Source organism: Quercus lobata, chromosome 11 (assembly GCF_001633185.2).
Source record: "Quercus lobata isolate SW786 chromosome 11, ValleyOak3.0 Primary Assembly, whole genome shotgun sequence".
Classification (NCBI taxonomy): domain Eukaryota; kingdom Viridiplantae; phylum Streptophyta; class Magnoliopsida; order Fagales; family Fagaceae; genus Quercus; species Quercus lobata.
In genome coordinates, this window is record NC_044914.1 from 18,366,182 (window position 1) to 18,486,520 (window position 120,339).

At 33.5% G+C, this 120,339-nt stretch overlaps 5 protein-coding genes and 1 pseudogene across 5 annotated transcripts; 1 reads left to right on the forward strand and 5 right to left on the reverse strand.

Moving 5' to 3' along the window:
• Positions 1-16,447: 16,447 nt before the first annotated feature.
• On the reverse strand, positions 16,448-17,550 carry LOC115966508 (annotated as a pseudogene).
• An 11,991-nt stretch (positions 17,551-29,541) lies between these two features.
• Positions 29,542-32,949, reverse strand: LOC115967335 (cation/H(+) antiporter 18-like). The gene is made up of 3 exons (XM_031086407.1): positions 32,618-32,949; positions 30,937-31,938; positions 29,542-30,827 (listed from the first exon to the last, which is right to left on the reverse strand). Exons 1-3 carry the CDS (start codon positions 32,807-32,809, stop codon positions 29,592-29,594), a joined length of 2,430 nt encoding a protein of 809 aa, XP_030942267.1. The 5' UTR covers positions 32,810-32,949; the 3' UTR covers positions 29,542-29,591.
• A 15,835-nt stretch (positions 32,950-48,784) lies between these two features.
• Positions 48,785-53,964, forward strand: LOC115968151 (TLC domain-containing protein 4-B-like). Its single transcript, XM_031087442.1, has 9 exons — positions 48,785-49,230; positions 49,879-50,121; positions 50,256-50,344; positions 50,447-50,585; positions 51,467-51,541; positions 52,054-52,175; positions 52,261-52,336; positions 52,688-52,747; positions 53,560-53,964. The coding sequence occupies exons 2-9, from the start codon at positions 49,984-49,986 to the stop codon at positions 53,686-53,688; spliced, it is 828 nt and encodes a 275-aa protein (XP_030943302.1). The 5' UTR covers positions 48,785-49,230; positions 49,879-49,983; the 3' UTR covers positions 53,689-53,964.
• A 2,188-nt stretch (positions 53,965-56,152) lies between these two features.
• Positions 56,153-61,708, reverse strand: LOC115969048 (ubiquitin carboxyl-terminal hydrolase 2-like). The gene is made up of 6 exons (XM_031088607.1): positions 61,617-61,708; positions 60,816-60,863; positions 59,949-59,995; positions 57,555-57,601; positions 57,294-57,396; positions 56,153-57,187 (listed from the first exon to the last, which is right to left on the reverse strand). Exons 2-6 carry the CDS (start codon positions 60,844-60,846, stop codon positions 56,414-56,416), a joined length of 1,002 nt encoding a protein of 333 aa, XP_030944467.1. The 5' UTR covers positions 60,847-60,863; positions 61,617-61,708; the 3' UTR covers positions 56,153-56,413.
• A 7,599-nt stretch (positions 61,709-69,307) lies between these two features.
• On the reverse strand, positions 69,308-96,064 carry LOC115966265. The gene is made up of 20 exons (XM_031085519.1): positions 95,708-96,064; positions 95,490-95,614; positions 95,145-95,393; positions 91,819-91,918; positions 91,662-91,736; positions 89,700-89,798; positions 88,476-88,592; positions 88,228-88,343; positions 87,912-88,011; positions 83,108-83,466; positions 82,436-82,766; positions 81,379-81,593; positions 79,124-79,342; positions 76,441-76,627; positions 75,782-76,032; positions 74,216-74,308; positions 73,985-74,086; positions 73,006-73,363; positions 70,391-70,528; positions 69,308-70,265 (listed from the first exon to the last, which is right to left on the reverse strand). The coding sequence occupies exons 1-20, from the start codon at positions 95,837-95,839 to the stop codon at positions 69,627-69,629; spliced, it is 4,005 nt and encodes a 1,334-aa protein (XP_030941379.1). The 5' UTR covers positions 95,840-96,064; the 3' UTR covers positions 69,308-69,626.
• Positions 96,065-99,735: 3,671 nt separating this feature from the next.
• LOC115968749 (transmembrane emp24 domain-containing protein p24delta3-like) lies at positions 99,736-105,088 on the reverse strand. The gene is made up of 4 exons (XM_031088245.1): positions 104,735-105,088; positions 101,458-101,670; positions 100,165-100,241; positions 99,736-100,067 (listed from the first exon to the last, which is right to left on the reverse strand). Exons 1-4 carry the CDS (start codon positions 104,966-104,968, stop codon positions 99,923-99,925), a joined length of 669 nt encoding a protein of 222 aa, XP_030944105.1. The 5' UTR covers positions 104,969-105,088; the 3' UTR covers positions 99,736-99,922.
• Positions 105,089-120,339: the final 15,251 nt, after the last annotated feature.

Sequence of the window (120,339 nt, forward strand, 5' to 3'; positions counted from 1 at the left end):
TATTCCAAGTACATGTAAAGAAGAGTCAAGTATGAAAAAGTAATGTACTTATAAAATTCTAATCAGACACTTTCTACGATTTCCAATAACAAGTAAATTATATTAATTTATATTTAATTAGATAATTTTGTACATAAGAAAATTTATAATATAAGCAATATCAATTTCCCAAATTTCTTCAAAAAATTTAACTAATTTCTACACTTCTTCTACCAATTTTTCACAATTTCCGCAGATATGCACAAACAAATTTCTACCATCAAACACCCAAAAAAAAAAAAAAAACTCAAGTGTGCATATAATATTTAGTTCTAAGCTAGCCTTTTGCTTAATTTATGTATTTTTTTTATGGGTTTTACACTATTTTTCCCATCAACTTTATTTCAAATAATATAAGTTTAAACTTTTTAAATATAAACTAGCTTTTAGCTTTTTATCTCACATCAAACAAACAGTCGAAAGTAATCAATTTTCAATTAGATATAATGCACAAATTTCTAAATTTCAACCTTCAAACACCAAAAAATAAAAAATAAAATAAAACTACTTTATTGTCCACATTATTTAAACAAATTACATAATTTATTAAATAAATTATGTGTGCATGTATCAAATTAGCAAGTAGTGGGTTAAAGGATTTTCCTAAATTTGGAGGAAAACATTTTTTAGCAGCAACAAAGCCATCAAGCCCATGCCCTAGATCCCTTATCCAATGGGAACCCAACCGAACAAATCACTACCAAGCCCAATCATCGGTTGAAGTTGTCAAACAAACCAATTGAACAAAACCGCCGCCGCTAGTAGCTTGAGGCAGCACAGTGACATGGTCTTGAACATTGTCAGTTGTCACCAATCACTGCAAGAAGAATATCCCTATGGTCATTGCTTGCAAACATGGTAGGAAGAAGAAGAAGAAAGAAGACAATGGAGAGGAAAAAAAAAATGGGGGCCAGGGAGAGTTGTGGTGCATAGAATTTTAACAAAACTGAGAAGCTAGCTAGTATGAGGATCCTCAATTTTGGGGATTCTTTTTTTTTTTTTTTTTTTTTCAGAAATTGATTTTTTTTAATGTATATTTGTTTGTAATGGGTCCAGTTAATGTTTGTCCACTTTCAACATATCAACAAAAAATGTACATTAGGTGTTGGTTTGGATTTGTTTATTTTATTGAACCTGGGCAAGAGAATATTTATACTTGAAAATGATTAAGGATTTAAAAAGCAATACATAAAGCAAACAAATAAGTTCAATAAACTCAATAATCAAGTCAAACCAAAAGCACAAATATAGATAAGCAAAGGGGGGAAAATACGCAGAAATGATGAACATTAGACCCTCTTGCTAGAAACAATAAATTTACCACCAGCTGCAGTGATATATCTTGATTGGTACGTTACTAGACAATACTAGTGAAAGATAAATAAATAAAAAACTAAAAACTAAAAAGTTTCAGTTGATACCAAACAGATTCTTAGATGAAAACATTAATAAATAAATAAAATGATTATTTAAATAAAATAACGCGTATAATAGATAAACTGATGTAGGTGTTTTTAAAAAGTGATTGTGTAAAATAGAAAAAATGGGTTCTTAGGCTAAAATAGACACAAAAATTTACAAAGATTGATGCAAATACTTTAAGTTGATCTAATTTGGTTGTTTTTGTTGTTACCTTTTTTTTTTCTTTTTCTTTTTTCTTTTTAGTCCGAATTTGTTAAAGATGTGATGTAAAACACATGTTTTACACCATCCAATAAGAGATTACCATATTAACATTTTACTTGAATTTCAATACATCATATCACACCTAATAATATCTCAATAAACTCCCAATTTGGTTGTATTTATATATGGGTATTAGAATTGATTGGATGTGATTGTATTTATTTTTAGATATGTAACAAGATGATGTGGCATGTTGGGATTGGAGGAGTAAAACATGAGTTTTACACTACATCCTTACAGAATTTATTTTTTATTTTTTTATTGTTAGATGTAATCCTATTTTATTATAAATTAGTAGAATTCTTGTGCCGGTTTTAGATATGAATTTGTAGAATATATTATTTATTTTTACGAAATAATAATGACTAAATGAATATTTATTTCATAATTTCAAAACTTTCATCTTCTAACATACGGCATATTAATCTCTAACTATCAAATTAATATCAATATTTGTATAAATAGATTTCAGGAATAAAATTAAAAGTAAAAATAACATATACTACAAACCTTTGGATAGCATGTCAATTTAGGGTCTTCAATTATCATAGAATCCTTAAAATTTCTTATGGCAAACCTTTAAAAAATATAAGAAGAAAATTAAAACTGAGTTAAAAAATAGAACCATATAGGTTACAACATTTTGGTTGCATGTGAATTTAAGAGTCTTCTTTGTTTTTTTTTTTTTTTTTTTTTTTTTTTTTTTTTTTTTAGAAACCAGACCCGGAGGCCAAGAAAATTCATAAAACTCAAACGGATTACAATGAGTCTCGAGATACTAGAGGAGCTATATCATCAGGAGAGGATTCAATCCAAACCTGTAGCTCATTGCCAGAAACAGACTTTTTGGCAAGAAAATGGGCAACAGTATTGCCTATACGTTTTACATGGGAAAAATTACAAGAACGAAAATCTTCAGCTTTAGACAAAATGTCACTAATCACATGACCATATTCCGAATTGGCTGTGTCACCTACTAGTATGGCCTTTATAATGACCTTTGCATCACCCTCGACAGAAACTTCAAAGATGCACAATTCCTTTGCGAAAAATAGAGCCCTCCTACATGCCAATGCTTCAACCACAGCTGGCGACGAAGGAAATTGGACTCTCAGTCATGGCACCAATAACGCTTCCTGAGTGATCTCGCACAACAGCACCCAGACCAGCAGCTCCGATCTTAGAGAAAGTGGCCCCATCAAAATTGACCTTGTACCGTGGAAAGTTGGGAGGGGTCCAACGGACAACACTAGCACGCAGTAGTTGTCGGTGCACTTTACTGCCATTAGCTTTCTGGAAATCATGAAGGAAATCCTTTGCCTTCTTTCGGATTTGATTAACCTCAATGGGAACCTCACCAACTAGTGTTGAATTTCTTCTAGACCAGATAAACCAGAAAATCATTGCCATAAGATTAATGTCTAGCCTATCCCTCATTCTCAATAACATTTCCCACAAATCAGCAAACACCACAAACTTATACCTGAGTAGTTTGGTAACCATTTCATTCGTCTCCCAAATCAAAATGAGTGAAGCACAACCCCATAAGGCATGCACAACATCTTCACATTCAGATTTGCAGCTGGCATAAAGGATTGAACCAACAACATTTCGTCTACAAAGGTTGCAAAGAGTAGGGGGAGAATTATATGAGGCCCGCCAAATCATGTGCTTAACTTTATGGGGGACTTGTAAATCCCAAATGCTATTCCACATAGAGTGAACTCGGTCTAGATTTGAGCAAGCAGGCAGCAATTTACGATTGGAATTAGTAAGGAGTTTATAAGCACTATGTTGAGAATGTACCTGGAGGGGTTGGGAGCCAAACCTGTTTGTCAGGCACAACTTGGTAGCTTAGTGGAATCCCGAGGATAAGGCTTGCTTCTTGGGGAATGAACTCCTGCTTTACCAAATCAGCTTTCCATGAATGGGACTCAGCATTTATCAGATCACTGACTCTAGCATCTTGAGGTAGGTTTAAAATAGGAGATACTATTTTGGGGGACGAAACCTTTGGAAGCCACCTGTCTTTTCTTATCTGAATAGTCTTCCTATCCCTAACTCTCCAAACCGAACCCATTTCAATAACATGTCTCGCTTGGCAAAGGCTTTTCCAAGCATAAGAGCCTTTATTTGCTGAATCACAATCCATGATGGACAAATGGGGAAAAAACTTTGCTTTGGACACCCTATGAAACAAGGAATTTTCTTGGGTACTAAGGCGCCAAACCTATTTGGCTAGGAGGGAGTCGTTAAACTTACTCAATTCTCAAAACCTCATATCGCCTTCCTTTTTTGGGAGACAAAGCTTCTCCCAACTAACCCAATGGATCTTCCTCTGCTCGCCCCTGTAACCCCACCAGAACTTCCTAATTAAGGTTTCAATCTCCTTGGTAAGCCCCTTAGGTAGCTTAAAACAAGACATTGTGTAAATCGAGATTGCTTCAATCACCACCTTGATAAGTATTTCCCTTGCCGCTTGAGAAAACAACTTCTCCTTCCACCCCTTTAGTTTCTTCCAAATTTTTTCCTTTATATTGCTAAAGGACTTCTTTTTATGCCTACCAACTAGAGAAGGCAGCCCAAGGTATTGTTCATATGTCTGGATTGCAGGTACCCCCAAGAATGCTTGAATAGCTTGTTTGGACTAAGTAAAGGTGTTTGAGCTAAAGAAAATATTGGTTTTCCCCCTATTGATGTTCTGCCCCGATGCTTGTTCATATAGGTTCAAGATTGACTGAACTTTGACATATTTCGAAATTGTAGAACGACAGAAAACCAAGCTGTTGTCAACTAAAAGTAAATGAGACACACGTGGTCCAGCTGCACACAAAGACACACCCCTAATTTCCCCATTTGATTTCGCCTTCTTGAGAAGAGCATGTAAGCCCTTAGTAACCAGTAAGAACAGATACGGGGAGAGGGGATCTCCTTGTCAGAGACCCCTTCCTTGATTGATAAGTCCATGAGGTTGTTCGTTTAACATAATGGAGTATGTCACAGAACGAATGGACATGGATATGAGAAGAATAAATTTTTGGTTGAATCCCATCTTCACCATAATCTGCTTAAGAAAAATCCATTCAATCCGGTCATACGCTTTGCTCATGTCAAACTTCAGAGCCATGAATCCTAATTTACACATTCTCTTTGACTTCAAGTAATGGAGCATCTCATGTGCAATAAGGTTATTGTTAGTGATGATCCTTTCCAACATAAAGGCACTCTGGGTTTCCAATATAATCTGGGGGAGAAAAGGTTTCAAGCGATTTGCAAGAACCTTTGCAATGAGTTTGTATAGAACATTACTTAAACTTATGGGGTGAAAATCAGTAACCCGACGAGCATTCTTTACTTTAGGAATAAAAGTGAACAATGTATGGTTAAGAGTGTCAGGAAGGATACCTAAGTTGAGAACCGAGAGCACTGCATTCGAGACCTTGGATCCCACCTTATCCTAGAATTGCTTATAGAATAAAGGAGGTAGCCCATCCGGCCCTGGTGCTGTATTGGACTCCATCTACTGAAGGACAACCATTACTTCACTTGCTTCAAAAGGTATATCCAAGTCTTCATTCATGGTTAGGCTGACTCTTGGTTCAACCCCACTTAAAACTGGGTCCAGAGACAAGGGATTTAAAGAGGTAAACAAACCCGAGTAGTAATTAACAATCATGTCTGTAACGACCCCACCCCAACTGTGTAGATATTGTCCGCTTTGGAGCCCATACCCCTCACGGTTTTGTTCTTCCCCAGGTTGCGCTTGGGGAAAAGGCCTCTGCACATTGAAGGGAGGTCATTCCTTATAAACACATTCTCATGTGTTTCCCTAGGCGATGTGGGATTCCATGGAATGCAAGACCCTCATTTTTGGGTCACTACAATCCACCCCCCTTACGAGCACACGCGTCCTCGCGTGTGGGGCCCACACTTCCGGCTAGGGTATGGCTCTGATACCATCTGTAACGACCCCGTCCCAACTGTGTAGATATTGTCCACTTTGGAGCCCATACTCCTCATGGTTTTGTTCTTCCCCAGGTTGCGTTGGGGAAAAGGCCTCTACACATTGAAGGGAGATCATTCCTTATAAACACATTCTCATGTGCTTCCCTAGGCGATGTGGGATTCCATAGAATGCAAGACCCTCCTTTTTGGGTCACTACAATCACAAACTTCATTCTCTAAGCCTGCTATAAAATTTCTCTTATTTTGTTCTAAGGATCGGCAATGGAAATATCTTGTATTTTGATCACCATACTTTAGCCAATCCGACTTAGCTTTTTGGTTCAACATACATTCCTCCAACTTCATCAGATTTTCAATCTCCTCACTCAAGGACTTCACTCTAACATGATCTCCCCCCATCATAGACGAAGCTTCAACTTTCAACAATTGCTTTCTTTTTTGAGCCAATAAAAGGCGGACATTTCCAAAGACCTTCTTATTCCAAGTGCTCAAAAGAGATTGACAATTACTAACCTTTAACAAGACATTCTCCATTGGACCACTCGCTGAGCCTATATCCCAAGCTGAATGTACTACTTCCTTACACCGCTCATCTTTTAACCATATAGACTCAAACCTGAAAGGTTTGTTAGGCCTATAGAAATGGCTCTGAGCATTATCCGTACATAACCAAATCAGATTGTGGTCTGAGGAAAAACCTGACAAATGGTGAAGCCGAGCTGTTGGGAATTTAAGCATCCAATCAACTGAGGCCACCACCCGATCCAACCTAACCTAAATCACTAGCCCATCATACCTCCTGTTACACCAAGTGAACGGTAGACCCGTGAAGCCCAAATCCTTTAAACCACAAGCATCTGAACAATCTCTAAAACCTTGCATTTGACTTTCAGGTCGAATACACCCTCTAGACTTCTCTTGAATTCGCGTAATCTCGTTGAAATCTCTAATACAAACCTATGGCAGATTTAGTTGAGACCTAAGGTGGCGCAGCACAAAGTCTTCGCGATTGGCAACTTCAGGGGCTCTATAGAAACCCATAAAGCGCCAGGCGTCATCGACTCTTGGATTCACCATTGCATCGATATGACGAGGAGAAAAAGTACGAATGTGGAGGTCAAGCTCATTCATCCAAAGCAGAGCAAGCCCACCACTGAGGTTTCTCCGAGGAACAATAAAGAGATTATCAAAACCAAGATGACATCGAATCCTCTCCAAATAAGCATTCTTCTTTTTTGTCTCCATCAGAAAGACTACCTTAGAAGGTTTTACTTTCACCAATTCGGAAAGCTCTCGAACTCACTGTGGGTTCCCAAGCCCACGACAGTTCCAACTCAAGCAATTCATAATGATTGACGGGGCTGGGGACCAGCCACACCACTGAGTTGTTGATGCTGAGGTTAACATATTCTACTTCGCGATGAACTCCTCTTCGTTTAGAGATTGGGATATCTGAGGCTACTGGTAAAAGGTGTTTTCGTGAAGGTTCTGGAGAAAGAATGTTTTTAGAGAGGGTTTGTGACTCTGTATTATTTCTGGTTTTTATCCTAAACTTTCTGGGCTTTGTTTCACTTACCTTCCCATCCGTGTTTGAAATATCTTGTAAGGGAGTTCTGGTCTTTGGTCTCAAGGGGCCTAAAGGAGGGGGGGAGTGGGAATTTTCAGTAAGCCCAGCATTGGCTGGGGTTGGATCCATGGGAACTTGAAATGGGCCAATATTATTCAAGGTACAATTGTCTGATTTAGGCGGGCCCAAGCCCACAGCTACACTCACAAGAAGACCATTTCTAGCACTCAGGCTTCTCAAACCAGGTTTGTCACCTTTTTCGTCCCTACTCTCACCCATGACATCATCAAACTTTCGAAGTTCCATGTAAATTTCGTCCAGCTTATTTTGGAAAAGATTGCTACTTCTTAGCTGACCCGGGATCTTCTCTTTTTTCTTTGGCTCATTTCCCATTAACTTCCCACCTGTTGACATGCTTGAAATTATGGGACTGTTGCCAACTATCTATGCTACCTTAAAAGAAAAGTCACCGAGCTGATTTGACTTGCTTAAAGAGCCCTCACAACCAGCTAGGACATCACAGACATTTAGAGAACCAGTTTTTGGGAAGAGATCTTCCTCATTAATGACTATATCATGGGTGTCCATTTCCATATCGGGATCAGTCATTGAGGGATGGCGGAGGATCGAAATGCCCACCACTGCAACTGGTCCACCATCCAAATTCATTACACTGCTTGGCCTTGAACTATCAACATTTTCATAGAACCCTAGGACAAAAATAACAAGTTTGTTATAGGATTTATATGGTGAGGCACGCAATGAACTGCTAAATTGTTGTTGATCTCTGGACAGGGTTCCCTTGCTTTTTATCCATAGCACACAATCCTTGTTGTCGTGGTCTAAACAACCACACCAATAACAGATGTTAGGAAGACATTCGTATTTAAATCTTACCCATCTTTTCTCTCCATTTTCCAGAGTTAATAGGCGGCCTCAACGGAGAAAGGAGGGAGATATTCAACGTAATCCTCACTCTCATAAAACTACTGCCTTCCTTCTCAACACCACCAATTGAACGACACACCTTACCCACAATATCATAGACCGATTCAACAACTGTTTTATTCATGAATCTGATAGGTAAGTCGTGAAGTTGCACCCAAAACGAAGCCTCGTTGAATGGAATCTCTTGGATTGACACATCACCCTCATATTTCTTCATAATACTAAGTTCTTATCAAAGCACCATGGTTCACTTTGAAGTACACAATCAACATCATCCCCATTTCGAAAAACAAATAAGACAATGTGATTATCAAGGTTGCGAATTTTGAAACCACTAGTAGAATGCCAAAGTTGCCTGAAAGTCCTACCCACTACCTCCATATTTAAGGCACGCTTTGTCAAGAATTTAGCGGCGATGATAAACTCAGAGGATCATAGCTGGTTCTTTAATGAAAAGTTGGAACCTTCTCTATCGTGGAGAGAGAGATTTTCCCAGGTTTTTGTTAGATCCTCCATTGATGACAATAGAGAAGAAGAAAGAAATTGTATCCCAAAAGGCCCTAGAAAAAGAAAACCCATTAGCTCCAAGAGGCAAACTTGTTGACTCTAGAGAACAGACCACCGCCAAAAAGGAGGGACAAAACTATTCTACTGCCTAAGAGAAGGTTGAGAGAAACTCAAACTTTCTTAGCAAACCACATATATATATATATATATATATCTCACTTATGCCTCAAATTCAGATCAAAATAACACTCAATCCAAAAATTTGAATTGCCATGACTAATGATAAATCTGCGTCTACTAATTTTTGGAGTAGTGAGTCTAGTGACCTACAAGATGACATGACACAGGAAGCCATTACACGAAGAAGTTCAATCAAATACAAGCAATAGGGAAAAAAAACAAAAGGGGCAAAGAATGGGTCCCAATATAAATAAGTTTAGCATCTTATAACTCATTACCAACCACAATGTCCTACGTCTCATTATGGGAGCATTGAGAAGCAGCCACTAAATTGAGCTATAACTCATTGCCAAGTGAGGGTCCGCACAATTGTTTCTTAAATTACTATCCAATTCCACCATCTTTGATGTTTCCATCAAAATACAACCCATCTTCATCACTCTCCCACAAAGCTGACCTTGAATTATCCAAGCTATTGTAGCTTCCAAACTTCTTCTATTTTTGGTAGATATTATAGCATCTAAACTTGAATATTTTGTGCCAAGTAGATAGACTTAAGAGAAGTATGGATCTTTTTCTACATTATTCCTGTGTTGATCTCCCGCATTAATCAAATCTAGTATAAGATTTTTTTGTTATCTCTTCAAAGCATTCTACGTCAAGCAATTTTGATCATATTCTATCCCATGCTTCAATTGTCCGTCTTACTCCTTTATCTTAGGCCTTCCTATCAAATATCAAACTAGCCTGCTTGTAAGTGCCAATATCTTAGCTAGATAATAGATCGTGAATAATCCAACTTGAAAACCCAGAATTGATGGTTGAAGCACTCTTTAAATTCAAACTTAATTGTTGCAACAAAATAGGATTATAAAATGAATCCATTAGTTGCACTACTATTTCAATTTTCATCAGCTTTGGCATCTTCATAGCTCACTGAACAGTTATGAAATGGTAACTAAAAAATAGCACAAAAAACATGCAATTCATCATTTGCAACAATAAAAGAAATGCTGAGATACATATGTAACAAACCATTAAAGGTTATCCAGAAATTTCACCATTATAGAATTGTTACAATGGTTATAGAAAATATTTCCCATCACCTACTTGCCATAAAAAACTGCATACAATTCAAATGAATAATAATACATGTTTTAATTCCTTTATGAATGACTGACATGCGGGATATTTTCATAAAAACTGTATTCTCCACAAAGTTACATAATAATGCGTGTTATCACTGACCTCAGGAAATGTATATTGCACTTAAGATCCAACAGGGATCGACACATGTTGAACCTGAAGAGTGAAGATGTTCTACTAAACAAAAGTTTCCCTCGATTCCTATTGTTACTTGGATATTCAAAGAATTCTCAGCAACCCAAGCAATTATTTTCAATGGTTACAGCAATAGTAAAGCATCTGTATCTAAATAATCTGATTACAACAAGCATAGAATAATTCTCCTTAGGGAACAAAAAGACCACTGAATATTGAAATTCTAAATAATAAAGAATTGCATGACCAAACCTATCAAAAAAAGAATTGCATGACCAAGAATAAAGGTTATAAAGAACCACATGAAAGAAGGAAGAGCTATACACTACAGTTTTCACAAGCATGCATATCCACAGGTTAAGAGGGTACTGCTACTAATGATTGAACTAAAAGATTAATTAACTTGTATGACAAGATGGAAGTTCCGAAAATCATTAACATGATAGTTAATCATATATCTACTGTTATGGAAAAAAGTTATGCATTTGGGACACAACTCACCCCGGTTATTGATACAGACACCTCATCCCATATGTCGATATTCCTATCCTTATAATAGTAAAAAGGTCAAGTACCTTAAAAACAGATTTATTTTGCTTTGATATGTTCTAATAATATATGGCTCCACTTGACTGGCAGGACACCTTATGGACAGGTTAAAATAGGATGCAAATACGTTCTTAAAAGCAAAAAAACAAGAGGCTATAAATGTCCATGGAATTTCTTCTCCTTTATCATGGTTGGGATGCACATAGAAGTTCTAGAATCATGTGATTTTCCCTTTCAAAACCTTTTCTAAAATTAGTAAATAATTCATTAAAGAGCAGGGGTGTGCAACCCATGTATACGGGAAGTACACAAGAAATGCAACAAAAACTATTAACTATAATTACTAAAATCAAGCATCTCAAGTAAATTAGAAATCAAAAATTGTCCTAAAGCTGATATCTACTTATATAACAATCTAAGACGTGGAAAATACTTAGAATTTTGAAGGACAAAACCTTAGCTATATTTGAAGAATCCTCTATGTATTTTGTGTTTATATTTTGTTCTTCCAGGCTAAAATTAGTTCACACTCTTTGTCTCCCTTATGTGCAACAAATAAACCTAAAATTCCTAACCAGTAAGTCCATCCATGTTCACATCTAATCTCCAAATATACCTTCAACAATTCGCCCAGTGCATTGGTCAAAGTTTTTTTTACCAAGACACCTTACACTTGTTCTTAGAAATCTTGTTTATCTCTCAAATGCAGAATTGACATGAATAAGTAACATGAACTACAAAAGCATTATTCTTAAATGTGTGACCCATTTTCAACCAAAAAAAAATCTCCACTATATAATTGATCTCTCAATGAATTATCACACTGACACTATTTACACACAAAAATTTCAGTCACCCATAAGCAATTTCTTGTCTCATATTGGTTGTTTGCTAGGTTGTGACGGAAATTTTCTAATAATGTTGTAGTTGGCCTTTTTGTGGTTAAAGTGGGTTAGGCTGCCTCCTGCGGTATTGGGCCCGAGTGGTCTGAGTAAGGGAGTTGAGATCGGTCCAACTGCAACTCAACTTGGTCCGGCTTGTGCACAAACTATGCCTCGTCTGCCAGGAGCACGCTTACGATGGGCGGAACTGTTTCAAACGGGTTGCGGTAGGCAGATATGATAATAATAATAAAATCAAAGACTTTGAGATCTTTATTAAGGTGAACAGATAAACCTTACTTAAGAAAAAGATAATCACAGTTTTAACAACAATTATTTTATAAGAAAAGTAAAGGGGAACAAGTGGGTAGTATGTGAGTTGATTGAGAGATTAAATAAATTAGATCAAGTCTGATCCGCAGGACCAAAACCAGAGAGGGAAGAACACCTCTTCTCAAAGTGAATAATCTCTCAGGGAGATCCTGCCATGGAAATTAATCACTTTGAGGGAAGTGGACCTGAATGGTTGGTACACGAGGACATCTTTCGTTTCCGGCAGAAAGCAAGATTTTGAGAGGGAGAGAGGGAATCAACCTACTGGTGCATGCCTGCCGTTCTAACTCTCTATCTTTTTCTTTTTTAATATTCCCCTTTTTTCTTATATTTTTTTCTTTCTTAATCCTTGTTTATGTTTCCTAGCTTCCAAGTTTTCACTTCTATGGTGCTTCTTGTTGTTCTTGTTCCTGTGCACAGCAAGGGCCTCTTTATAATGCCTACCGTGACCGAATTTTACTATTTTAGCCCTTAACCACTTTTTTCTGGTCTGGATGTACCTACCGACCACCACTGGTTCGACTGTGTGCCACTCCCCATCGCCAGACAAAAGAAAGCTATTTTGTTTGTTTGTCTGCCGTGGCACCCTTTCCTACTACGGTGTGGGTGCCTTCTCTCTCCTTATCCCTCATGGCATGCACCTAGTGGTTCCAGCTTAGTTTTGCTCATTTAGGTGGTATGTCATCCCAGCAAGACACTTCCCCCAAAAGAGCCCTAGCAGGAACCTCAAAATAGGTTTTCCCCTCTCTCCCCCGCCAAACCATGCCCTCTTACCTCTAACCTATGACCTCACCGTCTCCTATATTGATTGGGTACAGGCTGGTGAAGTCTGGGCCTTGCACGTGCCTCTCTTCTATGTATGTCCAAAATCTACATGCTGCTCATGTGTTTGTCATGGTTGGTCTGCATAGTCTGCCGTCCGTTCTTGACCATTTTCTGGTTTCCCTCTCCTTTATGGCTTGCCCTATTCGGGGCCAGGCCTTGCTTGATGGTGGGCTTTACTTTTTCTTCAACCCCCCTTCTTCCTGCTACTATCTCTTGCCATATCACTCTATTATTCCTACTACGAAGTTGTTTTGTTTCAATCTGGATGGGCCTCTTTGGGCCTGCCGTTTATTCTTTCCCTAATGGCCCAGCAAGGCCATTGGTTCTTATGTTACATTACTAGCAGGCTCCTATGTCCCATTTGTTTTCCCTTGGGCGTCCCAGACCCGTTTGCTTTCCTTGGGCTTCCTCAGCCCTTTTTCCTAACTTCGCATTACCATAGGCTTTTACTGAATTTTTTGGGCTTTCCCGGCCCAATTACGTTATTCCTCATCCTTGGGGTTCATGGGCTTGCCATCAACCCCTTATTTTCTTTGCTTTCATTACTTTGGGTCTGCTGCGGCCCATTCTCACTTTTCCACATCATATACTGCCCATGGTTTGCTTTTTCTCTCTTTACGAGCTCCTTTAAGCCCATTTACCTCTTCAAGACCCATTTGTTTATATCATGGGCCTGTGACCCATTATTCCTACCGCTTGGGCTTAATGGATTTTCTATCCGTTTGCCAACTCCTTTTTGTCTGTGTTGCTGGGCTTCTCCCTTCCACTTGGGCTTCCGAAATGGCCATCAACAAATGTTCATATCAATATGCACTTAGCATCATTTTCTCTCTTTTTTTTTGGGGGGGGGGGGGGAGGGAGGATCAAATTTGAGACTAAAAAGTAGAAAGGCTTAGAAACTATCAGCTTCAAGACAAGTTTGAAAAGCAGTCTAAAGAAAGGATCAAGAACAACTTTATTCCCCACCAAGGTTGCCAAAACACTTTCGATTAAATCACCATAGCTGAAAATTCAACTTCCATGTTCTTTTTCTTCCCCAAAAGTACCCCAACAGATATACAAGTATAATTACCAGAGGCCCAAAATTTTAGAAGTCCTATGTAATTGACATTCTTCAAAGCAGGAAAGGTCCAACTAACATTTTGTAAACTAAGCCCTTAACTTATCAAACAAGATTGGAAGTAGTCTCTATGCCCAACATGGTTTTAAAAGATTATCTAGGAGTACGTTCAATTTTATTATAACTCAACCAGCCAAGTTATTAACAATTACTGCTCCTAAATCACCATGTTCTTAACATCAATATTTACAAAGTAAATGGTGTACCTTAGTTAAGATACTAGAACAATACATAGATGGTGTATAAAATTTATGTTGAAACAAGATAAAAGAAAAGAACCTCACCATCCCATCTATGACAAGAGGAAGGGCACTTGTTACTCATGCATAATTGAGGGAAATAACAATAACAGTAATAATAATCATAATTAAAACTATAAAATATGTTGATAAACACATAATTATGTAATAACCTAAAATGCTATTGAATTTATGCATTCATGTTTTGCATATAAATGCACCATTTCTCTCTTCAAAATAATGGGCACCCATCTAATCTAAAGAAGAGGGAATGAACTCAAGAAAAATGAATGCACTTTGGATTGCATAGAAACAAAATAAAGGCAAAAGTAGTCATACAAAACAGATAAAAACTACCTGCATTTTGACTTTTTGTTACAAAATTGGATCATCATCCCTGAACTCACAATTCCACACTAAGCTCCAACTTCCATTTCTAAACAATGTGCCAAAAGACATTAAAAGTTAACAAATCCTATTATCTACAGGCTTCTTGTTTCTAAGAGATGAGAACAAGGTAAGGTACGACCACATGCAGACAACCATAAGTTGGTACAATGTATCTATGTTCTATATGAATTATGTTTAGAAGAAAGAGAGATAAAAAGAATTATTGCAGTGTCATTTGATGAATTTCACACATCAGAAATTTTGTGGACTAAGTCTAGAATAAAATAAAATTTAAACTACATTTATCCTTCCAATGCACAAAATCTGTGCATGTTAAAATTACATTGGACACATTGATAGATAAAATATTCGCAAGGATGATTACATATGTGACATGGTGGGTGGTCTTTAGTTTCCTCAATGAGAGTAAGGGGGTGTGTGTGGCAATCAAATGTGTAAGCACCTCCAAACTTGTAACTTGGGAATTTTCCAAGAATACATTTGGGATAAGTAGGATAACTACAAGAATGTATAAAATCTTTAAAATTATATTTCGTGTCAATAAATTGCATTCCAGCTAACTCTTAAAAGTTGTAAAAACCAAGAATGTGTATCTCTTGCCCCGAATCAGCAATATCTATTATTGCATGGTCTTGTAGCGTAAAAAAAGGATCAAGAACAACTTTGTTCCCCCCACCTAGGTTGTCAAAACATTGTCAATTAAATCACTGTTAGCCCTGGACAATTGAAAAATACAACTTCTAGTTTCTTTTCTGCCCCAAATTAAAGCCCCCCAACAGCTATAACATAACCATGTGTATACTACAGACACGAAACTTGCCAACCTCTATAATTGAACAAAAATTTCTACAAGTATGATCAACAAGGGCATAAATTATGGATGTTATCGAACAAAAACTTTAGAAGTCCTATGTAACTGACATTCTTCAAAGCAGGAAAGGTCCGACTAACATTTTGTTAACTAAGCCCCGAACTTATCAAACAAGATTTGAAGTAATCTCTATACCCAACAAGGTTTTAAATGATTAGCTAAGAGTAAAATTATACTAGATAACCCAACCAGCCAATTTATTAACAATTAAAGCTCTCAAATCACCATGTTCTTAACATCAAACATTACACAGTAACTAGTGTACTTTAAGTTAAGATACCAGATCAATATTTTTACAGAGATGATGTATAAATTTTATGTTAAAATTTATGTTGAGAAAATATAAGAAAAGAACCTCATCATCCATCATCTATGATAAGAGGAAGGGCACTTGTTAATCATGCATAATCAAGCTTTTCGTGGAAATAACAACAGCAGTATTAATAATCATAACTAAAATAATGATATAAAATATGTTGATAAACATGTAATTATGTAGTAACCTGATGTTGTTGAATCTAAGCATTCAAGTTTTGCATATAAATGCACCATTTTCCTCTCCAAAATAATGGGCACCCACCTAATATATAAAAGCAGGGCTAATGGCATGGACTCAAGAAAAATGAATGCAGTCTGAATTGCATAGAAACAAAGAGAAGAAAAAGAAGTCATACAAAAATTATAAAAACTAATTGTTGTTTGCCTTTTAGTTCTAGTATTGGATCATTATGTTCCACACCAAGCTCCAACTTCCCTTGCTAAACAATGTGCCAAAAGATATTAAAATTTAAAAATCCTATTATCTACAGGTTTCTTGTTCCTAAGAAATGAGAACAAGGTAGGGCTCAACTAGATACAGACAAGCATAAGTCAATACAATGTATTTATGTCCTATATGAACCATGTTTAGAACAAAGAGAGTTAAAAGAACTACTGCAATTTCATTTAAAGAATTTCACACATCAGAAATTCTGTGGACTAAGTCTAGAATACAATGTACATTTACCCTTTCAATGCACAAAATTCGTGCATGTTAAAATTACATTAGACACATTGATAGATAAAATAGTCACAAGGATCATTACATATGTGACATAGTGGGTGGTCTTTAGTTTCCTCAATGAGAGTAACGGGATGTGGGTGGCAATCAAATGTGTAAACACCTCCAAACTTGTAATTTGGGCATTCCCCAAGAATACACTTGGGATGAGCAAGATAACTACAATCTTCACAATAGTAGAACCAATGTTTTGGGTCTCGTTCTTCTTCACAAATATCACAATAATATTCACCAGAGTCATCTTCAAGTCTATAACATAGAATGAAGGGATGCTCATGTTGGTTGTACCTTGTTGTATGTGGTAGTGTAGCGCATTTATAGTCTAGTGCAAATTTACAAGTGGTACAACGGAATACTTGGTTGCTTTCATTACTACAGCAACTACATTTCTGTTTTGCTCGATGTAGGAGAGGATAAGGGGATGCTCATGACCTTCGTGGGTAAGGATGTCTGAGATCAAACTACATTGAACATCTAGATGAAACCAACAATCCTCACACAAACACTTATAGGTGAAGCCATTGTAAGGCTGAGAACAGGCATCACACTCAAAATACTCACTTGGTTTCATTGGGAGGAGGGTGAGTGGGTGTTGATGAAGTGGATGGTGTTTTTTTGGGGGTAATTTAGCACAAGATTCATGAAGAAAGAATCGACACTTTATACAACTATAAAACGGAGGGAGAATGGCTCTTACGCACCCGTCACATATTTGGTTATTTGGAACCTCATTCGTGAGCTTTAAGTTATGCTCGTGACTGATGTGTTTAATTTCTTCGACTATTTGAGTTCCGTCCTCCTTCATATTGGATTTTTTGACTTCGTAAGTTGCTGAGTCAACTAATTCATCGAGTTCCGGAATTTCATCCTCATCTTGAAATTCCTTCAAATTTATGTCCTCCTTGTTTTTGCTGTTGATAGCACAATTGAGGTGGGCAATGAAATCACATCTAGAGCAATAGTAAAACCCATAGCGTGTGTCTACCTTTCGAACACAGAGTTGGCAAAATCGGGTGTCGGGTTGATGGAATTCAAGAGAAGAATGGGTGAGATGGAGGAGGTGCTTGTGATGCATAACTTTGACCATATGTGGGAAAGAAGCACATCTTCCATGAACCCAAAAACTACATAGATTACAATGGTAGGGCGTACCTTTGCCTTCTTTGCCGCAAATGTCGCAAGTGAACGTGAACGACTTCCAAATGGGGGTCAATGGGTGGTCGTGGAATTCAGCTTCCATGATGAGTGGTATACAAGCGCATGTGATGTAAAGGTTGAAGTCGCAGCGAGAACACCGATAAGTGTATACATCTTTATATTCTTTGCAAAGTTAACATTTGCTAAATTGTATGTCTGTGCCATATTCTATCCAATAGGGAGAGAGAATAAGATGATAAATTGGGTGCAAGGGATGGTGCAACCCAAGCGGTAGTTCTGCACATGATTTATGATGTGTGTACCACGGGCATTCAATAATTGGACAACAGTAGGTAGGACCATAAACTGATTCTTGGCACCCACAACAAGTATCTCCTCTTCTGTCGTTTTGATAGAAGACCAAGGGATGCTTTGAATGGGAAAAATGTAGAAGATGCTGCTGCTTCTTCATCTTCTTCTTTCTATCACATGCAAAGTAACAGTAACAATCATGGACAACATCAAATTTGTTTAGAGAGAGAAATTAAAAATAAAATAAAACAGAGAGAAAGAGAGAGTGTGTGAAAGTGAGAGTGAGAGAGAATTGGTGGGTTTTGGAGTTGAATTTTAGGATTGTAAAAAGTAAAAGTAAAAAAAAAAAAGAGGGATTTGGAAGAAGGTGTGGTTTTAATTTATTTAACAATATTCATTCCCAGGCTTCTTCTGTTAAGTAACGGAGGCCATTGGAGTTAATGACTATTTTAATTTTAAAGGGCTTGCTTGGGTGTGGCCTGTGGGTATTTTCAATTTTTTAATGTAAAACTGTGGAAGGCATAAAATCTTCTATTGTATGGAATGAAATTTTTTTAAAATTTATTTTCATTAATAATGAACGTAATTTTTTTAATGAAAGGGAATGCACCTAAATAGTTATGAATATATAGTAAGAATGCTTGCCCAACAAAAAATCAAAATATGTTTTTAATTGATCCTCCATTCTTGTGATTAGAAAAATATAATTTGTTTTTTACTTTTTTTTTCTTTTGTTTATGTCAATCGTTATCATTTATTTAAAATCATTTAACACAAGTCTAAGTTTGTCTTTATTCAATATATAAATAAAAAGTACAACTAAGTTTGCCTTTACATTGATATGATCAATTCTTTATGCAAGTTTTTTCTTACTCCAATTTAGCCAATACAACTCAAAAGTCAAATCAACAAAGCTAATCCAACAAAACCTCTAAAAGAAGTTCACTAGTAATTGTAGTTTGGGGATTCAAAATGAAAGAGCAAAATCTTTTAGAGTTTCACATAAACTCAAGCAAGCTTGGTTCAATGTTAATCCATTTTTACTATGAGAAATGTAATAGTGAAATTTTGTTATTAATAAAAACATTTTTTTAATGTTGAGTCTATCACTCCCTTAATTTTTATTTATTTAGGTTGAAATTCTCTGTTACCCATATGTGATAAATAAGAGAAAAAAAAAACAAAAACTAAAAACATAAACAAAAACAAAGATTTGGTAATTTTTGAGAATGAATGTAAGCTATCTTACTATTAATATGAGATAAAATGAATATTTGATAGAAATATGTTCAGGTTTGACTTTTGGGTAACTTTTACTGAAGTTTTATTTATTTATTTTTCTTTTTTGGATAATTATCTTCTATAGAAGTCATATTCCTCAATACCATTGTAATCCCATTATTGGACTAAATTTCTTTCCTCCAACTATCATGCTTATTAAATATTAAGGAGATCTATTATTCTTTTTGAATATCAAGGTGATTAGACATTAAAAACTCACTTATCTATGAAGAGTGATTATATATATATATATATATATATATATATATATAATTTATAAATTTAAAAAGAAATGGCAACTAATTATTTTGAAATTTTGTGTGTGATTAACCTATAATAGATATTAAATAAAAATGTGATTCAAGAAAAGATTGATTTATGAAAAATAATTGAGTGATATACCATTTATCCAAATTGCACTAAATGTAACATAAACCAAATCATCTAGAAGTAATATATCTCACAAAAATATAGTGTTAAGTGCAATAAAATCTTATTACATTTAGCATCTATATGACAAATTTTAAGTAAGAAAAGTAATCTATTGTTTATAAATACCAATAGAAAAACACATATACATGTGAACAAATTTACAAAGGCAACTATCAATACTTACATCAAGAAGAATCCAACTTTGGCTTCAAAATACACTTAAGGAAGCTTCCAAATTATCCTCGGTTTCAATTTTATTTTAAGTCTAACTTCATATGAAATCCCTATATAACATCTACTATATATAGGATTTCATGCCATTGTGTCAAAGAATAAACACTTGCTTCGAAACAAAGAAAACAAAAGAAAAGAAAGAAAGAATAAAGGAAACAAAGAAAACAAAAGAATGAAAGAAAGAATAAAGGAAGAAGTAGGCAAGTAGGCAAGGCATATGCTTGCTTGCCAACTTAGACTTAAGTACTTCATAGTAACATTTCCTTTTCCTTTTCCTTTTTCTTTTTCTTTTTCTCTTTTTCTTTTCCTTTTGTGTTTCCAAACATGACTATACTAACATTTAATTTTCTCATTTGTTTATAAGATTTATATATGCATCTCTATCTAGGTTATACACAAATGAAATTTTATCTCATGTTACATTTAAATGATGAATTTTTAGCTAGAATTTACTCAAAATTTAACTTTAGAAATTACTAATACTGATTTCTATTGTTTATGTTAACAAGAAAGGACAAACTAAATTATAGAATTTTATACTTTTGATTTCAAAGCATTCTTCGGCTTGCTAAACAAACTAAATTCATATACACGTCTTTCACTCATCCCATTACCTTTTCTTTTTCTTTATTCTTATTACCTTAATGTTTACATTTTGAATATTTCTTTGCATCTTTTGTAATTCTTTCTTGATTTGGAAGGAAATAATAAATGACATTAAGAAGTTAAGTGAATGAATAATTTTTTTTTTTTAATCTTTCCTTCATATATATATATATATTCTAAACTTGAAAGTTATCTTTCATGTGACCCAATCCATTCAAGAATCATCTATATGCTTACATTAAAAAAAAAAAAAAAAAATCTAGTACCTTCTTTAATAGTATCCTTACTTTTCAAATAATATATATATATATACACACACACATTTTCTATTATAGAATCTATTAACAATTGTGTTCATATATGAATTTGCCTAACTTTTTTACATTAGACTTGAAAAGGTCCATCCTCAACACATTTGACCTAAATTGTTGGAAGATCATTTTCATTAGTTAGGAGTCATCATCAAGAAAGATCCCTATTGTTGTAGTATTTCTTCTATTTCTATGTGAGTCATAAATTCAAGCTTGTAAAAGTGATTTATTGTAAGCTTTTATTTTAATTTTTTATCATGTTTTGCCGACCTACCATTTGCATTGAGCCACCAAATCTTGACAAAAAATATATTTATTTTTTAAACCTTTTTTTTTTTTTTATTAGCATATGATGCAATAGAACATAGCATAATTTTCGTTGGTTTTAATTATGTTGTGCCTTTTGTGCGAGATAACTTGCATTTCCTCTAAAGAAATTGTTTTGCTCCCAATAAGTTTAGGACACCAATGAGTCAATTACATCTTAACATAAAACTTGTAATAAGACAGTCAAATCCTAATTATATCTTATATTCAAAAGGTTATATTAAATTATTTTGTGTGATTCTATTGTGATTACTTAAGAGATATACATAATTACTTGACTTTCTTTTGTCATCTTTTTATGATATTAATTTATAAATGTCGATAAAGATGTTTATTGTTAGTTCATTTAACTAGTTTTTTTTAGAAAGTAGATTAGTAACTATAGTTAATTGGCCACTTGAACATATTAGTACATTTAAGAATTTAGTTTTAACACAATTGGGCTTCTTTTTTACAGGTAGAACAAATACTACTTCAACTTGTTTTCCCTTTTTTGTCTTTTGTTTCCTCTTTCCATTTTCTTTCTTTTCCTAAATTACAAGTATTAGATTGATGTAGAAAAGAAAAGTGATTAAATATCATGATACTCTTTCATAAAATTATAATAAGACTATCATTCCTTTATTCAGAAACATTAGATAAAGGAATAAAAACAAAGGAAAAAAAAAAGAATATGAAATCTAGGTCTATAATAATTCATACAATCTTTTAGATTCTTTCCTAATAACCAAAAAAGAGAAAATAAGAAACAACATCAATTATACTTACCATCTCTTGAAATTCTTTTCTAATAACTAAGAAAATATGCCACAACATCAATATTTGTTACCTTCCCTTCAAACTCTTTTCTAATAACCAAGAAAATAAGATTACTGTAAGGGCACGTTTCGGTCCCTAAGCCCAAAGGGTGAGAGGATTTAGGCCCAAAGAACCCAATACAATGAATTTGTAAAGAATGGGTTAGAAAACTAGGCTCTAATGAGTTGGATAACAATTATAATGAGTCCAGATGATAAGAAAGCAAAGATAAACTGGTTTTATCCAAAGAAAATTGTCCTCGGCACAATCTGAGAAGATCAGTTCTTGTATATATTTCTTTTGAATTTGATTACAAGTTTAGTTCTTGTTGTTATAGTGTTTTTCTTTCAATTTTCTAATCCCTCCTCCTCAGGGTATCCTTTCTCTTTTATACTATCTTCCTTCTTTCATCTCCACCCTCCACGTGTAGACTAGGTTGTTGGCGTTGATCCCTATCCCATCAACACATTCCTATAGTCTTTGGGAGTAGCTATAAGGCTGAAATTCACTGTTCAGGTATCACTTCCACATTAATGCGGCAGAGAGTTAGCTACAGAGCATTTAATGCAATAATAGCAACTTTCTTTTAGATATTTCTTAGCTTTCTTTTGTCCTATGCTCCCACGATGTTTATCCTTATTAACAGAATACTCCGGAGTGTTGCTCTTGGTGCTGACCACACCTTCTGACCTCTGCTTTACTTAGCCGAGGAAGCATTCTTCCTCGGACTACCTTCCCACACTCTTACAGACATAATCTTCTCATAACCCACTGACCCTTACATCTCTATTGATGCTTCCTTATCCTCGAACTACTAAGCGTCCTCAGACAAGGCCCACAGCCCAATACACATTTCTGGGCCTTCTACCTCTACAATTACAATATCAAGACAATGATACTTTGAAGAAGCACACTTCTTTATTTCTTTGCATACAATCAACTCAATCATTTTACTAATAGAACAAGAAATTGAGATTCCTATTGAAGTTCAAGTTTCATTTTACACATAAAAAAACAAGTTGATATCAAGTAAAGAGTGTAGCTAAGCTAGCTTAGTGTTTGCTGGTTTTAATTCTTAATGCACATTTTTCACTTAACCTAAGTAAGCCAATGCAACTCAAAACAACAAATTCAATCTAACAAAACCTCCAGCTGAAAGCCAATCTAGACAGGGAAGCTTAGTACAAAGCCAATCCAATTTAATCTGTGAAATGCAACAAGGCAGCTTCTTATTTGTATAGTTTTAACTTTTAATTGAACTAGTCGCCAACCCGTGCTATGCACGGGAACCTACCTATTTATGTGGTAAACTAAATTGATTTTATAAAATTTTAAATTGATTAAGAAACTATATTATTGCATGAATTGCTCTTGTATAACTTCAATTTGTGTTACAATTTGATAAAGAAGTCATTGTTTGAACGTGCAATGACTTACGAAAAATATTAAAGAATAGTTCATGACTATAAACTTATAACTATTGAAAAGAATCAAAAGATTAAGAGCTTAAAAATTATAAAAATATATGTGTGTGTGACTACACAACAGAGAAATATAAGAGAAAAATTTGTTACACTCAAAATAATAATTCATGGTTATAATTATTGAAATTTTCCAGATAGTTTTGGATATTACAAAAATATAACTCAAAAAGTTAGATGTTAAAACTTCCAAAAGGCCAAAAAATATAAAGGAATCATAAGATTTACATCCTATAAATTATTGAAACAAAACTATATATATATATATATATGATTTTATAATAGAGAAATATAAAAGAAAAATTGATTACCTTCAAAAGAATAATACATGGTATAGTTGTTGAAATCTGCTAAACATGTTCAAATATTGTAAAGACTAACACAAAATATATGACTATTCAAAAGAGAAAAATGAGAAGAAGAAAAAAGTACATGAACCTATAAAGTAATTAGTTTTAAATTTTAATGGGTCTAAACTTTAAACAATGAAAAAAAATCACATGTTAGGTTGTGTTCCTAGCAACCTTGAAAGTAAAAGTAAAGGGAAAAAAAAAAACCATGAAATACCATCAGCCAATAAGTTTTAATGGGTTTAAACTACAAACAATGAACAAAAATAATCATAAACAATCATAGGTGCAGGGTTTGGTTACCAAGATCAGATGGTTGTAAAACACAACATTTCAACATTGATTTAGGGTTATGCAGAAGGCAACATAAATGACAGAAAATTGTTTTTACGTTATCTGCTATGCCAACCATCTAAATATATTAATTCCAAAAAAAATTAAATAAAATAATTCCTAGATTTATATGAGATAATTAAGAAGAACATCAAGCCCTTGCGTGGATGTTATTTGTGGACGGCTGTCCATCACTGCAATTCATAGACTTTGTTGTTAATAAGACAATCGAGTTCAAAACTAAAAGCAATTAGGTGGCCTTTGTACTACAGGATTTGTTCTCGTTGAAGAATCAACTTGCTTCCTGCTATGACTTCAATTTGATATGTGTGTTTTCTTTGTGAAAATTTGAGTGAGTATGAAGGGTTTCGACCTTGGCAGAAGTTTATATTTGTGAAAATTTTTGTTATAGAATTTTAGTTGAAATAGAATTTTCAAGCTTTTGAAACATATATCTAATAGAATTTTATTTAAACTAAACTATTGTAATACTTGATAAGATATAAAACCAAAAATAAAAAGAATCTAAAATAAAAAGAAAAAGAAAAAGAAAATAGTGATGACGTGGAAAATTGTGGGAGCTCCAAAGGCTATTTTCAAGCTTTTGAAACATATATCTAATAGAATTTTATTTAAACTAAACTATTGTAATACTTGATAAGATATAAAACCAAAAATAAAAAGAATCCAAAATAAAAAGAAAAAGAAAAAGAAAATAGTGATGACGTGGAAAATTGAACCAAAAATAAAAAGAATCTAAAATAAAAAGAAAAAGAAAATAGTGATGACGTGGAAAATTGTGGGAGCTCCAAAGGTTTCGGTTTTATATATATATATATATAGATTAGCCACAAACCTGCGCGTTGCGCATGATAATTATTTTTATGGTAGTTTTATTAAATTTTTTTTATACAATTTAAACTAATTTAATAAAGAGTAATGTATTTTGTAATTATATTTTTATTCATTATAAGAATAATCATAAATGTAATATAGAAACAATCATAAATCATAAATTTAATAATTTTTGTCGTACTAAAATGAAAAAAAATACAATTTTTCTCAAAAATTCAAAAGGCAATTTAACGAAAATATTTATTTTTTTAATAAAAGTTATTTATAACATTTTGTGAATCATTAAAAAGAAAATAAAATTTAGAAATTATTCTTTTAGTTTTAAACAAACTTTCTCAAACTTATTTTTTTTGCCTACAATCCAAAACACTGAAAAAAGTAACTAAAAAAATTAATAAAACTTAACTATGATTAATTGAACCAATTAGAAAAAAAAATTGTTATTTATAATCTACTAAGGTTATTTTCTTTGCGGAAATTGTAATTTCGTCCACCCAAAACATATTATCAAATAATCAATTATTAGCAAAATCTAAGAATTAAATTTTTATATATGCATTGTTATAAAATAATAATAATAATAATTAAAGTAAAATTGCGAAAGATAAAATTTGTCTCTCATCCAATAACTTTTGTTTAGCCAACCTTTGCTTTTCTCTAAATAAATTGTATTATAGAGTACTTTGTCTACCACAAAGGATTAAAAAATAAACAAAAATGATTAAAGTCTTATAGTTTAACATCTAAATTGAGCACTATAAAAATCATGCTATCAAATTACAGTAGCTACCAAATTAAATTATCCAAATCATGCTATGTATTAGAATAATATTATATTTTTATATTTAATCCTTTATAATGCAATAGGATAACATTTGACAATCAGAGAGAGAGAGAGAGAGAGAGAGAGAGAACTGAATCGCATTAACCTAAAGTAGATTAAAGAATATAAAAAATTATCAACCTAAAGCGAAGATGCAAGAAAAATAAAAAATAAAAATCCACTCAAAAATTGTGTGTGTGTGTGTGAGAGAGAGAGAGAGAGAACCTTTTTTTTTGTAAGGAAAAACTATGCATAGAATGAATGAGATAGTGACAAATTTATAGTAAGAAAGCGTGAATAAGAAGAGACAAAAATAGAGGAAGATGAAGGGAAAGATGAAGAATGATATTAATGTAGAGAGTAGTGGGAAGATGAGAAGGTGAGAGAATGAGAGAAGGAGAAAGGTTAGAGAAGTAGTGGGGAGATGAAAAGGTAAGGGAGGAAGAAAGGTTGGAGAAGTGTAAATATGAAATAAAAAAATTATAAATAATTATAAGAAAATGGAAAAAAAAAAGAAAAAAAAAAAAGATGATGACGTGGACGTTGACGTGGCTCAACGTGAGCGCAACAGCATTAAACGCTACGCTTCAGCTTTTAGTAATATATTGATAAGCACCCTTCCTCTCTGTATCTTTCTTTCATTCCATCACTCCCTTAATCAAGACATATAATGACATTAAGTACTGAGAAAACACACATAAAAAGCAGGCAAATGATAGAAAGGTCCATATCTGCAAATTATTTACACATGGAGTTTACACTTAACACCATATATTATAAATTTGAAGGTATTTAACCTAAGAAGAACTAGATAACATTAGCAGAAATTTGGAAGGTTCTCTCAATTTATTTAGCTACTTCATTCCCGGTACCATTGGTGAAACTTTAAGTGACAAATGTTTCTCAGAGCAAATAGGACAATTAAGTATGTTGTGGTCTGTCTTCAATGTATGAACAGAAAAGTGAAGGAAGAAAGCAACTCCTACATCGGCCCCATTTACTTCGGTAACCTTCAAACTACCATTTTCCTTTGTGAAACATTTGAAAATTCTCTGGAACAAACCAACCTAATTATTTTCGTCTGTTCCACTAGTTGCAAGTTCCAACATCTGAAATTGTTCATATATGTTAAACTTCTATAGTCAGCTTTCTTGGCCACATTTTCAACATGCATTTCACTTTCATAAGCGGACCCTTTGGTACTGTTTCATATGTTCCCTCTTCTGAAATATTATTTGGTTTGAGAAACCCGGAATTTAAAAATCCAATCTAAACTCATAAATTACAACTCTTTTTACTACTCTGTATCTGAAAAATATGTATTTATGGTATTCCCATTGCTACTCTGTATCTGACTATCTGTAACAAAGCTACTGAACGCAGCGTTGAACTTACCTGATTTAATTTTTGGTGATATTTCAGAAAGGATAAAATTGATATGATTTGAATTACAGTTTAGATTGTGCTTTTTATCTGGTTCTCTATAAATAACCATATGCTATGATTAATGTGTTGCTATTTGACTCTTTCATGTGACCATAAAATGATAGATGATGAAGGCCACAAAATAAATTGAAAGTCAAATGGTTGACCAAATTCAAGCATTAATAAGTCTTTGAACGGAGCCAAGTTTTTGTTTTTTCTAGTCCCACCTTCAACTGGGGCTAAAGTCAATCTAGCTGGTCTTCTCAAGAGTTTTATTTTTGGTCCTATTTCCTATATTGCTGGCTATGTCTAATAACTCTACTTCTGAGTCTGTTTTCTAATCATTTACAAGATTATGGAAGGTCTTCTAAGATGATAAGGATAGGCCAAACAGATACCTTCTTACTAAAGAACTCATAAGTCGGCCCGATACCGAGGAACTTCTAGTAGGTTGCCACTCAATTTATAGAATTTTTCATTAGAACAGGTTTAACATGTGTTAAACAAAATATATATATATATATATATATATATATACCTTTACATTAATTAACGTATGGCAATGGATTCATATTATTTTTATTTTTTGAATAAAAATCCTATGTGAGTAGACTGAAAAAAATTTAAGTTAAAATATTTTTTGCTTATCAATACAGATAATACTTGAAGATGTAGAGAAGTCAGGGCAAGGTCCATCCTTCATTGATAGTGCAGTGGGCATCTTCTCTTCGTTAAATTGCTACATTAAGGCCATTTCAAAATGGTCCTCTGTTTTTATCTTTTCTTCTGTATAGAGCAAGGCCATTTGCATTTTTTTCATAATCAATATATTTCAATCCAACAATATTACTCAATAAATTCTGTAGCTTGAATTCTATATTATGATGCATAATTCGGATTTCAATATTTCACACGATCAAGGGTGTAGTACTATTTGTAGTGGTGGTTCTTATATATTGTAATACAATCAAAAGATGGTCAAAAGAAAAAATTCTCTATTTGACAGGACTTCTTCCCATATTTAATTTACACAATCTCAATCAAGTTTCTGTTCTTCAATTTCTTTTTTTGGGAGGGTAAATAGTGTCTGTTCTTCAATAATATAGCAGGAAATGATGCAATATGCACCAAATTAAAGCACAACCAGTGTGGAATCTCTTGTAATAAAATCTTCCTTACATGAGTACATCGGGCCACTTATAAGCAAGAAAAAAAAATTAAATAAGTTCTATCATTTCAACTTCAATTTTAATCGCATAAGCTTCATAATTTTAAGGAAAAATAGTGTTTTATAGTGATGGCTCAAGAGAAAAAGAATCAATGAATAAAAAAAACTGATAATAAAAGAATGACGTCATTAATTTTGAGGATTAAGAAATTTGGGGACTAAAATTTCCAAATATTGGCAGATTTAATACAAATATATATATATATATATATATATTATTGAAATATCAACTCCTCTTTCCTTTGGAACTTGGATTGTGCAAGAAGTCACCGTTTTATCTTTTGAAGTATATATAAAATAATAATCCTGAAATGGTATACTATTATTATCTAGTATAATGATATTTCATTCTCTTAGCCAAACGGTGATGGCCTCAAATTCAAAATCGACTCTCTTGTTTGTAAGAACTTCATTTACTCTATATATATATATATATTTTTTTTTTTTTTTTTTCAAATCCTACTAAAATCTCTATTTCACCTAGAAAATTAAACTACTACATCCTTGGTTGTAATGGAACCCTTAGAAATTGTGCAGAGGTTGCTAGAGAGAGGAGCCTATCTTTAGATAATGTCTTCTCAAGCTCCACACCATCTTTGCTTATAAATCTGATTAAGAATACAGTATTAAATATGCTTGTAAAGAGAGAAGGATTTTTTTTTTTTTTTTTTCATGGAAGAGAGAAGGATTGTTGAATTAGCCATTTGTTTAGTTCATGTTCAAGGTAAACAAGTTCAAAGAGAAACTCTTCAAACTTTTTAGATATCTCTTTTTTGAGTGTAAATTTTGAAAATCTAACCGTTAAATTTCATATTCCTTATTCTCTTAACATGTATATCAAATTTCGTTCAAATCAGATGTTATTACTATTCTATCAATTAACTTATTTTTTTATACATAATTTTAGATCACAAAAATATGAAATTTTAATATTTTTTAATGACGTAGCAATTGATCTTTTATCTTCTTAAAATTTTACAAGCATGAAGGATATAATAAGAATATGCAATCTAATAGTTAGATTTTCAAAATTTACACTCAACATAAAGATATACGAGGAGTTTGAAAAAAAAAACTCTTTAAACTAGTTTGGAAAGAAACTTTATTCGGAGAGAGGTGGGAGAGTGTTAAACCAGACACCTAAATTCAGAAGTATAAACTGAAAATTGTGGACTACTAAAATTATCAGCAAAAGTTACAAAATAGTTTTTTGCTGTACATTATTAGATTCCAAATCTTCTTCAGGCAACATATCTACCCTCTTTGAAGGCCCTGAAGTTGAAACTCTCTGGCTATGATACTGTTGCACCACCAAGACTGATGCTGATGTAGAGAAATCAGGAGATGTCAACAAGCTACCAACTGGTCCCAGATCGAGGCAATCACTCTTCTCAATCAAAGTAGCAACCTCAGGCATTCTACCAACCAAAAAAAGATCAGATCGACTATATTCTAAAATGACTTCAATAGTTTCTGCAACATTTCTCACAAACCTCTCTTCAAATTTGATTGAGCTGTCCTTTACAAACTTTTGTTTGAATTCAACAAGAAACTTTTCATCTCCAGATCCTTCTGAAGTATTGGAGTTTTCACAAATATCAACTTTAACATTAACAACCTCTTGTGCAGTCTCAGGGCTTGCTATGAAGTGAATGACTGTTAGACTAATACCAGGGTGTTCAGCCATTCGAGCCCCATAAGCAAGGGCTTCACGATCATCACCGCCCCCAAAGAATAAGACAGTTACGGTTGAACAAACATTCCTTGCGGATACATGGGTGCTTCCACCAAGTCCACGATCCATCAAGATCCCCACAGAGCATGGTGCATGCTCAAGAACTCTCTGGTTGACCCAACGGTAATCATTTCGAGTTACCTCCAATGTACCATCAAACCTCTGCTGCTTGTGGAATGGGAGAATTATTATTGATGCCCTTTCCCTCTCAGCACTTGTGCATATGTCCTCGTGGATGTTAATCATTGGAGATATTGCTGTCATTGGGCGAATGGACACTCGGCTTAGCTGCCGGAAGGCCTCAAAAGCTACAACAATTTGATTGTGGTCTGAATGCCACCCCTTATTCCAAAAGGGTAGCCCATTCTTTCTTGCCTTATGGACCATCATAATTACTGATGGCCTCTCACTTAGCTCCACGAGATGCAATGCATATACGCGAAGTCCTTCCTTCTTTTCAGTCCCTCGTGAAGCCTCAATGAGATTAATCATTGCAGGAATGTTTGTGGTACTGTGGAAACAGACCAAAATCCGAAGTTGAACATTTGAATCATTTCTCTCAATTTTTCTATACTTGTAGTAGACCTTAATCATTCTTTTAGCTGGCTTATATACTGCCATAACTAAAGGTGTCGTAATAAAGGTTGTGAAGATAGCCATCAGAACCATGATAGCAAATGTTTGATCATTCAATACCTGTAATAACAATCATCTAGTAAGATCATGTAGTACAAAAAATCCAAATAAATCTAATAGATTGATTTCTTCCTTTTTTTTCGGTTGGAAGGCAAAAGAGTAAAGTTACCTTTCTGTCTTTGCCAATGTTGAGGACAATGAGTTCCACCAAGCCTTTAGTATTCATCAAGATCCCCAAAGCCAGAGCCTCCTGAACAGGCACTTTGCAAAGAAGGGAGACAACTACAGTACCAACAATCTTCCCAAAACATGCTGTAATAATGACTAAAACAAGAAGACCCCATGACTGAACTCCTCGAATTGTTGCTATATTGGTTTTCAATCCACTTGAGACAAAGTACAATGGAAGGAAGAGACCAGAAACAAGATCCTCAACTTTTTCCATAAGAGCACCTGCAAATGGCCCTTCCTTTGGGACAAGAACTCCAATGACAAATGCACCAAAGAGGGCATGAATTCCAATAGTATCAGTGACAAACCCCGCTGCCAAAACTGCAGCTAAAGTAGCACATACATACAACTCGTCAACTGGCTCACCCTCAGGGCAACGCTGTGCCATCCATTTAAAGATAGGAGGGACAATGTATGACAAACACAGAACAAAACCACCTCCACACAAGAAAACCCATAATGAAACAAGAGGAGAGCGGTCAGTACCAGAGAGGGCAATGGCAAGAGCAAGTAGAATCCATGCAGCCACATCATTGACCGCTGCTGCTGACATGGCCATTCGGCCAACATCAGTGGTTAATAGCTTAAGTTCAGCCAAAATTCGGGCCAAGACAGGGAAGGCAGTAATAGAAAGGGCGACCCCCATGAATACAAGAAATGGGGGTCCATCTACACCTTTGGAAATACTTCCTTTGAGGACAAATGATGTTCCAATTCCTAATGCAAAGGGAAAGCTGATTCCCGCCATGGCTACACTTAAAGCTTTCTTTCCAGTCCGACGAAGTGACCTTGGGTCTAACTCTAGGCCTACAAGAAATAAAAAGAAGAGCAGACCAAGATTGGCTAAAGTATCCAACACTGTGAGGCTTCTAGATGGAAAAACTGCATTTAGATAGTCCTCGTTGCGACCTAGAGCTGACGGGCCAAGTAATATTCCACCCTGCCAACAAAAGCAACAAAAATCAAACTCTCCGCCTGGACAAGAAGATGCAGACATTTTAAGCAATTATTGGAAATGATACTGAATCGTATTAGTTGAAGCTAAGTTACAACTTTAAGCCTTAGAGCAAATATGTTAACTGGAATAGGTATAGTTGGATGAGACATATTTGGTTATAATCAAATGTCAACAACAAAAGTTTCTTTCATATTGGAATGCCACAAAAACTGTTACCACTGGATTATGCTTCAAGCACTAATAGTTTTGTGAAGTTCCTAGACCCATGTTCTAAATCCAGTTTTTCTAAAATAACAGATGTAGATATTTGAAGTTGCTGGAGACATAACAAGTACTACAAAGTTCAGGAATTGAAGTTCACTAAGCCCTTATTCCAATATGTATTGGCAATCCCGGTGACTCAAAAATTATGCTTTCAACATAGTATTATTTAGTGCATAGTATTACTTAGTGCTATCCATAGCTATATAATTTAAGGAAAACTTGGAATAAGTGCATAGTTATGACCTATGATACACGTATCTAAATCCTAATCATTAAGAGTAATAAACGATGTCATCTTGAAAAAAGAGTAATAAACTGAACAAAAGCTACAAGTCGTTATGATGTGAAAATATAAAAACACACCAATATATAGAATAAGAAAAGCAGAGGGACTTACCACAATCTCTGCAATCACCCGAGGCTGTCTCAGTGGCCTCAAAAGAAAAGCAAGAATACGTGTGAGTGCAACTACAAGACATATCTGCACGGTGGCAAGAGGGAGTGAAAAATGAAGAGGATTATCCCCTTGGAACAACCCATTTGATGTAGCCTTCATGGCTGCCGGACATGCACTAGCATTTGTGGCCATTTTTTACTTTGCTGCTAAATCAAACTATGCAGAGGTTCTCACTTCAGTTCCTGCATTATGTGACAGTCGTATAACAGATTCGCTAAACCTTTTTAAGTCCAATTGATGAAGGCTAAATAATTAAAATATATAGGAAAGGAATACAGATGTCCAAACACGTGTTAAGAAAAGATAAAATTACTGATACCCACACTTGTTATACAGATTTAAGTAACATGGTTGAGAAAGTCTACGAACACAAAATCTAACACGTAGAAATTGTGAGAAGTAGGTAAAAAAATTGATGTCAGTGAGTCATTAATGAGTCAAGATGATTTGGTGGGTTTGATCAGACTTCATAAAACTTTGCTAAAAGTTTTGACAATTGGCATTGACTCAGCAATTTGCACAATTGGCAAAAGTCAGAAAAAAAATTTCCTGCTTAGGTATCATGTGAAACCAAGTCCAAAGGGGGCTATAAAATTTCCTGTATCTATGTAGACCAAAGACTGCCGTGAAAGAGAAGGCATATTGTCATCCTCTCGGTCATAACACGTGCATACACAACTGCATTTCACATGTCGTATGACACTCTCACTCATAACGTCTGCTGATGTGCATGCACAACTTCATCTCACATGTCCATAATTCATATACAGAAACCTGGCTGCTCTAGAAATTTTTTCTGGTCATTAAATTATATAAAATCTAATAAAAAGAGGACATCATATATTAACAAAAAAAAGAAAAAAAATACACACATAAGTACATAAAGTTTTACATTTTTCTTTTACAAGTTTTCTTATTTTGAAATTGTTGTATTTTTGTATGATAGTCTCATTATTAATGTTGCAAACTATATATATTTCAAAATTTTAGTTCAATAAAAATTTTCTCTAGAGCCTAATATATTGTTAAGGGGATCAAAGTTTAAGGACAAAGTTTGACTACAAACTTAGTTGTAGTTTAAGGTTACAACTCTAATTAAACAAATTAACATGTTTACATATTTTACAAATCTAACCGTTGAACAACATATTTTTTGTTTTCTTAAAACACATGTCAAATTTCATATGAATTAAATTATTATTCACTATTCAATCCATATGAAGAAAATGTAATTTACTAAAGTCTTGGTGGAACTCATTGTCCTCAAAATTGGCAAAGACAAAAGATAACTTTACTCTTTTGCCTTCCAACCAAAAAAAAGGAAGAAATCAATCTATTAGATTTATTTGGATTTTATGTACTACCTGATCTTAATAGATGATTGTTATTACAGGTATTGAATGATCAAACATTTGCTATCATGGTTCTGATGGCTATCTTCACAACCTTTATTACGACACCTTTAGTTATGTCAGTATATAAGCCAGCTAAAAGAATGATTCAAATGCTCAACTTCGGATTTTGGCCTGTTTCCACAGTACCACAAACATTCCCGCGATGATTAATCTAATTGAGGCTTCACGAGGGACTGAAAAGAAGGAAGGACTTTGTGTATATGCATTGCATCTCATGGAGCTAAGTGAGAGGCCATCAGCAATTATGATGGTCCACAAGGCAAGAAAGAATGGGCTACCCTTTTGGAATAATGGGCGGCATTCAGACCACAATCAATTTGTTGGAGCTTTTGAGGCCTTCCGGCAGCTAAGCCTGTGTCCATTCACCCGAGAGTCATGCTGATGCTATATAAAGTGGCACAATTTATGCCACAACTCACCTACATAGCGAGTTGTAAGTAATATATGAGTGATGATGAGTGATGGGTGCCACAACTCGTCTACTCACAACTCGCCACGTGGACGAGTTGTAGCAAAGTTGTGCCACTTTATGTGACACCGGCATAACTCTTCATCCAATAACAGCAATATCTCCGATGAATAACATCCACGATCGAGGATATATGTACAAGGGCTGAGAGGAAAGGGGCATCAATAATAATTCTCCCATATTGACAAGCAATAGAGGTTCGATGGTGTATTGGAGGTAACTCGAAATGATTACCGTTGGGTCAACCGAAGAGTTCTTGAGCATGCACCATGCTCTATGGGGATCTTGGTGGACCATGGACTAGGTGGAAGCACCCATATATGTATCTGCAAGCAATATTTGTTCAACCCTATATGTCTTATTCTAATTATAAATTTGTCAAAATTAATATCCAATTAAAAAAATATTGAGTTGTGAAGTTGTAACTTCAGTTTACAACCAAATTTGTTAAACTTTGCCTAAAGTTCAATAATGTTGTGCCTAAAAAAATTTATATGGTTACCAATTTTTTTAAGGGTAAAAAATCATAAATTTTTTTAAATTGACATATAAAAATTATTATTTTTTCCAGCCCTGTACAGAATGCATAAGATAATTATGTGAAACTTGCACCTCAAACGTATTGTGAGAAATGAATACATGATAAATAATTTTAACACGTGATATAATTATTACTGGTATGATTACATCTCAGGCTCAGCTAAATATCACAAACACGTGGTAGACGAAAGAGCCAAGTGTACAGGAAGGTTTATGATCATGTTGCCACGTAGTGATCCAAATCCAACACATAGTTTTGCCTGTCATGCAGCATATACATATGATAATTGCCACTTCTATTAGCGTTGAGTCATGAGAGACATTTACTAGTGGCATTGACTTTTTTCACTTGCAAACACACCGCCCCCCACCCCTCCCTCCCTCTCTTTAAAAAGACAAAAAAAAAACAAAAAACAAAAAAACAAAACAAAAACAAAAAAACAAAAAACAAAAGAGAGATGTTACGTCTACAACATTTTTACAATAAATCACATGTGGTTAGTTGTTATTGGTTCAAATTTGAAATTAACACTAAGATTACTTTTTTGTCCCAACAATAACAACCAGTAACAACCTTCCACTTAGGATTTGTTATAAAAATATTGTAGACATATCATTTCTTAAATCAAAAACAAAACAAAACAGAACTCTAAGCACAAAAAGAGCTTGACTACACTTGAAACAACTTAAAAATTTTGACATGGGCTTGGGTTCAGCATTATTGTGTATTGAATCTATTAAGATGCAAACAAGTGTCAAATACTTATTACGAATCAACACATCCAACGGGTTTGGTGCAAAAAAAAAACCCAAGACTTGCCTTTTTTAGGTACAAAATAAGTGAAGGTTCTCATCTAAAAATACCATATCTATTTTTAGGTTCTATTTAGCGGGAAAGATGAGAAACAAAATATAGAAAATGTTAACGGATACCATTAAAACAATTGTTAACAAATCATTTTAAGAAAGTTTTTATAGGAAAATAAAAAAAAAATTAATATTTTGATCTTTTTTTTTTTATTTCCTATAAAAATAGTATCAAAATTTTTCTAAAATTAATTATTAACCATTGTCCTAAAGAATCTATTAACATCACCCATAAAATATAAGAACAAAAATAAGAAGAATCAAAGATTCTTGTTAACAATCAAACTCGGAGGGCTAGAAAACAAAACAAAGAGTCAAAGACCGTTATAACTGAAAATATCTTTTTCCAGTGGTCATCAAAAGCACAGCCACCAGGGCCACCACCAAAAGGCAAAAAGGTCTATGCGGCTGTTGAGGGCATCACCTCCAATAATCCAAAATATCTACCGCTTCTTCTCGACTTTCTAGCAACCATACCAAAAAAAAATCTCTCCTAAAACAAACGGGTGTTATAGCTAAAAACAATATTTATCGAAGCAGACCAACCCCAGAATGGAAACTAAAAACTGAATAATAAAATTCAATAGCAAAGGTTCTCAAAATAAAATAAAAAATAAAAATAAAAATTCAATAGCAAATTAATTCACGAAACCTAACTAGCTAGGTTGTAAATGTTGAACTAAAACGTAGTATAATAGTATTGTATTTGAGACAATTAGATTACAGGTGACTTCATTCGAGGAAAGTGAAAAGCTGCTTGGAATTAGCTATCAACTACAGTCTAGAGTCTGCAATTCTTAATTGCATTAAAGGGACCCTTAAGCCAATTGAAAGTACATTAGCAATTTCGTGCATGGATCATGGCATTATGTCCTTTTTTCTTCTTTTTTTTCTTTTTTTTTTTTTGGCAAAGGCATTATGTCTTTTAGCACTAGACAAAAAGTAAAAAAACACCATTCAAACCTTCTAGCAACACATTATTTATCAATTTTTTACAATTATTGTATGTGATAAATTATGATTAGTTGTCTATTACTTTTACACAAACTCAATATTGGTAGAGTTCCATTTGATATAGAATTTAATTTTTAATTAACATGTTTGAAGCTATCCCATGAAAAAATGGAATTTAAAAAAAAAGGTCATATCAAATATATGAATAGAATGAACAAAAAAGTGTAAAATAAAAATAAACAAATAATAGAAACACGTGAATGAGACAGGAAGGATATAATATGGATTAAATAAATGAGATGGAAAGTCATATATATGAATAAATAAAGCCATTAGATGGTTAAGTCAATTGCTCTAAACGAAAAGGGAGGAAAAGATAGGAATGATTGAAAAATGAGAGAATGGAAAATTAGTATATTGTTTTTTGTTGGTACGAAAGAAATAGTAATTTGTAGCAATTTACTTTTAAATCCTATTATATAAAATGCAAATTTGTTGACATTAGCCGCATGTTTTTTTCTCACTTTTCCTGTCAATTTGGAGGGATTAAATTTGTGGGTTAGGGAGATAATAACCTCACCCCATTTTCCATCCTCTTTTTTCTCTTCTAGCAAACAAGAGAAAATACTTTTCTCTCTCCCTCTTTTACATCCTTCCTAATATTACTCCAACCAAACATGCTATAAATAAAACAGGCCTCTAAAGTTCAATCTTTAATTGACAAAGTCTAAGAAAGGAAAGGGAGAAGAATCATAATCAACCCAAGGGATAGCTTAATTGGCTGGAAACCATCATGAAGCAGATACTAGTTCAAATCTCCCCTTGAAACCAAAAATTATTTCTTAGGGAAAAAAAAAAAAAAAAAAAAAAAAAAAAACCCATAATCACACAGCCACTTGACATGTCAAATGGGTTGAAAGCAGTCACTCAAAAAATTCTTTAAAATAAGAACACACTACATTTTCTACCACTATTAAAAAGCTTACCAAGAGAATTGAAATGAGTAAAAGATTCAGAGTCGCTATATCAACTTTTGGGGGGAGTTAAAAAAAATATCTTAGATTTGTCCTTTCTATCACACAAACATGTTCATCTCGATGAATTTGTCAGCCACCTAAAGAAGTCAGCAGTAATTACCATTAAAACCATTAATGATCAACGGTTCTTATAAAAAAGTGGACATGGGAGGCTGGCATAAAAGTGAAAATAAAATAGAAGTTGCTCTAACAACATATTAAGTATAAGTTCTATTCAATTTCTACAATAAGCAATATATATAAATAAATAAATAAATATATATATATATATATCAAGTTAGAACAATAATAAGGCGGTAGAACCAGCCAAGCAGTATATATCAAAAATAATTCAACGTAAATGAAAGCAATAGTTTAAAGTAAATGAAAGCAATTTAGAACCGTCCGGTATAGCGGTAATCCGTCCAAGGTGGCGGTAGCAACAAATAGTATAATGAACATAAAACTGAAAATTCTTGTTTATTGAAAGTAGTACAAAATACTTACAGCAGTAGTAGTAGTTAATACAAGATCTCAGAACAGGTTGACAGTTACAAAGCTTGAACTAGTCCTAGTTACAAGGTTTGTAGTGAACAAGGTAGTAGTAGTAGTAGAAACAAGGAATTCTCTTTCTAAGAAGGCTTCCTAAGAGAAGGAGTTCTAAGGAAAGAAAATTCTGAAGTAAAACTTGAGTAAAACTTGTTTTAAACTTAAGGGACAACCCCCCTTAAATAGGCAAAATTCGGAGTAAACAGTGTCATGAACAGTAACGAATGAATAGTGATAGTGAATAGTGACAGATGAATAGTGACTGAATAGTAAATTTTCTTTTTTGTCTCCATATTTTGGGGAATCATCCGTAGAGCTGAAATGTCTGAAAATCTGAGAACCTAGGCCAAATAATGGGTGTCTTTAGATTCTAGACCACATTTTAGGCCATATTATTGGTGCTCAAAAGAACCAATCACAAGAGACCAAAAGAAAGAAACTTTGTCATCTTGTGCCAATTGAGAGTAATTATTAGGAATCTTCAGAAGCATCATATTGGTGGGAAATAAGCTTTTAGCAGTAGTAAACATTGAAGTTTTTTGGCCATTATGCAGGCCAGACAAATAGGAGAATCAAAATCTTCCGCTAAATCCGGAGTATCTTGAAACAGTTCCGATTTTTCAGCAACATATTCTTCAAAGCCATTGAAGTATTTTGGCTTTTGTGCAAGCTGGACAAATAAGTAGCAGCAGTCTCAAACAGTAGAAATCTCAGGAATGAACTCATTAATCAGTGGAAGTAGCATCAGATAGGTAGTCATCATAAGGTTCCCATGGAGGATCATCATTACATTCATGCTCATGATAGAGAACATATTGGTTACAGAATCCACAGTATAGAAGTGGCTCAAACTCTGGAGTTTTTCCTGGAGTGAGAAAACTTCTTGGATTACAGTGATCTACTATCTGCAAATGAGAAATGGCATCGGCATAAGGTTTAGGGCCAAAAACAGAAATTCTATCTAAACTTCCCATAAAGTGATAATCTTTCCATAAATTCTGGGCAACCTCAAGAATTTGATTGTTGAGATAATTTCTCCAGTATTCTGCAAGAGGCCAAGGATTTTTGAAGGATAAATGAGAGTCTCCTTCATACCATTGTCCTTGGTGCGTGTATCCATTAATGAGAATGAGATGTTTTGAGGGCTGGACATTCATCCAGTTATCTCTTTCCCATTGAGGCAAAATGCTCCAGCATCCGATTGAAACAAAGGGACTTTCAAAGTTTTTAATAGCAATCTGAATGATTTGTGGAAGCTGGCTGGCTTGGTTATGGCTTGTTAGTTTTATGAGCCTAATAAGCCATACTCAAACATTTGGGAGAGCCAGTTAGGACTCCTCTTAACATCATCTGAATCTGAACCATCATCATAATTGTTAGCAATACCTGAAGCATCATCATAATTGACTAGAAGGCTAGGAAACTGGTGTTTCTTTTCATACACTCTAAGACTACTCCCAAAGTGTTCTTTCCAATCAGCTTGTTGAAGAATGTCACTAAAATCATCTGAATTAGCAGGATCAGGAATAGCAGTTGTAACAAGTATCTTGAAATGTCTGAACCATAAGTCAGAAGACTTAAACATAGCCTTGCTTTCCAGAATACGAGATTGTATGTCTATTGGCAAGTTGGCAATAGCACTTCTTAACAAAGATTGGGTCTTAAGACTCAATCTTGCGTAATCAGTGCCCATAATAGTCCTTTTATCCATTGAATAGATGTCCTATTTGCCAAAGAGTTGACTAGTATTGGGTTCATAGGGTTCATCTGTGATATTTAGGTGGCCAACAAGATGGCTTTCAAAAGCCTCATTTTTTGAAACAATGTCATTTTTTGAAGCAAGGTCATTTTCTGAAATAAGGTTATCAAGGTGGATTTCAAGGTCTCTGAGGGTTTTTTGGAAAAGATTATGGTGGTTTCTAGAAAAAGCAAATTGAAGGCTATCAAAGATGAATTTAATAGAATTTGGTAATTTTGAACAGATTCCATTGTGGAATTGTAAATTTCTTGACAAAACTTCCTGTAAAGCAATTAGCATATCACCATTGGAAAATGTCACTGTTGCCTTGACATCTCCTTGAAGGGATGTTGATCCACTGGGTTTTACCCCAGAAGATGCGCCTTCATGCATTTTAAAACGTTGTCCCGCTGGGAACCTTTTGTTTTGAGAATGGTCCTGTGCAGTAGTTTTTCCCTTGTTCTTCTTTTCCATAATAATCCACTTACTAGTGGTATAAATATGAATATTATTATTATCCCACTTATTAATGGTATTTATCCATGCATCATTATCCGATTCTTGCAAAGAACCATTGATAATGTTAGGATAATTGATAGTATTTAACATTTTGGTACTATGAATATTACCTCTAAAATCATCTGTGAAATAATGGCAAGAACCTATCATTAGGTCTTGAACAGGCACCCTAATAGGTAAGTTGTCACCATAAGACAAATCATCAATGTGTATTTTCTCATGCCAAAAAGCATTAAGAGCATTAGAGCAAACATCATCAATCAACATGTTAATAATTATGGATTGCAACAATTCATCAGAAATTTGTTCAGCAATTTTCTTGTATCTATCTTCTTGCTGAAGGAAGTTGAGATTTTTAATTTTAGTATGAATCATGTTTGAGGCAGCATCAGTGTCAATTTCAAATTTTGAAGCAAATTTGAACTTTACTTTCTGTCCAAAAGGATCAGTAGTAATTCCATCATGTTCCACAAGAAAAGGATACAAAGGCAAACCAAGAATCACTTTATCAGTCATGTTTTTAACAAGAACAGAAGGAATCTTGAAACAAACATTATCATGGCACACATGAGCATTATTCAATTCATACTTAATTTTCATCTGAGAACCATTAGCAGGAACCAATCTTTTAGTAGATTTTTCAAAATATTTTGAAGGAATCAATCCTTCCTGGATACAGTTCATATCCGCACCAGAATCAATCATAGCAATAATAGTGAAATGATAATCAGGAGAAACAACAATTTTAACTTTTGTAAACCGTTTTGGAGGAATTATTTTATTAACAAGAGCAAGTTAAGGATCAGTGAAAACATCAGCATTACCTTTATCAGAAAGAAGAGCCTGTTGACTGGATTCATCTCCATCTTTGTGCTCATCATGTTCACTATCAGATTTATCAGATTGTTGTTTTTCAAAGTTTTTATCAACTTTTAACATTATTAGTTCTTGTTTAAGATTATTGTTGTCACTTTTAATATTTTTAAAATCATGTTTTAATTCACTTATCTCCTGTTTAAAAATATTAATTTCATATTGTAAATCATTAACAGTTAAATCTTTGGATTTTTTTTTATTAAATCTTTCCAAAGTTTCTTCAAAGCTTATAGTTGATTTTAGTTTTTTATCAGTTTCATTTTTTACCAAATTTTTCCTGAACATATCCAAATATTTTTTTTGTAATTCAGGATTTTGAATTTGATTTATCAGTTGAATTATTAATTTTTCATTTTCTTCACTTTTAGTGAGGGTTTTAACAGATTTAATAACATTGCAACAAGAATCACGGCAAATAATTTTAATATTAGGATAATCATAAGGATCAGTAGCAGATTGATAGCAAGAATCAGAAGAAGAAGAAGAAAAATCATCTTCCAAGGAATCAAACGAATTGTTTGATTCAAGGATTCTGAATAATTCTTCTTGCTCTTTATCATCAATGTTTAACATGTTGAACTTGTTTTTCAACTTACCAGGTTTTTCCTTACAATCTTTACTAAAGTGTCCAGGTTTACCACAGTTAAAGCATTTACTTTTACCAGATCGTTGTTTATAATATCTTTTAGAAACATTTTTCTTCTTAGCATAGAAATCATTAGGTTTAACAAAATTGTTTTTGTATTTTTTATATTTTTTATGACTTTTATCATGTTTTTTACTCTTTTGCCTGGAAGGAGCAATAGGAGGCAAACCATATTGTTCACAGAAATTACCCATTTCATATTTAGCTTTCTTTTTATTCTTTAATTGGTGTTTTAACAATTTTTCATCATTACACATATTGATACCAAGTTTTTTAATAGTACTGAAAATATCACCATAGGTTAAATTATCATAATCAATAGAATCATTTTTACCCATTAACTCTTGTTTTACCTTATGAGCAAAGATAGGAGGCAGACCGTCAATAAACTTTTCTTTCCAATAAGGCTTATGACAATCTTTCCAGAGCATCACTCTAGGAGTAAAAACATCTTGATACCATTTGTAATCAGACATAATAGGACAACTCAAATTATTCAAATAATCAGAAACACGAGATGAAATATTGGATGGAGTACCAACAAAATGTTTGAGAATAGTATAGATCAGGGTATTAACACCATCAGGAATACCACGACCAATACTTTCATCAAAAACAGGCAAACCTTCATCATTCTTTTTAACAGCATGTTTAATAGACTCTCTGGATTCTTCAGTGATGTAAGAATCCCACCATCCACGAAGAGTACCAGAAAAACCAGTAACAAGTAAATTAACAATTTCAAGTTGATCAAGATCATGGTTATTTTGATAAGCAATACCAACCATAGACATATGACTCATTTTATTAATGATTTCTTGTTCAGACAAACCATCAATATTCCATTCATAAAGCTTGTCAGCAGAAACAGAAAACTGTGTTTGAGAAGATCTCTCTTCAAACTGCATATCAGAAGGAGTGGGTTTTGAATACCAGTTTTTAGTAAAAGACATGGGTTTGGAGTTTCCAACAAATCTTTTAATTTCTGGTAAATCATCATCAAAGATTCTTTTTGCAGAAATAGAAGAAACAGTATCAGAATCTGTATTTTCTTTAGAAACAATTTCTCTTTTAGAAATAGTCCGAGCAGCAGGAGTACTCGTAGTGGTTCGAGCAGCTGAAGTACTTGTAGAAGTACCCTCAGTTTTAACTTTTAAATCAGAAAGCATTTTTTCAACAATTTCAAGAGTCTTGGACTGAGAAGTTTTAAACATAACTTTTTCTCTTTGACTAGGTAAATAAATCAAAGGTTTCTCAGTTTTAACAGAAACAGATTTTTCAGAAACAAGTTTTTCAACAATTTTTTCTTCAATACGGTCAAGCTGTTGACCAATAATATGCAAAGATTGATTAGTAAAATTGTTTTATTCAATAAGACTAACAATGGGAGTTTGATCATCAGCAATTTTGAAAGGAGAGGCTTTCACTTCCTCTTTTGTCACTTCATCCTTCTTAGTAGTTATCAAAGTTGGCTCAAGAGGAGGATGACTAGACCTAATAATGGTTTTATCTATTTTAACAAAATTTGATTTTTTTATCACATTTAAATGTTGTTTTGAAACTTCATCTTTTGAAACATAATGGTTTTCAAGAAAATCAAAAAACAAAATATGTTTTTTCAATTGATTCATCTTTTCCAACCATTTTCTCTTAACACGGTCTTTTTCAGACTGAGCAAAATTATTTTGGAAATATTTTCTTTTAGGTCTGTTTTTTGAAAGCATAAACTCATTGTATAAAGAATCCCAATCAATTTCAAAATCATCATTTAAAATAGTCAAAACTCTTAATTGATTTTGGTAAACAGGAGGATTTTCAATAGGAGGAGAATCAAAGTCTGATGGAGTAACAGATACAGAGTCTTCTTCATCATCAACAGCAACATTGTCATGAGGAGAGGAAGATTCAGCTTTAGTGGAATAGAAAGAAGTGCTAACTTCTGAATTACCACTGGAAACTCCTTTTAGCTTTAAATCAGATGGTTTTTCCAAATTCTTTTTCAAAAAATCATTGATCTCTTGATCTCTTTTTGAAATACTTTCAGATCCAGCAAAGGAATGTCTTCCTTCGTTGATCCTCAAAGGTGGATTGTTTTGAAAACTTATTTTAACAGTACCATCAAGATATTGTTAAATATGGGTAAGATCTAGTTCATCAAAAACAGGTTTAGCAGGAGGAGATTCTTGTTCCAACAACCAATCATTAGGAAGCTTAACATCTTGCCATTGAATCATTTTTGGAACTTGAATTTTAGCATCAGGGATTGAACACTGAATTAAAATGGTTTTACCAGAAGGTTCTCTAGGAATCTTAGTACATGGGTTTATTTGAGTACCCAACAGTCTATAATAAATGCGATAAATCAAAGCAAAAGGCTTACTACCTTCTTCCATATGATAACCAGATGAAGCAATATTCAATGTCAAAGCTTTAACAATATTAGGATCATCCAAAGCAAATGTAAGATCAGGATAACAGTTAAAATAAACAGGACCATCATACATAGAAGCAGTAATCATACCAAGAATGCTATCTTTAAAGATCTTAAATCTAGCATCTCTTAAACACATAAGAACAGAAGCGTTAATACCCTTTCGGGTAAGTGGTTTAATAACAACTTGAACCATACCAATATGCAAATAACTGAAGTTTTTGGCAGCAAGGAATTCATTAATATTTCTTTTAGTAAACAAGCAGCATTTTTCATGAACTTTAGAAATAGAAAATATTTGTTCAAGAGTTCTGGCTTTGTAAGCAGAATAAAAAGTACTTTCAACAAAACTAGTTTTATAAACAGTTTTAGTATCAACTTTAGGAATATTCCAATTACGAAAATCAGGGATCAACTCATTATCATCAATAGTGTGATCTTCTTCATTTATAATATCAGGAGGACAACTAGTCCTGGAGCTGATAGAGGAGTTGGATCTCCACAACCTATCCATACTATCCTAGGTTCAACACTCAGTTATCATGTTTTTCTCATAACCGTTGCATTTCGTAACACATACCCTAACCAACCTTATACCTCTCATGCCCTACATGCCCTCTCTTGGCTCAAAAGGGCCTTACAGTTCGGTTCTAGGAATTCACTTTACGACTAGGGTGGTACCAACGATAGTAAGAAGGGAACACAACAACGGAATATCAAAATTTCGGATAGACACAGACAGAGAGACAGAGAACACAACCACACTATCATCGGCCAGAAAAGAATGGCTCTAATACCATAAAGGGGGAAGGACGCACAGCTGAAGGCGGACGCACAACTAAAGGCGGAAGCACAATATAATATAGTGAAAGTAATGTAAAGTAGTAAGTTAGAACAATAATAAGGCGGTAGAACCAGCCAAGCAGTATATATCAAAAATAATTCAACGTAAATGAAAGCAATAGTTCAAAGTAAATGAAAGCAATTTAGAACCGTCCGGTATGGTAGTAATCCGTCCAAGGTGGCGGTAGCAACAAATAGTATAATGAACATAAAACTGAAAATACTTGTTTATTGAAAGTAGTACAAAACATTTACAGCAGTAGTAGTAGTTAATACAAGATCTCAGAACAGGTTGACAGTTATAAAGTTTGAACTAGTTCTAGTTACAAGGTTTGTAGAGTTACAAGGTTTGTAGTTAACAAGGTAGTAGTAGTAGTAGAAATAAGGAATTCACTTTCTAAAAAGGCTTCCTAAGAGAAGGAGTTCTAAGGAAAGAAAATTCTGAGGTAAAACTTAAGTAAAACTTAAGGGACAACCCCCCTTAAATAAACAAAATTCTAAGTGAACAGTACTTGTGAACAGTAGAAGTTAACAGTGAAAAGTAAAAGTTAACAATAATCTCCTTTTCTTAGAAAATGTCAATGGCAGAACGTAATACTATATATGAAAAATGATAAAAAGGATTCAAGACTAATAGTCAACACTTATTTGCAACAAGGTTAGTCTTTTGGATCCGGTTAATGTATATCTTTAGAGTATACATTAACCATTTATTTAAAAAAAGCTATTATGAGAAATTGAAAGAGTTGTCAAAACAGTAAATTATTTTTACTTTTTTCTATAAAAAGTTTCCTAAATGGTTCACTAATGTATGCCTTAAGGGCATACGTTAGTAAATCCCTAGTTTTTTATCCTCTTCTCTTAATCGGGCCGAGAATATTATCAATAATAAATAGCTACTCCAAATATTTTATCAATAATATTGGAATTTTTCTTGATAGCAAAAGGCTCATCTTAGCCGCTCTAATTTTGTTTCTAAAGGACTTGGATGCACTTGCTTATTATGTTTACACAATTTCAAAATTCAATAAAAATATTGGGTTTGCTTACTTGCTATTGTAATTTGTGATTACCAGGTTTAATATGAACAAAGCTAGCCTTTTAAATCTTTAGACAGCATCTCAAAGCATTAGTTTCTTTGGAAGGATATTATAGCATAGACAGTAAAAGACTTTCTCACAATCGAAATAGGGAAAATTTTCTTTCACTCAAAACAAGTATTTTTTGTTGATGCTTGATACCGCCAGTTTTCATCAACAACCACAATATATGACATCACCACCACCTACTCCATGAATCTAATGAGACTGCCACCACTAACAGGAAATTTGGTGAGCATATTAAGTATAAAGAAAATGTGAGATTTAATAGTGAAATTCTTCAATCTACACGGTGGTGATTACTTTTTTTTTTTTTTTTTTTTTGTAATTACTTGAGCTTTAAAGTTTAATATATTATTATGCAAACTCTCTTTATATTTTTTTAGGCATCTCCTTTTATATTACTTACATAGTTATCTACTATCTTCCATTCAATTAATTTGGACTTATATATAATTTTATTTTATTTATAAAAACTTAATCTTACACAATAACATGGATTCATTGTATAACTTAAAGTAAAATATTACTTCGCTTCAAAGAAAAAAAAAGAAGTAAAAGATCACTTTTTTTTTTGTTATCTATTTTAATTTTAATTTTAATTAAATTAAAAAATATTTTCATGTTTTCTTTAGTTTCCACATAATTCTTGATCAAGCTACGGGTATAATACTAGTTATTATTATTTATTTTATTGTTATAGAATAATACTAGTTATTAATTATTCACAAAAGTTATATATATATATATATATAACTTTTTTTTTTACCTGACTCAAAATTATATTAGGCATGCGTTTGTATTTTTGGCTGAGTCCCATGGCACTGTTCACGACCCAACGAAAAACGCAAAAACGTTCATAACCATGCATTTCTGGGTCCCATGACACAATTCATACCTTTAAAAATTATTTTGCTACAGTGTTTTCAACAATAAATTTTCAGTTTTCAGCAAATAAGCAGTATCCAAACAGACCCTAAATGTATCTTAAATCTAATATTCTCGAATTCGAAGTTAACATTATTATTTATTATAATTATATAATCTATATATTTATTAATAGGTAAAACTCAGAGAAAGTTCAATTAGAATTTGAACTGTTCACAACCCAGCCAAAAACGCAAAAACGCGCATAACCATGCATTTCTAGGTCCCATAGCACTATTCACATATTTAAAAATTATTTTGCTACAGTATTTTCAGCAGTAAATTTTCAATTTTCAGCAAAGAAGCAGTATCTAAACAAACCCTAGATGTATCTTGAATCTAATATTCTCAAATTCGAAGTAAACATTATTATTTATTATAGTTATATAATCTATATATTTATTAATAGGTAAAACTCAGAGAAAGTTCAATTAGAATTTGAATTGTTCACAACCCAGCCAAAAACGCAAAAACGCACATAACCATACATTTCTGGGTCCCACGGCACTATTTACACATTTAAAAATTATTTTACTTCAGTGTTTTTAGCAATAAATTTTCAGTTTTCAGCAAATAAGTGATATCTAAACAGACCCTAGATGTATCTTGAATCTAATATTCTCGTATTCGAAGTAAACATTATTATTTATTATAATTATATAATCTATATATTTATTAATAAGTAAAAATCAGAGAAAGTTCCATTAAAATTTGAAATTAGAATCCAATTTTGCAAAATGTGTCTAAATTTATGTAGGGACCATATCATAATTATCCACTTAAGTTTGTGTCATGTGTCCACTTAAGTTTTTTTAATCTTTGTGTCTAGTGATTTAATGAGTGCAAAATACTAAGAATATAATATTAATGAACTATAATATTTTTTTTTTAAAAAAAAAAAAACCAATTACATATACTCAATAAAAATCACCATACAACAAAGATCACCACACATTTTATCTTATTAAAAATTAGAAAAAAAAATTATCATAAGTAGTATTGAATTTAGGTTATAATTTTAATATGTGACTAATTACGTTTACTTTTCTAAAAAAAATAATTTGACTATGACAAAAATTGTATTTAATTTTGAATGTATCTATTCTTATGCATGTGTTTACCTACTATTTTTAAATAAATAAAAAAATTGACTAATTGTTTATATTTTTATAATAAAAATTGGGTTATATGCTAGTGAATTATAATAGCCCACAGAGACAGCTGGTAAGAAAAAACCAAGAAGATTTTCCAAAAAAATAAAGAATAAGAGAGGGAGGGAGAGAGAGAGAGAGAGAGAGCATGGTGGTGGTATGCCAATCAGGCAATCACATTTTTTGCTGTTGGGTTTCCTTATCTGATTGGATTGGATAACAAACCGTATGGCCTAGGCCTCATCCAAACCAAATCCACCCAAAAGTCCGAAACAACAGAAACAGAAGTAGGAAGTAGAACACGGCATGGCATGTAAACGACACCATTTGGGTACTCTGTCGTTTTAGCAAACACCCCATCTGCAGTTTGCAGTTGCTCCTCAATCACTGGTTTTGGGGTTCATGTCTTTTTCATTTCCCAATTACCCATCTGCCTGCGTTTGCAACTGATCTGATATAAAAATATTCACGGACCTCTTCCTTCAACATCACATTTTTGGCTTTTCTGTTTGGTAAGCTCTTTTCATCTGTTTCTGACTTTCTTTTGGGCTTTTATGTTTCTCAGATCTGTCATTCATTTTGATCCAACCACACCCTTTTTTCAATTTCCATCATAAAGTTTAGATTTTGCTGATATGGGTTTCATATTTTATGACTGATTTTGTGTTTTTGCTCTTCTTTATACTTCTATGGATTTTACCATTTGTAGATTCCGATACAAAAAATGTTACCCATTTATTTGTATTGCAGCCATTCTACTAGCTCTTTCAAGTTATGTTAATTTCTATCTGTAAGCTTAGCTAAGGTAAAAGAGTTGGTTTTATTCTGATTCTTAACATGCAATATATGTTGAACTTTATAGAACAACTATGAATGGTCCACAACTTATTAGAATGTCATGATAAAATTTAGAGTTTTAGATTCATTATAAAAAATAAAATAAAATAAAAAACGAATTGATTTTTGCAAACTCGATGAGATCCATAATAGAATGGTGGGTCTGATCCATAACATGGCCTAAGGAATCTAAACTAAGTTTTTCCATACCATTTTAGGATGATCATGAATTTTAGTATTATACATGCATGTTCATGTTCTGTAGCTGCGTTCTTGTCGTTGCTTGCTAACTTCTTGCTTGCTTGTTTATTAATAAATTGAAGTGATGAACGGAAAATGAAGAGCGGAAGAAAAAGTTACAAGTAGAGAAGAAAGGAGATAAGATCTGCTAATATAACATAACATTATTGTTGAAGGAGTACGTTATTATGGCAGTCTCTAGAAAAACAGCTATGGCTATTAAGTCATACCAAAATCAGGCTCGGGCGCTGGCTAAGAACTACTTATTAGCAGATCCCTTTATGCCTTACACTTGCATCCTCGGAGGCATACTTTTGTTCAAAGTGGTATGCTCTTGTCTTTCTGTTTTATTGTTCAGTTGTGAAAGACTGAAGATAGTTGATCTTCTGTTTGTTTCATTTGAGTTGTACGTGTGATTACCGCTTTATTAACTCATTCTAAATATTTTTCCTCTTTACAGGGCTATGATCTTACCCAGTTAATCAGTACCTTTTATTTTAAGAGTTATAATGGTCTTACAAAAATCCAACGAATTGAGTGGAATAATCGGTAAGTGTGTATCTCTCCTGTTGTTCAACCTATTATTAATTTGTCCCTTTTTCATTTGTTGCTTCAATCTTTTCTTAATTAAAAAAAAATTAATCTTGGCAGCGGTATCTCCACAATTCATGCTATTTTTATCACAGTTATTTCCTTGTATTTTGTGTTCTGGTCAGATCTCTTTTCTGACCAGCGGGTTGCTGGCCTTGTTACATTTCGAAGCTCACCTCTGTCAGTTTTTGCCCTGGGGGTAAGTTTATTTACTTATGAATTTATTTTTATAATAAATAATTGGAAAATACATAGCTGCGGTCTCTGTATGTGACTTTGCACATTCTGTTTTTAATCGATTCAGGAAAAATAAATAATTTGATGCTTAGGTGTCTTAGAAACAACATCTTTCTTTTCTGAATATTGCCCAGGTTTTCATTAATGCAATAATGATACTAAGAAATTGAGTAGTTGACTTTTTAACTTTAATTTCCTGTGCATGAGTGTTAGTGGTGATGCCAAGAACATGGCTTTGCAACTTTATAATGAATTAAAACAGTCTTGACCTTCCAACCTATTATGTCTATAAGTAACCCTACTTGCCAACCTCTGCTTGTAAAAATTAAAAGCTGCATGTATTGATGCCCTACAAAACATGTTGTAATTATTTTCTTAAAAAGAGTGACATGCCTTTCATTTCTTCCACCCCTTTTGTTCAGCTTTTGGGCCAAAAATGGTTTTTTTTTTTTTTTTTAATGGAAATAATTTTGCATTCTGCTTCAGTTTCCCTATTCTTTTTTCTTCTTTGATTAACTTAATTGTTACAACAAGTGGGAGAAGGGTGGCTTGTACTCTGGTTCTCCTCATAAAGGAGACTAGGCCTTGCCACTAAGCTACAAGGCTCTTGGCAAGATAATGGGCCATCCTTGTGAATAGGAAAAATGATAACTGAAAATTGGGAAGCAGATTGGCTGTCTTCATCTACCTATTTTGGGAACATGCTGAGGATGCACCTCCCTTTAGCTTATTGCATTCCTACAATTTGAAAGCATTCCGGGTTTGCTACATTTGATTACTACGCATCTTTTAATCTTTTGAGAATTTTTCTCCATATAATACTATGTATTTGATTTTTGACAGGTCTCTGTTGGATACTTTCTTGCAGATCTTGGAATGATTTTTTGGCTCTATCCTTCTTTAGGTGGAATGGAGTATGTAAGTCCAGTAGTCTGTCCTACACTCTCTTCACTTGCAGGTGCACACACACCCACACTCACACACACCATACTTCCTTTTATGCTTCACTTTGCTGTGTGTTTTTATTTAACTGATAATACTTCAACGTAGAAACCACCTTTTCTCATATACTGTACACTTTCCCCCTTGAGGAATGCTTTTATCTGCCTCTTCACCCTGTTCCTAGCCAAGTATTTCTGTTGATTTAGACGCATAATGGAAGTGAGTCTTATGACTGTGCTTTCCGCACCTGGCCTCCTAGGATTTAAACAATTATTTTCAATTTTCTTAAATCTAGGTCAAATCCTTCATTGTCAATGAATTTAATGACTTCAAATACTGGGATTGGTTGGTTATAGTTATGAGGGAGCAAGTTGGGGAAGGCATGCTGCTTTTATAAATTGATTCAATGACAAAGCAGTATATCATAAAAAGTTTATTTAAGAACATTTAAAAGCCATATTACAGGCATTTTAATCTTTTAATTTCAGATTATCCATCACTCCCTTTCTGGAGTTGCAGTAGCTTATTCTATGTTTTCTGGAGAAGGGCAACTTTATACATTCATGATCCTCATCTCTGAGGTTACTACTCCAGAGGTCAATATGAGATGGTATGTTTAGAAGTAAAACTCTCATGTGTTGTAATGTTTGTGTTGTAATGTTTTTGCTTTAATAGATCTTCTTGGTTCCATGAAGGTATCTTGATACAGCTGGTCTGAAGAGGTCTAACGCATATCTCATCAATGGCATACTGATATTTTTTGCATGGCTCGTGAGTCTAAATCTCCTTGAATTTCATTATAATACAACCCTATTAGCCGGTCGATATCCATCAAAATCTATGCTGAATAGGGGGAAACGAAATTATAATTTGGTTGTGGTGGCTTGCACACAAAATCATGTGCTGATGCCAGATAGTAGTGTTGCCCCCAACTGTGACCTTATGCGTTCTCCTTTTCAGATTTAGATACGCTGATTCGAGTTCATCAGCAATGTGGCATTACTTCAGCCACAAGCACCTTTTTTGTGTTGAAAATTACTGGATTTCTTACTATGAGTTGCTTTTATTTATTTTTTATTTTTTAAAGAAAGAATGACCATTGAAATAACTTATGAAATGCAGGCTGCAAGAATTCTGCTGTTTGGTTATGTGTTTTACCACGTTTACTTACACTATGATCAGGTGATTTGCAAGTCCTCAGCATACGTATTTCATGGGCTTTGAATTCTTGAAAATAAGAGCTTTTACTGCCTGCAAGCTGATAAGAATTTTACTAGACTGTGCTTGGAATAGTATTTTCAAAATTTTTGCTGTCATAATGTCTTTACCTAGTTTTAGACAAGGGGAAAAACACATGGACTAAATAAGAAGTATCCTGAACGGGAAAGATAAGGTTCCAATTCAGATTAGCTATACAGAATAAAAACTTTCTTAAATTCTGAATTAGTGCAAATATGGGACATTTTTTTAATTTTATTATGAAAAGACACTAGATTTGTTATTTTATTTAAAATTTTTGGGGTTACCTGTTAGTGATTCACTTGCCAAAAAAAAAAAATTATTTGGCGACTGAGAAAATAGTTAATGTGATTAAATAGCGCAATTAGCTGGTCATCTGAAATAGAACCTACTGGTTTGGAGGAAATTATGTCAAATTGGTATAGGGGAAAATTCCATCCTTGTATAAATGCTCTCAATTTTTTCATGAAACTCTTATTCATTTGTTTATATTTTTGCCAATTTTAGAATACTAACAGATTATGCTTAAAAGTTAAAACAATAGTTATCCTTGGAGTTAATACACTATTGGTATAAACATAAGAAGCACCTAGTGAATTTTTCTTCACCAAAATTTGTCCTTTAATTTTTTTTATCTTCCAATTGCCTCCCAAACTCGACCACTGGTTTTGTATGTCATATTTCTAAAAGTTCAGTTATGATGTGAAGTCTAGTTTTTTGGAGAGAAATGTGAAGCCATTTTATTTGCTCTGCAGGTGATCCAAATGCACGCCTTCGGATATTTCTTGGTCTTTGTGGTGCCTTCGGTGCTAGCTATCATGAACTTAATGTGGTTTGGGAAGATTCTTATGGGATTGAAGAAGACATTAGCAAAGCGGCAGTGAAGGATATTGTTACACATTTCAATCTAATTTCTGTGACTTAATGCTCGTTCCATTTTTCCTGTGGATTATTCTATTTTAGTCACTATACAAATGATAGAGGCGGGGAAAAAAAGAAAAGAAAAGAAAATTGAATGCATTCTAATCTTCTCAATTGAGGGAAAACCAAAAACAAATTTGTTGTATATGATTCGAGTTGTATAAATCATAGTCTTTATATACAGTTTATTACTGGAAATTATTAACAGAAGATGATCAAACATCCAATTTTGCTGTGAATGCTAATGGTATTGTTTTTTGTTTTTGTTTTTTTAATGATGGAGCAGTGAAAGAAAATTCAAGGCATTTTGATATTCAATTAAATTCAAGCTGTTGTATATGATTTAATACTTGATTAATGATGCTTTTGGAAGTGATATATTATGATAATATGTAATCTTTCTCTTCCCTCGAGTTACTGTTTTTGATGCATAAATAGATTTTATATATATATATATATATAGGAAGATGCAAAAATAGATTGTTTGTTCATTAACCAGTTTCTGCGTTGGACCTTCCACGTTTAACCTTTGGAGCTTGGATGTTGACAAATCGAAAAGAAGGTAAAAAATACTTAAGTAAACTTAAAATTTTTGAAACAGATCAATTGCACTTTGAAGTTATAAAAGAAATTTTTTTTTTTTTTTTTTTTATAAAATCAAAATAGCGATTGGGTTGAACAAATAAAGGATTTCTAACCATCTTGTTTTCCCCGAATGAACATAAATTGAGTGAGTTAGATGGAAAAGGAGAAACTAAAAAGAGTCAACTGATCAATTGCACTTTGAAGTGATAAAGATTTTTTTTTTTTTTTTTTTTTTGTTTACAAAATCAAAATAGTGATTAGGTTGAACAAATAAAGGATTTCTAACCATCTTGTTTTCCTCAAATGAACATAAATTGAGTGAGTTAGATGGAAAAAGAGAAATTAAAAAAGGTCAACCGATCAGTCTTATTTGGTTTCGGAGTATATATTTATTCCTTTATAATATCATGTTTTGACTATATCGTAATAACCCAAAAGAAATCTCCTACTTATCTTTTGGGAATATATTTATGCACTTACTCATAATCATGGTTTAAATAGATATATGTTGCTGGAAAATATAAGTTATGATAGAAAATTTAGATATTCCATTGTCATTGTCCCACTAGAATAGTACTAGAAGAGTACATTAATAAAGGGAGAATACAATGAGCAGCAAATGCCTGAAAGAATGAAGAGATCTAGGATTCCCGGCATTGTGGGGGTGGAATGAGAAAGTTGAGTATTTAGTTAGCACTTTTCAAAATTATGATTTGAAGTATAAATTATCAAAAATGACCAAAATATATTTATATATATAAAAGAAAATTATTTTATACTTGTTTTTGCCTCAATAATATTAATAATAATTTTTTCTTGAAATCAATCATAATAATAATAATAATAATTAGTATTATAATAATTGTTTTTTCATTAAAGGTCAGAAATAATTGCTATTTATTACAGTTGATGAAGTACATAATATAAACCAACACTTTTATTATATTATATTTTTTATAAATATTATATAAAATATATGTAGTAAACATAAAATAATTAAAAAAATAATAATTTGTTCTACAACTTATAGTCTAATCTAATCAATTTTTCTAATTCAAGAACATTCAAAAGAGTTCTCCTTCTATCTACCAGATGTCACGGGCGAGTTGTCTGCTACTAGCAACACACTGAGATTCTCCGAGAATAGCCTGTATTTTGTCTTGAGAATGTAAGGGTAAAAATTTGTTTTAAAGATAATAATAGGGGTAATTAAAAATGTGTTTTGTTGCAATTTGGAATTGGTGATTAAGGGCTGCTACGCAAAAAAAATTCACAAAAATCACGTTTATGGGAGCCTAAAAATACGCTTTCAAAATTTTACCAAACACCCAAAATTGTGTTTTGAAACCGCCAATGTGATTTTTGGCCCAAAATGATCTAACCAAATGGGCACTAAGAAAATCTCCTGTTCAATTGTAATAAGGCACGACCAAATCAGCCAAACATTCAACCTTAAATCATGTTTCAGGCCTCTACAACACGAGATAGTATCTCATACGCTGGGCGCATGAGACATGCATCTCATATGGCCGGTGCATGCAAGAGTTTTGCCCACATGTCTCATGCGCCCGGCGCATATAAGAGTTTTGCTTACAACACTGCTCTTATGAATTTTACATGCATGTAGTAAGTAGTTCTCAAGAAGTTCATTTGCTTACTAGTGACCCTATACTCTAATTTTCTAGGGTGCTTGAGATTAAAACTGGGATGGCATTCCATCCAGCCAAAGGATCCCAAGTTTTGTTGATTTTGCACTTATCAAAGGAAGTTGCCAATATCTTGCACCTTTTTTTTTAATAAAAAAAAATCTTAATCAATGGAATTTTCTGTTTCTTACCAAAAATATAAAAATAAAAAGAGATATTCATGACAAGAACCAATCTAGCAACAAAGTTCTATCATGGATTTGTCTCTCATTCCCACTTTCCAGGAGTGCATATTTCATTACCTAAGAAATGCAAGTAAATTTTGGCATAGGTTCACCTAAAAAGAAATTCAGATGTCTTAAGCTAACCAGGGGAAAATATAAAAACATGTGCTTCAGATGTTTTCAAGCCAGAATAAATTCACAAAACTAATGATATAATTAACCAGAAAGACCCTTCACCTAGAGTTGCTTGTTTTCTGCTTGGCCTTCTCAATAAGAGGCTTCAACTGTTTCTTTTCAGCAAGAATCTTGAGGAAGTTGAACAAAAAGGGTATGTAATTGTGTTTCCTACGGATATTTTCTGTTCTCCATTTCTTGAACTTTTCCTCTTCCATTAAGATCTTCTCAGTAGCAGCTTCTATCCCGGCATTCACTTCTGAAAGAGATTTGTTCAGTGCTTCAACATTACTATTACTATTGCCGACCGGCTGTAAGGCAGCCAGTTGCTGCAAGATACGCTCCCTCCTCTTCTGGAGCTCCTTGAGTTCTGCAGTATACATTTCCTTCCTGTTCTTGATGACTGCCAAGAGATTGAATCTAATCTCACTCTGGGAATACCTTTCAATGCGTTCCTGGATAACTGGTTGCACAATCTGCAGCCAATCCATGTCACCTTGCCCACCAGAGCACTGACCAAGGCTAATGGGTCCATCCTTTAATCCATCAAGCTCATACAGAACTCCATCAACAGGTAAATAGCTTATAAAATGGTACACATCATCATCTTTGCCAGCTGCCTTCTGCTCCTCTGGAACAAAAGGCTCAGGCCTCGCAAAACTATTATGGGCTGTACGTATAGCTTCACTATTATTGATAGCCAAACCTTTTAGTTCAGGGGGAAAATTCTTTGTGAATTCTTTCAACTTTGACAACTCTGGGCCAATATCAATATCTGGGCAGTTCAAGAGGATAGACAAGATTGCTTGTGTTGCACAAGCATTATTGATTACCTAATAAGTGATCAAAATAAATTCAAGATCAGGGCAAACCTATTAAGGGCAAAAGTGAATCCCTGGCAAACTGACCTTACTTATTCCAAAAAAAGGGGAAACTGACCTGGCTTGCAAAAAACAAATTAGGGTTTACGTCCTTGATTACAGCACGATCATCCTTTTCCCCTGGACGCCATTTGAAAAGAAAAATCAACCCATATACAGGCCTGCAATTTAAAGAGGGAAAAGTAAGAGAGGAAGAGAGAGAGGGGGGGGGGGGGGGTTCCACAAAAATTTCAAGCATAAATATTACAGCTAACATGTGTAAGCCTGCAAAGGGATAAAAAGTAAAAAGGGCAATGAGACGTTAGAACTTAGAACAAACCTAAGATTGTTCAGAGAATCAAGGTCCAATGAATATAGCTCCTCTACCTGAGAAGACACATCAAGGCATCATCATCATCATCAAACACATGAAAAGATACTGCTAACGCCCCTTTACAGGTGGGTTGGGGTTTTTATTTTTTGGGGGGGGGGGGGGAAGGGGGTTGGTGGATCTGGAGTAAAATCTATAAGAAATAGTGAATAATTAAAAAACAGGTATTCTAAAATGAAATATGCTACTGGAATTCAAACAACATATTTCATTTCAAATTCTATCTTAATTTATCCTTGTTATCTATGCTATTGTATAAACCCAACCACTAAGTTAATGTCAAGCTTAGAACTTGTTAATCCATATATCGTAATATAAAAAATGATATCACAGTATTTTTACTATTATTTCTTTATCTCTATCTCTTCAATATCTCCTCTAAAAAAATGTCTACAATTTTTTGGCCCTTACTCTTCTACCCATGTGGACCACATTTCTTTAAATCTGTTCCACAATTCCCACAAATTCTTCTTCTTCTTCTTTTCTTTTTTCTTTTTTATAAATAACGTAAGAACTTTTATTTAAAAAAAAAAAAAGCCAAACCAAGTACATTGAAATTTTCCTATAAATTTTTCTCTCTCATTCACATGATTATCTAATAAGGTGTCGTCTCCTTTGCTTTAATCGCACTAACACTAAAATGTATTCTTTCTAAAACTGTTACCAGTTGCAAATATATATCACACATATCACATGTTCCAACAGCTAGTTGATAGAAGCAAAGAATTGTCTCAACAAGATGTACAACCTTTGCATCCAAAAGAAGAAAACGGAGACATAAAAAATCAACCTATCATGAACATTTAAAAAAAGAAGTTACCCACAGAATCCCTAATAACCAAAAGCAATGGTGCTGCAGTAATGGTGCTGCAGTATAAGAAAACTTCAAAGACTGCAGTAAAACTGATTAAAACTTATGTTGATATCATGATTTTACAGCATGCTTAAATGAAGCAACTGAAATCAAAGTTCAACTAACATGGTACCTGGATGGGTGCCTAGTGCAACATGTAGTGGTGTCAGTAGTATTAACAGTGTTACAGTGAGATCAAACAATTAAGCAACTGAGATCTAAGTTCAACTTATTTTGTGCTTATGATGCACCTCATTGAAAGTTTGATTCTGGGAGACCACAATGTACAACATGTCAGTTTCTGCCTCAAAGCATGCCTTGACATGGTGGCCTCTCTTTTTTCCTAAGTGGAAAAAATAAATAAATAACACGTTGGGGGGGGGGGGGGGGACAATGATGGCTGTGTGTTGGGCAATGGAATTGAGGAATGGTATCAATATGGTAATGGTGGCAGTGCCATATTGAAAGTTGAGAAACAACTTCAAGTGAGATTTGAAAAAAGCCGGTGGATTCAGAATTCAGAATGTGGCCATCTAACCCCTTAAAATTCTGTGACTATTATTCAAGTTCCTCTCCAACCAAAGAGAAATTTTTAGGAACCCCAAATCACTTAAAATCCAAATTTGATTGTTGATGCACTTCCAAATTCTCTATTACCTTTCCTCTGTAAAAGAACCACCAAGATGCACTCTGGATCAGTATCCACTACATGTTTCCTTTCTTAATACAGACCTTGATTATCTAAGAGACTAAGACAAATGAGTATCTTCCCCACTGATCACTGAAGCAGCCAAAAAAATTCTCCAAGCGGAGCAAACTTCCTAAAAGGCATATGCGAAATGACAACGACACCAGGGGATTCATACTCAAGCTTTCATATGGAACACATGAAACCCTATTAGGCAAGAACTTCCATTTCTAAAAGAAATTAGCTCACTGAAAAGGGGCCTAAGTTGGCATGCATTCAGAATTTATTTGACCATTTGGTTTGGACTGGTCAACACTGCATACTAAAAGTAAGCTCTTGTTTCATGGAACATAGTCCCTAACCTTGTAAAATTCTATTTGTAAATAACTCATTTTTCATTTTCTCACAACACATTTCACTACATACTTCCAGATTATACAAATTTGTTCTGCTGCATAGAGCCAGTCCAAATTAATATTCCAGACAATACACCGACACTGAATTAGTTCTCCTTATGAGTGGTCCTTTGCTTTGAGTCTTACAAATAGTAATTATCTTCCATCTTTCATAAAGTCAATTCATATGTAGATATTTTTTTCATGATGTAATTCTTTAGGCTAGTTCGTGTCTTTTTTCATGAAGTGGCATCTTTTCAATAAATTATTCTTACCTATCAAAAAAAACCCTGCACTGAAATATTACTCAAAAAATTTAGTAGGTTGGCAAATCCATTTGGACAAAGAGCTTGGGTGAGCTTTCAAAAAAATTAGCCAAATATTTCATATAAATCCAAGGCAATTACCTGCACGCCTTTTACTTGCATCTGCTGTATAAGTTCTGTAAAAACACCTGGAATGCAAGGCACAAATTTTAGAAATAAGGCCCCCATTAAAACCAAGAAAGACATATGCACATACATAAAAGCATCATTTGAAATTTAGTACAAAAAGAAGTTCTAGGACAAATCCTAGTCAGAAATTCTATAAATTTCTTATCAATAAACAGAATGTGTACAAAAACAAAGGAAAGGATGCAAGTTCCAATTCCTCCAGCAGAAGACTCAGAACTTAAACTGCTTCTTTATGAGCCTAAGGTTCCCATCAGAAATTCTACTAATGCTCTCTCCTCTTCTAGAGATTTTCTTTTTTTCCTCAAGGACTTGAGAATTGACTATCGTTGACAAAAGCTTTAAGATTTATAGTTAGTGAAACAACTCTACAATTCTTATATTTTCATAAATCTAACGCAATAAGTGGAACTAACTGATAAAATGACCATAGGGGAAGGAGCTCTCATGCCTAAAATGAAACCGCTAAAGAGCACTACCATAGTACCTTGAAGGACTTCATGATAAAACAATCAATGGTGGCAATGAACAAAAAATCACCCACCTCAGACTAAAATCAAAAAAGGATGGATTGAAGTTACCTATAACAGATTTCTTTCAATCTTCAAGATTAACATTATTTCAATTTCATCAACTAATCTGTTTCATTTGAAAAGAATCTTTTTTTGTTTTTTTAATTCGATAATTACAATGGGGAGGGGGGCTAACCAATTTGAGCTACAAAGCTCTTGGTTGTTTCATTTGAACAAATCTTATAAAGGAGAATCTTGCAAAGTCTCTAAAACAAAAGGAACAAACAATGCACTATTCTCAAAAGCATACCGGGATCTGACTCAATCGTGCACCAAGACATGACTGGAAATCTATAAGCTGCAACAATGAAATAAGGTCATTTAGAAAGCATACATAACATAAGCATCATGATGAAATAACTTGAACCATTAAAAGAAATTAGAGGAAATCAATTGAGTAATGTATTAAATAGTAAATATATTATTTAAAAATAAAAAATAAAGGTTGCCCCTTTAAATGAAAGGTATAAAAGAGCCGCAACTTAACTCAAAAGCTTAAGCTTAAAAGTTTGTAGTTGTACCCAACTATGTTATATGCTACTTATATTAATCAACCACTCACTTTTCTCAATATTATTCAATGTGGGACAACTTCACTCACATGTCTATACCCAACATACAAAGGAAAATTAATTCCAAAAAAAAAAAAAACAATATTCATAAGAAAATTAAAGCTAAATTCTGAAGTTAAAAATAAAGGGTTTTGTTTTTAAAGCCTGCATATATTCCATTACACAAAACCTCGGTTTCATGACTATAAAGGGTTTTGTTTTGGAGAAACTAAATTTCAAGTACGAAACTTTACCTACCCACAAAGCTAAAATAATATTTTCCACGAAAAAATAAAGTTTCCAATAACTTAGAATAACAATCTATATGAAAGTTAATATTTTGTGATAGTGAATGAAACAAAATTTTCAATTTTCTTGAAGACCGATTTGTGGGTCAGAAAGCTAGAATCAATCACCCATTATTTATTAATTTATTTAATTTTTCATACAAATTTTGACAGAGAAATAGAAAGAGAAAGAGAAAGAGAGAGAGAGAGTACCTGTGGGGGTTCTGGGAAAGTAGAAACCTGAGCGACAAAAAATAACGTAAGCTTGTGTTTTAATTTGAAGTGTTTGTATTATACATTTATACCATGAAGTTTCGGAGACGGAGTGAGAAACGGCACTGTTAGAAAAAGAGAGGTTTTTTTTTTTTTTGAGAAAGAGATAGAGATAGAGATAGATTTTTTTTTTTTTTTTTAAGAAAGAGATTTATTTTGGTAATGCTACTTTTTTTTTTTTTTTTTTTTTTTTTTTTAGTTTTAACTAATGACATCCGCTCTTGATAATAGCTTTTCATTATCAGATTAAGACACCAATTAGTTTTTTTTATGTAAGCGAGGACTAATAATGTTACCTTGACAACATTTTTATAACATTTTTCACAACATATTTAAAGTGGTAATGTATTATGGGTTATAATCTAGTCTAACATTAGTATAATTTTTTTCCACCAATAATAACTAGTCATGTGATAACGGAACCCAACTTTTTTCCCCAACCATATAAGAAAGAAAACAGTATAGAGTAAAAATCAGGAACATGTGGATTCCAATGCACTATATATATATATATATATATATTTTTTTTTTTTTTTAAACCAATGCACTATAGTTAGTTTGGTATACCATTTGCATTTCGCTTTTGAGATCTTAATTTTGAAAAATTAGTAGTAGTTTTAGTATTTTTTTTTAAAAAGAAAATTAGTGATATTAAGCCACTATAAATTTTATTATATAACTTTTATAAATTAATATGTCAACAATCATAAAAAATACAAAATAAAAAATCAGACATTCTTTTATTATATTTTGAAGCTTATCAAAAACACTCATTGTCACATCAAATTGTAAAGGTTATGAAGTAAAACTTGTAGTATCTTTGTTGATGCCCACTTTTGACAAAAGGCTCAATGGCAAAAGAAGCCTAACAATATGAAGAAAATAGGAAGAGAAAATAAGTAAAGTAAAGCCCAGCAGGGCGGAATGGTAGGAATAATTGTCAGCATGCCCGCAAAAATAAAAATAAGTAAAAAAGAAGTAAACGAGCCGAGAAAGCCCAAGGAATGTAGTAAACCTATGAGAATAATAAGAGGTAAAGAGTAAATAAATGGACCAGGGAAGCCCAAGATATGAGTTTGTAAATTCATAAGGTTGGCTTAAAGGCTAATAAACCCGAAAGGTAATAAGAGGTAAGGATGCGGTAGTTGGGCCGAGGAAGCTCAAAGGATTTAGCAAAAACCTATGGGAGTAAAAGAGGTAAAAAAGAAGTAAATACACCGAGGAAGCCCGAGGGCTGAAATGAGCTAGCACAGCAAGAATGTGGTCAAAATAAAGCCCGAAGTAAGAAAAGATGTGGAAAGTGGACTAGCGAGAGCATCAACCCGTAAGCCCATGGGTAACAAGGAAATAAAAGAGAGGTAATGATATAGCAGGAGCAGTATAGTGGCATGGCAAGATCACCAGCCGAGAAGCCCACAGACACAGGAAAGAAGAGGACATAGGTTGGGCAGGAAGGAGAGGGCCTGCACCTAAGTAATGCCCAATCCAAAGAAGAGGTGAAAGTAGAAAATGTGAGCCCAAAGGCCCATGTATCTTTCACGCCGCAAGAATTAAACAACTACCAGAACGTATAGTAGAATCAGACAAACACAAAGGCAATGGCAAATGAGTGAAGGCTAAAAAAGTAATGGATTCAAACGGAAGTGAAGCATACACACAGGGCCTAGGCACCACCTATTTGTATCCAGCCAATACAGGGGAGGTGGGTCATGGGTCAAGGGTATGAAAGGTTGTGGTCTGGCGATGGGGAGAAAGGGGAGCCTATTTTGGAGTTCCCGCTCAAACTTCTTTAGGGAGAAATGTCATGCTGAGATGACATCTCACCCAAAAGAAATAAATATAAGCTAGAACCACTAGATGCATGCCATAGAGGTGTGAGGGAAAGGTTTAGCTCTTATCCATATGAGAATAGTGAAAATAAAGAGAGGTAAGAGACAAGACGAACCACTTTTGTCTGGGAATGAGGCGTGGTGCAACCAACACAGTGCAATGGTAGTGGCTAGGCAGTCGACAGGCTAGGGGGCAATCTTGGAAGGACACCCACAACGAGCCAAAAGCGGTTGAAAGGTAAAAATGGTAAATTCTGTCACGGCAGGCAGTATAAAAGGCCATAGTTATGAACAATGAAAAGGAGGAGGAACCACGGCAAGAAATAGAGGTAGAGCGAAGGAAGAAAAAAAAAGTAAAAAAGAAAGGAAAGACACAAAAATTCAAGAAAAACAGAAGTGATATGGATAGAGGCATGCTTTAATAAGTTACCTATTTCTCTCTCTCTTAACAGACCCATCCTCTGATAAGCTAAGAACCCAAGTTTAAGCCATCTAGGTCCTTTTTCCAAGGTTTGTAATCTCTATGGCAAGAGCCTTTTCTGAGGTTACCCACATTGGAGATCGACTTCCTTTTTGGACTTGTGTTTGCTGAAAAGGTAAGCCCTTTTCTTTGGCAAACGAATCTTTTTTTTGGTTGACAAATGACTAACTTGTTACCTTATTACTGAATTGTTTGCTGCAATTTTGTTATTTGTGGTTGTATTATTCTGCCACAACCTCGTCATTCTCCCTCGTTGTGTTATTTATGTGTTATTGCTATTTGTAAAGATGTTTCAGTTATCTTGTCATATTGTGTTTCCTGTTATAATATCTGTAACAGTCGTTCCTGCCACGAGCACGCTATACATTTAAGGCTCTTGCCAAGGCGTGTCTACATGAGGATGGTCCAACTTGCGCACAAGCTGGCCTAAAGTTTGTTTCAGTTAGGCTAGTCCCAACTCTCCTACCTCAGAATCACGAGCCATGATACAACAGGAGAAATTAAGCCCAAAAAGCACAAAAGGCCCACCACAATCTTTAATATTTTCGTAAGTAAATAGATAATTGTAATTGTATTAACCAATCATAGTCTTTTACACATCATATTTTATTGTAAAATAACCAAAGTTTAAATTGCAAAAAAAAAAAAAAAAAAAAAAGTGATAAGTTGTGATTGATGAAAAATAAAGGGAAATACCCTATAGGATTTTTATTCTAAGTTTGGTTAAACCTAATGAAATGTTTTGTTAATATTGTAACATTCAATAATTTTTAATTAGATTAATTTAAGATTGTCTAATGTGCCTATCAAAAAAAAAAAAAAAAAAAAAAAAAAAAAAGATTGTTTAATGTGGATGAAGAAATGTCCACCCCCAATAGTAAATTTATTGGCGAGTGATGCATACGTTGCATAATCATAAATTATAAAAGCTATCTTTTACCTTAAAAAAATTCAATTTCTAATAATAAAAAATTAATTAATTGAGTAAATTCAAGATCACTGATATATTAAATTGTCTCTTTTATACCTTTCATACTTACAAATTATCAAACCAATTGGAGAACAACAACTATTTAATCTATAGAGTTTTTAAATTTTAAAATTAGAGTAGAATTCACCTTTTGTTCCTATATTTATGGATTTTTTTTTAATTTTTAATTTTGATCCTTTTTCTTTTTTTCAATTTTAATCCTTGGGTTTCTGAAATGGTTTCAATTTTAGTATTGTGATTATATATCTCACGAAAAAAAAATTCTAACGTGGTTAGCATATTGCTTATGTGTCACTTAGTTAGAATAAAACAATATTTTATTAGCACCAAAGTGCCATGTTAGTGTGGGGGGCAAGAGTCGGGGTTCAAGTCTCTAGGAAGGAGTTTCGCACACATATACACTTAAATTAAGTTAGAGTATAAATTCTATCTTGTATCCAAAAAAAAAAGTGCCATGTTAGTGTTTAGATGGCAAAAAAAGTAAGATTGTTTTTATTAAAGAAAAACATAGAAGTAACTTTCTTTTCTTTTCTTATTTTTCCACCACTTTTTTTGGAAACCAAACATAATACCCATTCAATTTCACTCACTTTCTTTGTAAAAAAACAAAGCACACACACCTTATACACAAATGATTCTAAATAAATAAATAAAACCCTTATACACAAAATGATTTTACCCTTTAGTGAATTTTATCTTAGAGTGATATTCATGTTCATTGAATGATTCAAACAACATTTTTACTCTTGGATTAATTCTTTTTTTTTTTTTTTGGATAGATACTCTTGGGTTAATTCAAAATCACAATTTTACCCATTAGTGAATTTCTCAATTGCAAAATGGAGTGTCTACAATTTGGGTTGAAAATATTAGTTTCAAGATGGAGATTTAAGCTTCAAGATGGTGGAAATTTTGGGGATTTCAACTTAAATTAATCATTCTCGATAAGGTTTGTAAAAAATTTTGGGGATTTCATTATTCTCAAATGATCAACAATCAGTGACGGAGCCAGGATTTTAGTTTAGATGGGGCAAAATTAAAAGACGATATTAGAAGTGAAATTAATCTAAAAAATATTAATCAACAATAATAACAAAATAAATAAACAATTGTAAGCAAATATGAATATATTTCATTTTATTAAAATAAATAAACAAAAATAACCAATTCATAGTAACTAAAAAATTTACAAACTGATGGAGTAAAAATGTGATTAGTGTTACTTAAAAAATATAATGAATAAATGTTTGAAATTATTTTTTGTGATTGGTAACATACCAATTTGTAAAAAATAAGTAGTAAAATTTGTAGTATCTCTAACATCATTCAAGGATAAAATGCTATGAAAAGTATAATAAATAGTGAAAATGGTGTAAATAATGATATTAAAAAAAAAATAGTGAAATAGGTGCAACACGTAGGACAAGACAAAAGCATGGTTTGGTGTTTGAGAACTTTTTTTCCTTTTTTTTTTTCCTGTGTCAGAGTCGCTTTCAACCAAGTAGGAGTCCTTTTTATCATTTCTTTTCCTCCATGTCAATAAGTAATTACTTTAGACTACTAATGCTAGAAAATTTTCGGAGGAGTCAGGGGGGACCTCGCCCCCCCTCTGGCTCCGCCAGTGTCTACAATAGACATATGACTTGTTTAGTTGACTTATTTGAATCACCACTTAATCGATTTGAAGAGATTTCATTAAGTTTTTTCAAATAAAAATTGTTGTTAGAAAAATGATACATATGTGATTAATGTGAAAAGCTTAAAACCCTTGGGAGCTGGAGCCAAAAAAAAAACCCATAGGAAGTGCTAATATAGTTGTGGGTGCATTTTTTACTTCAAGGAAACTCATGTACTCCTTTGCAATTTTTGCTTGTCCCACATTGGAAAGATGTCTTTCCTCTTTCTACCTTATAAGGGATGAACCAATGGAGTAAGAGTACCATTCTTATAAGGTAGAAAGAGGAAAGACATCTTTCCAATGTGGGACAAGCAAAAATTGCCAAAGAATACATGAGTTTCCTTGCATGCAAAAAATGCACCCACAATAGTTATACCCCAAAAAAAAAAAAAAAAAAAAAAAAAAAGAAGTGTTTTAAGACTTTAAGTTTTAACCATCTCTAGGGAAAGTAATACAATATATAAAAAAAATTAAGCTAAATAAGGAATATATCAAGCTTTCATTCAAAGTCAGAGACTTGTCTTCTTGCTTAGTAAAGTTATGTTTTCAAACCATGCGTATAGTTACTAATTTTTAGCTTTAGTGATTGACGATTCTGAATCAAAAATGGTTTAGTAATTAACTAATTATATCAATCCTTAAGAAATCACAGGACATTATATTTGAAAAGTAATTCTTAGGTACTCCTAAGTAATAATAAACCCCTTAACTGGGAAAATTCCACTGCCCTCATCTGTGTTGCAATGGTGACCACTGGAACTCTGAATTTTCCTTTATATCTTCAGGCAAGTAGAATTTTCTCATGCTGGCAGACAAAGCAATCAACCAGCATACCTATTAGCAAAACGTGCTATTGGTATTTTGGATTTTGTAACATGTATTGAGAAGAGTCCGTGTTTGAACATGTTTTATCTCATGATGTACTTTCATTAGCAGTTTCTGAATAAAATTCACAGGTTTATATATATATATATATATATATATATATATATAAGTCACAGGATAAAGTGGCATGATTGACTGCCATAAGGCCTATAAACACCATATTGAGAATCTAATCACGTCTGTTTTAGTATATGTTTTATGTAAGACAATGATTTTCCTCCTAGTACTGAACATTTAGATATACAAAAATACAAAAAAAGGAAAAAAGCAATCAAAATAATAATTTTCATTCATCAATACAAATCAGCTATAGTAATCTATATATAAAATAATAGGTGAAGCAAAGAAAGTGTGAAATTGAATTTCAAATTAGAACTCTAATTTTGTGCCATGTGTCTAGAATCTGAAATTAAAGTTGAATTTTGTATCATGTGGCTAAATGTATGTGGGCTCATTCTTATTAAAACCACTTCTATGTATCGGGTCAAGTGAGTTATTGTGCTAATTAAGTTTTTTCTTGATTTTGTAGTCAAACGTGAAAACCAAAGAGATTAATATCGGTGATAAGAACTTGGTTTGGGTACATTGCATAATTTCCAAAAAGATAGCAAAGCCAGAGTTTGCATCTTTGTTATAAATTGCTTACAAAGTTTGCATCTTTACATTTGCACTGAGTTTCGGATTAAAGTGCTTTCTTCTTGGTTCTGACACTGAGTTTTGTTTACTATTCACTTACAAAGTTTGCATCTTTACATTTGTTATAAATTGCTAATATGAGATTAGATGCACATTATGCCTAAAATTCACTATCCTTATATTTGGCTTTTTGTTCAGATTTGGCACCTATAACAATGAAGAAAGCACTACTGTGGACCGATGGATGATACTTTTTGCAGGCTGCAAAAGAACTTAGTGATCAATGAAATCTCACGTGAATTAGAGAGGACCCGGCTGTAGATGTCTAGATGGTAGATGTGAGTCACTATGTTTTTAAAATGTTCAGTGAAGGTAAAAGTTATGAACAATGTAAATTTTTTGGAGAGAAATTTATTATTCTATATTTACGCAAGTTTGGTCGCTTTCTTGGAGTGGATCACTCCACCCTGTCTTTCTACTAGAATTTTTTATTCAGATTATTACAATTTAATTCGAAATTTTATTTGAATTTTCCTATTGTTGTTACTATCATATATTATCATTCCAATTATTCAATTAGAATATGAAATTAGAGTCCAATTTTACTATACACGTGTACAATCTAATTATTTTTAATTTTGCTGTCATGTGCAGAAACCAATGAAATGAAATTAATAACACATTAAACACTCATACTTTGGGAATCGGTAGTACCAATCTAAATCCATTGGACTTGCTTCGTGATAATACAACTATGAAGGATGATTAAAAACACGCACAGACCCCTCTCTCTATAAAAAGAGATTGGAGAGAGTTTCTTTTATCAGCCATGAAACTTCAGAGGTTTTTTCTTCACACAAATGCCCATCATGTTACAAAATGACCCATCGTAAAACTACAAAATGAGTACAATTCTAAGGGTTTTTTTTTTTTTTTAATTTTAAATTTTTTAAGCTGCGAAAATTTCAATCACCAATAGAGATTGAAGATTCAAAAGCGTGAATGGACCTTTTGGATAAACATTGTCACCAAGGTTCATCTTTCTGTGTAAAATATATATACTGCTAAGTTTTATTAATGAAATTTTCTGATTAATAATATGAATTTAGACTTAACTGAGCCTTTTAAACATGAATAAACTCATGATTAATAATATATCCATTCCCGTGTGGTAGCACAAGGCTACATACTAGTTTATAATAAAAAATGACAACTAGATATATCCAATTTTCAGGAACATTACAGAAGCCTGAAACATGTAGCAAATTAATTTTCTTCTTTGCTCTTCAGATTACATCAGACAGCAAAGCCCACTTTATACAATAAAGGCAATGTATACATCAGACCAATCAGTAGGGGTGCAAAAAAAAAGCAAAAACTAAACAAAACCAAAAAAATAATAATAATGTATGCTCTATGCTGACACCAACAGTTTAGCAGAATCTGCTATTCAAGCAAGTGGGTCACTCATTGGCAATGTAGTCGGAATACTTGTTTCGAGAATCTCTGGAGCCTGGGGTGGCGCCTCCGCCAGTGTTGAGTTAATTGTAGATGTTTCTGGCACAGTTGCCTCTGAAAGTACTGAATCTGGATCACTCACTGATGATGCTCCAGGGGCTCTATTGTCTGGAACAGGTTCGCTTGATTCCGACTGCAAGGGAGTACTCGTTGGTGCTGGTGTAGATTCTGACTGAAGTGCAGCACTCACTGAAGCCTCTGTGGATTCTGACTGAGGCGGAGCACTACCAGGTGTGGAGTCTGACTGGAGTGGAACACTCACTGGGGTGGTGGTAGCAGGAGTTGCTTCTAATAGCAACTGCTTTCCTTGTTGCTGTTGTGAACTCTGATTAGCAGGGGCTGGTTTTTTCTGAGCGGAAATAGACATGGATAGAGATGTCATCCCAGGAGGGAAAATTTCAATTGGTGGTTTCTTCCCTGCATCTCCCAAACTTGTAAGCTTGGGTTCCTCCAGGGAAGCCAGAAAGGCAGAAGCAGCATCTGTCTTTGTTGATGGAGTATGATCAACCTCCTTCTGCAGCATTTTGTTCCAAGCTTGAACCAAATTCTTCATCGTCGGTCGCCCATGGGCCTGGAGATATTCACACAAGGTTAGGTAAAGTACCAAAGTTAGGGTTAAACTGTTTATAGCAACTACTCATAAATAGGCATTATACAATGCAGAATGAAGGGGAGGGGAAAATAATAAAGTCGTACATGTGCATGAAGCACAGCTTCAGCAAGCATCCCAGTATCCTGCCACGCCTTTTCCATAAGAGCATTGTCTCCCAAAACTGCTGCTGAAAATGCTGCTTCACGTCCCAGGCCAACTGAGATCAAATTGTTTACCAAACCCTGCAGTACATGAATGAAATTTCTTCTAAGGTAGGAATACAGAAATAAAGAAATCCATTATGAAGAGTAAAATCAGAATCATTCAACATCATGACTTGCTAAACATCTGTGGCACTGATGGTTGAAAACAAAGAAAATTTTGGCCAAAAAAAAAAAGTGAAAAGACTTGATGCAATCATTATTGTAACTGAATTTTTATTCGTTTAAAAAACAAAATGTGAGCTGTCTCACGAAGAAGCCATGGAAGGCATATGACCCCAACATCTTTTTACATGGCGAGGCAAGAAATTTACCAACAGGTGGAGGTGGACCAAGAGATTCAAAATAGTACCCTCAAGCTTAAGTACTAGCAATTATGTTCTCAATAGTTCTTTTACTATCCTTATAAACACTAACGATGATACTTTCCAAACGATCTTGATGTTTCTGCTCTGATCCTTACAGATTAAAGAATAGTCCAACATTTCTTCCATTGCATCACACACAATCCAGAAACATCAAACTAGACGTAGAATCCTTCTCCTTTCAGCTTACTGCCTTCCATGGTGACCTGAACCACTCAACATTCTGACTAAGACAAGGAGACCTACACTATGATTCCCATTTCAAAATTTCAAAAACTGGTCCAACACTATGGTGACTTGTCTTACCATGCAAGATTGTGAATATTTTTCCTAGCCACAATATTAGCTAAATGAACACAGATCACAATCTCCAGATTCTCCACACATTAGTATTCTTCATCCATCATAGGTTTGCAGGTTCCTTGTGCAAACTATGATTTCTCTAAGATATTTCTGAACCTCTAGATGACCTGTAGGCTCATTTCTGGCCTCAATTAGCACCTCATGGTTTATCCAACTCCAAGTAGCACACTCGTGCACAGGCACAATCCCACTAGACATGACCAAAATGACTAAAATGAGTTTGTAACTGCAGTTATGCAAAGGGTTATTTAGCATCCCCTTCACACCCGTAGAAGGAAAAACTGAAATAAATAATACTCTCCATCTCATTATACATATATTTGAAATGGCAAACTCATTTATAAAAACGTAAATAATAAAATGATGATCATTCTCAAATTTCCTTTACTTTTATATTGGAAGTGGCAAGAATTTTAATAAAGATTTTGTTTACATTTGTGGAAAGGTAATTTTTTTGTAAGTATTTTTTTTTTTTTAAATTACCTTTAACAAAGGTAAACTGAAGAAGTATGAACTCTTTATTTCTAGAAAGCTACATATATTTTGAGAACCCAAAAAGGAAATTAACATACATTTTAAGACAACGGGAGTATGCAACATTCATCAATATATATATAAAAGCAAAGACCTTATGTGGGAGAGCATGAGGTTCTGCCAAGTGGCACATTCGTTGAGCTTCTCTCGTTTAGGCTTCCACCTCATCAAAGTTTACATTTATGTATAACTTTTAATTCATTGAATGTGTCAATGAAGTGAATACACATTAATTATCTATAAGTATGCACTAATTATATATATATATATATAAGAATTTTATATGGTTTTTTTTTTTTTTTAAATATATATAAGAAAGAAAAAACATCACGTGAGAGACCATGTGATTCTTTCATGTGGTGCTTTGTAAGAGTAATTTTCCATTTAGCTTTACACCTCAACTTCTTTACATATTTGGATTATAATAAAATTCAATTAATAGGATATCACTATTTTCACTGAGTGTTTAACTTACTATCATACTTCAATAACATAAACATGACATCATAAATTTTAGATGATATTTCCATAAGCCAACTAAACAATTACATTTTTCTCTAAAAAAATAAAAAATAAATAAAAAATAAAAATAAAAAATAAAAACTAAACTACACATTTACATGAAATTACAAGTTTTTTATTCTAACTCCAAGCCATTGTAGAAACAAAAATTAAAATTAAAAATTTCAACAAAAAAATAAATGATTAAACAAGCAGTCAATTTATTACACCACATTTTTTTTTTTTTTTTTGAGAAGATATTACACCACATAATAACTAATTTCTAATTTATGTAACTTTTTTCTATAGTTTAAATTCTCCATCCCCTTAATTTTGTATTACATCATTAATTTAACAAAAATCTCTTCATGTTATTGCAACATTACTTCATGTTATTACTTTAAAATATTTTGTATATTCTATATAAGTTTTTCACATAACAACTTAAAACATTATCCGCACATCGTGCGGGACCGTGGCTAGTTGTTTTAAAAAATAGTAACAAATGCCACCAGTAGGTTTCAAAGACAAGCTCAGCCTTCAACAGGTTCTTCCGGGGGAGAGAGGAGGAAATGGCCCAGGGAAAGAATGGGGGAGGGGGTGGGGGGGGGATGCCATTTGGGTTAGAACTTATTGGTATTATGCAAATTGAAAATGATAAGATACTTATAGCATGCATCAAATAGCTCAAGGATAAAACATGCAAGAGAATCACTCATGAACAAGACTGCTTACATTTAGCCGGGTCAATTCTCCATGATTAGCAAGACGCAGAGATAGTCCCCTCAACTCATGACCCTGTAAGGCTCCTTTTACAGAACCTGCAGCAGCTAACCTCTTAAGAGCTTCACGAGCAATTTCACCTTGTGCAGTGGCATCCGCAGCATCAATAAGATCTAGAAATTCCTTTGCGAATTTCACAATTCCTTCAACAGCTTCCACAACATTTTCTTTCTTAGCTGTTAAACTGAGAATGTCAGTCATATTGAGCCCAGGAGTATCTTGTCCTATACCCCTGCTGTTGCTCATTGTAAGGAGGCACTGAAGAGCTCTTTTTAAATCATTGCTCTGCATAGCCAGATCAAATTCCAACCTACAAATCATAGAATAGAATAAGAACATATTTATCTATGCTTACAAAACAAGAACTTAAGAACTCTCTGTATGGACGTCATTTTGAATTACTAACATTAGTACATAACCATGATTCTTTTTTAGAAATTTAAGAAACTGGGGTGAGAAGTAGATGCAAACAGATCAGATTTTGCCCATGCATCTTATGCTAGGAAAAGAATACACTACCAGTCAACTTTTCCATTAACTACAGCTGAGAATAACCAAAGAGAATTTAGAAGAGAGTTGCAATGTGTATTCATTCTCTGCAGAAACTTCTTAGATGAGAAGTCATGAATCACAATGCACGAAGAATCAACATGGTTTGGCTGCACTTATTTGGCGCGTAGTCACTTTGGAATGACATGAGTTTTATTCTAGTTATTATTAAATTTATTTTTTATTATCAGGATGCATAAGTGTCCAATAAAGAAAAAAGGTTCTTGCCAAATCAACCACACTAAAAGATACAGGAATCTTTTCTACCACGGATAAAATGTTCTTCATACAAAAGAACACTGTTGCACAGTTTGAAGTATAAAAAATAACAATATGCATTGTGATCTAAATCAGTGGAGAGAATAATATTTACACAGGGTACCTCTTAGATATTCCAGGCAAATGAAGTGCTTCAGTAGCATATCCCATCCCTAGCATAAATTGTGCCAAATCATCATGATGTTCTCTGCCAAGCCTACTAGCCCTGCTCAAGAAGAAAGTACATTGTAGCATACCTAGATTTATATAAATATGTAAAAAAACAGAGAGGGAAACAATAAATAACAAGAACGACAACAACAATACTGCGAATAACAAAAACAAGAAAAAATACCATTTCACTGCACTAACAGCATCTCCATAGGCAGCAAGACACCGGCAGCGAATACCAGGATGGCTAAGAGATAAGGCATGAGCACACATGTACCTTACAAAGAGAACTCACATGTAAATATTAATCTTGTGACTAAAAAGAAACTGTGAATAGATCACTACATAAATAATGTAGAAAATTAAAAGGTCTTTTAAAGACACCTGCCCCCTCCCCCCCTCTTTTTTAACAAATACTCAAAACTAATTACACCGGTAAGAATTGATGGCTGCAGTACACAGAACAAACTGTAGTAAATGTTCATCTCTATCGTGGTAAACCAAGCTCTTAAGGGGGTGGTATTATCACAGATTTGGATCCTCTCCATGTCCAAGAGAAATGGAGCGTGTCCATTTAATGGTTAAGATTTGAAGTGGAGTAAATGCAGGGTCTAGATTGTGGAAACTCATTCAAAAATTTACAACTCTAGTATAGTTAAATCATAGTTATATTTTAAATGAATTGGCACAATCTAACCCTACTTTTACTCCACTTTAAATCTTACCTATTAAATGGACACTCTCAACTTCACTTGAAAATAGAGAGGATCCTTACCCTATTATCAAAGAACAAGCCTAAGCAAGTGGGAACAATAGTCTATGCTTGTTGGAGGGGGCATGCAGTCAACATACTTCTAGCCTCATTTGGAATGTATCTCCTCAATTTAGAGAGAGAGAGAGAGGAATAATTTAACTTTTAAAGGGAAGGGGAGATGTATTATTTAGATGAATTTTATATGTCTGAATTCTTTGTTTAAATATTATTTTATGATTTGCCTATGACCTCTAGCTCAACCAGCAGATTGATCACATAATCAAACTTATGGATGTCTAGGCTTCGTACTAGCCTTCCTTTTTGGATGATCAGAGCTATAACATTTTTGTGCATTCATTGTAAAAAAAAAAAAAAAAAAGCCTAGATAACACATACATGCAAGTAATTATGTACTTGTGCAACATATAACAGTAACATTGGCCATATTTTTAGAGAGAGGAGACACCGTAGGAAATTTCATTTGACAATTAGTTAGTGAAACTTGAAACAAGAAGAGGAAGCATGCATATAAGCCCAGGCTTGTGCAGGCTTGGAAAAACTTTCTCTAGCAAAAATGACGAGTGGTGCAATTAGAAGAGTTTCCAGTATGATTATTTTTAATAGTCAGCTGTAAGTTTGTAATCTCGGGAGTTCTGTACAAAGGCTGTAATTCTTAGGTCTTCATTCGGGTCAAGTTTTGTAATTGGGTCCTTAGTCCTTACGTGTGGTATCTAGTATAGATTCAGTGAAAAGCTGTTCAAACCTTCATTCATATAGATTTAATTCCATAGATTCATACACAGGAACCATGCCACAACCACCAATAGGGTTATCAAACATGCTTGTATTGTATACTTTGAAAATTAGGATGAACTTAAATGCTAGAGATTACGGAGTTCTCTTACTGATAGGACATCAGTACTCTGAGTTTGGTATTGAAACCTTTTTTTTTGGGGGGGGGGGGGGGGGGGGGGGGGGGGGGTGTTGTTTAATTACCTGTCAATCAGCCAAAGAACTCCATCTCTGACACCCACCACAACCAGAGGTCCAACTGGTCGTTTCTGCTCTGTTGGAAAACGAGTAACAGCCACAGATACCCCTCCACCACCAACAGCTATCTCATTAACCTTTCTGTCTTCAAGTGGGTTTGGTATTGCTGAATCATCCCCATCAACTTTAGATTGTTTTGGCAATGTTAAATAAGGTGGAATAGAAGGAGCATGCTGAAAAGAAGCTAATCGCACCACCTGAAAAGGAGACAAATTTTTTTACTAAAAGCGTATTAGATCTATTCCCGCATGGATCTTTGGGCAATTCACAATCCACAGCTCATTAAAAACTATACAGAAACAAAAGGCTGATGAAACTCCCAAATATTAACATCCTGATAAATATACATTTCTTGAGTCATCCTAATTAAACTTAAGGTTTATTTCAGCATTTCTTCCTCTTGGGGGAAAAAATATTATGTTAAACTAACCAAATAACTGTTATTATTTAAAATAAAAAACTTTAGAAACTTAGAATAAATTTCAGAGGTTTTTGCCAAAACAAGGTGCCAAATCCTTCTAGGCAACTAAAGGAAAAATAAATTATCAATTTACCATTTTCCCCAATAAGAAAAGGGGGTGGGGGGAGACTAAAGATTTATAAACCTGTAGCATTGGGGGCCTCAATGATATTCTTTCTTGTGTAAGAGACTGGGGACCATCCACTGTGATTAGAGCTAAATCTCCATGTTCTGCAATGGCTCTTGCTTGTGCCTCTTTCTGTTTCATCTGCTCTTTCATCTTTCTTGTTTCTATGTCAATGGGTGCTACTCCAGCATCCACAAAAACACATCTGAAAAACACAGCACAACAAATTGGCATAGAATACTTATTGATCAATTTCAACTCCATTACAATGGTTTTTGCTTATTAGCTTTGGTGGTGATAGTGATGGTTATTACTGATGAAAAATTACTAAAATGTAGTTAACAAGATATAATTACTCCCCCAAAACAAAAAAAAAGGGAAAAAGTTTGCCTAGCTATCTCCTTCCAACCAACCATGTGGCGATCGAAGAAATCATCCAAGTGTAGTTTTAGTCACATGACTTTTTAAAGAGTCATGTGACTTGTTTAAATAATACACATGAATTGTCTTATAAATTGTTATGTAATGGGTTGAAAAATATAGCTCCAAACTTTATTGCCCAAAAAAAAAAAAAAAAAAGTTTGAAAGGACAATCCTTAAGAAAAAGGGAAAAAATGAAGAAGAAAATACAAATTTATATAATATACATCAATGTAAATAATAGGAGAAAGAGAAGGGGGGGGGGGGGGGATACAAAATACTCTAACAAGAAGCCATATAAGAGCAAATACAATACCCTAAAACTCACTGCTTCATAGATGTGAACAAATCTTAGTCACAAAACTGTGGAAAAATAATATGTTCCACATCCTCAAACATCCATCCATATAGTCAAATGCACTGGAAGAGAACTATTGAAATGCTTGTTTACCAAAATAATGATATATTAAAAAAAATGTATTTAATTAAATTGCTTAATTATGATGTCACACAATATTCATAGATATTGTGTATATGAAGGAATTCTTATGGACAATGCATCTCTCTTTGGGGAAAATGTCTTTTAAATACAAGATTCCGAAATAAATATCTAACCTCGAAAAGTGAAAATATACACATTGTAATTTTCCTAAAATACCCTTAATGTTTTTCAAAAATTAAACAAGATTCCAATAAGGGTATTTACGGAAGTTACTTAGTATTTCTACTTTTCATTAATACTTGTGCCTTTTAAAAATAATAATAAGTAAAGGCTTCTTTACAAATGAGGAAGCTCAAATACATAGGAAGTGTATCAAAACTACTCATAGTGAATTAAAACTTAAAAAAAAAAAAAAAAAAAAAAAAAAAAAAAAAAAGATGTGGAAAGAATACTACCTAAAGCGGTCATCTATTCATACAATGATCTCAAAAATAACAGCTTTATTACATGCTAAGGACGTTCACCAAAGTTGTGAATAATGTGCCAGAGACCATTTCAATTTGGTGAGGGAAACAAAATATTTCTGTACCAATCAATACTAGTGCATCGTATTATTATTATGAAAATTCCTTTGAATTGTTAGAGCTTAAAAAATTACCATCCTAAACACAATCTAGGCCCAATTGGTTTTGTTAATTCTTAAGAATAATACATTGTCCAAGAGACAAATTTTGGCCCAATGATATTACCTTTATTAACGATTAATTTATTATTTAAACTTGGAGTGATTCGCTAATCTATAGCTTTACCTTACATGTGATTCTTTATTATTTATGAAAAATTACAAGTGAGTCTTCACCTTCAAATCTTCTCCTATTCATATCTAATAGTCTTTATCTTTATCTTTTTTAAAGTTTGGCCTTAGATATTTGATAATCTGATGTAAGGAGCACCAAAATTATTTCAAATTTTATTTTTGAATTTGGAACTAGTTTTCTTTTTGAATTTGAATTTCAAATTTAGTCTTTAATGTTGAGGATTTTATGGGATTCAATTGTGGTTTGATTACATATTTCCATATAAATGAAATCTTGGAAGCCCTATTAAAATATTGGCTCTTGTAATCGTGAAGACATTACAATTTGAATAAGATTTGTGATTCGAAATGTGTTCTCTTGTTTGGTGGTGATTCCAAACACCCTTAGCTAGTGGTGATGCCTAGGATTTGTTATGTTTATCTTCTTTTCCTCTTTTATCCCTATTTTCCTAGCAGTGTCCTGCATCAATATCTTTCTTCTTTTTTCTTCAGCTTCTCCTCCTCCTTCATAGATGCTTTTCTCCTCTTTTATTTTTATTTTTATTTATTTTTATAAGAGAATACTTTTATTATAAAGAAGGATCCTCAATTGCAAGTGCCTTTAAAGAACTACAAGATAACCCCCAACTGCAGTACAATATTCTTCAAGTACAATGGTATGAAATTCACAAGCATTCAAAACCTTCATTAACACTCAGGCCATTTAAAACCAAAACATCTATTTTGAGACAGGAGTATTCTTTTCCTTATTTATTGCATAAACTCATTTTATGAAACAAAAATGTGGATTATTTATCTTTTCTTAGTATTCAAGTCCCAGGCAAGGGCACAACTAATATAAGATTGAACTTAGTGATGACGTTTTTTCATCTTTCCATATTTTTGAAATCATAGGTTCCCTCTGAAAAGAATAGAGTATATAACTAAAGCCAAAATTATATAGTAAAAAATGTAAAAGCAAGAAACATCGCCACTGGTGTTGAAGAAACCAAGAAACTATGGGATCAGAAACAATATCTTACTCGATTGTAGTTGGTGTAGCCACAAACAGCTGTCTACGATGCCAAACAGCACTAGTAGCACAGGGAATTGCAACATCTCCTAGATATCTAAATTGAGGGCGCAAAGAAGAAATGACAATGTACTGCTGATATGCAAAAGCACAATACTCGACAGTTTGGTCCCATGCAGTCCATTCTGGCTGTGGCAGAAGACCACCCACAGGTTGAAATGTTTCCCAACTGCAATTGTAACAGATAAATTAGACATAAAAATAAAATCAGAAGGCGAAGACTCCAGTGATCTTATTGAACAGGACAAAACCAAAGTGTGTGTATACATATATACATTATACAATAGTAAAAACCATTTGGCAATCAACAAGCAAGATGAATCTAATGTGATGCATGAAGATGAGAGACAGAGAGATACTTATAGAAGATAAAAAGAGAGTTTGAGTATGGTGGATGAAGGGAAGCATACACGTAAAAAAGGGGTCAGAGAGGCTTGACAAGTAAAGGGGTTACTCATGCTACCTCACATTATATGACAGACCAGAAATGTCATCATTCTCATTAGAAATAGGTGTAATAATTACAGTATATGGGCTTAAAGCATAGACTACATTATGCTCTTCCAATTGCACATAAAATTCATTGGGGAAAAAAATTAGAAATAAATAAATTTCAGGGTTCTATGTTGAAACAAGTGACAACTACCACCAAGGAAAATTAAAAACTTGAAAACAATTAAATAAATTAAGTCATAATAACCTGCTAAACTACAGCTTTAAGATACCAGTCTAGACTTCCTCTTTTTTTTTATAGGTAAAAATAATATTATTTAAAAGAGATTACGTCATGAAAATAAACATGAAGTAGCCTAAAGAATTACAATGGGGTAATATCTACATATGAGTTATGAGTTGACTCTATAACACTATCAATAAGACCTGATACAAAAGGCCACTCATAAAGAGAACTAATGAAGGTTGCTTGTATTTGAGAAGACATGCACTTCACATCTTCAAAAATACACCAATTTTGTTCTCTCAAACATGAAGGGATAAGATTCTAGATTTCCGAATTTGGTCCATGACATCGCCACTCAAATAATAAATCAAGGAGCTTCTGCGGTAAAACCCACTTAACCCCAAACATCCTAAAGATGAAACTCCATAACTCAAAAGCCATGCTACAGTGAATCAAGAGGTGATCCACAATGTCCCCGCTACCACAACACATACAACACCTACTCACCATTGAAAAGCACTTCTCTTTCTCAAAAAAAAAAAAAAAAAAAAAAAGCACTTCTTGATGAGATTCTCACAAGTGAGAATTTTTCCCCAGTCACTATCCACGCAAAGAATGAAACTCTCCGAGGTGCCTTGGTCCTCCATATGGCCTTCCAAGGAAAAGGCAAAGGTGTTGAGCCTCGCAATTTTTTCATAAAATGATCACATAGTGAACTCCTCATTATTCATAAACTTCCATATCATCCTATCCTTCCCTTCCCCAAGGGGAGTATGAGAGTCTAACAAATGGACAAATGAAGCCACTTCATCAATCTCCCAATCATTAAAATTTCTTATGAATTCCACATGCCAATTCCTACTCCGCCCCTACACCTGTCTCTCCAATAATGATTCCACATAAGCATTCTTATCCACGACAATTTCAAACAGTACAGGAAACATCAATTTTAAAGGCTGATCCCCACACCAATTATCATGCCAAAACCGAATTCAACTACCAGAACCCACAACAAACCAAATGGACCGTAAGAAATGACCCCCCTTCATTCTAATGCTCCTCCAAAACTCACAACCATGAGTACCTTGAACAGGTTTTGATAACCATCCACCCCATTCCTCCCCATATTTCACAGTAACAACCTGTCTCCACAATTTGTTTTCCTCCAACCCAAACCTCCATAGCCACTTTCCCAACAAAGATTGATTGAAAGTGGTAAGTTTTTGAATCCCCAACCCCCATAAGCCAAAAGAGTGCATACCTTATCCCATTCCACCAAGTGGTGCTTGATCTTATTGGCTTCAAATTGAATTTTATAAGTTAGGACATTACAACAAATGCCATTCATTTATATATGCCAGCTCATCTTGATGTCCATTCAATCAATTAAATGAACTTGCGTTCAGTAACTTCACAAGACTGAAAAGCATTAATAATAATGGAGGAAAATATCAAATATTGGCATCACTAAATCTAGAAATGAAATTAATAACAAACAAGTTCAGAAAAGTAGTCATCATTCACACCTATAGAGCTGAAAATTTTGTGCTGCGGCATCACCCGGAGATTTATGAGAAGAAAATCCATCATCAAATGTGCTAAAAGACGAAAGTCCACCACCTCCAAATCCAGATAAGGGCATTGACTGAATTGTTGAAATAGCTGTTGCAGCAACAGGGTTAATTCTCCTTGATGTTCGATAGGCAACACCAAGTAGTGCTCCCCCATGCAAGCCAATTACCTACAAGAGATGATTTTGAGTTATAGACGAACTCTTACCATGCAAGAAAACTCAAAAAACATTCTATGTCCAACCTTTCCAAGATGAACCCTTCAAGGAGAAACCTACAGAAAGTAAAGCAACATATATAGCAAAAGGCACATGAGGTATCTTTCTTCCAAATGGCACGAGTTTAAAAGAAGAAGAATAAGTACAACTAACTTCCCTAAATACCCTTCACTCTCTTAATGGTAAGCACAACTTTAATGAGTTTCTTCTTGCTCTTTTTTCCTTTATTTCCCCAAACAGAAAAGGGTGATGTGGGAAATAAAGATAAAGGAAAAGAGATCCTACACGTTACGAAATATAACAGGGTAAACAAAGTAAAAGCAAGAGTTGATCAATTGCAACACAAGAATTTTCCTACGATTCCACCAGTTAAGTGTTACGCATTGTGTCCACATTCAGTACTAAGTATATTCTAATGAAATGCAATAATCTCCCTAAAATGAGAAGTTCTAGACAATAGCTTAGTCAACCAGTTTTGATAAAAATTGAAAGAGCAATAAATTGTCATTGTGATTTAAGTCCTTTCGAGTTATTTAATTTTAATTTTGATTTAACTTCAAAATTTTAATGGGTGTTCCCAGGCAAGCTTAGACAGATATGCATGTACATTTGGATTTCAGAAATCCTAGAAATCTACATTAACATCAGAAGTAATGTTTATCAAGTTAAGCATACACAGAACATTGATCATAATTGTGGAAACAAGTAAGAAGAAATGAACCAAAAAATTCCAAGAATCAGAAGCAAATGTAAGAATTAAAAGAATAGCTAATAACAGGGCAAATGAGAATAACCGGTTCACTGCGGCCACCTATAGATCTCATTAATATATTTGATGTCCCATCATCCAGCAAAATACGAACTTGAACAGAGGCTGCAGCAGCAGCAGAGGAAGCCGCAGCTGCAGCTTGAGCAGCAGCTGCAGCAGCTTCTTTTGCTTTTCTTGATGAGCCACCTTTAGGAATTATGGGAATTCTAGGAGGTAATGTCGATTCCAATATAGCAAATCTGTCAAAACATGAATCCCAAGCAAGAAGCCTTGCACTGCCTGAATCAACAATTGACCAGTCACTGACCTTGTAGATAGAGAAGTAAGGGATATCAGGCCACACAATTGAAAGATACCTGCAATCAAATTGTGATCAAAGAGCTATTAACCACGAGACTACACCACCTCCACATCAATAGATTTGAAAGAACCACGCAATGCTATTTCAGAGTACAAGACATATACAGATATAGAAAATAAGATGAGGTAATTATGGCCCCTGTAATTAAAATACCATTCCCCCCCCCCCCAACCCAAACTCCCTCTTCACACTACACAGTGGAAACGATGAAATAATGAGTGAATTCAATGCAACCACAGGTCTATGCTTACAAAAGTATCCCCTAGAAAGCTTCAAATTGACACATTTGAAAAACCAACATCAATACTGCTAGAGCAAAAGTCAGAAGCAACTTACTTCCCTGAACTGCTTACAGAAAGAACTGAATATGAATCATGTGGAACAGGAGTGCTGATGTGCTTTTTAACTTGCTTGACAGGTAATGGTTCAAACGAATCTCCCTTAAACCTTCCAGTTTCTGATATGGAGCTGTTATTTCCAAGAGATGGATTTGCTGTGTTGGACAACTGAAAATTTAGCAACTTTAATTCTTTTTCAACTACATACACAGCAGAATGCTCTCGGCTTCCTGATGGTGTTGGCAGAGGAGCTATAGCCGGAAGAGACCTAGAATCAAACTCGCAGACAATAATTCCAATATTGGTTCCAGTAGCAACAAGATGGGGCTGCAAAGGATGTGCAACCATACAATAAACCTGCATACAACAAATGAGCATCAACCCTGATATATTCAAGATAAAACAAAAATATTTCAAATCACAGTGCCCTGGCTCTTATGTGGATACTAATACTTTGAGGAGAAAGAGGAACACACACTTTTAATGGTGATGAATTAAATTTTGTTCGATCAATTCTATGCTCTTAAGAATACTGTATGATTGGGAAAAAATATTAGGTAGGCTTCATTATTATTATTATTATTATTATTATTATTATTATTATTATTATTATGATAGGTAATATATAATTCATTAAAAAGCAGTGCAAAACGGTAATATCCTTGTACACAGGATGTATACAACAGAATAGCAAGGAAAAAACAGAAAGCAGCAGTGAGCTAAATAAAAATACAAAAAATGAGAAATTATCAATTGAAAAGTAAATAATCTAAAAAGTCCATGAAAGAAGTTGTAGAAGAAGTATAGGAATCAGAATTGCACTTGTAAGGAGTCTTCAGCAAGAGGAACTATAAATGTGGCAAGGATAACCCTCTCCCTCAAAAGTACACTGATTTCTCTCTTTCCAAATTCACCAAAATGAGACATAAAGGAATTGTTCCCCATGCTTCTCCACTTCTAATAGCATCCCCTTCCAAGAATTGAACATAGCAAGAACTGAATCAGGCATTACCCAAGTGACAATGTGACACCACTAAGCATAGTATTCAATCCCACAGTTCCCCGGCAATAGGGCAATGTAGAAGAAGATGGTCCACTAACTCCCTATTGGATTTACACATTCTGCATCAATCCGTAATTATAATTGTCCTCTTTCTTAAATAATACATTGTCAAAATTTTTCCTAGTGCTACAATCCAAATGGAGAAAGCAACTCTAGGTGGAGTTATAACTTTTCAAAATGCACTTCCAAGGAAAGGGGGTGGATCTTTCATTCCCTAATCAAAGCACTCTATAAAAACTTCGAACTCAAAATCCTTGCTTTGGTAATGGGAGCCACTCCAAACTATCGCTTCCCGCCTCCATTGTAATTCATTTTGGATTTGATTACTCTTTAAAATTTTAGAATGTAGGTATCCTTTGTAATATTTTTGTTTGTCCAAATGTTGTTACTTTTTTTTTTTGATATGTAAGAAAGATGTATATTCAAAAAACTGATATATGGAAAGTAGTACATAGCATATCAAAAAGTACAAAAAAAAGAGAGAAAAGCAAAAACATAAAAGAAGAACTAATAACAAAGAAAGAGAGAGCTAAGGAACAAAGGGAGAGAATCACTAAAAGTGAGTCCTCAAGCCCTAGACCAATCAAAAAGGGAACCAATAAAGAGAGCAAGCAGCTGGTCATCGGATCTATTTAAGTCTTTAAAAGTCCGCCAATTGTGTTCCCTCCAAATACACCACATCAAACATAACGGAACTAAATTCCAAATGTTAGATGAGTGCTTCCCCAACCAATTCCACCGACCAAATAGAAAATCAGCCACTGAACATGAGGGAACCCATGAAATCCCAAAAGTTCTAAATACAAAACTCCACAGCCGATAAGCCTTTCCACAGTGTAACAACACATGATCCACTATCTCCTCACAACAACGACACATAATGCACCGGTCAACAAAATCAAAGCCCCTAACCTACAAGTTATCGCCCGTGAGAATCCTATCTCGTGCGGCTGTCCAAACAAAGAAAGAGACACGCCACCTTTCCATGGAAAAACAACGGAAGAAGAACCACCCACGTAACTTATGATCAAATGTTATTACTTTTCAAAAGACACAGCATATGGGTTAGGATTAAATTACACCTAATGCAACTTTTGTCAATTTCACACTAGGTATAAGTTTTTTTTTGATAAGTAAAAGATATATTGATAAAAAAGGGGACACCCTAGTGCACAAGGAGTGTACAAGGGAAAAGAAATCAAATAAAAAAATTACAAGAGTCTAGGAAATCAATAAAAGAGGGGAAAGATTTATCTTGCAAAGCAAACAACCAATCCCTTAAAGTTCTAAAAAAGAGAAGCTTGAGGAGAGTCTAGGTATAAGTTTCTATTAGATTATGTTGTGAACCAAAATAATTTACTAAATATTGAATATAAAAGATAGTTAGTTAATTCGAGATGACCAATGCCTTGAACTTGAGAGAGGAAATAGACATTTTTGGTTAATTTTCTGCTTCATTCTCATTAATGCACATTCAATGTAGATAAATAGCCAATGATGAGATAACCTCATCAACAAATCCTAAAATATAGGTACCAATCCTATCCTAAAACATAGAAATTAATTTAAATACAAATAAATAACAATACTAATCTATCTAGGAAGCCTTATTCTATCACTAAACTAAATTCAAATAATTTATCTAGCACTCGGTTCATAACATTCCCTTCCCCTTTATGATGAATCTTGTCCTTAAGATTCTGAAATATGGAAATCGATACTTGCTCACACCATATCCTTCTTCCCCAATTGGAGAAAACTCGACCTCGAATTTTAAAGTGTTGAAGGATAAGGTTTTGGATATTTGATACTTGCACCAATTCTTCAACCACATTTATGAATAGAAAAACCTTGATTTTCACATCCTTGAACTCATCAGGAATGACAAATTCAATGTATGAAATTAGACTAGGCTTATTCGAAATCACGAGAAAATCCCTTTGATCTATCTTTTCCACTTCATTGATCCTTTGATCTTCAAACACATTTTGTATAGCAGGTGCATCCTCCAACGTATTACTCTCAAGAATTATTATTTTTTGATAAGTAATAAAGATTTATTAATATCAAAGAAAGAGACTTGAGTACACAGGAAGAATACGGGGGTATACAATCAAATACAAAAATTACACAAATCAAGTAAATCAAGAATAGAAAAGAAAGAATGGTTGCTCAATGCTGACAACCAGTCCATTAAAGTTCTAAAAAGGAATATCTTGAGATTTGGCATAGTTCTCTTATTATCTTCAAAACATCTGCTATTTCTTTCCCTCCAAAGACACCACATCAAACAATGGGGAATAACCATTCATATGTGACCACTCCAATGACGAACAACCAACCTTGCCAGAAAGCTAGAAGTTCAACAACAGACTTTGGCATAACCCAAATTACTCCAAATAAACCCAAATCCATAGGCCACAGATCCATAGCAACCCAATGAAGAAAGAGATGGTCAACTAATTCACCATTACACTTGCACATAAAACACCAATCCATAATACATACACTTTTTCCCTTAAATTGGTCAAGCTTTTCCCCAAGGCAGCAGTCCATACAAAAAAACTACACGCAAAGGGACCTTCTAGAATTATTGGTTATGCTTGGAGTACATTACTTTGATTATCCAAAATTTCATGGGATCCTTGTACTTTTGATTGTTCTTCGATTTCCAAAATTACATTGGATTGTTTATCTAAGATCTCTATCACTTGATCCCATGAATTTTACATCCTTGCTTCCATCCTTGCTATGCTTTTGGACATGTTCTTAGTAATATCTAACATTTGGTTGACAATCTCCAACATGCTCTCCATTCTTTATTTGTTGGGATTGACGCTCCTGATAGGTAGATGTTTTTTTAAAAATAATAAAAATAAAAAAGCAAACTGGCCTGGGTAGGGGGAAAAGGGCTTTTTAACAAATGGGTCTTCAAATATTCTTTGGAAGGGTACAGGTTGGGCTATATAGGATGTCGGTGTTTTGGTTATCTAGACTTTGATGAATTGGGTGATCTAGGGCTCGTTGATCTTGTTGTTGCTTGAATTTTATTTTTTATTTTTTATTTTTGGTTGGGTGTTGCAGCAGCTGCTTGGAAGTATATGGTAGCTGTTGTTTGGCTTGGGTTGCGGATGGGCGGATAGTGTGTGATAGTGTGGTTGTTAGGCTCTGATACCAAATAGTGTGAATCGGAATAATTTACTGAATATAAAAAATAGTTAGTCAATTCGAGATGAACAATCTCTTGAACTTGAGAGATGAAATATACATTTTCGGTTAATTTTCTGCTTAATTCTCATTAATGCATTTAACATACATAAACTGCCAAGGATGAGATAACCTCATCAACAGATCCTAAAACATAGGTACCAATCCTATCCTAAAATAGAGGAATTAATTTGAATACAAATAAATAACAATCTAGGAAGCCTTATTCTATCACTAAACTGAATTCAAATAATTTATTTAGCACCCAGGTCATAATAGATTAATATATACACACACATACATACACAACAGAAACATGCATGCATACATAAATACATGAACTGAAGACATGTCTAGAGGAAAATTAGTCTCTTTAATTAAGATTGGTTTGGTAAGACTAGATTTATCATCAACATGTTTTCCTCCTATGACTTGTAAAAATCTGATCGAGGCTATTCTAAGAAACATTAAACCAGGAATAACACTTCTGGTAAGTATCATACAAACAAAAGTAGAAATTATAGCTGCATACCCTAAGTTTCTTGCTAGGTGCAAGTACTTGCGGAGGGATTAACGAGGAAAGTTCACACAATGGCCGTGTAAGAGCTGAATAAGTTGGGTGTTCAATGGCCCTGCCAAAAATCCAAAATTAGTTTTAATATCCTCCAAAATAATTAAAACAGAGAAAGGCGTATGGTCTTCAGATCATATCTCCTCCATTAAATCATATCCAACTCTTTTGGATTGCTGCACCAATCATGTTACATAATCCACTGTACTATAAACCAAGGAAAAGAACAAACTAATGGGAATTTGCAATGGACAAGGACATGAAAATATATGCATACCAGATATGGGAATCTTTCACACATGTCAAAATATTGAGGTTTGGAGCTCGAGGGTGGCACCAAGAGGCCACACTATGGCAAGCCAGTTTTGGAACAGGTTTGATACGCCGCAACTCCTGAGAAACAAAAGTGAACAATGCCCAAAAAATAAATCAAAGGAAAAGCTAACATGCCAAAGCTACAAAGCAATTCCAATAAAAAAATTGCATTTCACAGAACTTGAAACCATCAAGGAATTGATACATTACCTTAAACGAGATTGTGTCCCATATAGCTAATGTCTTATCTGCACCAATGGTAATAAGCTGTGGAGCTCCTGCAACCACTCTAGAAAGCTCAACCGCTATGACCCCACCGTCATGTGCCTAGATGTATCATATTTGTATTAGAAAATATGTCCCCAAATTTTACTGTTTCAATGAAACAGAATCTATGCCTCACAACCAAGTAAACATGCATGTGTCAAGTTCCTACTGTCATGAACTTAAATTGAATATAAAAATCACCATAAGAAAATAATTGGGAAGAGAAAGAAGTTAAAACAAAGTCCAAAGTTTTTTTTGATAAGTTAAAACAAATTCCAAAGTTAACTATTATAATTTTTCTTTTGTTTTCCCTATTAGTTAACAGTGCAGGTAATGCTATAAATGTCACACTGTATTTGGTTCAAAATTACCATGTTAAGAGGGTGTTTGGTCATTGATTTCAAAACATATTGTTCAGTGTTTAAACACTGAACAATATTGTTCAAAAACAAAAAAAATATGTTTGGTAAACCATTTTGGAACAGGACTGTTTGAAAAATATTGCTCAAAATATATGTTTAAAACAATAGTTTTTGAAATCACCTTCAGGTTGATTTTGAACAACAAAAACTATTGCTGAGTGGCAGTTTTGTAATTAAGTTGAACAATATTAAGGCCCACCAGTCAGCTTTTTGAAATAATGCTCTCACGCCCACAGACACAACAGGCAGCAATAGTAAATAATATTTTATATTTATTTTGTACTTTACTGATTTAAAAAATATTTATTTTGTACTTTGTTCAACTTTTTTTTATCATCTAACACACACATATCAAACACATATTTTATGTTTTTGAACACTAAAACATGTTATTTAAACCATGATACCAAACACATTTTTTTGTTTTATAAATACTAAAAACATGTATTTCAATAACACTTTTTAAACTACAATTTTCACATCTTTTTAAACAATAATTTTTGAACTCTATAACCAAACGGGCCCTAAATATCCTAGATTGGTATCAGAACCCAACACAATGTCAAGGTTTACACATAGCTTTTATTCAAATAACAACACCGAACAGGCCCAAATCAGGAAGGCAAAATAATTCATGCTTGAACAAAGCCATATTAAGGAAAAATACTTCAACGCCTATCACAATTCATATATCAATTATCTTGAAAGAAAAAAGTAGTGTAATGAGAGGATAAGGAGATAATACTTTTAAGCTTAGCTTGGGTACAAGTTCTCGTGAATCTTGACTATGATCTGCACTCCAGAGTACAAGTAAACCATCACTAGCACCAGAAACCAGAAGTGCCTACAATCAAAGGTAAATGAAATTACAATCAAAAGTAAATAAAATTACAAATTATATAACAATGTAAAACCATAAATGAGCAAGTATGCATAAATACACAAACACATGTACATTCTGCACAAATTCATTCAATAAGCTCACAACTTGCCACCAGGTAAGCACACATGAACGCATATATCCATGTTTATGTAAAAGTGAAATGTATTAGTTTGACTTCAACAACTGAAACCAATTTAGATACATCAGGTATTAAACAAATTTTATAGAATGAATTTGTGCATAATGTATTAGTTTGACTTCAACAACAGAAACCAATTTAGATACACCGGGTATTAAACAAATTTTCCAAATTCTCAACCATTTTCACCACGGCATAAACATTTATGTATACAGACTAAAATATCTTTGACAAGGTACAAATGGCTGAAAAGTTTGGATCAACTGCACACTAAAGCGTTGTAGCAACTGTCCTAAAAATGTTCACAGGACTCCACTACTCCCCTTGAACTCTCCCCCACCCCCCTTTTCATGCCAGCCGGCTCCTTCCTTGTTTGTCATCTAAATTCCAGGAGCCTTGATGTCTTGCTAATGATATCAATATTTCCATCCCATTCTTTTTTTGAGGACTACTTGTCCATTCAAATTTATTTTTATTTATGATACAGTTTGTACATATAAAGAACTAAAACACAGTCGCTGCCTTCATTAACCCCCCCCCCTTCCTTTCTGCCACACAGAGAAGGGAAAAAGACAAATTTAAGACTCTTGGATGCCTGTAAAAGCAACATCTGCACATATAATCTCAGATACTTGCCCATCCCTTTTTTTTTTTTTTTTGAGGGCTACTTGTCTGTTCAAATTTATTTTTATTTATGATACAGTTTGTACATATAAAGAACTAAAACATGGTCGCTGCCTTCATTAACCCCCCCCCCCCTCTCTTCTGCCACACAAAGAAGGGAAAAAGACAAATTTAAGACTCTTGGATGCCTGTAAAAGCAACATCCGCACATATAATCTCAGATACTTGCCCTTTTATGGATAAACCTCTTGAATGAGATGGAAGTCATTCAAGAGTCAATGAGTCATATTTGTTGTTTAATTAATACACACACACGCACACACCCAAAAAAAAAAAAAAAAAAGTCATGCTGTTGTAAGTTCTACATTTGGAGCTCATACAAGTTGATGAAGGCTTTAGAAGCTAATTCCTTTTTCCTGGACGCCTTTGAACTTTGGAAATTTAGATTGCAATTGTTTATAATTTCAAAATTCCTCTAACTCCCCCTTTGCTCTTTTAAGGCTTTTCTCCCATTTACAAAGATTACAGGCCCATTTTGCACTCTCAATAATTTGTACTTATAAGGAAAAACACGGATAACTCATCCAAAATGTAGAGACACTGAGACACAGTATGTATGTACCTCTATGCACCTTTGCATTTGTACATGTTATGAATATAAAGTGCCAGTGTCAAACCACAGTAACATGTAATTCTTAACTATCTGTGCAAAATCTTCTGACTGAAACTCTACATTCCACAGTCAAAATTTTCTACAAACTACTGTATTTTTTTTTTTTTGATAAGTCTTCTACAAACTACTGTATTAAGAACATGTTTTGTCTCATGTTGCTATTAGAAGTAAGAATTATCTCCAAAGGAACACTGCAGGACCAAATGAACTTTAGGGATAATTAGATAATCAAATCCTATGAAGATTCAGACATTGCATCATCATTATTGAGTTAACTCCAGTATTACAGAGGCATCTAGACCAAGATCATAAAAAAATTCTAATAGTAAAGAAAATTGAAAAATAATACCAAGTAATGTAAATTATTTCTAGGAAATGGATGTTGTACCTCACCAGAAGAAGCCATGAAGGTCATTAAACAAGAAATTGATCCTTTATGACCTCCTGTGTACCGTCGCACAAGCTGCAAGAAACTAGTATTATCACAGAATGAAAGAAACACTTGATCTGAATGTGATAGACCAACAACATGAAAAACAGCCAACCTTCCATGTTATCATTGAAAGCACTCTTATGACACCATCTGATCCACCAAAAGCAACAAGAGGACCATCACCACCAACGGATCTCGAAAGGAACTCCATACTGCAATAGTCAAGAAAAGGAAAAAGGAAACAAATTATAATTACGTACATTAACACAATTTTGGGCCCATTTGGTTGTGGTGATTATTGGGGGGAGGGAATGGTTTTCGGGTTGTTTGGTTGGGAGGGGAAAAGAGAGGAGATTTTGGTGGGGCTTTCTCCCCGGGTGCACCATTTGGGGTGATTTTGGAATCTCCCCAATTTGGGGAGAAAATGTGGAGGGAAGAGGGAGCTTGATGCGAAATTACCCATCTCCTCCCACGTGTATGGTGTTGGTTTTCTTATTTTTTCCTTTCTCTTTTTTTTTTTTTTTTTAACTTTGACGTTAGTTTTCTTTTTCTTTTTCTTTTTCTTTTAATACTGACAGCAATTTTTTTTAACTATTAATTTTTTTAACGTGATAGGGGCATGAGAGTAAATTCATAAAAACTACATTTTTTATCCTCTCATTTTTTTTCTCAACCAAAACAAAAGAGTTTTTCATCCCTCCACTTTTCCATCCTCCCAACCAAACACACATGAAAAAAAAAAAAAAAAACTAAATCTTTTCCATCCCCTCATCATTTTTTATCCCCCACTTTTCCATCCCCCCAACCAAACGAAAACTTTGAGTTATAACTAATTCCATCACTTGTAACTATTGTTTGATCCATCATCTCCATTCCAAAGCAGACTCTTTCAGCACCACTGCATGGAACTTACATTAAAAAACTACTTCAAGGTGTCCAAAAATCGAGTTGATAGAGTAATTCCTGTAGCATGTCACAGGCAAGAAGATGTGGCAAATGAAGGTAGTTTTGGCACAACTTGCTATCATATAATGCCTTTGTGGGTGGAAGAAAAATACTGAATTTAGTTCTTATTGCTAATGAGTGTCATGATAGCCAAATAAAGAGCAGTGTTCCAGGTTTGATTCGTAAGCTAGATATTGAAAATGTTCATGATCATATTAATTGGGATACTCTAATTACTTGCTTCAGAGAATGGGGTTTGGTGGTAAATGGAGGTGTGGATTCTCTTATGCATCACTACAATCCAATTTTTAGTGTTGGTGAATGGTTTCCCAACAAGCGGTTCAATAGTTCGAGGGTATTAAGGAAAGGTAATCCTTTTTTCACCTTTGCCCTTTATCTTGGTTATGGAGCTATCGAGTATGATGTTAAGAAGAACAGAAGAAAAGGGTTACATCTTTTGTTTTAGTGTTGATAATGGAACACTGATAATGGTCGTATGATCTCACACCTATTTTCCACCGATGATATTGATTTTTTTTTTTTTTTTTGGTAATGCAAATATGGATCAACTCCTTTATATTAGAAAACTGTTGACATGCTTTTAAGTTGTAACAGGTTTGGGAATAAATTTGAGCAAGAGTGAAGGGGTCCCTATAGGAGAGTTTGGAAGTTTGGTGAAATTAGCATATATTATCGGTTGTAAGATTGGGAGTTTGCCAATGAATTACTTAGGCATGTTTCTGGGATCGTTAGTCTAGTCAAAAACAATGCAGAATCCCATTCTAGAGAAAATGGAGCAGAGATTATCAAGTTGGGAAAAACTATATTCTTGTGGAAAGGGAGAAGTTTGACACTCCTGAAGAGTATAATCTCGAGTTTACCAATATATAGTCTCTCCTTATTTACCATCCCAACATACATAGCAAACTTTTGAGGAGTTTATTGAGGAATTTCTTATGGAGTGGTCTAGGAGTTGAATTCAAATTCCACAGTGGATTGGAATATAGTGTGAAACCCAATCGCCAATAGGCGTTGGGGGATATGCAAGTTAGGCACCTTCAACCAAGCTTTATTGAGTGAGAGACTACAGCATTTTTTTTTTTTAAATCTTGACTATGTAAGTAGCTACAGTATTTTGGGGAAGAAGAAACCTGCTTATGGAGGAATATTAGGGTGGGGTGGGATAGATTTGCAAGCCACATGTATTTTGAGGGTAAGGTTTCGTAAACCAAGTGAGGTTTTGGCAAGATAGGTGGTGCAGGGAGTCAGGGACCAACTTTTTAAATGACTTGTACCTAGAGTTGTACACTATTACAGCTAACAAAGACAGTTCAATCACTTTGTTCCTGGAGTGTTGAAATGATGAGAATGTGAGCTATTAGAATTGGAGTCAGTTGATTCTATGATAGTACTACCATATTCCAATATACCAAAGAGAGAGGGCTTTGATAAGAAGAGGTGGAAACTGAACGTTAATGGAAAGTGTGATGTTCATTCTTACTCTGCCATATTACAAGCCCTGAGTGAGAATTATTTCCTTGGAGAAGCATGTGTTGCACCAAGGCTCCAAAGCAGCTGCGGGCTTCCTTCTTTGTGTGGACAATAGCTTAGGCGACTCACTTGATAAATCAATGTTGAATGTGTAGATGCAATAGGGAGGCTGTGGACCATTATAGAAATATTGGGACCTAGCACATGCTTTGTGGAGTTCCTTTTCTTGTGTGTTTAGGGTATATTGAATGATGCTGAAAAGGGTACTTGATCTTCCAACTAGATGGAGGAATTGGTTGGTAAACACTCGTTTTGTTTGGAATTTTTCCCCATTATGCCTAATGTGCTTATTGAGAAAGGAGCAGAACCATCGCACTTTTGATGTGGAAGCTTTGGAGGTGCAATTGAAGACTTATTTCATTAGATTTTTTACTTGAATGGTCTCATGTATTGGGTCTTAGCGAAAGTAATTCCATTTTAGAGTTCACTGAGTCTCTTTCATTTGCCTATAATTCTTTAAGCTATCTAGTGTTTTAATTATGTACACAAGGTAGTCTTTAAATTCAATAGATCTTACTTTTCAACAACAACAACAACAACAAACTCCAAAGAGATCTCAATAACATGACTACCTAATAGCATGCTCTTAGAACTATTTGAATGGAAAAAGGCCATTCCACAAACTATGGCTATCAGCTAGTCGGCATTTGTGTGCTCTATCCCTTTGGACTTGCCTCTAACCAGTAAAACCTACACGAAACTGACCCCACCCGTTAGATACAGGTTCGGGGTAATTCAGGGGCATTCACCCCTTGACGCGCTACCAATCATTTATAATGAAAACCGAAAAGGTTTATCCAAATCAAAACAAATAGATTACAGGCAAGGGTGATGCTAATGAATATGATATTTGTATTTTAATTATCTTATATTTTCAAATGTAGCACTTGATTAGATTATATAAAAAAACTAAAGCATCAATAAAACATTTGTTTGACTTGCCAGAGAAGCGACTTGTTGTCAAGTTCTTGCTTGGGAACATCACGGCCGCGCATCGTCACCAAGTCCAAAAATATGGCTTTATTCTCACAACAGATGACTAGAAAATGCCTTCCTTTCGTGGACGGAGGCGGAGAGTTAAAAGGCGAGGCGAATTGGTTGACGGCGGAGGGAGCCTCCGCTGCGGCAGAGCGGTTGCGCCATAGTTGCCAAAAGCGCACATCATCGTCATAAAAATTGACCTGCTTAACACTTGAAGAATATGAAAAAAGTAAAACACGTAGCCATTCAGAGAACAAACAAACAAAAAACAATGCAGCAGGAGTGAATTGAATTGATCCAATTTACCTGCCTCCACGCATGGCTTCTATAGGTTTTCCTTTAGGTTCCGATTCGCCTTCAGCAAGTTTCTCTAGTTTCGCACCAACTAAGCGGCGCTCGTCCACACCGCCGGCTTTGAGCTCATAAATCACCTGTGAGAATTGAATTGGATTTGGATTTGGATTTGGATTTGAGAGAATAAAATGAAACGAAATGGAGATTTTGCAGAAGGAGAGAAAAGATACCTGGCGATGTTCCCAATTCCAAACAGAGACGTGATCTGAGGCATCCGCGGTTACAAGCCATGGATGCGTGGGATGCAACTCGATCTTCACAATTTTATCATTCGTAGGCCGAAATGCTCTCAGCCGTAACATTTTCTTCTCTTCTTAATTTCTTCTGGTGGATCTAGAAAAATAGCCTGAGATTGAGACTGAGAGTAGCAATGCAAATCTGATTAGATTCAGATATGCAGTAACTTTCCGATGGAAAGTATTCAAACTCCCATCTGAAATTTACAAATGCGCGTTCATTTTCAGACGAGCATATGGAAAAAAGTAAATAGTCGGGAAGGAAGGTTTTCTTTTTTTCTTTTCTTTTTTTCAAATTAGATAATTTAAAAAGTTGCAGTTAATATCCTTAAATTTTACAACATTTCGTTTTGACCCAATGCATCCATTTTTCACTAATGTTGCCAAGTTAACACTTATGTCTATTAATAAGAGAAGGTATCTCATGACTAAATAGGCATACAACTACAAGACTTTTGCCTCTTTAATGACTGCATTTTACAAATGAAAACAAAAAAGAACCAATTTTGGTCAAATTAGATAATTTAGGGCCTGTTTAGTAGAGGAGTTTGAGTAATATTATTTGTATTTTTTTGATATACGTGTGGATGAAAAAATATGTGAAAATATGTGTAATATTGTTTAAAAACTAAAAACATGTGTTTGAGAATATGTACCAAACAAACCCTTAAAAAGTTGTAGTTAATATCCTCAAATTTTACAACATTCCGTTTTGACCCAATCCATCCATTTTTCACTAATGTTGCCAAGTTAACACTTATGTCTATTAATAAGAGAAGGTATCTCATGACTAAATAGGCATACAACTACAAAACTTTTGCCTCTTTAATGACTGCATTTTACAAATGAAAAAAAAAAATTGAAAAAAAAAGAACCAATTTTCGGAGCACAAATGAAATCAATTATAGTAAATAAATAAATATTCCAAAAGCTAAAGGTCACAAGTATTCTTTTTCGTCATTCTACCCTATTCTATCTCTTTTTACTACTTCCAACTAAACCTGTTATATGGCGTTTGGTACGGGGTAATGTTTTAGGATTTTTAAGAATGTTTAAAGATTCTCATGTTTGGTTACAAATCAGGCCAGGGAATCAGATGCCAGGAGAATCTGGATTCCCCCTTTAAACCCCTCTCAGTAAGAATGTGGATTCTTTTTAAAATAGGTGGATATCCAGATTTCCAAACTTAAAAGAAATCATATTTTTTTTATAAATTAACAATTTTAACCCTTTTTCTTTATCATTTAAGTAATTAAGATAAAATATAAAACAAATTATATATCTTTTCCCTTGTCTTTATCTTTTTCCACCAAAATAACATAAACAAGATAGACAACTCTGTTGATATATTCTTTAACAAAGTTCTATTTAAGATTCACGTGTGGGGAAAAAAATTTGAATGGGACCCTCCATTATTGCCAGATATTCACTTTTGCTGTTGTGTGTGTGTTGCTCAACAAATTATTAATAATTTATATTTTGTTTTTCATTATTTATTTAGAGGAAGATTTTTTTTTTTTTTTTCAAATCTAAAGATAGAATGGAAAAAGTAATTAATTAATTTGAGATTCTTGGGAATAAGCCAAACATTATCATCTCACATTCCTAGAAATCATAAGAGATTCCCAATGAAATCAAACATACGAATAGTTACAATCCTAGGCATTCAGATTGCAAAGAATCACATTCCTAGAAATCTGGATTCCAGGAGGAATGTGGATTCCCCCCTACCAAACGCCATAGGGTGTAACTTAGTGGCTAGAGGCTTAGGATGAACGGTAGACCTAGACATCCTGGATTTGATTCCCACTAAAAGTTCTCCAAGATTACCAAATACACGATTTTTGTAGATGGAGTTATGTATCCATGGTTTACTCCCTAAGGGCAAGTTCAAGCCTTGGTGAGGTTCTACGTCACCCAAAAAAAAAAAAAAAAAAAAATTCCAACTAATGTTATTTTTAGTATTTACCCTACATTTTTCTCATTCTTTCAACTTAAATTAACACAAGTCTCATTACTGGTACATTTTACAATAATGCTTTGGCAAGTAGTTTTATAAATTTTAAAATTTAAATTAAAAAAATTGCAAGCTCTTACATTATTAATTTCCTTTTGTCTTTCAAGAGAAGAAGCAAGTTGAATAGTCAAAGAAAAAAAAAAGCAGTAATAAAATTTGAACTAATTAGGGCCCGGTACATGTATTTAAACACATGTTTTCAATTTTTAAACAATATTACACATATTTCCACATACTTTTTCACCAACATGTATTTCCAAAAAAACTAAAAACTGTTGTTTAAATACATGTACCAAATGGACCCTTAAACGTTGGATCCGTTTACCTTTCAAGTTAAATGAAGGCATTCAGTAAAAGAAAGAGATTATTTCTTAGACAAAACCTTAATCAAACGCAACGCAATATATTTCTACAACTAATCAATAGTATTTTTTGAAAGATTTTTTTTTTTGGTAGAAATTTTTTTTGTTTGAAAGATTCGAACATTGTTCGAATCTTTATATATATATATATATATATATGGATGGAAAGGGAGAAAGCTCATGAGTTCTACTTTTTATTTTAATAAGATACTGTCACATGTGCCACTACCATGGGTGTTGCGTGGATTTTATTATTATTATTATGAACAAAATTTAGTTACAAAATTGGTTATAATCTTAGGTCATAACGTTAATCAATAAAATAAACATTATTATATATTTTGAAAATCTAACCGTTAAATTACATGTTCTTTATGCACTTAATACACATGTCAAATATCGAGTCAATAAGATATTATTAACTATATGATCTATATAAGCTTATATTTTATACATAATTTTAAACTACAAAAACTTACAATTTAAACAATTTATTAATGACATAACAATTGATATTTAAATTTCTAGAAATTTTGTAAGCATGGAGAATATAAGAAAATATGTAATCTAATGGTGGATTTATCAAAATTCACCTCCAGTAAAAAGAGATTAAGTAAAGTTGTAGTCTTATACTACAACCAATTTTGTAACTAAATTTTGTCCAATTATTATTATTATTTATTTGGGTAAACCCCCTAAACCCAAAATCCTACACTCCCGATATATATATACTTTCATTTTTTTTCTTATGCCCCCCCACCCACCCACCCAAAAAAAAAAAAAAAAAAAAAATTCTTGTACCATAGCTTATTAAGGGTAAACGAAGAATTAACAATGTTATAATAATTTGTTACATTTAGAAAATTCAGGATTTAATTTGTTACTAAAGTGCAATTTTCCAGAAAAAGAATTATGGCTCATTCGGATAGGAATTATTTGAAGTGAATGATTTGGATTTTGGATTCTAGTTGAAGTGACTTAAACAAAGTATAAAATTGCACCTTTTTTTTCTAAGGATGAAATTTATGGATGGGTTTAGGTATTAAGTATTAACATGTAGATTTTAAACAATAATTATTAATTTTAATTATTAATCTGTAACATCACACAAGTGTTTTGAAAAACTTTTAAACCTTAAATCCATTGGGTTAAATTTAGATAAAACAATTTATGCCATTAATTTTTCATCATATTACTTGACTATAAATTCTCAAATCCAAGTGAAACCCTACCACGTTTGAAATCAAATCCAGTGCCCTATACTTTTGCATTTTCCATCACCACCTAAATGAACATGTAAATATTCGCAGAGGAATTATGTAATCATATTTTGATCTTAGAGATCTATTGCTAGGGCCCTAAGCTCATCCATATTCTCTAAATAAGATTGTTAGCAAGTGATTGCAAGTGGTGTAACGTGTATTGCTTCTTTTTTCTTTTCTTTTTATTGGTAATTACAGCCACACCTAATGAATTTTGAATCCATGACCTCATCCTTCACCTAAAAATTATATAGGGAGAGTAAGAGCTCATTGGCAATATGAGTATTGCTAATTTGCCATGGAAGACCAGTTGAACTTACTGCGACATGTTAGTGTGCTTGTCAATTGCGGGATGAAGAATGATCGTTTCTGAAGGATATCAAAATCTGGAAACTCTGTAAACGGTTTCAAAATTTTCCTACTACCACATATAAGGTCAAAATGAGCTACCAAAAAAAAAAGTTATGGAATCTCTTCTTTCATCAACAGAAAATTAAATAAGCAACATCTAAATAAGCTTCTTCTTTTGAAAGAACCGCTTCAAGTGCCATAACTGTAAAGCCGAAACTGCGATGCAGACACCCAGGGACATAATACTGAGCCATGCCACCCTGGAATTTGTTGATTCACTCACCATCCTCATTTCTGCTTCTCTATATAGTAGATCCAAAAAAATAAAAACCTCCATTAGATTAGCTTTTGAGATGCTTAAAACTTCCAAGGCATCCCAGCTATGCATATAAAAATTACCTGGTCTTGAGATAGAGTAAATTCTCATGAATTGCCTCCACTGCTCCTTCAAGTTTCCTCAGTTCAAGTTCAACACCCTATATATATGGCAATGCAGGGAAAAAAATCATGATAAGGGATAAGATGAAAAAGAAACATTTTAAGGCCAGAAAGCATGCCTAATATTTCTGGTGGCTACTCTAGTGATGTGGGGGGAGTGCAGGACAGTTCTATCAAGTTTTTATCCTTCTTTTCGAACTTAAACAAATTAAGCCACTTTTTTCACTTTTTAATTCTTTAATATTTTTATGGTAAAAGTTGAAGCTGAGACCTACCCACACCACACACCCTTTTGCCACTAGAGTCAAGGCCCGGAGGCTCTTTTGTTAACATGATTGATAATTACACACATAACTAGTGCAATGCAAGGACCACCAAATTCATTTAAGATTTTGTTTCTAAATTTGAAATTATTTTTTAATTTAGTTTTTAATGTTGAGGGTTTTAACGGATTTGATTTGGCATTTTCCATGTTGATGTAATCCCTAAACCCTATTAAACTAGTGCTCTTGAAAGTAGCCTGATTTGGAATAAAAAAAATTATGATTTGAGAATATGTGTGTTTCTTCTTTGCTTGGTTGTGATGTAAAACACTCTTAGGTGGTGATGCCTAGGGATCAGGCAGATTCTAGGTAGTGAAGCTTAGAATTTGTTTTGCTTATCTCTTCTTTTTCCTTTTATCTCTATCTTACTACCCAAGTTCTACACATAGTGAGTAAAGGCCAAAAAAAATTTACATCATCATATAAGAAGTTATCTGTGCCAACTTGATATATGACACAATCCTAACACATTTTTGGAACTTCCAAAACTAACAAACTAATATTTAGAGCTTTGGCTCTGATAAGTGGCATAATTTGAAAAAAAAGATTTGACATTATCAGAATACCATTCAGTTTCTTATTGAAACTTTTTAGTCCATGTTGCAAGTTCAGACTTTAGTAAAAGCTTATAAATCAAGATCCACTATATTTTTATTGGTGTCTTTACTCCGCAACTTTCACTTGTTTATTTATCCATTCAGAAAAAATAATAATAATAACATTCACTTGAAATTGATGATCTTTTGCAGCTTCCAAAGCACAGAAAAATCTTAATTACTACGGTTTTAGATTCATAATTTCAATAACAATTTAAAAAGGAACTTAACTCATTCTTTGAGTTCTAGAGTTCAGAAAGATTAACACTCCAAAAAAGAGACTGCTAAAAATTTACCGGCCAAGTGGGGAAGAAATATAATCAAGAGGTGCTCACCTCAATCTTCTCTTTTCTTGCAACTGATTCCCAATCTTTTGCTGCAATTCCAGTTCTCCAGTCAAGGTTTACACTTAAATCTCCACCTCCTTGGTTATGTCCATCCACCCAGAAACATGCCAGGTAGTTGCCAGCCTCCTTAGTTGTAAAAGCAAATTGTCCAATTGTTGCGTTCTCATTATTATGAAGATTATTTCCATATGGTGATGTCACCTAAGGAGAAAATAAACTATCATTGAATTGCAAAAAAATTGATATAAATAAGAATCATCAGTCGTAATTTCCTTTTTATTATTATTATTTTTTCTACTAGATTGAAAAGGAGAGTCCTGGAAAATACAAATTTATAACTCAGGTACAACAATATACAGGCAATCTAATCCTAGATTATTGTAGTAAAGTCCCTTATGCCAAAGAAAAAGAAGCACCATAAAGCATTTGAACCATCAAAAGGTTAAATTACATGATGATATCTTAAACAACAGCATCCAAGGCCTAATCCAGTAAATAAATTGTCCAAAATAAGCAAATATCATAGTGGCCAACTGATCACATTTGCAGATGCTTAGACCATCCAACAAAAATTTCAAAGAATTTGTTTATATACAAATTCTCATGTTTCATTGACATCATGCAATAATGACTTCAACACCCCAGTCACATTCATACTTTATAAATCAAGGTTAACCCATCCCTAAAGGCAGAACAGAGCATTTCATGATAAATGCCTATACCATTTGAACAGCAAAATTACATCTGTTTGAGTCTAGTTAAAAGCCTCAGAGAAAGCCTAGGTGCAAAGATTACTGTTATTTTATACATCCTGTCAACATTTATAGGATGAATTCTTCCAAAATAATGACAGATGGCACAATAAATAAAGCCCACAATCCATTCTACCAATCTGTCAACTGTACCACTTGGCCATCATACAAATGTCAATAACTGTTTTCTTAGAATCATTTTTCCTTCCTCTCAAAATCTATTACTCTCTCTCTCTCTCTCTCTCTCTCTATTTCTATTAAAATGAACTTTCCCTTCCCATCAAAATATTCCTCAAAATCACAGTTCCATTCTGCAGTTAAAATTTTCAGATCTACCTAAAAAGTCCACACAAAAATCTTTCTAAATATGTCAGAACAATTTTTTTTATTATTATTAGATATGTTAGACCTTGCAAAAAATCCCCAAGCAGTAACCCTGTCAAAAAACATGCAACAGGTTTGCTAGAGATGTTTTCAACCAACAAAATCAAGTCAACCAGAACCCAGCCTAATAATAAAAACATTGGGTCAGTGTACAGAATTTTCAATATACCCCGATGTAACATGCTACTTTCCGGAGAAAACCCGCCAACACACTCGAAATAAATGTTTGTATATAGAAATTTTTTAACCCGAGAAAAATTAGAATCAGCTCAAACCCATTGTGAACTAAACAACCGAGCTGTAGTGGAAGGTTTTTCAACAAATCTTGAGTATGCTCAACCCACAGCTGAACTTGACCCACCCATTTGTGAGGTCTAGATGTGCCAATCTAGCAACCCAATATGCTGGCCAAAATATAAGCATGATTGGGAATTTTCAGTGCAACCAAACACTAGAAAATCAATTTCCAGGTCGCAACAAACAACTGAAAAGAAATAATTTTCCACTGAAAATGTTTTTCGCAGGAAAACACGAAAAACATTCTTTGCCAAAACAAATGGTATCACAATCTGAGGAAAGCACTGGCTATATCTTGCTATACTTCAAAAAGACTAGTCAGCCTACAATAAGTGCTCATCGTAATCGCTTATATAGCCTAGATCTACCTAGTACATGCTTGATGTAGGACCCAACACACAACTACACAATACACTCATACAATACAATACAATCCCACAATCCAGGGCATCACAAATGGAGCATCAGTCATCGTTAATTCTCAGGAAAAAGAACCATCCCCCCCCCCCCCCAAAAAAAAAAAAAATCAAAATGTAGGGCATCACAAGGACTATATGATAATGTCCAATTAGTTCATATATAAATAGTCTCATATAATTAAACAATTCAAGTATTTATAACATGTCAATAAATTGGATTTTAGGGCACAAACCCTAACAAATGTAGAGGATGGTTGATTATGTAAGACAGCTAGGGCAAAGAGACCAGACCAAACCATATGTAACAAGAAGAACTTGAACCAGTAATTCTGGTCAACACAAGCAAAAAGAATCTTCCAGCAATTATATGCTTGTTTAATGTTCGACATATTGCCCTAATGAAAATGATCTCATACAGCACAGGCCGAGGTGACCAAAAAAGCCAACTGTGACATGATAACCAAAATTCTGCATTCTTGGAGATTTATGGTCCGTTTGGATTGAGACGGAGGCAGGGAGAGTAGAGTAGAGTAGATTTTATCCAAAATTAGCCTATTTTTAACTATCTTTATTCTACTCCCCTCCACTCTCTCTCTTTCCTCAAATCCAAACGGGCCCTTATGATCCGTTTGGATTTAAGGGGCAGAAGGGGTAGAATAGAGTGAAATTGGCTCAAAATTAGCCTATTTTTAGCCAATTCTATTCTACTCCCCTCTACTCTCCCTCCTTCCTCCTTCAATCCAAACGGGCCCTTATAGTCCGTTTGGATTGAAGGGGACAGTAGGGGGTAGAGTTGAGTGAAATTGGCCCAAAATTAGCCTATTTTTAGCTAATTCTACTCTACTCTCCTCCACTCCCTCTTTCTCTCCCTCAATCCAAACGGGCCTTAACCTTCTCCAGATGTTCATATATTTTTAAAATAACGATAACCCTTCTTGACAATGACAACCAAATCCAGAATTCTTGGGAGTATAAGAGACTGGCCTTCTTAACATGTCAAGACAACAACTCAAAAATGATTCTCAGGACCAAAGATATGGAGCTACATTAGACCTCTAGAGTCTAGACCAAAAAAAAAAAAAAAAAAGCTACATAAGGATGTGCTTCATGAACCAAGCATGATCAAGTTATGACTTATTACTTATCAAAAAAAAAAAAAAATGATCAAGTTATGAAAGTGAATATAAAGTGTGAACTCATGATAGTGATCAATGATCAAATATGGTTGATCTCTATGGAAAACCATTTATAGAATGTTAGATGTTGTAAAGAATTAACATAAATCAAACTAATCTAAGACATGCAAGTCTTAATAATAATAAAAAAATTAACAACTTCATCATTAAACATCAAATCCAAGACACATTTGATATGCTAACAATAATATGTATGTGTGTATATTAGAAGTGGTACCTTGACAGCGATGGTGGGAGTGAGGTGGGGGTGATCGTTTTCGGGAACGACGACGTAATCAGCTAGAACGACGACGTTGCTCTGGAGTTCTTCCGACACGCACTTGGTACCGGTGGCCGGTACTTTCATCCAAATGGCATCGCATTTCTTCAATACCACGTGGCTTACCAAAAACCATATAACCGACAAATAAAACCCCTTCCGCCCCATCATCATCATCATCATCATCATCATCTAGGATTAGGATTAGGATTGGGATTGGGATTCGAGATCTATCTATCTCCTCCTCACTTTCCCTGTCTTCTCTTCTCTTCCATTTCAGTTTCTTTTTTTTTTCTTTCTTTCTTTCAACCTAAATGCTCCATTTTGATTTTACGTTACTGAATTTAAAAACTGTCATTTATTTATTTATTTTTTTAACGTTTTTGTTTAAGTGAATTAATAAATTTATTTTTAACTATATTTTTTTTTTGGTAGAATTTTAACTAGTAGTATTATTCCCGGTATAAGTGTTTGTATAGTGTGCAGGGTAAGTGTCGGGTTTAAGTTTTCAATGAGTAACTTCGCACTTGTATAGGCTTAGATAAGATTATAATAGAATTTTATCATATATAAAAATAAATAAATAAAAATCATTTCTTTATCTATTCCTAATTCTAGTAGATTATCCAAAAAAAAAAAAAAAAGGAGTATTTCTATTTCTATTAACTTTTGGTTTAGTCAAGTTTTAGAATTATGCTACTTTCTAAAGTGGTTGCCGATTTGGTGTTGTTATTATGTTAAATTGTCACAATATTTTAACAATTGTTGGGGTAGGATTTGACTTACCTCTAATATTGTTTTAACTGAAATCTCCTTTTATTTTAATGAGAAACTGTTACGTCACATCACGTCACTAACTAAATAAAATGTAGAGATTAAACCTACTACCACTTGTCATTGTATATTTAAAATATAATGAGACATTCACTTAAAAAAGTACTGAAAGTAAGCCAAACCTGTTAAGGTATTTGTTCCTTATTAGTTAAAATAAAATATAGAAAAATATGATACTCGAACCAACCACAATTGAAATAAAGATATTGTGAAAATGTTGTAACTTAGGTGTCGGTTCTTATAGATCAAAATAAAATAAAATAATAAAATATCAAACCATAATTCACCACAATTAAAAATAAAGGTAGTGGATTATGAAATCATCATGTATTCCGTTGTTATCATAATATTTTTACAATTACTAAGGTATAAGTTATTTATAGGTCAAAATAAAATAAAATATCAGACTATGATCCACCACAATTGAAAATAAAGGTATTGTAAAAATATTATGATATTTTGTTAGATTCCTAACCTTATTTTTTGGTTTAGTCAAATTTAGTGAGCCAAAATTCACCGTTTCAAGAACAATTTTTCTTGAGGATTTAAAAAAAAAAAAAACATTGTTTAAACTTTAAGGTAAAAGTATATATATAAGAGAGACAGTTCTACACCTATAGTAAAAATAAAAATTATGTCCCTTTATGTTTGGGGTAGTTTCATACCTCTCTAAACCTTAAAATTGAGCAAATACACCATACTATTACTTTTTCAGTTAAAGTATAACAAAATCATATGAATCCTGAAATATTCTACTATGCAATGTCTAAAATATATCCATTAAATTTTAATATCCCAACAAATTTCTTCATATGTTTTGAGTTTTATATAGTAGTCACACATGAAAAATTGAAATAGTGATATCAAGTGTACTATTTGTTACCTAGAGAATGTTGATTTACTAGATTTAGATCTTCTAGGCTTATAATCTAATGGGAACTTCAATGTGACATGCCTTTTGTTATCTTATTATTTTTTAGCTATTTTCTTATTCACTTAAAAAGGGTGTTTATTAAATAGTAAGCTAAACATTATTGCTAAACTCATAAAATATTAAAATGTAAGATAATCAAAAATGAAGGATGAATAACAAAGTTTCAATTGTAGATAATTGCAAGTATTTGATGAAAACCTTTAATTGTAGCCATTGTTAGTAAAATATGGTGTGTACATTATGGTAAGTATACGAACGACTATAATTTGGCATTTATAAGAAAAGTACGTTTCAAATATTCGGCAAAAAAATATGAAAATGAATAAATAACGATACGTGTATAATTCGTTTATTATTAAAAAAAATCGTCATTTAAAATACGGAAACATTTGTTATAGAATAATACTACATCCATAACAGTTTTATAACAAATCCTAGATGACATGTTGTTATTGGTGGATAAAAGAGTGGTGTCAATAGTGGCTCAAATTAGATCCATTAATAACTTACCACTTAAGATTTCTTAAAAAATTGTTGTGGACTAGCAATACTCTTTCTCATATACTTTTTTTTTTTTTAATAAATACAATAATCTTTGTATTGCTTGAGGTTCTCACCAGTTTTTTAACCCGTAAAACAAAAGGTTCTTGCCAGTTTAATTTGAAATAATCTACATTAAAGGCCTTGTAGTTGAATTGGCACCTCCCCATGTACAAAGTGCTTGGGAATCTAGGGGGAAAAGGGTTCGAACTGCGGGGTTAGCAGCATGTTGTAAATATTTTTCAAAAAAAAAAAAATAAGAATCTACTTGTGCCAATTTAATTTGAAATAACCTTAACAATAACGTCATTAAGTCATTAATATTCATCCAAAAACTAATAATTGAATTATTAGCTATCATTTATTGCTATTTTTTAGGATTTTTTTTAATTTTTTTATTTTTTATGGAAAGGAATTGTTTAATTGCTTATTGCTATCTTTTAGGAATTGTATACGTGTTTCAAGGGCTATTTATTAGAAGTTGTAATTTGTATTGCTATGGTTGACTGCAGCATTATCACTTCAGCATTTTATAGCCGTATGGTAGTGGATATATTATTTTATTGTAATATTTATATTATTTTATTGTATTGAAAGCTGAAATAAATCCACTGATATTAGATGTTTTGTAAAGTGAGTAAATAAAATAAATAAAGTAAATTTTTGTGGTGCCAAATAGCTAAAAAAATAGCACCATTATTGTGGATGCTCTTACAAACATGAATGAAACTCACATTCCAAAATTACGCGTATTTTTCCATACAGTTGGAAAAAAATTGGTAAACTGAAGTTTTATTGATTATTGCATTCATGCGCGTAATTACCAACTAGGATTTAGCATATAGTATTATTTATTGTGAAAATTTAAATATTATGACAATGTATTAGAAAAACTCAATGGTTCATTGTTGAAAGATAATAATATTCATTATCAAACTTAAAAGTTTTTAGTTAGTGAATATTGCTTTCAACAAATAGATTTTAAAAAACTATTATGGCAAATAGATGCTCATATAAATAGTCGCTCTAAGTTTAAGTCTATAGTTTCATACTTTTTCAAATAGAAGTTTTATCTTAATTTTCTCATTCAAGGGATGACACGTGCAAGGACCCAAACTAATGTAAATTAAATGGTTTAATAAAAAATAGTATATAAATTAAACAAAATATTTTAATGTTAAGTATATATATTATAAAAAATGAAAATTTATTTAACTAGAATTGAATGTTAAAAAAAATTTAGTGAGACATCTTGAAACTCTAAATTAATTATTCTAATACATAAATATAGGTACTATGTTTGCATAGAATATTGTAAAGTAACAGTCACAATTGAAGTCTAATTTTGTGTCATGTATCAACTCAATTTCTTAATTTTGATTCTTCTCAAAATAAAAATTCATAATTTTGATGCAATTATTTATTACTTAATGCAACAATCTAGAGCTTTGTTGGATAAGATTTAAAAAAAAAAAAAAAAAGAATTCTATAGCATATGGAACTTTTAGTTTTAAAATTTATTTATTGCTTAATGCAACAATCTAGAGTTTTGTTGGATAAGATTTTTAATATATATATATATATATATATATATATATTGTAAGGACTCGATTTGCAACGACCCATAATAGTGTTGGGTTCGCACATAAAAAGGCCCAAACAATATCATTTATAGAGCGTGAGTTTGAAATGTTAGGCCTTAGTCACCAGAAGGTGGGTTTTTCGTGGTGGTCATACATGGTTAAGTCGTTTTCGCCCTAGGAGTCTTTCTCCTGGAGGCGGGTTGGGAGGTTCTGGTTTTTGGCCATTTTTCTCAGCCCCTTTTCTGGATTGCTTACTTTTCCTTTTATACTCGCATGTGTTCCTTATCCTTCGTCCACGTGTAGGATCGATTTTTCCAAGACTAATACTTGTCCCATCAGCCTATATCCAGAGTGGTTGGGGGTGGTTGTAAAAGCTGGAGAGTATGGCTTTGTCAGGTACAGAGTATTGAATAGCAATAAGGGCAGCTTTCCCTAGTCGTTATACTTTCCAGCGTATCCTTCTCTGTTGACCTAGATATTTTAGATTTTTTCCAAGCTGCTCCTATACTGTTTTTGCCCTTCCTTCCAGTGAGACCTCGGACATGCTGCGGACTAAATCGTCATCGGCTGTGTCCCAAAACTATTTTGTACTTGTATTACCGAGTTTGGGCTATAACCTTCCTCGGCTCGGGCCTTAAGCCCCAATGAACAAATGGGTCAGGGCCACAAATTATTGGGCCCCACAATAGCCCCTCAAAATCCTACTGTCCGACCTCTTGGTTGGAGATGAGGGTTTTGGTAATGCCAAGCCTTTATTATGGCTCGTTTAACTCTGTCCTTCATTAATGTTGGTGTCTCTTCATCTACCCAAGAAACATACCGGGCTACGAGACATTCCTCTGAATTCATCCACAATGCGTTCCTGCCATTTGATTATTCAAAACGCGCCTTTAATGATTTCTCTTTATGAGACCATTTAAACCCGACGGTTATTGACGGTGTGGGGAAGTGGAACGGGTATTTTCTCGTTTACAGATTTTCTTGGAGATCTGGACAGATTAAATACCTTCCATTTTGCCCTTCATATAAGAAGAAAAACGAGAGGTTATTTCTCTTGTACAGAGACCTTTTTAGTCCTTCTGAAATATGAAAATCCTTAGCCTCCCCCATAGTTTTCCTTATCCGCTTGCTTACACCTTGAATCGTGATAAGTCCAAGACAGGAGTGGGAATGAAGAGACCATACCCTTCCTAGAAATGCCACGTTCTTGCGAAACTCAAAATGGCCCGGTCAGGGCAGGAATGGGAGAGACTCAAGATATCTCTCATCCTCCTTTTCAGTCAAAATCCGAAGCAGGGGCTCATCGTGTCAAACTTTTGGTGCGGTTGAGCTGGGATCACCCATTATCAGTACCAGCCGCTCTCTTATGAGCATAGCTAACCCGGCACTAACGTGTTAGGAGTCAGGACTGACGCAGGGACAAAGTATCCCTGCTTCTTCCTCTCCTCCTTCACTGGTACCTCATTTTGACTCTCTTTCTTCTTCTTTCCACCACCAGATCCATCCTGGTGCTTTTCCTTCTTCCTCTTCTTCTCCTCTCCCACCAAGGAAGGTCCTCCTCTCAATATGGGTGCCACTGGGGCAGAGTTTGGAAAGACTTGGGAGCAGAGCTTAACAAGATTCCTGTTTGTTTGTTTGTTTTTTTTTTTTTTTTTTTTTTTTTAATTTTTTTTTTGTAACTCATTCTCTATATAGGCTTTGTTTAAGCCCTTCATTGTACACTGTAACACCTCTTTATATTAATAAAGGTCATCATTTCTTGATTTCGTACATTCTATCTTTTTTTTTTTTTGAAATAGTTATGCCGTGAATAGACGTACTATTCTGTAATTTTTTTTTTTTTTTTTTATACCATGAACGATGCTTGGGGCCGAAATCACAGTTAATAAAAAGATCTTGCTCTGTGCTTATTGGAACTATCTGACATAATATTGCCGACTTGAATAAATGGCACTTAGGGTAGAAACCTTTACTGAAAAAATGATATTTATAATGAACTTAATAAAATTGTTCGGCACAATAATGCCGACCTGAGAAAGCGATACTTAGGGCCAAAATCCCTTACCAAGGAAAACATATTATTATGAACTTAATAGAGTTGTTTGGCACAATAATGCCGACCTGAGAAAACAATACTTACTCCAAAATAGCCGAGATGACAGCTGAATGCTCGGTGAGGTGTAGGAAGTAATCATCCGAGGACATATAACCCAAAGATGAACAGCCCCTACAGGTTGCCGAGTAATAAGGCGTTTCACCATCTTCCAAATAACTTTCATAGCATTAACCTCTTCTGGTACTTGATCCGAGGATTGAGCAACTTAGAATTTTTATTAAATAGCTAACCTTTCCATAGGTTTGAGTCCGAGGACCATGCAATACCTTGGTTCTGTCAAAAACTCAATTTTTCTTCTAAGTAGTTGGTTTCCCCATAGGTTTGAGTCCAAGGACCATGCAATACCTTGGTTCTGTCCAAAACTCAGTTTTTCTTCTAAGTAGTTGGTTTCCCCATAGGTTTGAGTTCAAGGACCATGCAATACCTTGGTTCTGTCCAAAACTCAGTTCTTCTTCTAAGTAGTTGGTTTCCCCATAGGTTTGAGTCCGAGGACCATGCAATACCTTGGTTCTGTCCAAAACTTGATTTTGATAAGTAGTTGGTTTCCCCATAGGTTTGAGTCCGAGGACCATGCAATACCTTGGTTCTGTCCAAAACTCAGTTTTTCTGCTAAGTAGTTGGTTTTCCCATAGGTTTGAGTCCGAGGACCATGCAATACCTTGGTTCTGTCCAAAACTCAGTTTTTCTTCCAAGTAGTTGGTTTCCCCATAGGTTTGAGTCCGAGGACCATGCAATACCTTGGTTCTGTCCAAAACTCAGTTTTTCTTCCAAGTAGTTGGTTTCCCCATAAGTTTGAGTTCGAGGACCATGCAATACCTTGATTCTGTCCAAAACTTGATTTTGATAAGTAGTTGGTTTCCCCATAGGTTTGAGTCCGAGGACCATGCAATACCTTGGTTTTGTCCAAAACTTGATTTTGATAAGTAGTTGGTTTCCCCATAGGTTTGAGTCCGAGGACCATGCAATACCTTGGTTCTGTCCAAAACTTGATTTTGATAAGTCGTTGGTTTTCCCATAGGTTTGAGTCTGAGGACCATGCAATACCTTGGTTCTGTCCAAAACTCAGTTTTTCTGCTAAGTAGTTGGTTTCCCCATAGGTTTGAGTCCGAGGACCATGCAATACCTTAGTTCTGTCCAAAACTCAGTTTTTCTTCCAAGTAGTTGGTTTCCCCATAGGTTTGAGTCCGAGGACCATGCAATACCTTGGTTCTATCCAAAACTCAGTTTTTCTTCCAAGTAATTGGTTTCCCCATAGGTTTGAGTCCGAGGACCATGCAATACCTTGATTCTGTCAAAAACTCAGTTTTGGCATGGGGCCTTGGCTTTAGGGGAATTAGCTCCACGGCCAAGTCCTTAGAACCATCCATGCGGTTGACGCTACGAAGCGTAACCCCTAGTCAAAAATCATAGCCCCTAGTGGAACTTTACGCTAGAACTCTATAACCGGCTATTAGAAATGACAAGGGAACTGTCTCGACCTACCGCCTATGCCAACACACAAGCCTTTCCCACAGACGGCGCCAATTGTAAGGACTCGATTTGCAACGACCCATAATAGTGTTGGGTTCGCACATAAAAAGACCCAAACAATATCATTTATAGAGCGTGGGTTTGAAAGGCTAGGCCTTAGTCACCAGACGGTTTGGTGGTTAAGTCGTTTTCGCCCTAGGAGTCTTTCTCTTGGAGGCGGGCTGGAAGGCTCTGGTTTTTGACCATTTTTCCCAACCCCTTTTTTGGATTGCTTACTTTTCCTTTTATACTCGCATGTGTTCCTTATCCTTCGTCCACGTGTAGGATCGATTTTTCCAAAACTGATACTTGTCCCATCAGCCCATATCCAGAATGGTTGGGGATAGTTGTAAAAGCTGGAGAGTATGGCTCTGTCAGGTGCAGAGTATTGAATGGCAGCAAGGGCAGCTTTCCCTGGTCGTTATACTTTCCAGCGTATCCTTCTCTGTTGACCTAGATATTTTAGATTTTTTCCAAACTGCTCCTATACCGTTTTTGCCCTTCCTTCCAGTGAGACCTCGGACATGCCGAGGACTGAATCGTCCTTGGCTGTGTCCCAAAACTATTTTGTACTTGTATTACCGAGCCTGAGCTATAACCTTCCTCGGCTCGGGCCTTGGGCCCCAATGAAAAAATGGGTCAGGGCCACAAATTATTGGGCCCTACATATACACACACACACACACACACACACACACATATATATATATATATAAGAATTCTATAGCATATGGAAATTTTAGTTTTAAAATTTTATTTATTTTAAGACAACTAGAGACAACTCTTTAAAAAAAAAAAAAAAAATCTTTGTCACTTGAAAGAGGGGGTATTATTTTGAATCTAAATTAAGTAAGATAGTTCAATAATAAAAAATTTAAAAAATTTAAATCATAATTTATTGCATCACAATAACAAAAATTAAGTTAACAAGTAAAATAATTTTTTTCCTTAGAATAAAATAGACAAGCATGAACATTTTTCATCTTCTACTAAATAATATTCTTGCAATACTTTTTTAAGAGTTAACAAAATATAAGAATGATAACATTCAGTTTATGTATGAATTATGAAATACATCTAGTTGCATATTTTAAAATGTACCAATCCATATGCATAAGGTTACAAGCTAATACATACATACATGCATACATACATACATACATACGTATATATATATATATATATATATATATATGGATTGGGTTTAAGTTACACTTGGTGTAACTCTAAGTAATGTTCCATCAACCAATAACTTGTTATAGAATTCATATTTTGAAAATCTCATCATTGAATTATAAGTTCTTAACATTCATGCCAATTTTCATGTCAATTGGATATTACTTACCTTTTTATTCATAAACTCATATTTTATGCATTATTTTAAACTACAAAAAACTTGAATTTAAACAATTGATTGATGACATAACTATTAATATTTGATCACCTTCAAATTTGGCAAGCACGAAGAATATACGAAGGTCATGTAATATAACGGTGGATTTGTCAGATTTTGCATCTAATTAAAAAATATTAAGTGGTGTAATATTGCTTAAAGTTACACCAGATGTAACTTGAACCCAACACTATACATATATATATATATATATATATATATATTCACAAATTATAAGCCATCAAAATCTATACACATTCAAAAATTAATTAACATTTAAAGTAAAAATTACTAAAATTTTTAAGAGTAATTTTATCACTTTAAAAATTTTTAATTTTGAATAATTATATGCATGTGTACATTTTTGTGGCAAGTCATAAATTATATATTAATAATCTATAATATATATATGAGGATTTCTCTCTTTGGACTGAACTTTTATATGGTTTAAAAATACTCCTAAACCCTACGTTTAACAGTGACAAAATTTGGGGACAACCTGGTAAAAATATATCTTCAACTTCACTTAAAATGCCTACAAAATAAGACACTCTCTTACTAATCCATATCTTCAAAACAAACTTATCCAAAAAAAAAAAAATTTAAAAATATTATGATACTAGACACAAAAAAAAAAAAAAAAAAAAAAAAGCACCATTGCATGCACAAAGCACATGTGATAAGGCTAGTAATTAGATGATGGGTTATACAAATAGTAAACCCAAATATATGTGCAATTATAATTAAAACTTTTAAGTCACTGAAAAAATCTACTTAATTAGTAGAAAATTTTGTTTATCTTAATGAAAATTCAATGTAATATGGAATACTAGCCTGTCCTAATTTCTAGGATTTTTTCTCTATGTGAGAGTTGATAAAATTTAGAAAGTTTAAAACTTAGGAACTTTTTAAAGAAATAGTAAATTACTCTTTTAATCAGTTTGTGTTTTTAAATTTAAAATTATCTAACTAAAAGATAGGAGTATCTTAAAGAGTTTAAGAATTTGTGTGAGGATATTTTAGTACGCGAAATGGTGAAACCCAAATATGAACTCCTCTTATTAGTAGTATAGATAGATAATAAAAAACTCACTTCAAAAACAAAGATCTGCTCTTCAAATTAACCTCCAAAATTTCTATGCTTATTATTATAATATTAATGACATACATTTCAGATTGCCTTACCATACAATTGTTACATGACATAGTACACAATATGTGGATTCTAGCTAGCTTAATTGATAAAATTTACTGTCGTCGAATAAGAGATTTAAGGTTCTATCTAGCGTAAAAATAAAAGATCTAAGGTTCATAGGTTGAAACTCTATTTCTAAAAAAATAAATAAATAAAAGACAGCACACACACAACATGGATTAAATTCATTTTGTAATATGGAGGACCCACTTTCAGCAATAAAACTATGGCACAGTAAACCTTGGAGTTTCTGGCATTTACAAAAAAAATTTGTCCAAGAACAATTGCAAGGTCATTTTGCTAACAAATGTGGAGCATTGGTGAGCTTTTTTCCTCTACTTGTACTGTATCTTTAAAATTTGTGAAACCCATGGACATTCTTCTTTTGGAGTTCATCCCCAAATAGGACCATTCCTCGTCCTTCTAGTAATATGGAGAGTTTGTCGGATGCTCGTTTTTCAGAGAGTTATCCTCATTTCCTTCCACAGAAGTATGAAATGATGAAAACGATGGGACTGTTGTTGAAAAGGAGCATCCATGGCCTGACCAAGCTCCAAATGTAACTTGGTGTGATCCAGTAAATCTTGAATCCTTATCCTTTTGTCTTTGAAAAACATATCTGTATGTTTTTATATAAGTCTGAACTTTGTTACTTAGGTCCGTGTTGATCTTGTAGAAGAAAGCATGAGAATGATTGGGAGCTTGGAAGTCGCAACGGATTGTGTATGCCCAATCTTCTCAAAGTGTGGTGAGCAACATAACATGGTTATGTGACCATCTCTTGTTCTTGCACCTTCTATTAAAACATGGATTAAACTTTGGGTCTGGTAAATGTGTGCCTTTAGAGTATATATTAACCATACATTTTGGAAAAACTTTTATGAAAAATTAAAAAAACTATCAAAATAGTGAATTACTTTTTTGTTTCTCCATAAAAAAAATTTCTAAAATGAATTATTAATATATACCCTAAGAGCACACGTTAGTAAATCCTTAAACTTTTTGGGGTAAGTAAAAAAAGGTATTTTTGGGGATCCTAAAGGAACGAGATCTAAGCCGATAATCCTTTTTTGAAAATTTGCATATTCTTCTTAGGAAAGAGGGGCTTCCATACCTTTTGGAAAATCATGCCCAAGATTAAGATCTAAACCATCTAGGAAAAAGTGAAACTTGCTTTTAAAAAGGGTTTCCATGATTTTCATAGAAAAGGAGAACGATTTAAGAGATAAAAGTCCATGGTTTTTGTTCATCTTTTGAATAAAGTAAGTTTGTGTTTTGTGAAGAAAAAAGGGGTTTGAAAGAATAATAAATGTAGGGGCAAGGGCCCAGGATCGTATATTAGGCCTTGGGCTTTTATCCAATAACACTAATGAGTCCGAGGAGAAGCAAATAATTATGAGATATTCCCAGACCAGGTCCCATTAGCACAGAGCAAATGAAGGGTCGTTCAAGGAGTACATCGTCCTCGGACTTAATGAATAGGGTTCAAAATATATAATCCAACAATTAAAGTGACCTTTCAGGAAGTTTCAATGACATAGATGTACTTCGCGGACACATGAGAAGGAAGAAAGCCTGAAAATATCTAAGAGAAGGCTGTCATCACCACATTAAATGTATTGCAGCTACTTTTATGGCCGCATTTATGTGAAAAAGACCTCTGAATAGTGTTACCTTGGCTACCGCAACTCACAAAGAGCTAGAGAGGGTGTCTGATGGGACAAGTACTCAAGTAGAGTTTCGGATGATCAACAAGTAGAGGGTAAAGATTATTCAAATGAGGATATATAAGGTGAAGGACTCTTTCATGGAGGGGGATCGAAAAAGAGAGAAAAAATAGTAATACAATCTAAACCATTATGATATTTTAGAGTGATCATTATATCCAGATTTAACATCCTCGGACTGAAAGTTTATTGATATCAACATCCTTGGTTTGTGTTTGAATGCCATGCAATTCAATACTAGCCGTTGTCCAATTCATTAGGACCTAGTTCTTTGACTCATTCTTTACAAATTCATTGTATTGGGCTCATTGGACCAAGACTTCATACATTTTGGACTTGGGCCTCAAATTGTGACCCTACAATAAGAAAGAGAAGTTTTCATAAAAACAAAATTATGAATAGGATTCAAAACAAGGAAAGAACAAACTTATTTTAGGAGAAAAGGAATTTTAGAAACCCATACTAGGACCAAAGTAATTTAAGAACAAAAATTTGATTCTAAGAAAATGGTTTCCATGGGTTTTTTTATGAAGAAAAAAGAGGTTTTTAAGGTGAAAATCCATGGTTTTTGGTTGTGAAGTTCAAACTTTTACAAGAGTGGTTTTAAAAAGGGGTTTTGAAGATGACAGATTTGAGAGATGCCGTTTTGGAAGGTTTTTTATGAATTTAAAATAAGCTTTCTTTGAAAAGACCCATTTTAAGAAAAAATGATGACAATTGGAACCTTTTTATTTTTTATTTTTCATTTTTTTATCTTTTGGAAGGATTAATATAAAATATAAAATATGAAAATGTTGATATTTGATAGTAAATAGTAAAACATGAACTAAAAATATCGTTTTTAATAATAATATTATTGTTGTGCGTAATAATATATTTTGGCACAATTAGGGCCCGCTTCGTAGAGAAGTTTGAGTAATATTGTTTGTATTTTTCTGAAATAAATGTGGGTTAAAAAGTGTGTGAAAATGCATGTAATGTTGTTTAAAAACTGAAAAGATGTGTTTAAGATTCTCTACCAAACGAGGCCTAAGCAATTATATTGCAAGTAGAAACATTAAAGTTCCTCGACTTAAGGTATTTTTTGTAAATTTTAATATGGAAAACATCAAATATGTATTTTATTATTTAATTATAGTAAATATATTTTTAATAATATTAGATATTTTGTATGATAAATGAGAATTTTTTTCTAAAATATCTATATACACATAACATTCGGTATGATATGCGTATTTTACTAAAACTATCAACAAAATATTTGTTTATGTTTTATTCAGGGCCTAGCCAAAACTCAAAACATTTTGGGGTTTGAGGTGATAAATTTAAAAAATTTAATTTTAATTTTTTTGTTTTTGTTTATAGCCCATTCTTCTTACTTCTGAGGTACAAAATGCTAATATAGCTATTATATTTAGGTTTTAATAATATCTCCTTAACAAGCTGTTAGGGAAATAGTTTTTCATTTTTCAATGATTATTTGGAACATTATAAAAAACTCGTAATATATTTTTCTTTTTTTTGGAAAAATAGGATTTCAATAGTGTTGGATTTCTATTGGCTCAATATTTTGGGTGTCTCTTGAAGATGGAGAAAGAATGTAAACCCACACATATTTTTTATATTAAAAAATAGCTATCATTCTTCAATTTTAGGATTTTTGTACACTTTTGGGGCCTTTTATTTGTTTAATGGGCCCTTAAAACCTTTAGAAAATTATTGGAACAAGCAGGGCCTAGGCCTTGAGTTGCCATTGGTTTTATCTCATCACAAAGTATTACTATAATTTTTTTTCTCTTTCATCTAACAAAATATTCGTTTTGTTTGGTAAATTATGTATCCTTTAAACCAAAATAAATAATTAAGTGGTACTTACATATGTTTCTCAAAAAAAGAAGAAGAAGAAGTCTTACTTACATATTTATTGTCTAGAGTATTGTAACTAAAAACTGATCGACACATCTCTATATTTCTAATAGAGATATTTAAAATTAAAATAAATAAATAAAAATTCCTGTATATTTATTAATTACAAATTGCTTGCCATTTTTCCCCGCCCACCCAACAACGCGGTCGGTTTTTATTTTTTATTTTAACTAGTCGCTAACCCGTGCGATGCACGGGAAAACTATTAGAAAATAATAAAGCATGCATATATTAAAAGACAATTTAAGTTCATGTGTGCTTGCAAGGGATACATACCTAAATAGTTCTTGCGGTAGAAATAAAAGTCTTATCTTTGAGATAAAAAATTGATGTAAACAAACTAACCTTACATAAAAACAAATTAAAAAAAAAAAAAAAAAAACATAAAACTGATGTCACGGGAAATTCAGCCACATAGTAGTAATATATAAATCTCTTAAAACCTAAACCTAAACCTAAACGTAAGGACTAAATATATAAACAAACTAACCTTACAAAAGCTGAACTTTATAAGCTAAAATCTATACCGTGAGTTGTAGATCTTGAATGCTATACCGTGCGTTTAGGGCTTCCTACATCTGGAGAGAGAGAGAGTTTGCAGAAACCAAAGAAAATCTCTCTATAGTTTAAGAAATACAATATACTAAAATCAAAGAGATAAAATTTTCAGAGGACAAAATATTATAGATAATTTAAAAGAATTTTGATTTAATTCTTGAACACCGTAACTCCATAAAATTCATACTAATAATAATATTTTATGATAGTGCAGTTAGAATTTTGGTTTAATTCTTGAACACTTAATTGGAAATTGATTATATGAGTATTCAATGGTGAATAAAGTACTATGTATTAATTAATATATAAACAAAACTAACCTTACAAAAGCTGAACTTTATAAGCTAAAATCTATACCGTGCGTTGTAGATCTTGAATGCTTTAGGGCTTCCTACGTCTGGAGAGAGAGAGAGTTTGTAGAAACCGTGGCTTTATATTTCTTAACTTGAGAGAGGGGTAAGGTTGCTAGGGTTTTGTAGATCTTGAATGCTTTAGGGCTTCCTACGTCTGGAGAAAGAGAGAGTTTGTAGAAACCGTGGCTTTATATTTCTTAACTTGAAAGAGGGGTAAGGTTGCTAGGGTTTTGAGGAGTTATAATTTTTATTTATTTTTTATTTTTTAAATATTGTGCTTTTTTAAATATTGTGCTGACGTGGAAAATTGTGGTGCCAGCAAAGGCTTCGGTTTTATATATATATATAGATGAAGGTTTTAGGTTTTTTTGTTTTTTCTTCATCTGGAGGTTAGGTAGGTAAATTACATTGAGAGGAATGACTTATTTAGCTTTTTATTGAAATTTTTTTGCTAAAATATACTTGTACCTTGAAAATTTTAAAAAGTAATAAAAAACGGAAAAAATTTCAATAAAAATTTTAAGTTTGGCTTATCTCTAGTACTTTTTTAACTGAACATATCTTTTTATTTTAAATATACAATAGCAAGTGATAATGAGTTTTAATCTCCGCATTTTATTTAGTTAGTAGATGATGTAACAGTTTTTCATTAAAATAAAATAAATTTCAATTAAAAAAGTAATAAAATAAGCCAAACTCCATAAAAATTGGGTTAGAGTTAGGTCCAATGTCCAATAGTACTAGACCCATTAAAATGATGACATGTGCCCATTTTTAGACACATATTATTATCTAATTGGATCCAATACACTAATACACTAAACTTAAACCAAATCCTAAAAATTTAAAACTAATCCCAAACACACTCTTATGCCAAAAAAAAAAAACAACAACT

Bases quoted from the DNA above. Each gene is read 5' to 3' on its own strand.
- LOC115967335 (XM_031086407.1), bottom strand. From the start codon at position 32,809: ATGGCCACAAATGCTAGTGCATGTCCGGCAGCCATGAAGGCTACATCA. The intron at 31,939-32,617 runs GTAAGTCCCTCT...TTTTGTTGGCAG, and splicing joins GGGTGATTGCAGAGATTGTG to GGTGGAATATTACTTGGCCC. The intron at 30,828-30,936 runs GTAACTTTACTC...TTGTTATTACAG, and splicing joins ACATTGGCAAAGACAGAAAG to GTATTGAATGATCAAACATT.
- LOC115968151 (XM_031087442.1), top strand. From the start codon at position 49,984: ATGGCAGTCTCTAGAAAAACAGCTATGGCTATTAAGTCATACCAAAAT. The intron at 51,542-52,053 runs GTAAGTCCAGTA...TTTTAATTTCAG, and splicing joins CTTTAGGTGGAATGGAGTAT to ATTATCCATCACTCCCTTTC. The intron at 52,176-52,260 runs GTATGTTTAGAA...GGTTCCATGAAG, and splicing joins CCAGAGGTCAATATGAGATG to GTATCTTGATACAGCTGGTC.
- LOC115969048 (XM_031088607.1), bottom strand. From the start codon at position 60,846: ATGTCTTGGTGCACGATTGAGTCAGATCCCG. The intron at 57,602-59,948 runs GTAATTGCCTTG...GTGTCTTCTCAG, and splicing joins TGCAAGTAAAAGGCGTGCAG to GTAGAGGAGCTATATTCATT. The intron at 57,397-57,554 runs GTTTGTTCTAAG...TTTAAATTGCAG, and splicing joins GATTCTCTGAACAATCTTAG to GCCTGTATATGGGTTGATTT.
- LOC115966265 (XM_031085519.1), bottom strand. From the start codon at position 95,839: ATGTTACGGCTGAGAGCATTTCGGCCTACGAATGATAAAATTGTGAAG. The intron at 91,737-91,818 runs GTTGGCTGTTTT...AGTTTCTTGCAG, and splicing joins TTTCAATGATAACATGGAAG to CTTGTGCGACGGTACACAGG. The intron at 70,266-70,390 runs GTACGACTTTAT...GAATATCTCCAG, and splicing joins AAGCTGTGCTTCATGCACAT to GCCCATGGGCGACCGACGAT.
- LOC115968749 (XM_031088245.1), bottom strand. From the start codon at position 104,968: ATGATGATGATGATGATGATGATGATGGGGCGGAAGGGGTTTTATTTG. The intron at 101,671-104,734 runs GTACCACTTCTA...TTTTCTCCTTAG, and splicing joins CTCCCACCATCGCTGTCAAG to GTGACATCACCATATGGAAA. The intron at 100,242-101,457 runs GTGAGCACCTCT...CCATATATATAG, and splicing joins CAAGAAAAGAGAAGATTGAG to GGTGTTGAACTTGAACTGAG.